At 38.6% G+C, this 109,100-nt stretch overlaps 5 protein-coding genes across 8 annotated transcripts; 3 read left to right on the top strand and 2 right to left on the bottom strand.

The window, feature by feature from the left end:
* Nucleotides 1-1,560: 1,560 nt before the first annotated feature.
* bet1 (Bet1 golgi vesicular membrane trafficking protein) lies at nucleotides 1,561-3,596 on the top strand. Its single transcript, XM_051390161.1, has 4 exons — nucleotides 1,561-1,734; nucleotides 1,953-2,059; nucleotides 2,275-2,331; nucleotides 2,801-3,596. Exons 1-4 carry the CDS (start codon nucleotides 1,716-1,718, stop codon nucleotides 2,954-2,956), a joined length of 339 nt encoding a protein of 112 aa, XP_051246121.1. The 5' UTR covers nucleotides 1,561-1,715; the 3' UTR covers nucleotides 2,957-3,596.
* zgc:85777 (uncharacterized protein LOC405871 homolog) lies at nucleotides 3,325-20,647 on the bottom strand. Its single transcript, XM_051390160.1, has 9 exons — nucleotides 20,425-20,647; nucleotides 14,811-14,931; nucleotides 9,279-9,408; nucleotides 7,719-7,825; nucleotides 7,157-7,324; nucleotides 6,874-7,047; nucleotides 6,275-6,436; nucleotides 4,729-4,879; nucleotides 3,325-4,079 (listed from the first exon to the last, which is right to left on the bottom strand). Exons 1-9 carry the CDS (start codon nucleotides 20,623-20,625, stop codon nucleotides 3,989-3,991), a joined length of 1,305 nt encoding a protein of 434 aa, XP_051246120.1. The 5' UTR covers nucleotides 20,626-20,647; the 3' UTR covers nucleotides 3,325-3,988.
* A 794-nt stretch (nucleotides 20,648-21,441) lies between these two features.
* On the bottom strand, nucleotides 21,442-22,420 carry gngt1 (guanine nucleotide binding protein (G protein), gamma transducing activity polypeptide 1). The gene is made up of 3 exons (XM_051391121.1): nucleotides 22,340-22,420; nucleotides 22,122-22,220; nucleotides 21,442-21,899 (listed from the first exon to the last, which is right to left on the bottom strand). The coding sequence occupies exons 2-3, from the start codon at nucleotides 22,215-22,217 to the stop codon at nucleotides 21,774-21,776; spliced, it is 222 nt and encodes a 73-aa protein (XP_051247081.1). The 5' UTR covers nucleotides 22,218-22,220; nucleotides 22,340-22,420; the 3' UTR covers nucleotides 21,442-21,773.
* Nucleotides 22,421-23,343: 923 nt separating this feature from the next.
* Nucleotides 23,344-25,612, top strand: tfpi2 (tissue factor pathway inhibitor 2). Of its 2 annotated transcripts, none has more exons than XM_051391120.1 (5): nucleotides 23,344-23,512; nucleotides 23,627-23,797; nucleotides 24,035-24,214; nucleotides 24,606-24,783; nucleotides 25,200-25,612. In XM_051391120.1, the coding sequence occupies exons 1-5, from the start codon at nucleotides 23,440-23,442 to the stop codon at nucleotides 25,246-25,248; spliced, it is 651 nt and encodes a 216-aa protein (XP_051247080.1). In that variant the 5' UTR covers nucleotides 23,344-23,439; the 3' UTR covers nucleotides 25,249-25,612. The 2 variants fall into 2 exon arrangements, with proteins under 2 accessions (XP_051247080.1, XP_051247079.1); XM_051391119.1 differs by having other exon boundaries at nucleotides 24,606-24,779; nucleotides 25,197-25,612.
* An 8,514-nt stretch (nucleotides 25,613-34,126) lies between these two features.
* On the top strand, nucleotides 34,127-97,705 carry calcr (calcitonin receptor). 3 transcript variants are annotated; one of them, XM_051389846.1, is made up of 22 exons: nucleotides 34,127-34,518; nucleotides 64,005-64,072; nucleotides 66,837-66,978; nucleotides 67,607-67,714; nucleotides 70,834-70,919; nucleotides 71,023-71,179; nucleotides 71,279-71,389; nucleotides 71,479-71,591; nucleotides 72,474-72,546; nucleotides 72,718-72,828; nucleotides 75,029-75,141; nucleotides 77,942-78,107; nucleotides 78,197-78,307; nucleotides 78,482-78,594; nucleotides 80,857-80,948; nucleotides 83,538-83,664; nucleotides 87,681-87,834; nucleotides 88,635-88,695; nucleotides 88,864-88,930; nucleotides 89,094-89,312; nucleotides 89,867-89,908; nucleotides 94,077-97,705. In XM_051389846.1, exons 2-22 carry the CDS (start codon nucleotides 64,028-64,030, stop codon nucleotides 94,296-94,298), a joined length of 2,433 nt encoding a protein of 810 aa, XP_051245806.1. In that variant the 5' UTR covers nucleotides 34,127-34,518; nucleotides 64,005-64,027; the 3' UTR covers nucleotides 94,299-97,705. The 3 variants fall into 3 exon arrangements, with proteins under 3 accessions (XP_051245806.1, XP_051245804.1, XP_051245805.1); XM_051389844.1 differs by lacking the exons at nucleotides 34,127-34,518; nucleotides 64,005-64,072 and having other exon boundaries at nucleotides 66,041-66,978; XM_051389845.1 differs by lacking the exons at nucleotides 34,127-34,518; nucleotides 64,005-64,072 and having other exon boundaries at nucleotides 66,041-66,978; nucleotides 71,026-71,179.
* The last annotated feature ends 11,395 nt before the right edge of the window (nucleotides 97,706-109,100 follow it).

Below are 109,100 nucleotides of genomic sequence, written 5' to 3' on the forward strand. Positions count from 1 at the left end.
TGACACTCATGTCAAGGTCATGCATACAGCAAAGCCTTTGGGTGATACATAAAAAGATGAGTGCTGTTGGATTGAGATGCATTATGGTAGGTAGGAGCTTAAAGTTGTATTTATTTATAAGATATTGAATTGGAATAAATTAACATCAAGAAAGCCATTTTAATCTTTTATATCATATTAGCTGTCTCCTGCAATATTGGCACAAGGCTAGGTGAAGGATGATGTATGAGGGGTTTAAGGAAAGCTAATCACTGCTAAACAGCACCTCTAGGATTCTGGAAATATTGAGAAACTTTTCTATCCTATACAGCACAGATGGATGTGTCCCGTTATTAAATCCACTAAGGATATTTGTCTCCATTTTATGGTGGTCACATTTCAAAATGTTCAAAGGAAACAATCTGTCTGTGTCTGGAAGGAACATTATAGCAATTTTCTTCTTGTAATAATATGTTTTTCCCACCAAAAGGAGATTAACCCGTTGATGCCTGTCGCTGTGGGACTTACTGTGTTTCAAATATGGAGGTAAGGAAAATTAGTGCTTTTCTTCTTAATTACAGCGCAATTATGTTCTTTTATATGTAAATCATGCATCGAACCGTAGACAGTTTGAAATAATTTGGACTGTGTTTTGTGTTAAGGGGACCAACAGATATGAGCCTGGCAAAAAATAATAATAATAATCATCATTTTCAGCTTTTTTGGCACAGACAGTAGATCAGATATACCCCCACACGTATAATAATAATAATTTAAAAAATGACACAAAAACATAATTACATGATTTGATTTGAATTTGGATATTCTTCTTGATATGAGGAAAATATGGAATATGTATTTTACTGAGAAAACAGAAAACATTGTGTGATGCTTTTGCCTTTGCATTAGAACAGCAAATAAAACATCTTTTGACAACTTGTGATATTGTTCCTGTAACATAAAATCTATAATAGCTCACCATGACACTGAATAGCTTACTAGTTAAATAACAACCCCATGATAATAAAAAAAACATGACAGCAAAGGAACGAAGAGAAAAGCTTTTTAAGTTATCGAAATTGACACATTAATTGGAAAGGATCGTATAGTGTTTACTGTTGCCTGATAATGATTAACATTAAACTCCCCTCTTAAGCCAGAGATAAAAGTTGTCAGTTCAGAATATATATGAGACACAGTCAAAGACAGGTGCTGATGGGAAATCTGCCGATGATGAGTGTAGTTTGTCTGTGTTAGTGGCTTTTACACCTCACATGTTTATTATGTGTTGTGATTTCAAGGTGAGTTACATGGCTTTTAAAATACTTTTTTCATAGGCATACACACTATTAGAAATATCAGGCACGACAAACAAGCACACAATTCAAATGTTGTTAATTTGTATGACTTTAAATCACATGAAGTAATATTTAACATATTATTATTATTATTATTATTATTATTATTGTAAGTAGTAGTAGTAGTGTCAATCGTTTAAATAACACACACCTCCCACCTGTGTTACTACTTTTTAAAGCCTTTATGTCTGACGCATTACGTCAGGGGGATTGAGCTCCTCGGCCACCGTATGATGTCGTGGCGTTTGCTGACGTACACAAACTTCCCACAATTAGCTAACGTTACACGATTGCCGATAACTGTTCATTTCCTTCTCATTTAGTCTGAATTAGTTCCTCCTGCACATTGCATTCACCAGCGGGCAGAGTTAGTTGAAGATGAGGCGCACCGGGTTGGGTAAGAGACAGACGAGCATCTGGAGTTTAAGCTCATAGTTAGCTTGCTTGCTAGGTAGCTAACGATAGCTACTGTGTTGTCAAATCTGAATGAGTGCTCGTTGATGTGTATTTAAGGCCCAATACAACTCTAATACAACTCTACAGGCTCTAACGTCATATTACCGGATTAAAACAGTGAATTAACGGTGGATTAATTGTCGTTGTCGTTTCATAAAGGTGAAGGAGGCTCTGGCAGTTATGTAGCCAGCGGGTACAGTGTGTATGAAGAGGAAAATGAACACCTGCAGGAGGGACTGAGGGCTAAAGTCACCGCTTTGAAAAGTGTAAGGAAATATTGAATTAGTGTTTTTATTATTGCTGAATGCTATAGTATAGTATACAGTTGTTGTTGTTTGTCCACTTGGTAAATAACTGTTAGATGTTGTACATATCTTTCATGTCTCTTTTCTCATATTGACTGTGTGTTTTTTATAAATAATAATGTATTGTAGTTATATTGTGTTTATGTATACAGTATATTGATACTTGATATTTACAGCTGTCTATCGAGATTGGGACGGAAGTGAAATACCAAAATAAAATGCTGGACGATATGGTGAGTTCACTTTCTTTTGTAACCTACCAAACACAATATGAATAGTTGTAAAGGTATTCAGATTATTTCCATAAGTAGGTAAAATGTTGTCATGTAAAATTACAATACTGTGGTCCCACACTAAAAATCTGACTTATGTACTGAAGTCTAATGAACAGTAAACATGTAAGCAGCTGGTGGAGAGGGAACTACTTCAAACTACAATACACTGTTGGGCAGTTAAATCTTTCAAATCACTCATATTTGAGAGACTGATCATATAATTTATATGTAAAGTCATTACTATAACAAACGTATTTAGAAGCATTAAAGTGCCTCACAACTGTACCTAAGCGCAGTATTTGAGTAGATGGATTTGGTTACATCCCACCACTGTCAAAGACAGTCCCATTTCTCATGATCTCAGTGTTAAAGTATGTTTGTGTCGTGGTCTGGACTTTAGACTTCTTATCCCTCTGTCCCACACTAGGACACAGACTTTGACTCAACAGGCGGCCTGCTTGGCGCCACCATAGGCAGAGTGAAGCAGCTGTCCAGAGGCAGTCAGACCAAACTGTTGTGCTACATGCTCCTCTTCTGCCTTTTCGTCTTCTTTGTCCTGTACTGGTTCATCAAGCTGAGGTGATAGGAGGACCCTGCTGGACTTTAACTCCACTTCCTCCCTAGTCTGTGCCAGGCTGATGCATCTCCAAACTTCACCAACATAATGATGATTAGGAAAGGCGGGGATGTTTCTTAAAGTGTCTCAATTTTACGGGTGACCACGTGTCTCTTACAATATTTCTTAGAATGACCCCTAACTGACTGCTATTTGATGGAGTCCCAAAAAGTAAAACAGATCTGAGAGGATTGATGATAATGTGAAGTAGGAGTCACGTATATGTATATATCTGAAGTAGACACTGCCAGTATATGTATATACTTGATATCCACCCCAATTTACATGGATTGAGAAGATAAGATACAACATTAAACATGTTAACAACTGTAGAATAATGTATCGTAAAACTTTAATGCAGTGTATTGTATGATAAACAGTGATGAAATGGCAAATCTGTCAATACAGCTCAAGTTGTGTTAAAAGTAATTAAGTTATAGAATGATACCTGAAACTAATGATCTAGAGTATTTGCTTTGAAGAATGAATGGATACATTACAGCATTTGGCATCCGTACAGAACAATATTAGCAGTGTTCTTCATTATTGTTTAAACTTTGTTGTAAAAAATGTTTTTTTATGTAAATAAACAAATTTTATGCTCTAATTGACCAGTACGAGTGTGTCCTGCTTATACACAGAGAATGTGCTGAAACAGGTATTTTACATGATTTTATAAATTTGTCAGTGACACATTATTTTGCTTAGTCTATTCTAGAAAAAATAGTCTTCAAAGGATGATCAATGTTTAAATCAGTTAATTACAAATTGCACAATGAAATTCAGCTATAGGTTATTCACATTTATAAGGTCATTAAAAACAAAACAGGACCTTCGTTATTCTTTCTGACCACATATTGTATAATTACAACAATCAAAGGCAAAATGCAAATCAGTCGAGCTTGCTAAAGACTTTAAACATATCAGAACTGCACTTAGGTGATCTGTGTTCAGAAATTCGTTTTGAGTGATTAGCACCTAATCAGCCGTGTTGTGACATCACTTCCTGGGTAGTGTGTCCATGTACTTGCAGATGATTCCCAGCATGACTTCATCAGCGCCCCCACCAATCGACATTAACCTGGTATCCCTGTGGAAAAGACAAAGATAATATAAACTGGAGCTTTTTCTGTAACTATCAGCTGGATTTCCTTAAATAACTGCAGCATTTTTTTCCTCTTCTCTAAAAGCTACATTGTGCATCCTGAATGCATCATTCAACTGCAATATTTACCCCATCAGTAGATGTCAGCACAGCGTAAAATTAGGGCTTACAGAATTTACAGAATCTGAATAAAACACTGATTATACACTGAGCCCAACACTGCACAGCGGAGGACTGACCTTAATTTTATCTTCAAGAATTATTATTACTTGATCACATGCTGTGCTTCTGTAGAAGCCATTAATCAATCAGATTCTAACTTTCCAATTAAGGAATCATGTTTAACGTTCTTGCAGAAAGCAGTGAACCCAAGCTCTTTCAAGCTCCTGCCAACTGCCGTTACCATAGAAACGTTACGCCCTCACAAAGATGCACGTAGTTGGCAGGCATATATAACAATAGTTGGCTAGCAACCTGTGTTAGTGCCTGGTGCTGCCATTGTTCTGATGATTCTTTGTTGGGACAAGATTAAAGTGCACAGAGATGCTATAATTGTAAACCACTGCTAAATGGTTTATACAATGATGAGGAAAACAGAAAAATAAGTTTTAAAACCAGTCATTACAAGTCTCACCTGTAAAGTCTGCTGACCAGCACGTCACTGGTGAAGCCCATTCCTCCCCAATACTGGAGACAGCTGTCACACACTTCCCTGACCAGGCGCCCCCCCTTGAGTTTAGCCATGGATGCCAGCTTGGTGACATCATTGCCTTTAATGTACAAAGCTGCAGGGAAAAAAAGGACAGAAGTAGTGACAAATACCCTGGTAGAGTAAAAGGAGTTATAAACAATGTAGAGAAGAAAACAAAGATAAACAAATGTTGTTCAGTTTCAGAGTCACCTGCGGTTGGCTCTGATTCAGGGTTTTTCCCATTCAGACCTTTTCCAAAGAAATTGATCAATGCCTCTATTGTAGGTACCCACCAGAGGAACATGTTTGAGTTGCATTATTTTTCCTGTTTCAGTGTGTACAGAAGTGTGTGTGTGCGTGTGTGTGTGTGTGTGTGTTTTTCTCTACCTGTGCCAAACAGATGCAAAAAGCTTTGATCTATTCCTGGGCAAGCAAGCTGGACTTCAACTGTTACCAGTCAAAGGAATTCAATCACGGCTGCTTGCCACTTGAGTGGTTATAAACACAACAAGAAAATCACAAGACCTTGGCCACCCGCCTGGCAGATGCAGCCACATATTAATACCATAAACACTGCAGTGTAAAGCACTTGGGTTGTATTTTAGAAGAGCTGGGTACGTGTCAGTTCTTCAGGTGGCCAAACCTGTGGGTTTTGAAGTTATGCCAGTACACACAACAACAGTAGTTTGGTACCCCAAGTTGACCATTAATTGTGGAGTTTGAAGCCCTGCTCCCCTTCTCTACATATAAAAGTGTCCTTCATTCCCAAATTGTCCACTTGCCATTTTTTTTTAAATTATAAACTAACATTGGTAACAACAAATAGAATTACATGGGAAGACAGAAAAGTAAGCCTAGCTCTTGAATGCTTGTGAAATATGGCTTAAAAAATCAAATACCCTATGCCCTCTTTGTTTCTTAAACCAACCTGCCGCATTACACATAGACACATTTTCCACCCAAGGCTAGTTTGGCATTCAAATCATTCTTGCAGAGCTGAGTCAACTGTGGCCTTTGTTACTGAGCCATCAGTCTTATCTATGGTATCAAGTGCCCAGAGGACAGCTGCATTTATCCATTTGGTACGATTTTTCTAAAATATTGTACATGCAAATCCAAACATGTACAATATGCCAATCGTGATCTGGATTTTAAGGGTACTTTGGATATGCAATATCTGGAGGTGAAATAATCTTATCTTCTGGAGAAAAAGGTAGCTTCATCTAAAAAGGTGAGTATACATATATAGTGGAAATAAATGTTATTTATAGGAATAAACACACATTCGCACAGATAACCCAAGTGCTGGGAAAACCACACCCTAGCAGCTGTCACATGACCACTATACTGTACTGCTCTGAGCTAAACATGGGAGTCATTAAGAGGGAACAGAGTCATTCATGTGCAGCCAACACTATTAACATTAACATTAATGTTTTTGAATTAATATATTTTTGTCATGTCATGTCTCTGTCTAAAATTACCCCACCTGTAGCACGGTGGAGGAGGGAGCGGAGAAGCTCGACCTCCGTCTGCAGCTCAGCCAGCCTGAAGTGAACCGTCTGGTGGTAGAGGACGGGCTGCTTGAAGATCTTCCTCTGCCGCGTGTACTGGATGGTCTCCTGAATGATGTTGTCCATCGATGTCAAGACTGGGAGGCATTAAGATAGAGAGATAGAGACATGCCCTTACTACTACTTGCTGTGTTTTGGTTGGGAGTTGTGACCTTTTCTTTTCTCTTTGATGGCAGTAATAGTGTCTTTGATTTATGGTATGATGCACAAGTTTACCAGGCCAGAGAGACTAATGCATCAGTGTCATTTTCAGTAAAAGCATGCACAATTTCACTTCTTCTTAACACAAGCCAAAGAAAACTCACACATGTTTGTCCAAATAAAAAGCAAACGTCTACTGTGAGCAGAACCCCCTAATGTTTTAGAATGGTAAGGATCCACTGAAACGTCCAATTTACAGAAAGATCTGTAGGAGGCAGATGTGAGGAAAGTAAAGTAAATAAAACCAGGGGAGATGATGTCTGGACATAGCCTATTGAGAGGGAGAGATAAACTGTAATAAAGGCTCACTCACCATTGGCCACAGCCCAGAGCCTCTCTTCCTGGAACTGCAGCATCTGATAGGTGAATCCCATGCCTTCCTGGCCGATGACGTTCTTGCAGGGCACGCGGACTTCATCGAAGAACACTTGAGCAGTGTCTGATGACCACATGCCTAGTTTATCAATCTTGCGCGCGATGTGTACTCCTACAGTGGGAAGGAGAGGAAATAAACATCATTCATTTTCAGCTTAAATGATTTTTTCCCAAGAAAAGGCCTTCTGTCTTCATGGGAAATCATTTGACTAATAACTAACCTGGTAAGTTCATGGGCAAACAGATGAGAGATTTGTTCCTGTGTGGGGGCCCATCACTGGTGTTTGCGAGGAGACACATCCAGTCAGCCTGGGTACCGTTAGTGGTCCACATCTTCCCCCCGCTGATTACATATTCATCCCCTTTCCTCACTGCCTTGGTCATGATACCTGAATCGACATGCGGTGGAGTTCGTAAATTGATCGAGACGGAGAGAAAATTGTGAACATGAGTGTAAGACAGAAGGTTAAATGAAAGGTGTCAGTGCATGAATATTCAAAGAACTACTTAAGAATTTAGTCTGAAGCTGGTGTATTACTACAGAAGTCAAACAATACATAGTAATCCAGAAAAAAGAAGATGATTACAGTGAACTTAAGCACATATACAGTGTGTCGCATGCAGTGTGACATCCTTCTCTCATGAGAGAATGTCAGCTGTGAATTGTATTTCTGGCTTCTCAATCATTTTTGCAGCACTATTGGATTCAAAATGGCCCTTCAGGATCCAAAAAGGAAATTATATGATAATAAATGACCAGAAGATGATGAAAGAGAGACATACTTGAGACGTCAGAGCCGGCTCCGACTTCACTAACTCCGAGACAGGCCACTTTGTCCCCCATGATAGAGGGAATGAGGAATTCTTTCTTTAGCTCAGCTGAACCAAACCTGGAGACACACACATACAAAGAAATGAAAACATATTAGTAAGTATTAATTAGAAGTTACTCTTTGACACTAAGGGGAATCCAAAACCTTGTTGATTTCCTGTAAATGTAGATGTCTCAAATCCTTTCTAAATCTAAAAGTTGTGTGAAACTCTTTAACTGTGCGGCCCAACTGTGGCAACACTGAAACTAAAACAACACTGCCATGTTTGAGGCAATTACAGTTCCAGTGGGGCAGAGGAGGGAGTCTTATCCTGAAACTCCCATGATATCCCCCTTTTTTTTTGCTTCTCTCTTAGTACTTAGAACTCGTTGCAGGCTAGTGTAGATCCCCTAATTAAGCTCCTGAGACTTCAACTGTCTATTTCACTGAGTTCTGTCTTGTGTCACCAGCAGCTGTTTCAAAGCAGGAGAATATCACACAACAAGTCAAGGCCCTACTTGGGTGAGTCAAACAATTACCAAATATATTAATACACATACCCTCTAGGGAGTGTAACTTAGATAAAGGGCTGTACAACCAACTGTAATTTCTAGTGTTACTATAATACAACCACAAAAAAACATGATGCTACAGTTAAAGAATCCCTGGACTATGAAACATTTTACTGTAAATCAACTTAGAATTTCAGATTTTACATGACACGTACAATGATAATATATCAATGGACTAATATTTTTGGCTTGTCACAGTTATATCCGCATACATATAATAATAACTGGCTGACGTTAAAGAACTTGTACATGAGATAATCCTTAGTTCAATAATTGGTAATTCTCTGCAGTCACTGCGCTTGCAGAGTAGCACCACAGCTAGGCAGATGGTGTTGCAGAGCCTTTTAATAATCAATTCAATGACTCACTGTAAAATCATTGTCCACGATAGACCTATAAAAATAAACTAAAATAAACACAAGCTAAGAAAAGATGGGTGAAAAAAGGAGACAGGCATCACTGCAGATCTGGACCATATAATGAAGAAAATGTCTGAACTTCTTCCAAAGTTTGGACATGGTGTTGGTGTAAAAAACTTAAACTCATACATCAAACAATGTAATTATCTGCAGGCTGACAGCGTGACAGTTTTTGCAAGGGGTGGCAGCAAATAACACTTTATTACCTCAAAATGAAACACATCCCTGTCGGACGAATGTTTTAAAATGTACTCCAGCTCTGACACAAGTGGCTCTAGTGGTGGTGTAAAAATGGAAAAACCCAAAGCGGACATTGTTGCCTGAGTCACTGACTAGTTGTTCCTTTGATATGAAAGAGCAGATTTGTGCCTCTGGCAAATTGTACATTTACACAAACACGCCAACCCAAACTATTGGGAGTTGGCTTTCAGGGAATTGTGAAAACACTGAATATGGGCATTGGTAAATACTAAGCTGCACTCTTTTCACCTAACACAAATATCAGCGGAATCATGAACCATACAGTTTGTGGGATTGTACCTGGCCAGTGCAGGAGTAGCCATGTCAGACTGTACACCGATGGCCATGGGGATGCCTCCACAGTGAATGTTGCCCAGCTCCTCTGCAACCGCAACGCTGTAGCTGAAGTCAAGACCCAAGCCTCCATCCTCTGCACGGGACAAAACACACACTCCTTTAACTACTGCTGACAGTTGAAGCCCGACAGTTCACTGTACATTTTACTTTATTTTTATATTCTTGTATATAGATTCTTTTTTCCTTATTTTATACAGTAGTTGTCTTAAACTAGCCTTGCACCCACCTGCCCTGTTTCCCTTCCATCTTTCCTGTTATCTCTGTAAAAGAATCACTAGCATGTCTCTGCACACACACATACACTGGTACACTGGTACACTGGTACACGTACATAATATTCTGAACTGATCCGCTGGCACTGGAGCATGCACTCAAATTAATTACAGGATGTTATCATTAATTGTGCTATCTGTAATTATGTGTAAAAAGCACTGTTGGGAGATCAGCAGCATGCTGCAGATAAAGGTCACTGTCATCTCAGTGTCATCTCATCTGTTCTGCTTAGTATATCAAACTTGATTTTGATCTCTTCAACAACCCATTTACTGAAAAAGTGAAAAATGGATGTCTATTTTGTCCATTCTGGCAGTGACATTAGCAAAGACCTTAGGTCCTTAATGGAGTTGAATGGCGCATTATAAAGCATGTTTAAAACCACTTTCTGTCAGTTATCCTCATAAAGAGCCATCTCTTCTCCTTTCCTGTCTTTTGCCTTTCATCATGACTTGCAGCCTTTATTGTGAAATTAATAGTTACTTAGTGCTTAGCTATTCATGATTCATGGATTCATGAATTAGCCAGCTAGTACTCGTTTTTATACTGCATTTCTCTCAAGTCATTTGTCAACATAAACACATCCAAATCCTTTCAAAATAAAACAATATGAGAATGAATGGTCCTTTTGTAGAACAAAAAAATGGACATCATCATCTCATGCTGGTCTAGCCAATGTAACCTGACAGTTAGTCATTTAGGACAAATCTCTTGATGATAATGTCCGGTCAGCCAAGAGTAACAAGAATGAGCATTTGTGAAATGCTCTGTGCACAGTTTTCCCATGCCTAAATACAGTATGCCAGCCACTGGATGATGGATAGTAGCTGTGACTGACAATGAATAATCATCAGTGAATTTATCACACGGGGGCCTGAAACTCCAGCAAAGTGGTTTAATATCACCTGTCAGGCTAGTTATCGAATAATAGAAAGCACACTCTGGCAGACTGTCAAACAGAGATGGAGGATAAAAGAAAGAGAGCAAAATAAATGGGGACAGAGAAAGAGGGAGATATAGTGGGACAAGCAAACAAGGAAGCAGAGGAGCCAAAAATAAGAGGAAACAGGTGCAGCTGTGCAGTGATAAGTCTCTGAGCACTGGAAACCCTGCAGTGGGTAATGTGGACGAAGGGAAGCACCGAGGTTTATCCTACTTTAAGCAAAACAGCAGGCCGTCTGGTTGAACAAGCAAGCAGAACAAAAACAAACAGAAATCTGTCACAAATGTCAATCCTATACACATATGTTTCTTCTGAATACCAGATGTTCCTCAGTGTAGGTTCTCATCGGCTGGAGCTCCACATGAAAGACACATTGAGGATAAAGATGGGGTAGAATTTAAAGGCGCAGCACAAGCAGACACTGGTCATGTCGAAGAGAGTTATACAGTTTTCTTTTTTATGTTCTCTTCCTGTATTGGATGTGCACAGCAACATTAATGGCCTGATGATAAAAGCATGACATGTCCTGTGACAGTTACTACAATGGAAATTGGTGTAGCTGCACTATTACTCAACCCCCCAAACGTGTGCATCAACATTACAATGTGATGGACTATAAAATCTGAAACGTCACTGTGATAGTAATGGTTCTGAATGGAAAAATTTGCCATTGTAATGCATTTATCATAGTATTACTAAAGTAGACATTGTGAGAAAGGAAAAAGTCTGGAAGCACAAGTTTCTCCAAGGGGTTAGTCATCTTAACATTAGCATCAAAATTATTCAGTTCTAAAGGGAAAACAGTGCAGGATGCCAGGTTCTGTCTGTCAGGCAGGAGACAAGAGGCCATTGCCATGGCGTAAAATGCGGATACGTCTTTCTCAGAGCAGAGGAAAACAGGCAGGAAGCCAAGGGTCATCCCTGTCTTCTCCCTGAACGTGACCGCCCTGAGAAAACTTCCTGTAATGCTTTCCTTGTCCATGGAAAATAAGTGTTGAGTGTTCTTGTCAGTGGATTAAATAAAGGGATACACTGTATGGCACCAAATGGCGTAAACAGGAGTATTAGCTTTGCTGCCAGTCAGGGTTGAAACCCTGGCATAAATCTATCAAGTCCGCTTCCAGTGCTCTGTTTTCCTAGTTTCTAAGTACCTGTTACCCACAGAGGAGCACTAAGTCATTAAATTCCTAAAAACAGGAATTAAAAATGAGTCTGAATCATATTTGTGAGCTAACTGGTTGGGCTGACTCTCAGATTTTATTTAAAAAATAAGTTTTAGGGGCATTTTTATGCCTTTATTAGAGGAGGAGATGGGAATGACACATTTCCTCTGCCGGATTCAAAACAGGGATAATGCAGTTCAGGGTTGGCGTAAGCCAAAAGGTCAGGGGCCCCTTTGATCTGTTTTAAATTAAGTAGAATATGATACTTTTAAATGTTTGAAAAAACTTTTACTTTTATATTGAGCATTTTAGACTTTCATTTTATAAACAAATAATTTCATAATTTTATCCCAATTCTAACTATAAATTGAGATAATTTCACTTGTGCCCCATGTAGTTTACCCCTTCAAGAATTTTCAGAAATTTAGGCTATGTAACATAGAGACAGAATAAGGTAGATGGTAGATCATTATGAAGTACCTTTATTTATATATATAAAACGACTTTGTCCTTCTCGTTATATTGCATTTGGCTTGAGTTCTTTCCTGATCAAGGGTGACCACCTCTCCCCTCCCACCCCATGAACCAGTTCTCCATTCCACAGACTCCTAAATCCCTATTCCCATTCCTGTAATCCGAGCCTCTAAATCAATTAACTCAGTGCAGAATTCTTTGAGAGTCTGCCTCATTAGCCAGCACTTCAGCTCTAGTTGTAGACTACCATGGAAACTTTTCCATGGTAATATTGCTAATATTATAGCAGATATTAAGCCACATGCAGCAAGAATTCCACAGTATAATTACCGAACAATTCTTTTTGAACAGTGCAATGTTTCTCTAAAAAGTGTCTTTTTTAGAAGAGGGTTTTACAATTTAAGTTTAAAAGACTACAATTAGTGACTAAATACTGTGCTGCAATTACACGTTTCTGATTTAAAAGGTATACTTAACCCTCTTTTTCACAACTGTTTTACAAAATAGTATCTTCGTGAGCTGTACATGATAATCTCCCCCCTGATAACACAGTGTGTCTCTGCTGCTCCTCCTCTCTAATCCTGTCAACTAATGCTAAAGGCTCAGCACATTTTAATTCCCTAGCCCTCCCTCTTCTTTGACCTACAGACCTGTGGTGAGACCTTCTTCACAGAGCTCACTGTCCAACATTATCCTTCACAGATTTGTTCTTTTCGGCATCAAAGGTCAGAGCAGAAACTCCAGCTGTTTTTATCGCCATGATGTTGTCACAGCAAGACGAGGGCAAACATGAGAGGTTGTAAATTAATTGGGAGAAATGAATCTAATACTGTGGGTTATGCTGAATACGCAATAACTGCGAAATTTTAGATCTCTGCTGTCTGAACACTTCCCACAAATCCCTTCACATATTCAGAATGAATCACATCACAACCACAACTATTTTGTGATCCTGTACTATACAGAACTCCCACTCCCTCCTCCACCCCAGCAGTGATACAGCTGGGTACACATCTGGAAATGGGACATACTGTAGCAGACAGCTGTTGTGGGATGTTGCTGTGACAACAGCACCCATCATCACAGTGGGAACACTTCGAAATCAGACCAACCGTAATGTATGGCTGTCAAACAGAAAGAAAAAAATGAACGGAAAGTGCATTCAGCCGTGAAAAAGAGGCGCCAAATGCTGCCAAAAGCGGAGATGGTCGAATTGCACACACAGTGAAGGATTCTTCCGTTTTTGGTCTGTTGCGGGAAACAACTTCAGGCAAATTCTAATCACTCCTTAAATTAAGAGTGATTACATTTCTGGTGTATTCTTGGATTAAAAAATTCTAGTCTTAAAACAATATTTATCTTGTGCCAAGGCCTTTTCAATTCACAGATACGCTACAGATTTATCATGGGAGCTTTTGCACTGGCAACACAGATAGTACGTCCCAAAAACATACATCATGTAGGCTGGAGGAAAGGTGATTAATTGGCTGTCATATTTGTATGGATTACCAACTAAAGTTCCCAAGAATACAAATGGACTAAAGTCTGTGCCAGAAAATGCCCTCAAAACACATCCAGAGCCATTTTATGTAATGGATGCATATTCTGCAAACACAAGCCAAACATTTTGGGTATTTAACTGCCTTTTATGCTCTTGACTTGTCCATTTAAAGGACCAGTGTTACAGATTCAATGGCAGCGGTGCAGTTGCACATGGCAACTGACTTGTTATACCCTCCCTTTCCAAGTATGAGGGAGAAACTACTGAGGCTGTGAAATGCGTTAAAAATGCAAAGAGTCCTATCCTAGACAGTTTTTGGTTTGTTCATTCGGTTCAATATGGCCGCTGCAAAGGAAGGCGACCTGCAGCATCTGTAGATAACAATGGCTCATTCTAAGACAACAAAAACACAATGATTCTTACTGTTAGGTGGTTATACAGGTGATTTAATAGTTTGCTTACAGACATGTCTAAACAAAGTTGTTATACTACCCTACTTAATTTTTCTTGTAATAACTGGTTAACATCCTTAGTGAGACACAATCAAGCAAAATGGATTTTGTTTCCAGCAGCAAGAAAGGAGCCCTGAGTTTGGCACTTTGATGTGATGGTTATTATCACTCCCCAGCAGGCTTATTATGCCCCTTAGATCCTCTCACAGAAAACAAACCTCCTTCAAAATAAAAGGGCTTCTGGGTCTTTAAATCAAACAGACCTTTTTCATACTGCTATGCTCCAGTTAATGCACAAACACACTCTAGGTTAATTAAACTCTCATCACTTTTCAAAAGGAGTTGTCTCTCATTACAAAACAAAATCACATCATATTTAGGCAATTCTAAATTCCTTTTCAGGAGCACAGGGGCTGGAACCTTTCCCAGCATACACTGGTAGTCAATTAACGATTTAACAAAGATACATGTGGACAAACAAACACCAACTGTCATTCCTGTGGGCTATCTCATGCCAAACTCTACATAAACTGGATCTGAGGTAGTCGCTGCAAGGGGCTAATCACAGAGCTACTGCATCACCTAAAAGTATGTTTATGAAATATAATATTGTACTTCCGTTGGTTTTTGAAAACTTATCTCTCAGAGCTTAGTAAATAACACTCTTACCAACTGGTTTGTTGACACCTAGAAAGCCGGCACTTCCTAAGATCTTGAAGATTTTATGGGCTGGAAACTTCCCTTCTGCCTCCCACTGATCCACATAGGGGTTGATCTCCTGGTCAATGATCTATGGCGCAAACACAACAGGGCAGAGATATGATATGTTTATGTGTGTACTTTTAATAGTAATCATCTTTATCCTATTTTTTTGTGAACTGCATTCATAACTGTGCATATGTTTGCATGTTTCTGTGGGAACATGTACCGATTTGTTTTTGCTTTTTAAAAAAAACCTTGATATGATTCTAACAACAAATGACAGCTCTGCAATTCTACTTCCTGTCTCATAACTAACACCATAAGGATATACATTATGAGTGAAAAAAACACATACAATGATTGTTATACACACATGGGCTTCCTGCTGTGCGGTGCATATCTTGACTTAAGTCTGTGTAATCTATCTCTAGCAGACAGCGAGATAAGGTATTACATATCAATGAATAGAAAGCAGGCTGGAAAAATGTTACATGATGAATACAGTGACAGTATGCACAGTATGCTATTCCTACATGTACATTTTATCAGTCCCCTGCTGATAACTGAGACTTGGCCAGTGACATACAATATGACAAGCTGCTGGCTCACAAAACAGTGATAGGGGATTGGGCTCAATCCCAACCCGTGTCATTTTGGAGCAGAAAAACTGTGCTAAAAACAAGACCAGGACAGAATTCAGCAACAATGTTGGTAACAAAAAGCGGTATAGTGGTCCAAAACAATTTAAGAGAGCAAATTACACTGAGGGTTTGGGGTTTCTGAGGGATGATACTGATACTTTTATGACACTGTTGGTAGCCAATATAGTGCTGATATTCGGCATCTTTGCATTCGACGGCCAATATTTTAATGACTCTGTGTTTCCTCCACCATTTTATTCTTGGCAGGGTTCAAAAACCTCTGAAGTAACAGCATGCGAAAATAAAGCTTGGAACTGAAACCCATACTAATAACATTCCTTCTGCGTTAGCAGCCGATCCATCTATTCAGCCACAAAGCCTGGGATACATGGCTGCCTAAAAATGAAGGATGACTATATTATATGTTTTAAGAATGGAATAAAAAAATGTTTTAAAACTCTGTGCAGCTGTGGTTTAGGAATAACATTTTACCATAAAGGAGGTGGTTAACTGGCTGTTACAGTATATGATTTTAATAACAGGCTTATACTATACATCTACCAGCTTTGTGCTCATTTCTATCAGAAGGAAATATAAAGATTGAATATATAATAAGCAAATGGATTACGTGGTATTGGGTCGGTGCGTATCCAATATCAAATTTTAGGCAATATCATAGGAAATTTCAATACTGGTATCGATATCAGAACAACTCTTATTTTGGTGATCTGGTCACTGAATTTTACATATTATTCTTCAGCACTGAGAGCATCAGCTTGTCTCCCAAATTCAAACTCAAGTACTGTGCTTTATCACTCTACATCACTAGTACCTGGTTTTGTGAGTCATGACCAAAATGTCTGCAGGGAGTGAAGAGAGGGTTGCAAAGTGGCTTTGGAATAGACTTCGGAATGTCGTGACTCAGTTAGAGCACCTGGAAGTGGTCCACAGCTGGAGAAGCACTTATGAATGACCAATCTATTGAGACACCCATACTGTGCTATTTTTTGCGGGAACTCAAGCTGCTTCGTAGAAAAAATATCCATAGTGTGGGTTAAAGTTCATTTGGTATTTTAGTTGTCAGTTTTTTCCAACAATTCTACCTTGCACAGCAGGAAGTTTTAGTGCACAGGATGTCAACAGAATTTTGAAAATAATGTTGGTATTAAGTGCTGTTCCTGCCATTTAAAGCAAATCAATTAGAAAGAAATATATGAAATAAACATTTATGTCCATTTCTTGCTGAATGCATTACAAAGTAAAATGTCCTCCAACAGATGGATCAGCACCTGTCGGCCAAAATGTGTTTCTCTACTCAGTAGAGTATGCTCTAAATGGTAGGTAAAGCTAGTCAAAAGTAATGATTAGAACAAAAGAGGTACTTATTGGAAATAGAAAACATTACATCCAAGCCTCAGCCAGTGAAAGGAGTTAAATGAGCCATGTGCAATAATGTGGATTGAGGAAAATAAACCTTATTAGATTATTCTTTCATGCAGCTTTCGTTAAATCTCTGCAGAAGAGTTAGAGCACAAACAGCTAAATAAAAAAAAGAAAAGAAAAAAAAGTAAGTACTGAAGAAGAATTCACAGGTTTTTTCCATGATTGCAAAAAGTGATTCACATTCATTTTCTCCTTCCAAAACACACAAACCAGCCAAGCACCCAACCGGCCAAGATAAACGTACTGGCTGAGAAACATCTGAATACAAGGCAGACAGAAAACACGGACACCATGTTTTTACCGTTCAAAGAGAAAGCAGACAAGCAGACACTACTTTCAACAGATACCATGTGCCCCATCATGCCTGAGTCTGAATTTGTGAAAATCAGGTCAACTTATATAACATCTAACACAAGAACAAGCAGTAAAAAAAGACAGGCGCAGGTCCACTTTAACCTGCAATAAACTCATCCAAGTTCAAAGTTCAAATCCTGACAGGGAAAGGGAGGGACAACTAGCTGCTGGAACGGGAAACGGAAAGGTCATCAGGGAATGATCCTACATGTCTTCACAAAGGTTATTATGGACTATTTGTGTGGCCAAACAATTTCACATCACCAAACTGTGAAGCAGTAAGACAGGGTCAAGAACATTGCATTATCAAGTCTTACAAAATGTCCAGTCTGGAGTGTCTGTGCTTTTCCCTTGGCACCCAAGACACATTCTCTGTCGAACTCAAAGGGTTGTGTTGAAGTGTGTTAACTTAGCTTAACTCACAGCAACAGGACAACAGCCACAAATTAGCAAAGGGTTGATCTACCAGAAATCAGTAAACAGCTATGCCTCAGAGTCTCTTTATGATGATATATTGTGAGACTGATCATTTATCCCACTTTACCATTGATAAATACTGCATCTAAAGTGGTTGGCAAACCAGAAGCCAACTAATTAAAGAAATCAGCTGATGCTGAAGAGCGGCTTGCTGATGGTCCTTTCGAGTCAAAGATATTTGCAAAAAATAAACTTTTTCAGGCGACTATCACATGATTTTAAACACCAAACAATTTCACCGATTGGAGGTACAAAAAGGTAATTTGTCACATAACTGGCCAACAGTGTGAAACTGCCAACAATGGCTTTGTAGTGTGCAGGGAAATCCCAGTCTAAAAGCATGGGAAGCTGCATATGAGTAGCCTCTTCCTAGAAGTGCAAGGGAAATCTCTTTCAGGTTTTTGTCTCCATTAATGACTTCCCAGTTGACACACTAGCCTTGGATGGTTTATTGGTTTGTACATGTGGGAGACTGGCTAAGTCTGACTAATATCTTAGCAAGGGAAGTTTGTCTCTTCTATAAATTACCACATGAACACCAATTTACTACACACACAGCTACATTGACAACAGTCCAACATGGCCATACGCCGTCCCCACCCACTAACAGAAGATTTGTAGTGGAAACATCGGCACTATTTAGCAAACGTGACCTTGAGGAGTCACTACAGGATTTCCTATAACCCCATTTTTAAACCATTTATAAACACACACTACCCTACAGTGTATTCTTTTAATAAACCATGTTGCCTCAAGTTCCCTTTCCTGCACTGCCAACATATTGTTCTGCATTTCCTTGTCACATTTTCATCCTTCCCATTATTCCCAGTACATGTTTATTTTCAACCTCCTGGAATCCTTTTGAAGGTTTAGTCACACAACAAGCTTCCCTCCATTTACCGCAACATCTTTGCTCTCTGCCTTAAATTAAATACTTGCTGTATTTTTGCAGCCTCTGTCTCCAATGTCTGGCTACTAATAATACATCTAAAATGAGTCATGCTGCTTACTAATTCTTCATTTAATTTTTTGCACTACCATAATTTGCAGCTGCAAATATTTAACTTTTAAACATCTAATCTCTAACTGTATAGCCGGCAAGCAGACTGACTTTAAGTATAAGAAAACATTTCTGAAAATTAATTAAGGTGCTATGTTTATTGTCCTAGGGAAAATAGGCAATGAATGTAAGGCTTTTAATCTTATGCCTGCTCATGTCCATAACCCTCACCTAATGTATAACAGAAACCTACCGTTACTCGAACAAAGAGCAAATAGTAGCTTGTTTAACGCAATGTACAAATCACTCACAAAAACATTTACAACTGGGGAAGTAAGGAATAAATACTAATTAAACAGTCCATCTTGCCTTCTCTTCCACGCTTTTGAGACAAAGTTGGCAAACTAATTTGAACACATTATAATTAAGCAACCATTACAATTTTTGATCATCTGTACACCAGAATATTGATATTTTTAAATCCCTACAGTATATACTGCACAACAGAAAATGAGACTCACTTTCCACTTTTCCATATCACACAATCTGGCTGCCAAAAATGAACAGCCAGAATACACTTCTCAAGGATGCAACTAAAGATCTTTGGCTTCTAGATAACGGAGACGTAACAAATGATTCAGGACTAAATATTTTTTTCTACAAACATCGTATCTGCTTTGGTTGAACTACATTGGCATGCCCCACTGGCTTCACAGGCAGTTTCATTTGAATGCCATGACCCCCCCCCGGCTCGATTGTCCAGCCACCGTCAATGTTTAGCAAACCCTCTGGTATGTATCAGAAACTTTTCCGCAAGTTACGTGAACTGACCTAATATGCAGTAAGAGTGTAGGAAAGTCTACGGGGTCATCATCCCTTACTCAACACTGTCCTCTGAAGTGTGCAAATACTGTCTAGCTAACATCGTCTCTGACACACATACAATCTGTACAAAGCAACAGAGCATACACATACTTCATCTAAAAATAGCTGTGTTCTTGTTGCAGCCAGGTGACCTCTCTCCATTTCTATCATTGTGATTATATCATGACAGCACTGTGTCAAGAGGGTGTTCAATTTCCATCCAACTGCAAGCCTGACCACAGCTTGTGAATATTCATTTCTCAACAAAAAAAAATAATTAACATATGTTGTCAGTCACACAATGATTCCTGGCATGTAAAAACCAGATGTTAAAAAGGAAACCATAGCCTTGGATAATAAGAGCGATGGTGCAGACGTTGGAGAGAGCAGGGCTGATATGAATCAATGTGTGGGATGTGGAGGTGTAGGACGACAACACACAAAGCCAGAGTCTGTGGTTGCAACTGTAAATCAGTGTAGTCTCAGCCTGCCTTACTATCCTTACTCACCGGTTTCCTTTAACCTAGTGCACACTGCACGGTCAGTTCAAGAATGAAAACAGACACATGCAGCTACAACGAAGGGAACTAACAAGCTAGCACAGTGACCTCTCACCCACTTTCACTATACTGCCCCTCCGCTGCCTCTTACTGTTACTTAAAGCGGAATAATACTGCTGCTTTCTCGCAACACACATGGGTATTAATATATATAACTGTCACCAGCTACACAAAGCTAAATGTAGCCTTGTTTTCGTTGCAACATCAGAGCTTGCTATATAATGCTAGCAGTGTCCGCATACCTTTCTGAGAGATTCCTTTAATGCAAAGTGCTCTTGTGTGTAGATTAAATGGTCACCCGTGGTTTCTGGGACATTGGACGTTACGGGTTTGGATGACACATTTTCAGACAACGACCGGACACCAACACATGAGGTGAATTTGGAGAAATGACGGCTGCTGAGTAGCTGGTTGAAACGCAGACATCTTCCGCGCAGCGCCATCTCTGTTGACAATATCAACCGCTCGTGTGCGCATGCGCATGGTGTGAGCGTAACAGTAACCCACAGGGAGAAGCAGGATGAGTTTCTCCCGGGATACAACCATAGACTGTAGGATTAAACATTAACCCAGTGGAAACTTTAAATGTTAGTAGCCTCGTGTTTTCACTTTCAGTCAAGTTCCAGTTGGGGAAGTACCACCAAACAAATCTTCTGTTTGTTTGGTTATCAAAAAAAAAAAGCTTTCACCACTTTCAGTATTATATTCAGGCTATTAAAGCAGTTTAAGGGCCAGTGCCCTTCAGGGGTCACTAGATAAATCTGGAGCGTCAAAGAATTGGGATTTCTTTCTACTCGTGACGGATTTCTTGGGAAATTCTGGATCGTTTTACCTTTTCAGACCTCTGAAGTAGATGTAATCACTCTTGGGAAGTCCTGACACATGCAGTATGTGACAATGGGTCACAAATAGACGGTCTTCGTTTTAAGGTTCCCTAAGATTAGCATGTTTTAGCTCATTTACTGAACATTTAATGTACCTTTTCTTCTATTTTAGACATCTACCGCATACCATTAATTTCCCTATGATATATTCATTCATCATAAGGATTGTCTGCTACTTGGTTTTCATAAAGAAGAGCTAAAACTGGCAAACACACTTTGGTATTTCGCCATGATGTATGCCACAAAATGTTAATGATCTCATAAAAATGTATGAGAAAAAGTTGAGTAAACTTTAAATGTATGCAAACTGAGTTAGGCTCTGAAGATGTATCTGTTTCTCATGAAACCTTTCCACAATGAATGATGGAGACAGGCTGAGTTATAAACAAGCACATTTAATGACAGTTGCTTCTGTGTATGAGACAACACATGGGCCCATTTGCTCAGACTATGCACCATGAGAGAGAAGCATTATATAACCCTTTCCAAATACACATTTTTTATTACATCCTTTCAAAGGGTAAAATTATAAGGCTACAAATCTGACCAATATGGGGAATCATTTACACTGGAACTTGTGAGGTTTTACAAATGATTTCTTTATTATGTCCATCTAGTCTTCTCAGACTGCAAATCCATTTTATGAGGGGAGGGGGAGAATGTCCTTGGGTGCTAATCTGACATACGAAAAGCTCCTCAGGTCCAGTCTAGCAGATGACACAGCCACCTTTCTCCTTGAAGGGGTTCTTATCCTCTGCAATGCCTTTGAAGAGGATGTCCTCCTCCATACCGGCTTGAATGTACTCCTTGATTTCCTCACAGCATTTAGATGTCTAAAGTGAGAAGGCAAAAGGTGTTGAGGCAGTCCTATCCAGCAATTTATTTCAGTTTTAAATGCCCTTCCTGGTCAAATTAATGTCACTTTGTATAATTACATTCAAACAGGTTGACAAATTGCTTGTCATAGATAAAACTCTGGGAACTACTTTATTCACTGTGTTTAAAAACAATAAAGGCACTGGCCTATTTATTGCCTCTGTGCAAAAACAACTTACCAACCACCTCTCAAGTTTCACTTCAATTTTAAGTTGGTTTACTTCCATTACAGCCTTGTCCTTGTCTGTCAGGTCGTCCACATTTATGACCGGCATTTTCTGTCAAAAAGGGATGTATATATCAATAGTTCAACCATGTTGAACGACATTTGACAGAAAATCATCCTGAACAAACTCTCACTGTAAAACATTAATTGAAAAGCTAGAAATGTACTTACGAATGCTTACAGGTAGCAGTCCTTCACCCTCGAGGTCCTGCTGAAGAATCCCTCTCATCACCCTCAATCTGGGTTATAAAGTAATCTGCATAAACAATCCTAATCCACTAATCTTATTAGAACAGGGCCCTTCTGTATGATCACACCAGTATCTGAAGTATGTATCAAACAGAACAATGAATCACACAGGTGTCTGTTTGGGTTCTTATTATACGTAAAACAAGGAGCTGTATTTACTGTATATTGCAGATTAAATTTTGGATTTGTGCTGTATTTTGACTCTACTATTTCTCATATTCACAAATGGGTTAAGGGGTGGTGCCTCATGTATCAGGTCACTTTGATAAGACGGCTAATCTGTATTTAGCCTCCACCTGTCAAGGTGGAGACACATCATTGTTCTAAACATGACTGCACGGCAGTTTTCCAGTAATATGTTTAGCAATAGATGGAAAAAAACAGTGGGGTAGAATTATACAACCAAAAAGTTATGTTTTGTTGTGCATTTCTACTGAAGTATAATAATGCTGCTTACAAGTAAGGAATGGAGACCTTGGGCGTTTACTGGAGCAAGACATTACTGTTTTCTTGAAAGAATGTTGGAGGTGGCTGTAATCATTAAGCAAAACAAAAGATAACAGTTCGCAAGGCTGAAAATGTAGGCTGAGTGAAAGTGAGTGTGTGTGTGTGTGTGTGTGTGTGTGTTGGGGCGGGACTAAGAAAGAATTTTGTCCCTGGAATAATATGAGGCTGTGGGATCAGTGGATTACTGTACATCATCATCATCATCATCATCATTAAAAAAACAATGTCTTATTCCTTTGACCCTCTCTCTTGTGTTATCATAGTTAGGTTGAATATGACCTTAGTCACTACATTTACAGTCCTTTACGCAATACAACAGCGTAAAGACAACCTCTCTCTGATGTCAATAATAAATTCATCACCACTCTGATCTAATTCCACTGTACTATGATGAAAATGAGTCAGTAACTCCCCGCCCCTACACTTCCCCAGAGAATCACTCGCTTCAGCTATAAAACTGGATGTGGTTTGGATGGTCGGCAAACCGACAAAGACTTTGGAGCTAAAGTTTCACTATGGAGTTTTGCATATTGGCGCTGTTTACGCTTCTTTCCTCGTTCTACGACGTTTTGGCGTTGTCGCGTAATGGTAAGATATGTCGGCATTATAGATGGTGTTTGGTGTTCAGGAGCAATGATTAAAGCTTCAATACCCCCTCATGGTGATTTCGTGTTTTTCTAACAGTGTCTTTTCTGCTTGCAGGCGTGTGCCTGCTTCAATTGGATGAGGGACCTTGCAGGGGAGAAATCGAGCGCTATTATTACAACACTGTGACCCAAAAGTGCGAGATTTTCTATTATGGAGGGTGCCAAGGAAACGCCAATAACTTCAAGAGTTATCAGGAGTGCCAGAAAACATGCTTCAGAATCCCAAGTAAGTTCTCAGTGTGATGAGCATACACTTAAGATGATGGTGACCTTGCCCACTTAAAGTTAAATGAGTAGTGTTTTTTTTACTCTTGTATTTTATACTGAAAACTAACTATAGCCTACTAAAACATAAATGTCATGGTAGACTTTTTAAAGTTTGTTCTTTTTGTGCATGAGGTGCATAAACACCTTAGGATGTTCCTCTATTCCCAGCCTTACATTGTGTCCCTCCTCTCCGCAGAGATTCCCCAAGTCTGCAGGTTTCATAAAGATGAGGGACCGTGTCGGGCTCTCTTTCGCCGCTACTTCTTCAACATGACCACCATGCAGTGTGAGTCCTTTTTCTACGGCGGCTGCGAGGGCAATTCGAATCGCTTCCGAGACTTCACCTCTTGCATGGAGTACTGCAGTCCACGAAAAAGTTAGTATAAACTCATTTACACTGTGCTGCCACTGAGTAATCCTGCACAGGGACACTGCCAAGCAATATATGCATCTGAGTACTGTATGCATAATATACTGCTATGTGATATTTTACATAAGGTGCTATTTATTTAAATCAATGTAAGGCCTATATTTATTTAAAAGTAATTTAATGTATATGAAATCAATGTAAAACAAAGAAGACTGAATTTCCGGGGGCACCACTGGTCCTGAAGTGATGCTGACCGGCAGCTCTGCATGTGTGGACTACAATGCAATAGTATTGCCAAATGCCAGAATATTGGACCCGATTTGATTCCAAAAGTTTGAATTTTTATTGTTTAGAAAAGAGAAAGAATGCTTATTGTGCATTGTGTCATATTTTACAGCTGTTCCTGTGCTCTGCCTGGACCCTTTGGACAAAGGGAAATGTTCAGCCTCCATTCCTCGGTATTACTACAACAAAGCCACCAAGATGTGTGAGGAGTTCATCTACTCAGGTTGCGGAGGAAGCAGCAACAACTTCGTCTCTAGGCAGAGCTGCATGGACGTGTGTGTTAGAGGTGTGTGAGCGGGGAATTCCTGTGGTTAAAGTGTCCACAATGAAGACTGTAACTAAAGATGATAATTTGAGGAGATTTTGCAGATTCCTTAATTCAGTAATGACTTGTATTGCCAGTTAAAGCCACTTGTCAGTTTGCATTTGGATATAATTCAGGAAGTTAAAGGATAATGTTCAGCTGATTTTCTTAACAGGCTTAAAAATTGCTTGGAATCTGAGGAACCCATTATCATTTACTCGGGGGGCTTGATGTCCTCCAAACTATTCATCTGCAACAAAACATTATATTATAACTGAGAGAAAATGAAGGAAAATCTGGCTCTAGAAACTTCTATTTGCTTAATTATAGAAAGTAAATATGCATTAGAATTATAGACTATCATATCTAATCAGCTGTTAAACACTTTTTTTGTTCCAGGAGGGAAAAAACACACAAGCCAAGGAAAAGGTCGTCGCATGAGACGGAATAGAAATAATCACATCACTTTCTTGCAGGCGTAGACATTTGACAGGTGTTCTCAGGGACTCTCACTTGGACAAGCTCCTTAATGGATACTAACATTTGTTAAACCGACTTTGTACCAAATTGTTGACCAGGTCTTTAATGTTGTTACTGGAAGACTTTTAGTGGCACATAAACACATTTTTACTGTATTTATATGCTGTTGATGACGTTTGTTACTACTGCACTAATGTTCCTGACTGTGTATTTTTTGATACTGTATGTATGTAATGTATGTTTTCTATAAGTAATACATTATGTGAAGTGAACTTTTTTTTATTTGATTAACTGTTTTATAAGCACATGTTTTAATAAAACGTACAGAATTTTAAGTATTGTGTCATATTTTGCACTGTTGTCTGTTCATGACTGTATTGTGTGTTATAAGAAAAATTAACTAAGAGAAAAAAATGTGTTAATTGCAACTTCTTCAACTGCTGCAGTGAATGCATGTGACTTCTAGAGTATTACTTTTTTGAAGCACAACAACACTGCAGCCAAGAAAAAAGAACAAACAGGCTCGTCTGGTTTCTTTACTTTCTCTCAGGCACTTTCACTTTATCTCTAGGCCTCTTCCATTTCTTACTAATGCTGCTGTCTTCCTTCCTTATCTGGTAATACTTTGCAAGGCACTTGAGCCTATATCTTGGTCGCCTCAGCATAGCCTTGAATCAGGAAGGAAGCAATTATGAAGCAGCAAAGGCTACTGTGGCAGGTTCATTAGATACTGCATGTTTAGAGGAGTGGAAGCTGCTGGTTTACAAAATGTGAATCATGAGCTTCCAACAATGTTTTCAGCAATTATAATGTAATTATAGTAATACAATTTAAGTACAAACCGGAATGCATCCATGCACAAAGCAGTGTAGGCTAATGTCTGCACAAACACATTGTCTTCCAAGGTCAATTATAGAATATGATTTCCCCTTTTGTTTTTGTCAATACTACTTAGTCTTCTATATACTTTATGTAGCAGAAGAAATTAAATAGCTCTGCCACCCCATTAAAGGAAAGTGGCTATTAATCGAAAGTATACTGCTTTCCAGAATATTCTGACTGCCCTAAATCTCTGTTTTGTTCCATCTCTTATAATAGAATAGTTGAAGCGCTATGTGACTTTTCAGACAATAAATATTTATGGAAGATATCAAAAGAAATTGCTCACCCAATCTAGCTTGGCTATAAATAGCAATAAAAGGTAATACATCTGGCTAGGCCCTTTGCTATTAAGAACCAAAGCTAAATCATCTGCTAGATAGCAATATGAGAGAGGATGTCATCCTAACAGTCTGTGCTCGGCTTCTCAAAAGCCACATAATCTTGAAATCATCACTACTGGTGGTTTTCGGGGAACTGAAGTTAAGCTTCTTTCCATTTCCTGCTCTTTGACGTAAATTTTTCTTCCCTACCTGGACTTTTTTTTTATCAATAACATTACCCAAAGGTGGAGAAAGCAGAAAAGCTAAAGAAATTAAAATTTTAAATGTCATTTAGAGTCAGTGGTAGTTTCTTATGGACACTTGATGAAAATTAAGCATGATGCAGAATAGCATATTATATGATATATGAGTATTCACTTTAGATGATACTAACACTGACCATTATGGTAACAAATCTTTTGTTTTGAGTTCAATTACACCTTGAAGCAACATATTCTCATGGTCTATTTTAATCACTGAAAAACATGACAAATGTATGAGATGGTACAAAAAAGGACACAGTGGTTAACTTTTAATTATAACAAAGCTCTGCATTGGATCATTAATGGGCGGTAATATAATACTGACTGCAAAAGATTTGGTGTAGTTCAGAGGGCTTGAGATGAATTGATCCTCCTCTGGTTATTTCATTAGCTGCAGTACATTAAGCAGGGTAATTTTATCCCTCATTCTCAATGGTGATTAATGGACGTTTACATTGAAACATGCTTCTCATTTAAAATGAGATTAATTTCATGTAGGATGCGACCTTTGCCCATTTGTCAGGCATTAATATTGTTTTGTGTTTGTGACAAAAAATTTTTTCAAATTCAAGTCTTGGCTTTAAAGCAGGTTACTGTATAATGTCTGTGTAGGCTACTGTTTTTTTAATTTACTGTTAAATACTTTATACTTGCTGGAGATTGAGAATGCTAATTTAAGATTAGTATTTTAGATGCCCCCTGGTGGCAGTTCACAAAGCTTTGACACTTCTTTTTTGGGTACTGGTGGAAGAAGTACTCAGATCTTCTACTTAAGTAAAAGTTGCAATTCCACAGTGTAGAATTACTCTGCGCAGAATGTCCATTTCACAGTAATATATATATATGACTTATAATTATTGATGCATTAATGTGTACATGACTTTAATGTTGCAGTTGGAAAGGTGGGGCTAATTTGAAATACATTTTTATCTTATCATTTTGTAACTTATAATAATACATTCACTTGTTGACTGTATTTTGTATTATTGTATTATCTAGTAATTAGTGACTTAAGTTAACTGTGGGGGAGTAAATGGTACAATATTCGCCTCTAAAAAGGTAACATAGTGAAATAAGTTCTTACGTTCAGCACTTGAGTAAGGATGTAAATATACTCTATTCGTTAGCACTCAAAACCGTTATCTGATGTTAAACCTGGTCAATTAGCTACTTTTCTGACGGCTTTAATTAAATCACTAAACTGCAGATACAACAGATTCTGCAGTCACTTGTAGTTACCATATGTTTCAGAATATTGGAGCAACCCACGCCACGTAGCTCAGGTGTTGACTCAGCAGCATTTATTCTACTACAATCTGTTCCTGTAGGTGGATCTTGTTTGCTGAAATGGGCACTCACAGCTTTGGCAGCAAGAGAGTATAAAAACCACCGGGTGGAGATCCAGCTACATGGTTTACAAATTTCATCTTTCTTTTTTTGGCACAGAAACAATTCATCTTGTTTCTCATCTAAGACATTGGTTTATGTTGAAGCAAGCATGAGTAGAATATTTAAAAGACACAGTCCCTCAGAAGAAAAATATATCCTAATCTGATATTATATTGTTTTTCTTCAGACAAATCAATCTTGTCAAATGTGCAAGTGTCCCCAAAGCAAGAAACAGGAAATGCATTATGGCGATTTGTGATATTATCAGCAAACAAAACAGCTATGTCTATAGATGGATGGATAACTTTGTTATTGCTCATGAAAACTCCTGAGCTCGTATAACAGGATGCGAGCAGTTTAAAGATGTTGAAAAGAAGCAAACCTCACTACGTGTATATTTGGTCTTTCTATGTTCACAAAATTAGTTCTGAACCTTTATTATGTGTGAAAGTTGCATAAGTCTCCCAGTTTAAACCAGAGACAACTTTACACATTCATTGAATTAATTTAAGGCAACATTCACAGTATTTCACAGGGGAAAAAGCTCCAGTTCATGTACAAGTGTTAAGTGATTTTTTACTCTAAGATACAGCAGTCCTGGGTTGTCAGATTTAGGTCTGTTTAAACTGTAGACCAAACATGTCTGTAGGGTTCCCTGCCACGACATGGCATCATAGTTTCCCCAACATCCACCCTCCGCTGGGTAAAGTGGAACATCCCACCCGCCCTCCCCTTTCCCTCACACACCTAAGATTGATGTGTCTGGGGACGAGAATCTGGACTGTCCGTGCTGCCAAACACGTGTAGCTGTATAATTAAACAAATCAGAGAACGCCATACTTCTGAGATGTTCTGGAGGCCGTCGCAGATTACCAATTGATTCCCAGAGAAATGCCAACAGGACTAGATTCATTTGTCAATGTGTGTGTTGCCTGTGCACATGCATGTAGATGAAGCTTTCAGTCAGTGCACCGCCTTCCGACTTCTAAAGTCCTAATGTAATTTCACCCTGCCTTAACTCCGGTAGTGGTGCAGTAATTGATTTTTGAGGTGAATACTAATTTCTACAGCTTCTGGGACAGACTCGTGGTACTATTACTAGAGGGGTTCTAACCCATTGTGTAAATGTTAGAAATTAAAATATTGACCAAATCCTACCCACCGGCCACAGATCTTTACTGTGACAATCATAGCGGCTTTTGTTGTTGGAGAATACCATCTCTTTCACAGCAGATGACTCATAGCTGTAAATAAACCTACTCCTTTTACCCTCCTGCACATGTGCCAGAATCCCTTTTCATCAAGGTTGGGAAGATTAAAAACGATTTGAGCAGAACGGACAAATACAGATGCCTTTTTTCCCCTTAAGCCAGATGATGATTTTTTTTTCTTCCAGCACGGTTGAAAAGATATAAAATAAATAGAAATAAAGATTTCAATGTGAGCTGGAGCTTCTTCCTCTTCTTCTTTACCTGTACGCTTCAATTACCAGCTCACTAGAGGTTGAAGACTTTATATCGAACTCCTGTTCAGCATTTCTCCTGCAGAGTCAGCAGCTAAACACATTGGCACAATTGAATTTGCTGCTTAATAATGGGGTTTTTAATATATATTACATTCAGGAAAGCTGGCCCACCAAATGCTCCCCATGAGAGGGTTGAACAGGAGAGCTGAAAATTCCCTGAATAAGCAGGTTGTATGCAAAGTGAAGGTGAGGAATAATCTGTCTTTTGTGATACCTGCTGCAAACGAAACAAGATATATTGTAGGTGGCTGATCAAGGATATGAGCTTACTGTACTTATTGCAATACAGATTTATGAGAATAAATAAAGATTTGTCACTAAATGGTGCTCAATTCTCAACAGATATTTTGACTTATCACAGTCAGAAAAGTACAGATGTTACTAATAACATTATCAGTGTCCTAGCCATGCAGTAGGCCCATGTGAACAATATCGGGACCTGGAAATTGAAGCAGCTAAATGGAATTCAGCCATTGCAAGTTTTATTACTCACACCCTTGCTTACAGTGCTTACATGTCAGAATGTCTGTGAAAAGGGCTGATTGTAATGTTTGAACTGAGTGCCAGAGATGTCAAAGCTCAGTACTGTGACAGTAGGAGAAGACTCTAATGATTAAATCAAACAACTGATCGCACTTTATGTTAAAAATATATGCATTATGGGAATTTGCACCCATAAGTCCAACATAATACATGCTGAAAATATGTTTATTCAAAGAGTTACTGGTTGCTGTAATCATTCCCTCTGTCCTTATTGTCCAAATAGTGATCCTTTACTCAAGCTACAAAGATAGGGGACAAAATCAGTCTTTGTTCTGTAAACAAATGCATTCTGAAGTTCAAGTTAATAAGGCCCGGGTATAGTGGGATTTAGGCAGTATTTTCTAAACTTACAGTGTCAGTAAGGATATCACTGACTCTGACTGGTGTCACATTCAGATGTTCGGATGTTAAACAACATAATCCACACACAAGACACATAACCAGTACCAGTTAACTACATAGCCATCTCAAACTTGTGTTACCTGATTATTTGGACCCTTGGGGGCCGTGGTGACAAGCTATAAACTCAGCATTGACATCTTATCACTGTTTAAGTTAAAACGGTGAAGTTATTGCCAAACAGTTGCTCATTTCCAGTAGATATGTAACAACATTGTCATTCATTTTTTAAATGTACCTGTCTGTTTAATGCAATAAAATATTCACACTTTGTTTTTGGTCTCCACCAAGGGAAATAGCTACCGCCTTAGTGGCTACATGCTTCACTATATTCACAGTTGCTACATTTGTCCGGCTGCTGTCTGGTGCTGGGCAGGTAGCATACAGTGGGTTTATGAGAGTTTTATTTTTTCCGGAAGACAGCTGCTCTTTGTTGCTTGAAATGGAGCAATGAAAGTGAACCAAAACAGTTAAGTGGCGGGCCATAAAACCAAAACAATGAGTTGATAAACAGATGCTTAAACGCTCAAGCTGGGAGATAAAAGATCTGTATATATCACTATGAGTGACGACTTTCACATAATGGTAGTCTTTTAATTCATTTTAATGTAATAATTCATGAATGTTGTTTCAATAATATCGTACGGCTCAGTCTTCACTGAAGCTTAACAGCAGAGAGACGCTATAGTGATTATGTCGTCTAGAGACAAATTGTGAGCTGCTGTAGAAACTAAAGAAGACAGCAACCATGAGGATTTAACTGGGATATGGACACATTTCCTGATTCACAGCTGGACACCTACATTAATATCCTACATTCATGAATAAAATATCACAGCAAACACTCAATGAACTGACTTAGTCAGTCAAAAATTCAGCTCTATAAAGCGCCTCATGACTATTTCCTGCTGAGACATCAAAGTTGCATCAGTGGAAATGAGTTTAAATTAGGTTTTGTTGTTATTCAGATATTCATTATCACTGTTGAAAAGATATGAAAACAATCAGCCAGAAACTTCATTAAGCATGCTTCCGAACATTGCTTCATTTAGCGTCATTAGCAGTAGCCAGACACGATGCATAACCTTCAGCCCAAACAATCATTCAAGCATCATCTGTTGTTCCTATGTTTTCTGTATTTCCAAGATAAAAAAAATAAGATTACATACCTTTATAACTGAATGTAATGCAGTGACGTCCTATTAAATTCAAACTATGACTCACGTAGCCTTTTCTCCGGCATTATCCTCTAAATTCACATCACACCATGTCCCACAAAACAGGCGTCCCTCCAGCTCCATTTTCCTCATTCATCCACCACCTTCCATCATCACCACAACTGACCATAATGAGGGGATTCTGTGAAGAGGCCTCGTTTTTTCGTGGAAGTGTCCTCTGACCACATTACCATCTGCAGCACAACTTCAAATGTGACCAGTCGAAATTGGGGGCTCTGCCAGGAGGGAATTATGATGCAATGATCGTGTTGCACGTTCAGAATGACTTTTATTCAGGTGTTGATGAGGAGATAAAGAGGAAGTCCTTTGAAAGTCGAAAAAATAGCCAAATCTGGAACACAGACAAAAAAATGAATTGATTCTCTTTCCCTGTCCAGAATTCAGTGCTGGGGGAAAGTCACATTGTTTATAGTATGATTTAGGGTTAATCTAATTAACGTATGTGTGCAGACGGGGATGTCAAATGTAGCTGACAAGAGCAATGTTGTTTTCAGCTTTGGAAGAGGACTATCATTTACAAGTAGATTGTGTTTGTCCACTCTCCTTCTCTCAGGTGGATGTTCTGTCTTTCCTGTTGGTTTGAAGGCAGATCTGCTTGTTTGCAGATCTCCTGGCTTTAGAAATGACAGCCTCATCATGTCTTTCACTGTTATAATGTGTCATAAATATGCAGCTACATGCCCACCACTGACTGTGTGTGTGTGTGTGTGTGTGTCTGTGTCTGTGTCTGTGCGTGTCTGTGTGATGATAGGAGATCAGTGTTAAATTTATGATTTACAAACAGCTGATTGTGTTATAATTGAGCATAAAATGAAAGTTTTGGTAGAAAAACACAACAAAGAGAGGCACTTCCTGTTTTTTTAAGTGCTCCCAAAGGTGTTGGTTCCACAGATGTTTTCTGTTTTATAAACCACGAGCTATCTAAATGGCAAGTCTGACTACCAGGCATCAAATTACCAGGCCTTTAATAAGGAAATAATCTGCTTTATGCTCTCAGTTATTTTATTATTTTTTTATTTTCCTCATCAAATATCACTCCTTTAAAAAATAGATCAATGATAATATTACTAAACTGTCTCATTTGCATCTGCACCTGTAAGAATGATTACTGAGGATGATGATGATGATGATGATGATGATGATGATGATGATGATGATGATGATGATGATGATGACGACGAACTGGATATTGGATAACATCGGCCAATAACTCATTGGTCATTTTCTTACAAACAAACAAAAGTTTACATTCACTGTTGTTTACTAAAATACATGATGCATATCCTTGTGATCTAACAAACATGTCGAGTGAGACCATAAAACATTTGCAAAGTAATTTTTTTCTTTTCCTAGCAAGCTGTCTTCTTTTTGACTGTATTTGCTGGCACATCGCAGCATATCTTTGCACGTTATCGCTACCTGCTTGTGTATTGTGTCACCTGCATGCTCGCCAAACAAAACTAGGATCCGATAGAAAAATAGCTCGATAACACTACTAGAGGCCTCCAACTACAACAAGGAACCTTTAAATAGGAAGTGTATGTATAAACATGGTTTTGTGACATCACAACTGAAGCCAATCACGATCCAGTATGCAACTTATTCAAGTGCAATGTGGAGAGTGGACATCAGTGAAGTGGGAGCCATCTTGTGTCCAGCAGTTAAAACTCTAAAATGGAGAAAAAAAGAGTAATTGGAGGCTAGCAGTTGTATTTTTTCAATGAAGGAAATTAATTATTTTATATCTTTTATTTTTTGTGCAATTCTATTTTTTAAGAATTCTTAATGACACAGTTTTAGTGAGAAAAAAACCCTGTATCAGACACAGATGATAATTCCAAGCATAGTAAGCACGTTTAAGGTTATCTGCAGTGTAGGCAATTGATAAAATCTAATGTGTATCCCCCGAAAGTGTGACTGTTGAACCATAAAGTGTGCAGGAGGGATTTAATAAGCCTATGGTAATCAGTTTGATTACCATACAAATGATCCATTGACCATTAATTATACTGTATTAGCAATAACAACAGGTTAACATAATAAAACATGTTCATCTATACAAAGAGGGAGCTTTACTACCTTTAAATGAATATTCTGAAATAACATGACAGGCATGCTGCTGTATAACGTCAACAAAGTCATTCTAACCAACCACAGACCAACTGAGCTGTATCATATTTCTACAATTTCTCATTAAGGTGTTCGTTTTAATACCGGCGCGCAAGCCGTGCGCACACACGCGATGGAAATGCAGCCTCCGCTCGCTGTGTGTGTCTGCAACACACAGACAGAGATAAGGCGAGGAGGAGCTCCACCACCACACGCTCGTCCGCGTAGACAGGAGGCTGTTAGACGCACTTGGATTACCGGGCAGTCAACTGTCACCGCTCATAACGGCTACAGAGCGGCGCCCTGCCCAGCGCTCCTCCACCGCGCGTACCAACGGCCATTAATTTATCTCATTAAAAAAAAGGTAGACACCTGGGCAAAGCCGCGGTGGTAGTAGCTATTGATTGATTTTTATTGTGGGTTTTTAAAAGTTTTTTATTGACGCGGCGTTAAATAGGAGCGCAGAAGCTCGGAGTCAGTCTCCGAGGAGGGACGAGCACCGGGCTCCCCTGAACATCCTCAGCATCTGTTTCTTTCACTGGGGCTGCAGTTTCTGAAATCTGTTGAAGTAAGGTAAGTCGCCGGCTCAGGTTTTTCTTCTTAACTTCTTTAAGTCACTGCTGGGAGCTTGTCACTTAGTTTAAATCCCAATTTGCCATATTTTATTCCACATTATTTGGACTGCTGGAGGATAATCCGTTTCTCTTTGCATTGCATGACCGTGACTGCTGACGCAATAACATATTTGTATTGTATTTTCATTTTCCTGTGTTTATGTTGTTAAAGGGTTATTATTATACAGCGTATAGAAGCGGTGTTTAGATCTAAACACCAGCTTAGTTCAAGAATATTTTAAGGGAAAACACAGAAAATGCAGAATGTGACTCATACTCATGTTGTGCTGTACAGTAGTCTGTAATGCTCTATTTATATGGCTGAAAACTCAAGTAAAGGCAGAAAAGAGCTCTCATTAGATTTAAAATTGTAATGGGTGCATGCATTATACACACAGCAAATCTTATTCAGTGTTTTTGGGCTTGTCCTGAAGGAATTTAAAAAAAGGCAATGATCCACAGGGTATTTTATATATAATGCTCAGGAATACCATAAACAACTCGTGCAGATTTGAATCAGTGTAGATTTATTGAGGGATTTTCAATAGTGGAGCACAAACTGAAACTGCGTACATAAGGTAGCTTGGAGGCTTGTCTAAATGTGTCCTCTTTGCAGCCAAAGAGATGTAAAGGAGTGTGTTATGCATACACACACTCACGACTTACATCCAATAACACACACACACACACACACACACACACACACACACACACACACACACAATTGGGTTGTACACAGGCTCCTGCTTCTCTTCATAGAAATTAACACAACAAAAATGAAGAAGCATTTTATGTTCCAGGTAAAAAATGATTAGGATTCTGATTCTAAATCTGATTAATATCATTGTATGAACACACACCAGCACACACACACACACATCGCGCAATCACGCAGCACGCAAATCGTATACACAGATTAAAGGTCAATGCATGCAACCTTTCTGCACTTAATTTCAATGCCACACTTATAGAACAGAGAGTCTCTGCAGAGGAGACTAAAGCTGCTATTTGCTTTGCTCTCAGAAAGAACTGTTGACTTTGCATGAGTTATATTTTCACGAGCCAAATCCACCCAGGACTTCTTCTCTCTTCTCCTCTGCGTGAGAAATTTTGACACCGCTTTTAAACCACCCTCATATTGATTATATTAGCAAATTCACGGAAAAAAGGGAAAATAAGCATTCCATCATGGACCCACCGGCCCACAATCCGGAAACAAAATAAGCCAAAATCATCGCCGAATGCTGCCTGCCTCAGTTCAGTCAGTTCAGAGCAGCAACTGAAGTGCCTGCCTTGAAGATGTCTGCGGCTAAATTGGGATTCTTCTTTTGGGGATTCCTTTGTGTTTACGTAACCGTGTTCCGAGTAATGGCTTGTGTCATCTGGGGTTTTAGTAGAGGCAATGGTGAGTGAAGTGGCTTCAGTGAGCTGATATGACTGTGAGGAGCGAGAGCCTCTCTGCACATTCGGAACACTGATGTAGATACAGTATACTGTGGGGTACAAGAATAGCAACAGACACACAGTAAGGCTGTCAAAAGAAAGAGGGAGACAGAAACAGCAGGGAACGAGAAAGAAGAGATGCATGCAGACAGGCAGGCTGAGATGTGTACAGTGCCCTGCAGTGAGTTGGACTGGGTCGGCAACGTGTCTGGCTGCTTTCTGAATCTCACAGATAAGTTTGTCATTCATCATCTCACACGTTGTCCGTCTGTCTTTTTCTGCCCGTCTGTCCGGTCAGAGGGAGGCGAGCGAGCAAACAACAAATTTGCTCCCCGTTTGAAGGGACAGGAGGGAGATGTCTGAGAAAGAGAGAGGTCTGCATGAAAAGATGACAAAGCAAAGATGGGTCTTTAACAGGGGCATTGTGCTTCAAATTCAAAAACTCTGTCCACTGTGTGTTAGACGTCAATGGTCACCAAGTGTTTTTAAAGCTTTTAAAGCTTTAGGCTCAAATTAAGAGGTGGGTGAACGGGGGAGGTGCACACTTTGTATTTTTGTATCTTATTTGGGGTTTTGGACTACAGTACCCATGGCCATACTATTATTGCCAAGGGATAACAGGATTTAGACACTGCATGAATGCAAAAACGCGGCTGCACACACTTGCATGCACAGCTTCTGTCTCCCTCCCTGTCTCACACACACACACACACACACACGCACGTAATTGAGACCCATCACTCTGGGAAGGTCAGCAGACTATTCACTGCCTGTTGTTATTCCTCAATATTAATCAAGCTAATGCTCCATGTTTTATTCATAGCTACATGCCATGACCCACAATGTCACTCTGTCCCTCTGTCTGTGCATCGTAATAGACGTGTTCGTGAACAAGACAACGCTCAATTTACTCCTTAGGACTAACAGTGATACTTATGCTGCTGCGTATCGCTGCCTTGGCAGAACAAATCAGAGGGAATTATGTGAATTAACATGATTCGGGTCCAGAGTTGCAAATGTTGAAAAGCCCTCTCCTTTGACCCCCATGCTGTCTTAAGCCACTTGGATGATGTGAACAATTTTGCTGTCACGCCGTTAACTACTTACATTGGCTGTGTTGCAAACCTTGAAACGGGAGCCAGGCTAAATGTCTTGAGAAACTGCATAATTTGGACTAACACTGAAATGTCACACATTAAGGTCTAGAGTTCCCATGCTAGCAAGCCATACATCAGACTCAGACAGATCCAAGGGTGCGGTTTAACCTTTTCCATGACATAATAAATAGGAGTGTGTGGTCAGTGGCAGAGGTCAGGCTTTACTTTTTCATTTCATGTTACTATAGACACACAGTAGCACACAGCTGGGTCTGTGTCAACTGATAAAGACATTCAGAGAGCAGCAAGAGACAATGAAGTTGACATAGCTGAAACTATTGAGCAAGCTGGACTGCTTATAGGGTGTGATTAAAGTTAAGTACTGCAATATGTGCAGCACAACTATAGCCGCTCTCTCTGTCCACCTTTATTAGCTCTCAGTTCTCTGTATGAGTCAGATATGAACTTTATTCAGGCAAATGCTCTTGTTCATGATTTTCCATGAAGACAAGGGGATCTGCTGTTGTAAAATTAAATTTCACAGTCATATGTTGCCGTTATCGCTGCCCCGTTAAGCTGTTTACCAAGTTGCAGGTGGCTGTATGGGCAGTTTCAGAGTAAAAGAGGGTTGCAACATTTGCATGTGATATGTGACTGAACTCACCGAAGACTCCAGGAAAGAGACGCACATGACGTTAATGAAACAAAAAGATCTTTATTTCAGCGTGATTATTTAATACAGTGGAGCCATGTATTTTATGCATGTGACACATCTGCTGTGAATACTGCTGCATCTACAGCTTTTCATATAGTGAGCAGCAGTATCAATAGGTGGTGCTAGAATCGAGTGAATGGCTGATGGCTTAGTAAACAGAGGTCTATGCAGCAGTGTGAGACAAATACAGACAATGATTTTCTGATGCTTTACCGTTTTCATAGAAATGTCATTGTGTCTCCTCTGGCCTGTGATATCTTCCCCTCCTCTAATACCTGAAATCAATTTGCAGCCCCGCTACTCAAGACTTACAGCTGCACAGCTAATGGCAAAACGTGCTCCCTTACTTCCTTGATCGATTGAATGTTCCCTGTCTGAAATCATGAAGATTTGTTAGCAGAGCCAAAGGAACATGCCGTTCCACATCACCTTTTTCATCTTACAAGTTTACCTTAAAAAATCACTTTAGAGGTTTTGAAACAAAAGAGCAATTGCACAAAATAATTTTAAAAAGTATTCCTACAACTTAATGGTCAGCTGTTTTAAAAGGTACGGTAGCTCATCTTTGAATAGCTGTTAGACTGTGCGAAAGACTGATTAAAGCTTCCTTACAGCTGTTAAATTGGGCTTTTAATGCAAATTCAATTCTCCAGAATGGTTTCTAAATTTCCACCAGGCTAAAAAAGCTGTTAACCCTCTTAAATATCCCAAATCTTCTATTTAGGCTGCTTTTAGCAAGTGAGTTCTTGCAAACAACAATTAACTGCTAAATGCTAAATACTTAATGCTGATGGCAAACTCATTTGCTCTAGACGTAACTATTATTAATCCAACTTGAAGTCTCCATTGAGTGTGACAGCAGCCACACGTCATTGCAAGTTCCTTTGGGTAAGATCAAAGATCAAATTACCTCATCAATATATTGTAAAACTAAAATCATCTGATTGAGTCTTTAAAAGGCAACTTTGCTGTAGACCCATCTTTATCCTGCTGGATGACTTTGACAGTAAATGGAACAAACACGTCTGTATAAAGGATCCAATTAACATGCTAATGTCCATGAGTTTCTATTTTCTGCTGTCAGCGCAGCAAGAAATGACACACACTTGTCCAATTTTTTTCTTTTTATCCCGCTGGTATTTGCTGTTCGTTCACAGCAGTTCTTCTACTTTGGTTTTATTCTCCTTTTCATCCAGTACAATATCTACCTTACTTCTTTGTGTATGTGTTAACATTTAAGTACGCTTCCAAATTATCTTATTTCATCTTCAGCGTGTCCTCACCTCATACCTCTCCTGTCTCATTTCTTTGTTCTTTTCTTGCTTGAGTTTATCAGAAGCCAGACTGACACACCACCCTGTCTCCTGTTATTTGATTTCATTTTCTCTGTCTCTTCTTGGTCTTCTGATGTCTGTCCTCTGTTGCTGCTCTGTCCTTTCACTCTTTGTCCTTCACAATTAATTGCATTCTCAGTCTATCTTGTCTTTTGCTCATCTCTCTATCCCTTCCACCTCCCAGCTTTCCTCTAAATCTTTTAACCTTCTCCCTCCTGTGTTTGGTTGGAAAACACTTCCTGGGGGTTTTCACGTGCCAAAGTGTCAACCCCTGATAGCTTTCTGTCGCTCGGGGTGACACAGGCGCAGAGTGAACATATATTTTGGGGTCACTGACACAGATTGGGGGACTGATGGCTTGACATGAAAAGATCCTTTTTAATAGTTAAAATATATTTTCCTTTTTCAGTTAGTTAGTTAGTTATAATGCAGAGGTACTTCATTTTAGAGCAACAAAAGAGAAGATTCCACCTCTCATAATGTCCTCAATCAAATAAGCTCCTGCTTCCCTGTGTCTTTCTTGCTGTGTATACCTCTGATCGTCTCTGCTGTTTATCAGGCAGGTGCCCAGATTATCACTCCAGATATGCTTGTCTATTTTTTTTTCATAAACACTGACATTTAGAGTGACGCACTGGAATATTTTTGGCACCCATTCTTGGGATTTGGCGCTTTCACACAGCACTGATGCATCTGTCTGCGTACGTGCCTGCAGTCTGTCAAGACTATGGCATAGATAATGATCTTTTTATTAATGAGAACTGGTGTTTTGCACTACATATAAGACTTAACATGTCAAAGAAAACATGGAAAGGTCATTAAAGCAATAGCTCAACATTTTTGGGAAACACACGTTTGCGTTCTTGCTGAAAATTAGAAGATTGATGCCACTTTAACGTCTGTAAGCTATATATGTGACTGGAGCTACGTATTTAGCTTAATTTTGTTTAAAGACTGGAAACAGGGGAAAGAGCTATAGTCTAGTTTTGTCCAAAGGTAACAAAATGTTCTTACTAACACACCTGCAGCACAGACTACAGGAAAATTGTTGCTCCCTGCCAAAAAATAGCCTGGCACATAAAAGGGTGAGATGTCGGATTAAATAAATGAGATACAATATTTTAATTGGTGAGATTTAGAGGTCCTACTAGGCAGATTTTCTTATCTTTGAACAGGGTCAGGCTAGCTGTTTCCCCTGGTTTCCCGTCTTTAAGCTATGCTAGGCTAACAAGCCATAAGAATGCATGCATCAGTCTTCTGACCCAACTCAAAACGAATTATCAGATTTACCCGTAATAAATAACAATTCTTGTATCACTCTAAATTCAGCATTGCATGAAGAAGAAGAAGAAGGAAGAGCTAATCTGAAGTAATGTTTTATGTAAAGGGTAGTGGATAAGGTGGTGTTTCAGTCCATATAGTGAAGAATATAGAACACACACACACACACACACACACACACACACACACACACACACACACACACACACACACACACACGCACACTAGTAGAAAGTGTTAGTAGAGAGTAGAGAGTTTTGACAATGAAATAACATCCAGTAGTTTTCAACACAAGGCGGTGGATTATTAAGAAATCATTTGAGGCCCAAAGAAATATCTAGCAAGAACATGCAAGACACACCAGGTCCATTTAAAAGATCCATGCTGTTCAATATTGAAGTCTCACTCTCAGGAGGCTTGAAAGCAAAGCCCAGTGTGGCAGTAATTAATGTAGCTTACTTTTTCCCTCCAAGGGTAGCTCTGTGTGTGCTGTGAGACATTGTTAATTCTGACTTATTACAATATCCCTAGACTACCAGACCACTCATTGATTTCCTTTGCCGTTTGGCTCTTTTTCATCCTCACTTTGGCTCGCACTTCAAGTCTCTCTATGACTCACAGGGTCGGCCATAATACCGGGTGTAATCACCCCCAATTAAGGTTCCGCTGATTGATTGGTGGCACCCAGGAAAAGCCGTTGTGCTAACTTTGGAGAATGTGGCCAATGATTTTCTCCTCTCCCTAACACATTCAGTTTCTTTTTGTCAGTTGATCTCTGTGTTAGGCAACTTTCTTTGGAAAATTGGAGCTGCATTTTCAAGTTGGATGCGACCTTGACGCTCTTTAAAAAGCAGAAATGTTACTATTTATTTCAATTCCATTTGTCATCACATGGGTGGTATTTACACAAACATACTCTCTGCATAATGTCTGAAACTTCAAATGCTGCCTTTTATCAGCCTTAGTAATGATGTCTATGATTATTATTACACAGGGGTGTCCTCTCCCTCTCCTTAATCTACTATACTATAAATATAAAATAAATAAATAATAATAATAAATAAATATAACAGACATCCACAAACTCCAGAGCAAGAAATGAAATGAAATAGAACTGTTTACCATAAAGGCCCCTCTTTGCATGGCAAATATGGCTTTCGCTGTAACAGTGAGTCAGAGCAGTGGAGGGGTCCGGGCTGACTCTTTTTGAGGGTCTGAGAGGGCTTCAGAGGCTTCAGAATGAGGCTTCAGTGGCTTGTGCAAAGAGAGAGTGATTTGCAGTATAACCGCTCTGTTCTTGAAAAGCTCTCTGCTCTCACTTACTGCTTTACTCTTTTTCTCCATGGCCGCTGGCTTCTTCTCCTATTGTCTCTGTTTTCAATACGTCTCTTATCGCTTCAACTGTTAATTGAATGTTTATTGAAACGTTTGCTCATTTTCTCTCCCTCACTTTCTCTCATTACTCCCTGTATTTCCACCTCTTTTAATTTCTCTGCATTTTCCCCCTACGGTCACAATATTAAAGGACGGTAGGAGCGCTTGTGCTACTATTTTAATTATCCTGTTGGCTACTGTGCATACTCATGATAACAGCACGCATCTCTCTCACTCTGCCTGTCTCTCTCTGTCTGTTTACAGCTTGTAGCACCCAGACACAGCCCACTCCCTGACCCAACAGAGCGTACTAGGAACACTGTGCCCAGAAGGGAATTGTAGTTAATGCCTTTCGGCTGAAGTCCAGTGACAAAATACTTCTTTAATTGCTTTCCCATAGCCCTCAGTTGCAGTGTGCTTCCTCTCCAATTGCACATCGAATCAAGTGGGAGTTGGGATGTAGGACAAAAGGCGTATCCTAATGGGATCTGTATTGCATGCAGATAGCCATCTTTGCAAAAAAAAAGTTTGTTGTGATTTTCAGTACATAGCAATTTATCGATTGATTGTCTATTTTGTTTTTTTTATCTGGTCACTTAATATCATCCCCCATACTGATTTTTTCTCATTTACCTTGAAAGGAATATTTGAACTTTTACAAGTTTAACTTGGGGAAAAGGGAACTCAAAATGCAAATATCTGCAGTCTCCATTTTGATAAAGGATGTTGTGGTTTGTGTGCCTGCATGTTTGTGGATATGTTGATGCTGGCTGCCTTCATTTCTCACATTTTTTTTCTGCCAGATCGACTCACTGACTGATAGAAGATTAAAATTCTTTTGAAAAACATATTTAATGTGGAAAGAAGAGCAAAGGTTGAGAGGAGGAGGCCTCCTGAGAAAGGGGTCCTCCCGCACAGTCATAATTGAGAGCATACTGTTGAAGAATGTGCGCATTTTCTTTTTTTTGTGGAAGTGAAAAAGCAAGGTTATCTTGATGTGAACTGATGTGAATTATGATCTGCAGATGGAGAGGGGGAATGGAGATTGCCATACAGTAAGTCACCTATGTCTGAACTGACTCGCGGGGGGGTTGTTTTCCTGTTTATGCAAATTAAAACGTCAAATGTATGAAATATTATTTTAAAGTGTTCTGCTTTTTTCCACTATAAATATGTTTACCATGGCTTAGGAAAACAATATAAAGTACTTATTGTGAGTTATTTTGTAGCAATTTAATGGTATTTTATTTTAGAAAAATGCCTTTAAAATGCGACTCTACTGTATGACACAGTCTCGACACTTTCTACTAAATTCTGACCATGGTTGTGATGTATGTATTTATCTTTATTAAGATAGACTCATGTGCTTTTGTTTGCTTGTGTAAATTCCCAGCTGTTAGAGTTTTATAAAGATTTATAAATGTCTGCTTTTTTTAAGGGAATCATATTAGATCGCTTACGAGAGTAAAATAAATGTTTTTAATGTTAAAAACATTTACTGTTGTTTTTGATGTAACCCCAATTTAATATAATTAAATGTATATTGATTATTAAGAGAGCAGTTCAATTTAATTTGCACTTTAAAGGTCAAATAATAACTTTAAAAAAACAATTGCATAAAATAATTATAATCATTTATAAATCAATAATAAAACATTTCAGTCAACAAACGAGTCATATCTGTTACAAGATATCTGTTATCTAATTACAAGTCAGTAATGTAAAATTTGATCGACAGTACTAGCATGACTTAGGTTAAAGGCTTACCAATGCTAGGATACTTATGTAAACTCTGTAAGCAAAATTGCTTATAAAAATAATATGTTTCAATAATTATAATTTTTATTAATAATGCAAAAATTGAAAGATACTTTTGAATCAATGAAGGTGCTTATAGTTTGTGTCAGAAAATAAGTATTTGTATTATATATATATATATTTTACGCATTAGAAACACTTTTAATAAAGATTATATTTACACAGCATTTTGCATCTTCCATGATTTTGTTGTAGCCAAGTCTCTAATTGTAGGAAACGTTAAATTGAAACATCTTTCTTTATAATGAACAACAGCGTAAATGACTGAGTTAGCATGACCCCATTAAAGAGAACACCAATAGATTGATACTGATCAGTCAAATTAAATTTTATTTAATTTTTAGGACATAAAATAAAGAAAGGAAAATAAATTATACAGCTAAGTTTAATTATTATTATTATTATTTTTTTAAGAATTCACATGTGACGTGTTAACTGAATTACTAAATTAATGATTAGTCACTCTCATTTTCATTACAGTGAAATGTCTGTACATACATCTGTGTGGTGGTGGAGGCACTTTGTACGAGCATGTCTTCATGCTGAAACTTAATTTTGATAGTGCTAATGGATTATTATGAGGCTGACTGTGATAGAAACAGTGCAGAACATCAGGCGCATCAGTGTACATCTATCCACTGATTAGTTAATAGTGGGACAATTTGCAGTGTACTTTACTGGCCAGACTCTTCCTGGGCTCTAAATGGTTGCCATGAGCATGGCACAGATAATGGTAATGGTATCAGACAGAGAGGAAATGGGAGACTCTCATCACCTCTGTGAATATGTGACAGTTTGTATGTTAGTGTGTGTGTGGGGGGGTTAATACAGGACCATGTGGACTGGAGTGAAGCCAGCAGCACACATTTTCTCTCAGCCCACATGTGCAAAAGAATACCTTCAGCCGCTGCTGATAAGGACTTGCGTTGAGATAAACCCCAAATGAATGCACAGGCAGATCAAGCATCCAGTGAAAGAGGGAAAGCTATTAAACAGATCCCCTACTTTCTATTTTATACCACTGGTCTTGAATAGAAAATTCAAAGACAGAATATTGAAACTGAGCCTGAACTAAAGACTGATTATCTCATTTGGAGTTATTTTTAGAGCAGTGACGTCAATTTAGCCTGAGCAGACGTTTCAGTTAATTGCCTCCACATGATACTCTTCATATGCTATCCTTTATTACATGACAGTGAGTTTTGATTAAGTATTTGTCTGTTTTCCCAAACAGTCCTTACATCCATCACTTTGAAGAAATAAGACTCAGATCTCAAAACCTCTTTAAGTTTTGGCTGATACTGTGTGTACCTGATAAAATGTCTTCACAGCAACATGATTGATATATTTGGAATGTAGAGGGGAGGCCGGCACGCACCCACACACGTGTCATCTCTCTTTCACCACTATAGAAATCTGAAGAAGCAAGCTTTGCAGGTATTGTAGGTACCACACCATATTTAAAATATATGTGATGTGTTTCTTTATGTTTGCTTCTTGTATTTTATGTTGCTAGGTTATAAGCGAGATCATCTAAATTTAATTTAAATTAATATTTTGACATCTTGGAAAATACACTTTTTCACATTGTGTTATTTACGGAAGCCCTAAAGGGCCATGTATTCATACATTTTATTTCCTCCGTTTTCCCGTGATAACGAGTTAATTAATTCGAGATCTCGAGATAATGACTGTGATATGATAACTGCGGTCAAGCCAGCCGTTTCTTCGATCTCCGTGGTCAAATGAGCCGCACTTAAATTTTCCAAGCACATTTTGTTACTTTCAGCCCAAGCAAGGCTAGCTGTGTCCCACAGTTTCCAGTCTTTATGCAAAGCTAACTATCTCCTGGTTGTAGCTTCACATTTACTTACCTCACTTTTAATTGAATATAGAATTACATCTCCAAAACATTTTGGGGCATCTCAGGACAGTGTATGTCACTTAGAATCGCACCATTAATGATCGATTCTGCCACTGAAAATAATCCTTAGGGGTGGTGGAGATCACTGTGGGAAAGTTAAGGACCTGGCTACTTGCACATGAAATGGAGTTTTGTTATCACCACTACTCTGAGCTGCCGTCAATAATCCATGCTCTGCTAAAGCCAGCTTTATGTGGTTTTACTGTAGGTGCCAAGGCATGACCAATTACAGGGTGTGAAGGAATTACTCCCCTATTTTACATTACATTTAGCAGCAGCCACTTGTGAATCAGCAAATGCAGTGGGAAAATATTAGAACGTTAGGCATAACACAGAAATTGCCAAAAGGATGCACCTTTAATCATTACAACTCTGCAACTGTATTCTGCATTGTGTCACTAATACACTAAGCCACTCTCACATGTAGATTGAAGTATCAAGAAAACCTAGCACAAGGCTACAGCTACTGGAAAGGATAAGGAAAGGAAATGCATCCTTTCCATCCTCAGTGTTGTAATTAGATCTATTATTCAGGGACAATAAAAATCGGTTTCCCCATGTCTGTTAATGATTTGGGAAACTTATCAACATGGGCTTGGTTTCAGTCCAGGCAATTCTGTTCAGGCAGTGGCACTCAAGCCTGTCATTATCTGCTGCCTCCAATCAAGGATAATTTATTTATTTTTATCATTTTTGAAAACTTCCAGGTATTTATATTAAGATGATCAGTTGGCTCAAGGCAGTCAAGGCAGTGCAATCATTGGAAGTGTGTGTGTGCATAGGTGTGCGTGTGTGTGTGCTGTTCTGTCTGCTCTGAACAATATGCAGAAGAAGAACAGATAAGTGATCTGCTCTGGTCTTCAACAGATTATTATTCTTTGGCTAAAAATAACTCATGGTCTACTGCAAGAGGAATATAGAGTGTGTGTTTGTATGCGTGTGGCTGTTTGCCTGTGTGTTTGTCTGTGTGTGTGTGTGTGTGTGTGTGTGTGTGTGTTTGTGCAGGTGAAAGCAGTAGGGGACGAGTGAATGATTGCCCTCTTTACCTCAAGGGTTCCTAAAGTTCCCAAACAGGACATCAAAGCCTCATTCTGAAGTTATTTAGCTATAAACAGTTTGCATCTGTGAAGGTCCTGTGCATCAACCAGGACAATGTGCTGTCATAGATTTAATAATTATATTAAACAGCAATGGATTTGCTGAAATACAATGATAAATAATGAATGCTGTGTCATGATGACACTTTTGTAGTAATTACATTTCTGAGTGGTTATTTTCCTCTTCTTTGTGTTCAATAATAAGACTTGACATTTCATAATGACACTTTCATAACAGTGTTGTTTTCTCTGCATCAATATGAGCAGGATGGAATTGGTCATGGACATTGGTTACTCAACATTGATTAAAAGAGCAATCAGAGTTTTAGGTCAAAGCTGAACTGAAAGCAATGCTTCACCTGTTGACCTGCGGGGACAACATCATGAACATCCCACAAAAACATATTTGTCATTTTTGCAACAAGTATAAATGTCCAATTGTTGTGCATTAGCACAAGGTGCTTCTGTTGCCTAATAGATGTTAAATCTTGTTTTCAAAGATAATCTATATGGTATGCAAAGAGAAGTCAAAAGAGTGCATTTAAAAACAAGTTTTAACAAAAGAGAAATGTATTTATTTTAATCAGAGGATCTTAGAGGTCTGAATGTAGAATGGCAGAATCAGTGTTTCACTTTTAACTAGAGAAGGGAGGCCAGTACAGGGGATGATAAGGTCTTGCTGCTGAATTTTGAACAAGCTGCTGGCAAGGCAGGAATGACTGACTGTGTCCTACATAGAGAGAGACATGAAGTGATAAAAGCAGGTCTCCAAAAATGAGAGCAGGTTATTTTTTCACTATCAATCTAATGTGGAAAAAGCGGCAGAGTTTGTCTGCCAAACTTTAAAAAATGTATTAAAAAAATTACACCCAGACTTTTACTTATATGGTCAACTAAAGACAGAAGTCCAAGAAAACTGGCCACACACTTTGAAAGACTAAAGATGACATGTGCTTCACCTCATTTGAGGGAGAAATACAGCTGCGTGTCATCAGCATAGAAATTATGAGGGACGTTGTATTCTCCAAAAACAGACCCCAATAATTTTGTAACATAAACAGTAAATAAAATAACTTTTGAACTCTTAGAAGAAAGAACAAATAAGTCACAAGGTTTGGACTACTTTGAGTCAGAGATCATCAGAAATGATACTCTTGATGTAGATGAGTTTCAGTATTATCAATCAAATGATTCACATACAAAAAGTCTCTCTCTCTTACACACACACACACACACACACACACACACACACACACACTGGCACCACTAATGTGTTTATATGAGTGTCAAGTAGGTTTTAACCCAACACAATTGCAGCTAGTAATAAATTTAGCAGGGTATAATTATAGCATATGACTTATGTTGTTCATTCACACACTCAAAGAGACTCAGAGAGAGAGAGAGAGAGAGAGAGAGAGAGACAGAGAGAGAGAGACTGTAAGATTAGAAATGTGTGTTCGAGTCTTTGGTGATTAGACCCCATCATGACGTCATTGTATTTGAAGGGGTTGGTGAAGCCGTGATTAGAATAGGAAACACCCTGATGGAGTTTAGACACTGGTGGTGGTGGTGGTGATGATGAGGGAATGAAGAGAATGCTATAGTTCTGGATGTGATGAGGAGTGGACCTCTGATGAGGTCAACCTGGGCACAGGATATGATGAACTGGAGGTGAATGGGGTGGAGGAGGGTCGCAAGGATTTCACACTGAAATGACAGATGAAAGCAGCAGAGAGGAGAACAGATTTGAAGTTTGATAGCAGCAACATAATTGGTTGAGGTTGTTGCTAAGTCGGATATGTTTAACTGAAAGAGTAAGGGTCTATAGTTGATTAGAGAGGAGATTTGAGGAGGAGTTTTGAAATAACAAGGCATAAAGAGAAGGTCTTCCTGCTTAAACTTACGCTAAAGCAAAGCTTCATTTGCATGTAGTTTAGGCTACTGTACATTAGTTACCTGCAGATAGATTCTGTCAGCTCATTTTTGATCTATGTCCTTGGCATTGTGGCCCTTTTTCCTGCAGGCACAGCATGTCAATAAAGGTGATATTTACAGTAGAGGTTTTGTGTGGAGGTGAAACGTCTTGCTGGGTTTCTTGGAAATATGTTTCCATATCTGCTAAAGATTTTCTTATGATGGAAAGATTGTCGTTAAAAAGTTACAGAGAGAACCATGGTATTTTCTAAGCATTAAAAAATCATTTTTTTCAGTGCATGTGGGTATGTGTTTTGCTGTCTTTGTTTTGCAGTCGTATTGGATCATGCAGGACTGATATGCCTTGACTGAAATGACGGTGCTGTGTATTCTATGATGTGCTTTTGCTGTGCCTGCAGTAACTGAGCTATTTCTGTGAACCTTTTTTTATTTCCTCCCACCTAGCCTGATTTATCGTCGAGAATGTTTGTTCCATTCACCCAGTGTTCATCCCAGAGCTATTACATGTTCCGATTGGTGGCGATCATTTTCCATCCGAATGAGCCCTTTCTTTCTGATGCTTTTTGAACTGTCTTGTTTGAGTCTGAGATTGAGTATCAGGATCAGGTTGGACCTTTGCCATCTGGGCCTCTGATCTCATCCTCTGGGATCCTTTTTCTGTCTGATTGCGATCCTTGATCCAGAGGGGCTTATCTTTTAGTTTTGATTTGTAGCTCCTCTTCTCTGCTAATGCCTCTACAAGCTGTTCTGTGCAACCATATTGTACCTGTTGTCCAATCTTCTTACTTCCATGCAGCCTTTTGCACTTTGATCCTTTATCATTTAGTAATGCCTTCAATGTGGCACTTTATAGTTAAGATATAACCTTTGATTTTGTTCAAGTGAAGGACTAGAGAACTCAACTTGCAAAGCCAAGCTTGGGCTTATAATGCTTGCAATAGGAACTGTGGGAAAAAAAGGAAATTCCCAAGAATCTCCAGATGGATGACATCCAGAGGACTTCAGTGATTCAGTCATTCACTTCTAAGCAGTGTGCATGTTAATAGAAATCTAAGTTCTCCTGAAAACCTTACTATTTATAAAATGAATGGCCAAAATTTTGATGAGAAGCTCAATACCACTTTCATGTTTATGGTAAATGTGAAGCTACGGCCAGCAGCACAAAGACACGAAATGGCAGAAAGGAGCTAAGTCGGTCCAGACTTACAAAATAGACGGACAGCAGCACCTCTAAAACTTAATAATGAACATGTCATATCATTTGTGTAATGACAGACATGAGAGTGGTATCGGTCTTCTCATCTAACACAATAAAACATAAATAAATTGGATAACCATATTTCCCAAAATGTCGAACTATTCCTTCAGTGTTTTAGAGAATTGAATTTGAGGTATTTTTGAGTTGAAGTGAGTTTTCTCCACTCTGTGACACTGAAACCAAACCTGGCAGAGGTCATACGATATTTACCATCTGTCCTCTGCTCTCCTCTTTTGGGAAATGAGACAAACAAACGCCATTGGTTGGTTAACAGATGAGATGTACTCTGTGGAAAGTCAAGAGGAAATGAAGAGGCTGGGGAAAGGAAAGGTTGCCAGATGAAAGGACTTTGATCCCCTGAAAATACCCTGCATTCAGTGGCAGATGTATGTAAGCACCTGAAGCTCTTCACACTGCCTCTGAGAGGCTGGAAGAATAAAGTGACTGACACTTAATCAGTTCAAGAAATACACAAAAACTTAGTGGGAAGATGTCAATGTCAGGGAGTGAGCTGCTCATTTGACACAACAAAGCCTGTGCTCATAAACAGACTCCTTTGTTTACTGGTATCAGGAGGAGAAAATGTTATTCAGGGGATTATATAACGGCATGGATAGATTCAATAATCCTTACCACACAGCTGAGTGGTCTCTGTACTTATTGGCATTTCTGTCATGTTTAGTGACAGTCTGAACTGCAGGTACATTCTTTGTAAATGAGCATCATAAACTATGTAGTGTGAAATGTATATCAATGGGCTTTAAATATGCAGTAGTGGAGCCCTTGTTAGTATTGGTTGTACGTTCTGACCGCCTCAGATTCCCATATGGCAAGTATTGAGGAAATTAAATCCTGTAAATGCAGACTTGCATTGTAATGAAAGGAACAGCTGTACTCAAAATTGCCTATTGTCTAAGGGGGAAACCTAAATTGTGCTGCATTTCTGCAAGTTAGAGTTTTCGAATGCATTTCAGTCTAACACCATACTGCTCCAGAAACAGAGTGATAATACTTGCATAGAACTTAGTCTTTAACCAAACATCATCTCAGCAGCAACCCTCTGGGATGCGGTGACATTAGCGTGAATTAATCACCTGTATGCAAATCAGCCGAAGCATTGAAAGCAGCAATCACACCAGTGTTTCTCTTTTGTTAGCCATGCAGGCTGCATGTCAGACACTGTTTAACATCTGATTTTTATTCTCTAATGATGTAGTTCTCTTGATTGGCAGATTTGCTGCTATTGGAAAATCAAAGCAGGTGACTGTTAAAGTTTTGCTGTAGCTGAAAATAGAAAAACGTTGTTCCAAAGCTTTTCTGGAGAGTATTTATAACTCTGACATCATTAGAAATGGAAACAAAAACCCCAATTTCTGTGCATTATAACAAGCCTGCAAATTTTATTTTGTGTGTGTGGTTCTGTTGTATGGCACTGCATTGTAAGAACTTGCACTCCAGCAATTTAGTGTTGCACTTACATAAAGTTTGGGGATTCACAAGAGACAGATTTAAATGGAGGAGAAATGTAAATATAGATATGGGTACAGATTATCTGAGTTTTGGTCTTAAGTATGGGTAAAGCTCTAAAAACACTAGATCTTACACTACCCGTTATGCAACTTGATAGCATCTCCCTGCTTCCTCAATAACCCCACATATCAAATTTGTAAAGCTGGTTGTAAAGCTGGTTGTAAGGCTGGCTGAGATATCCCTCTAGAGCCAAACTTTATACGGCTGTTCAAGACGAGTAGTACAAGTTTCAGTCTCCAAAACTGGAAACTATTTCAGCAACTCTAAATGCAATTACGGTATATTTATCATATGAAACTCCCATTATTAGATGAGTGAAGGCGGTGGATCACACAGTGATATGTCTTATTGTTGTTTGTATGCATAATTATGTTTTTTTCATGAGACAAGGACCATTAATTCATGACATTCAAGTTAGGATATAGAAAACAGAAAAAGGTTTTCTGAATGAGCTAAAAGCTGGTCAGACAGTGGGATTGACTGGGCAGTCGGGTGGTTCAGATGTAAATTGGTCTGAGGCAGCTGGGGAATACTGTGGATCTTTTGACTTTCGAGTGCTGGTGGTCCCTCCGCAGATTAATTCAAAGACCACCGTGACTGTAACCTTGAGAGACAGACAGAGAAGTAGAGAAAGAGAAGTGGGAAATAAGGAGTGGAAGTTTGCAAAAAGCAGAGCATAATGGGTGCAGATCCTGCCAGGATGAATATGGAGCATGTAATTGAATGCAGGGAGGGGTTTGTTTTTGGCAATCATGTATGGTTCTTCCTCCTGACTTCAGTCATTGTTATAAATCAGTTTAAAGCAGTTATAAACAATATTTTTATTAAGAATGGAGTGCATGACTCATGTGAAAGGCATCGCTCGCAATGTAATGTAGTAGAGGATAATCACCTAACTCTGCAGTTCCCCACAGCTCTGCAGAGATTTTCAGCTCATTGTTTTGGTTTTACGGTCCGTCATTGTACTGTTCTGGTTGACTCTCTCTGCTCTAAACTTGTTGTTTTCAGTTGCAACAGGCAGTTGTTTTCCATGAAAAGGCTCTAAAAACTACAGCCCCAAATGGCAGACAGCTACCACCAGCTTAGCGACTAGTTGGTGAACATAGTGGAACATTTAGATGCTAAAGAGCCAGATGTTTTCCTCAGTATTTGGTGGAGACTAAAACCGAGCAAAAAGAAGAGAATATTGGAATTACATTTATCAAGTGGCCAGAAACATGAATCTGAATGATAATAATGTTACTCTGTATCTGCTGGATGTTTAAATAGGCATTTGTTTGACAATAACTTCTCATGTTCTTATGATATGTCAATCATATGTTCATAATCCTGTGTTCACAGACTGGTTTGAGTGGCTTATAACATATAAAATTGATTGATTTCATATAGTGTATAAGTGTGTGTAAGTAACCTAATGAATATCTAGCTTGCTTCAGAGTTCGCGCTTTCATTGCTTTCTGTCCTACATTTTCTTATTTATGAGATTTAAACAGGTTATGGATGTACATAATTTGTTTTACTTCCAAAAGACATACAGTACAAAACCGCAGATGCACACCATGTTTTATTTATGGCAGGCAAAATACAGTACACAACACAACTTTCCCAGACATGTTCCAGACACATTGCTGAAACTAGTGTGATGTCCAATTTAGGCTCATTTAGGGATGTCACAGAAATGGAAAAATCATGTTCAGTTTGCGGTGTTACCTCACAGTAAAAAATAACAGTTATCCTAAGATGCATGGGCACACCTAAGGCTGTTAACCACAGTTGAGTTATTAGCTGTTGAAGCTGAAGAGTGGCTCGGAGAGCTCCAACCTGTTCCATGTAGTCATCAGCGGAGAGAAGGAAATGGTAAGATGGCTCCCATCAGTCTGCCTGGCAAACACTGAATAACACCAATTTACATATGATGTATGTTTCTTGTACTTGAAGATCCATGCCAGTCAGAAGAAAAGTAAAAGGGAGGCGGCATACTTTGGAGCAGTAGCATGGGTACTGGATTAAGCTAATGTATCTGGATGGAGTCTAGACTATGACGAGATATCCACCAGAGTCGTTTTGAACTGCTATCCATGTTTCCTTTCCTAATCCTTCCCCCATCCCTCCCTGTCTCTCTCCTGTCTGCCCCTTCAATTTCTTCCTGGGCTAGTAGAGGAAGTGTGTGGGATGTCATGGTGTTTGAGATCAGGTATAAATCAACTGTTTACTCAGAGCCAGGGAGAGTCCTCTTATTACAGGAGGCTTGTTTTGAACAGTTGAAACACTAGAGCACACAATGCTCTCTTGCTTCTGCGCCCCCGACCATATTCCTGCCACTTCACCGGTGAGTAACAGGCAGGATTGGAGGAAGGTGCAATATAGCTCCTTGAGGGTGAGTTACAGCACCAAATGTCTCTTCAAGGGCAGGCAACAGACCTTTTAATAAAGGGTGTAGGAGCTGGTGACCTCCAGCGTACATTTTGTGCACTTACCGAAGGGGTAATATTAACCTAAAATTGTAAAAAATGAAACGACTTAAGGATGCATAACATGTAACCAGAAAGATTGTTTCTGCAATTAAATACGCTGACCTCCTGCATCTCCTGAAGATGAATCACATTATGCTGGAGGAGATAACTGTCCAATCAATCTATGAAGGCTTTGTGTATTCAAATGCATCTTAATTTGTTTACTCGTCATGGGGATGAGTTTCCCTGTCATACTCTGTTTGGTCTGGTCAGCCATTCACACATTCTTGGGTTATTTGGGATGCTAAATAAATCAGGCCTCAACAATCCTTCACTGCAGCAGGGCCAGCATTGTATGGTTTGCTTAAGACTCATTCTCACAGGAAACAAAGGATATTTTTGACCAATAAGCCACTAAATCTGCATTCAAAAGTGATCAATCCACTGCCTTTGTGTTGGGTTTTACAAAGCAAATGAACATTACTTGCATGAATATCCCATTATTTTCATTATATCAAAAGCTTTAGCCAAACAGCAACACTGACTGATGGACAATGAGTGTTGTCGTTTTGTTCCAGTGCTGAGACATTGCCTACTAATTGACTGAACAGCTCTTACATGAACACTTCATACTGAGGACTGACAGAGAGCAGGCTGAAACGCAGTAGCAATTCAATGCCCAGTGAAGTAAAAATAAATAAATAAATGCATAAATCAAGTCATAAATTGCCTAGATTGGCAAAAATGTGAAGAATGAGTTTAGACTTGCAGAACTTTACACAGCAAAACACATTTATTAAGTATTCTCTATTAAAAGCGTGCACATACAGTCGCCTATAGCTGTGCTGAATCAGGAGCTAGATCCTCTGATTTGTCAAAACAAGCCATTTCAAAGGCACCTTTGAAAACGTCCAAGAAATGTAGCTTTCCTTTTGCTCAAAGAGGACATTGTGTGAGGCTGGACCCTCTTATGAGTGGAGGAGGTGTTGGTTCAGTTTGGCCTCTAAAGTTCAGGTCCTCCAAAAAGTGGTTCCCAAACATTTTTTTGTCAGTTGTACCCCCATAGTCCTATAGATAATCTCAAGTACCTCTTCATGGACACCACCTGTAATGTTCCAAATGCATTGAATAGATTTTAAAGGTCCAGTAGCTGCAGATCACAACTCCACTCTCCCCTTCAAGTATGAAAGACATGATTTCCCCTCCTAAATTCTACACACTGTATCTAAAGCATATCGTTTATTGTTATAATATTTGATTTCATTTAATATATCTTGCAGTTGCAGTGTTTCGCTTCAACCACTCATCGTTCTATTTTGACCTCTCTTTTTTTGTGATAAATACATGATATAAACTTGAATATTTAAAAAAAAAAAAACTAAACTATTGTTATCACATAGGATTAAGTCACATATTTCACTTCACAGAAATGCCAGTTTTTAATATCTTTATTTATAGCTCAGTATTGTGCACTGAACCTCCAGGTTCGTGTCTTGGCCTTATACTGTGATATTTAAAGAGTCCTGTGACCAGACTTCCGCCTCTCCAGACCCACGGTATCCCATCTCGTTCACATCCTCCGCTCTCCATTTGACCTGGCAAGCGCAACTTCTTACAATGTCATCTCAACGGTCTTTGGCATCTGACGTTCCACAGTGAATTATATTGCACACCAAATAATCAGGCACAAAAACAGGGTTATCTGCTTTCCACCACCTGATGAGCTTCAAAGAAATTGTGCTGGCTTCAAACGTCTAGCTGGATTTGCATTTGCCAGGATAGTTGGCACCACTGATGGCTGTATTATAAGAATCAAGCCCCCAAGGGCAAATGCTCAATGCTGCTTAAACATGAAATTGTTTTATTCAGTTCAGATGCAAGCAGTGTGTGTCCACCGGTGTCAGTTTCTGGACATATTTGTTGGGTAACCAGGCAAAGTCCATGATGACAGCATTAATAGACCTTTGTATGTTCATAGACTATACCTACCTGAAGGCTATTGTATTCTAAGGGATGCTGGATATCCCTGTATGTCATAACCCATTGCGCTCATAACACTTTGCAGCAAGCCAGTGAGAAGTACAGTTCGAAGCTTGTGAAAGAGGCATAGGGGCCAGATGATGGAGGTGGTCAACTACAGTCAGACTTGCTGCTGCTCTTTCAGCAGTAAACAACCAGCTATGACTATTAGTAAGGAGACATGTTACAGCAAAACCTGTTTGGTTCATTGGTTTCATTCCACGTAAATAGTTTTGCTATTGCTAGCATTTTATCTGTTATTTCTCCATACGATTGTTAAACGCACTGGAAAGTTAAGGAAATGGATATTAGTTCTCATCAGTCAGTGCTCATCAATTTTGAAAAAACTATTATTATTTAAAACAAACAAATTTCTTTCCGTCTTTTTAGTTTTTATATTTTTTAATACATTTTACAGCCTCTCCTCCCTGGCGTTTCATCTGGCCTTCTCCTCTGCCCTCTGCAGCATTTCCAGTATGGTGTCACACTGCTGCCTTTTATGTGGCCCTGGCTCATCTGACCCTGACACGCTCCCTGGCTCTGGAGTCTGACTCTGGCTCAGATGGCACTGAATCAGGGGATACTGATTCAGAAACGGAAGGGTTATCTTCCCAGGCTGAGGCAATGAGGCATGGAGGATGAATAGATGGCCGGCCACCTATTTGCCTCATCCATGAGAGAGAATCACTTCCATGGTCCAGCAGTGGGCTTCCCTGATTCAGTGCCATTCCATAAAATTCATGTAGTGTTCATTTCTATTGATAAATACAGTGAAAAAATACTTAAAGAGAACTGTAACTGTGATCTTTCACCTAGGCTTATTTAAGGCTATAGTTAAACACAATGAATCCTAACCATGTATGTCTTTCGTAAGTTTTATTTCTGCAAAACTCTTCCCAGAGAAGAGGCGGCCCCTCTCTCTCCTCTGGAAAATCTAATTTTCCACATCGTCCTCCCCAGTAAGTACCACCGGTTGGGGATCACTGCCCTAAAGAAGACACCCTCAGAGGATCAAGACCCTGACTTGGAATAGAGTTGACATTCATCCCCTCTGAAATGAAAGATCTAGTGATCTAAATTTGTTCATTATCAGATGGACAGCTGGATGAACTTTGAATCATTTTCATTGATATCAGCATTATTACATCCCAAACTGGAGGTCTATTAAACATATGTAATTTCTGCTGCTGTGGGTTGTCTCACATCAAAAAATGTATAAAAAACAAAGTTTGATGACGTTGTGAAGTAGTGTTGGATCATGGAAGTAGTTGTCTTCACCACTATTGCTGTCATTGCTGTCAGCTTGTCCCAATTAGGATTCCTTCAGCTTTCATCGTTCATGAGGTTTTTACCGGGAGCCAAATTATCTCCTCCTCTCCAAAACAAACAGACCTGGTGATTAAAAACACTGGATAAAGAAGTTTCACTTTAAAAATCTGTATTTCTCCAACGCTGTTTGGCAGACAAAGGATGTCCTGAAGAGCCTGCCAGCCAAGCTGCCGCTAACGTTAGCTTAGCTTGTTTCTCTGATAACTTAAGGGAAACAGATCCAGGCATCTGGTGAAAATATATAGTTAAAAACAACTTCTGGCAGACCACCACAACGTTGACACATGCACAAAGGGGATATGACATCACTGACAGGCGATGGGGGAAATGCACTGTTACTGGAATAAAATTACAGATTTCTCTGGGTTTGAACATTATTGGAAACATCTGAGATAATTTAGGTACACAACAAAATATATCACATAGGTCTAGTGTTTATTGATATTTTAATGTGTAAATGTTACATATTATAGCTTTAAGCCTCCAGATGTGATGTTACTGTATTTTGCAGTAATATCTCTCATCCACTGAAAGACCATCCCCATTTATTTTGTCCAGAAACAATATGAAGCTTAACAATTGTATGTTATGCTGCTTTTCTTTAAGTAATTTACTGCATTTAAGTAGTTCTGTGTTTTGTCTGATTGCTTGGTCACATATACAGTAGAACAGGGAACAGGACTGGGACTGTGCTATGTGTGTGTATTCTGTGGAACACAGAGAGATTAGTTGAAAATATGATGTGTCACCATAACGGGAGCCTGTTTAATGTTTAAAGGATGTGCTAGTTGATGAATCTGTTGGATCTGCCCTGAGAGTCAGAGAGCAAGCCTTGTAGCCGGAAAGGGGGAGAAAGAGGAGACTGTAGAGGGAAGGAGGGCAGAGCTTTTAAAGGGGGAGATTGTAGATGAAGGGAGGGATAGGAAGGACTGGGGGAGTCTGAGCAGGAGAGGAGGGGGGTGGATGAGAGAGAGTAAGAGAAACGAGGTGAGAAGGGAGATAGATTAAAGAAGCAGGAGATATATAGAAAAGAGGCCAGAGAGGAAATGAGAATGCAGAGAAAAGTGGGATTTGGGTGAGGAGGGGGAGGTAAATGCATGTGAGGAAACGATAGAAGCTAGTTCGTTTTACCTTAATTGGAGAGACTGGAATTCGGTATATTTTTAGATAGATGATAAAGCCAAAAAACATGAAAATAGTCTTTTACCATTTACCTGTTTCACCTCGTCATGAGCTGGACTCAAACACAGACATATGCTTGGGGGTGTTAAAACTGACTGATCAGTCCACATGAGTGATGTTCTATAGAGTTTCCCTTCTTTGAATGGTAGTTTTTCACTTTTATAAAAACATTTTGGAGTCTTTCATATCACTGTATGTTTCAGCACATTACCTCCAAACTGCATATACCAGCCTACAGAGCCTACAGAGCATACTAAAAGTGTTGAGATTGGTAACCTACTTCCAGGCAGCCACGTTTCCATTTATTTCATTGTTGCAGAGACTTGCAACAATTTTGCGATATATGTAATCATCCATCACAGGGAAAATACGTTGAATCAAGTTATCGTCATGGTAATTTTTTTACTTTTACTTACTTTTAAAAGGTTTTTACAGAAAATGTTCGCAAAATCCACCATGTTGGTGCATCAAGGCACTCTGACATCCACGCTTTGAAAATCGCCTGGCTAAAAGTGTTACATTTAATTCAGTGCTTTGAATTATATTCACATGCTTTTTACTCAGACATTCAAACCTTGGAAAATAGCCGATAAGCAACATTAATGCCATTAAAATAATTTGCACAAGATTTTCTGGTAAATGGACTGCAATTACATAGCACCTTTCTAGTCTTCTGACCAATCAAAGCACTTTACACTACATTTCACATTCACCCATTCAAACACATCTGTTATACACTGATGGCAGAGGCTGCCATGCAAGGTGTCAAATGCTTATCAGAAATTAAGTAATCTCATTCACACACTGATGGTCGGCAGCATGAGCAATTTGGGGTTCAGTATCTTGCCCAAGGACACATCAACATACCTTCTGATTAGTGGACAACCCACTCTACCTCCTGAGCCACGGCCGCCGGCTAGTGTCCGGATGCCGGAATGTATTTGAATGCTCCATCAAGGAAGAGTTGACGTGACTACTGTATAATAATAAAAGTATCTGCAGTAATGTAATGTGATTTTAGGGGTGGGCAATATCACATTATAACATGAGATGATATATATATGTGAGCTGCTTCATAGAAATATTAGGTTTTTATTTTATTTTTGCATCAGTGTGTTTTCTGGTTATTTTATTACATAAGATTTACTAGAAAATGTCCAATATCATGGTAAATATTGATATAGTGATATGAAATTACATACACAGGCATATGTATATCGTTTGTTTATATGAATTGGTCTAAAATGTGCAAAAACGTGTAAAGAATGCAGACCTTTTTTTTCTGTTTTACCCAAGGATTTTTTTTACATTTATTCTATATTTTTAATATTTAAAAAATACTTTCAGGGAAAATATAAATTGTGTATTCTCAGTTCACATTTACCATGCATTACAATGCCTTTATATTAATATTCCTTTATTGTGTGTATTCATAGAAGACCACACAGATATAAAGTGCACCTTGACTGATATGTCTATAATTCTCTTTGACAGAACAGTCAGGAGGCCACGCTATGTTGCACATTAAATATGACTTAATAGGAAGTGTGATTATGGATGTGTTGTTGTAGAGCTGTTAAACCTCAGTAGCAGTAAGCAGTAAGGGGAGTCCTTTAATATAGCTTCTATAATCATGTAGCTTAGACAAGACTTATATGACAGCCTTGTGGATAATGTCCACAACCTGTCCATTCGTCAAACTAATCCACCTGAGCTTGCATTGTAATCTAGCTCATTTGTCCCGGTGCACAAATGGGACGCCAAATCACGTCCGTGTGGCTGCTCCCCTCAGACTGATTGATGGGCTCTGAAGTGGTGAAAAGTCAGGGGAAGGCAGATCGAGCTTCTGCATCCTCCATCACTGATGTGATGTCAGCACAAATCTGTGTTGTCACCGTGCCTGTGACCGCTCACTGCAAGAGGAAAGACAAGAGATGTGTGTGGGTCCATCTGCTGCTGTCAGAGTGATGTAAGGATGACAAAAAGAGAGGGAGCAGACAGGGTAAACTGAGGAGAAGAAGAAGAAGAAGAATAGGGCAGAGGAAGAGACAGAAGCTCGACATGAATAATAATAATGATAAAATCAGGACACTTTTATTCAATTTATTTTTATAGAGATTTTGGGAATAACAAAACAAAGCCCAAGGCAGTGATACTGCCACAACCAAAAGAACAATTCTTTAAAAAAAGAATCCATGAACAAAAACTACAAATGCATTTTGTGTCAAACTTGAGTTTTGAAATGATTTATTACTGAGGTTAACAATAAAAGAGGATAGAGATAATGAAGGCAGATTGGTGGAACATACAAAGAGAAAGTTTAAATGTTAGTCACACATTCATTATTAAGTACAGAACTCCAGGAAAAAAAACACTTTTCAAACTAAACCAATGTCTGTGTACAAATCCAAGAGAAACCCCTTACTAAAACAGTTTTTAAACCTTCCTTTTATAGTCACTTTCAGTCAGTGTTTTATACTTATGCTTATTACCGCACAGGAATTAACTTTATCCTCAAAGAGGTTTAGAATATAGTACGGTATAGTAGTAGCAATTAATGTTGCAAAAGCAGAATCTCTCAGATCCCCTTTTTTAACTGATTGACTTCACTTGATCTACAGTAGATGCTAACAGCATTCCTGGAGAGGCTCAAGTTCTATATATGTATGCGATGCACTCAGTCATTTGAGTACTTTTCTGTGTTTTCTCTGTGGGAGGCATTGTCTCTTTAATGAGCTACACATGCTTCAAACCTTACTGTTCATACCACGTTGGACCTAATGGCCTGCAAAATGCTCTCAAGACTATGTTTAGAGATGTATAAAGAGCTAATGTGTAAGGCAGAAAGACATAGTTGTTGAAAGAACCCACATCTCCCCCCGCTGCAAGTCAACCATAGCTGGGGGGTTGGAATTTTAGCAAACTGTGCGGCAGAGATATTAAGATATGAAACGTGCTGTTGGTAAATGTATTATTGATGGACTGAGAGTTATAATTTGGACATTTTGGAAAGATTATTGGTGTCTCAAATAATCCTAACTGATACTCCCCTTCAACCTTGCACAGACAATTCCCATACTGTTAATCTGCCAAAACTACCTGTCCAAAGTCATAATTAAATGGCAAAGTCAGTACCTTCCAGGACTATTCTTATGAGGTGTTGATAGACAGTTTTCAGTCTTCAGTTTTTGTTTCGAATGGACTGATGAGAGTGCTATCGATCTTCTCATCCCCATGTGTTTAACCCTTCTCGTAGTGTTTGTAGTTTGGCATTTTGACCACTCTCTTGCCTGTGTACTAAATATAAATCCAGCAGCCGATTAACTTAGCTTATCTTCGCAAAAGCCTCACAGTTACCTCAAGATTCCAGGGGCCCACCCAACACACAATCCCTCCTCAAAACCCTAGCCAAGGACTTTGAAATTGATGCACAAAAAGCATAAATTGGTGCATAAAAATGCCTCAAAATGCAGTTAAAGAACTAGACACCCCTGCGACCTCGCACTTGATTTGTGTCTCCTAGGTATGGGGCTGTTGGCAAGGTGTGCCTTATTTTTCCACATTGAAGGTAGCAACAATAATGGAGTCAGTTGTGTCAATTGTTGTTTGACTTGTAGAAACACGTCTCTCTCAGAGAATATCCCGCTTTTAGACAAATTCACATGCTCATGCACAGCCAGAGGTGATTAGCTGATAATTGACTGGTGTGAATGCTCTGTTCTCTGGCTGATGATAATGGTTTTTATAGATCATCTCTTCAGGCCATTTTGGGATCCATACTTTCCCTCCTTTATCTTCTGTTTGTCTTTAATTGGTGGTTATGTGTTCCTTTCCTACTTCTTTTCAAAGTAGAGGTATGGAGCGTTTTTTTACTTTGTCCTTGACTGAGCTCTTATGCATGCTGGACCCACATACTGAATATTCTTTCTATAGTCTGTATAGTATTGACTGGGGATGAAGTTGACATAGATTTTTTAAATAAATAGAACCAACAATGAACAATTAACCCATAGATTCGAAACAGAAACCTAGCAGGAAACATTTTGATAATTTAATTTAGGCAGTTTTATACCATCATATATTGAATATCTTTGGTTTTAAGACATCGCCTTTGGTTTTAAGAAACTTTAAGGGGCATCTTTAAATTACCATAATGTCATAATGATTATGGATTAATCTAAATTATAAATGTATGGTGTTTGTTAGGATATAGTTTAAGAAGTATTTTATTTTGTTATATACAAGAAATGAATCTACGGGACCATGTACTAACAGAAAATACAACTGCCTACTAAGATGTAGGTCTACACTATGAGTTGTCAAATGAGATGTAACTTAAAATGCTGCCAGCAATTTCAAATATATTAAGTCATCACACCACCTTCCACCACTTACCGTAATATATTGTACGGCTGCAACCAAACAATAATAATCTTTTCATTATTGATTAATCTGCAGATGATTTTCTCAGATAAAATAGAATAGTGGAAAATGCCCATCGACCAAGGTGATATGTTTATTTAGTCCTACAAAAAGTATTTATTCAGTTTATTATCACGTAATACAAAGATAAGCAGAAAATCCTCACAATTTAGGTGTTGTAACCAGCTAATTTTGGACATGTAGTTTTTGAAACATTACTTAAACAATTACTCCATTATCAAAGTAGTTGTTGATTAATTTCCTGTCAACTCACTAAGAAATTAATAGACTAATTGTTACATCTCCATTGTATGGAAATGAGACAGAGGGTAGGTCTTGGGCTTGGTGAAAGAGAATTAGAAGTCTCTTTCTAAGTCTAGATTTAGGGCAGAGGACATAGTATTAATGATAATAATCATCATCAAGTCTACTATCAGTTGCAGTATTAAGTTTTGTATTTTAATAACCCATGAATGAAAAATTTGATGGAAGTTTGAGAGATCCCTGGTTAGAGATCAGCAATCCTAACCTTAAATTATTTGCAGATGGAGTTCCAGGTTTATTTGTCATCCTAATGCTAAGTAGCCTACCATCAGCGTGCGTAAAAGCCAAAACAAATACTATCAATCCTGCTAACCTTTCACAGTGACTTGTAGGACTTGCTCATGCGTGTCTATCTGCTGAAAACTCTGCCCCCTGGGTCGCCGTGGGGTGTGGAGAACAACCAGTAGGTCGTCCTTACTGTTCAGTTGAGTGATGGGCTTCCAACAGGGACTCTGCGAGCCAAAGCAAAGAGACCTAAAGTGAATTTTAATCTCACATGCACTCAGTTACTAAACTGGCTGATCTGGTGCTGCCTGGGAGTGGAGGCTCAGCACAAGATGATTAATGACCATTAACTATTCATCAACTAGACTGTGTCTCTGTCTTGTGTTCCCCCTTTAGCTCACACAATATAATGTTACTTTTTCATGCTATTGTTTCACGTGCGGATGCATACCTTTTCTCTCTATCTCTCTGACACACGCACGCACAGAGGGAATGTGTGGAATGCCACAAACTGCAGTGCATTTGCTGCAGTGTTTTGCATTTCAGATTAATGATTGCTGTTGCTGTTTCCTCCTGAGAGGCTGTAATCCTGATTTGAAAGAGCCATATGTTTGTTCAGTCACTTTCACGGCAGACATCTTGTTTTATGATAGTTGTAACTTGTTGTTTTCTTCTCTCTCTCTAGAGATTTGCCTGTGAGAGGAAGATATGAAGTTTGCGGGCTCCCTTTGGATCCTTTGGTTTCTCCTGGTGGTAAGCTTTAATTTTTAAATTCAAGGAATGCTGTAAGGTAAACTAACTCCATTATTCTGTTTGCCCATTATGTATGCTGTACATGTGTGTTTAAACATAGAATTCTGTTTTCATTAAATTGACATGTAATATGCTGTGGTCTAGTGGTTTTCTTTTCTCAGCAAAAAAATCTCATAATTAAATTTCACTCACCATTTATACTTTATAATTATAATTTATAATTAGCTCAGTTTGTTCATTACAAACTTGAGAGATCTTAAAGCAAAGATAGTGATCTATGACTTGTTCACTATATCTGATCCTTACACTTATGCACATGGTGCACAATCTAGAATCTCTTCTTTTCACCTGTATATAAACTTGGCATGGATATAAACACTAAATTAACATTTAATACCTATAATACCTCATTGTGTATTTGTGGGTCTAACTTTGCATTATAGTAGACAAGGACCACGCTTCCTGGGACTGTCCTCCAAACTCTGTGCATCTGTAGAAGAACATTAGCAGTGTTTCTCTTGCATAATACGGCAACATAAAATAACCATAACTTCAACTCATCAAATTACGACAAATCATGCAAACCTGAAATTGTATGTGCATCAGTGCCCTTCTGTGTCTATGCTGTACCAGAACAGAATCACAAAATGCTCCACAATAGCGAACAACAGAACAGCATTGCAAGCTGCCCTCCAAGGTAGCCCTGCAACATACTTGACAAATTTATCTTCTAATTAACTTAGTTATGCATAAAAATAAAATAAAATTTTAGTTCTAAAATTCAAAAAATATCCAAACATTCACTTTACAGTAGTTCAAAGTAACTTAACGTCACATATAGTGAAGAAGATTTTTACCTTGCCAGGAAAAAGTCCAAAATGAAAAGAAGTTAAAGCGTGCAAAACATATAATTAAAAAAATAAAACAAGAACTAAACTTCCTCTCTTATTTAAAAAAAGTGTAGAAACTCTGCATTACAGCATATTTACTCCAATAAAAATATATTCAAAATACCTGTGCTGGAAATATTGGAAATTTAACAGGTGTACAAGAGTTCATCTGCACCCTTCAAAAGAAAAGTCTCTGCCTAATCCACATCAGATCTTACAGGTACTTATTATGACCCGTGCAGATATACACCCCTGCTATATATTTAAGCATAAAGCATATGTATGTCTGTATTTCCCAACTTTATAGTCAGACAGTTGAGGGTGTTGGAGTGGAGTATCTGATTTCAAATAAATTACATCAATTAGTTCAATGTTTTACATGATTATCTCATGTATGATGTAGGGATGACAAATTTGTGCACTGTGTTCAAATATACTGATTTGTCTGATGAGGGTGTTTTATCAGAAAATCAAACTCTGAAATATCCTTTTCAAGAACTTGCTGCTACAAATTACAGTACACCAGTTGCCTGAATGAGGGTTTTATAATAAATGGTATTTTCAACTCTATGGCTCTAAATTTTGTAGAGCGCCAAGACAATATTCCTCTTGTTAGCAACAAACTTGGGGGGGAAATGTTCACATTGGGATTTTTTAGAAGCTTTTACTGCAGAAAAATAGATGTCTTTCATGAGTCATCGCCTCTTATGAAAACAACAACAACATTCGGTCCACTTTTCCTCAGTGTCAGTGTAAAATGGAAGTTTACTGTTTCAATTTCCTTTGCTGTCCAATGTCAAGCTTGACATTGAGGTCCTGGATAGTATCCCTGCCAAATGTTTCATGCCTCATGTATCTATGTTACTCTGCTTTATGTTTTTAGAGTGTTCTTGTCATGTTGATTCAGGAAGATTAATGAATTGTAATGGGTGAAGAAAGCCCTTGAAAAAAGATTTTCTTTCTTGTTCATCTCATCAGTTGATATTGGTGGTGGCCTGGTGGTCGTATGTATGACGTCATTTACTTCAATGTTTGGAGTGACATCATATGTACGGCTGCTAAACTGCTACATGGGACATCAGCATTCTCACAGAAGACGATTTTTTTTCTTAAATGTCTTGCCTTTTGCAAGCTTTTATCAGACAGGTAAGAATGCTGTTTTATTTTTCCTAATGAGAATTCCTTCTGCCTGCACAAAGAAACAGAGGTAGGAGGTTTGCATCTGAATTGTGATATGGAGTGTGCAGACAATCTCCCAGACGAAGTATTAAAAGTCCTGAAATAATTCAGAAAATGCAAGTGCATGAGCCTGGCACTCCGACAGGCTTAATTTTCAGCCAAAAATTTGCGAGATAAGTCACAGCAAATGGGCTCTTTATCCTTCAGTGAGCAACATTATCAAAATCAGCATTTCACACAGGCAAGCTTTTTCATTTTAAACGCTACCTCCAAATACAAACACTAGAGCAGAGATAAGATTCATATGGAGAAAATCTACTGCTTAACTTCTTTTGTGAGCTCCCAAACACACTTTAATGAGTTACATGAATAGTCAGTGACTAGAATTTCAAAGCAGAGTGAAATCCTCATCAGATTAGCTTTGAAAATGTTTCAAAAACGTTCCATGCTTTTTCTCCCATTTAAATTTTTATTTTATGTAAGAGTGCGTGTCTTCATCTAAGCTTGATAAAACTGTGAAATATGATAAATTTAGCGAACATCATCATCATTATTTATGCTTTATCTTGTGTTTTTATTCAATGCAATGTAGAACAGATATTAATAACTCTCCGTCTACACTCCATATCGTGTTCCAAGTCCGTATAAAACATGTCGTCTTCCCCCTCACCTCTGGCGTCGTGTTTTCTCCACAGCACAGGACTGTGGCAGGCGCTGAGTCAATCTCAGACCCATCGCACAGGCCTGGAAAGAGCCTGACAGAGGGAGAGGCGATGAGCCAGGGTCAATACAGATGTCTTGAGCTGTCCAACAAAGACCATCAAGAAAACAGAACCGGTGAGAAGCCCAAATCATTTCAAGGCTTCTTAAAGGACCAGTGTGTAGGATTAGTGGCATCTAACGGTGTAGTTGCAGATTGCAACTCCCTCGCTTCATGCCCCCTTTTCTCCCAGCTTCAGTGTTCCTATCAAATATGAAAAAATGATTTAAAAAAGATGGCAACCTTCATGGAAGACGATCTGTGGTAGATAAAAACACCTCATTCTAAGGTTACAAAAAAATTGTGATTCTTATTTTAAGGTGATTATCAATAATGAAAAGATACCTATGCATATTATATTCCATTTCTGCCAATAGATCCTCTGTTACACACTGGACTTATAAGGCCAAATGAATTATCTCTGGAAGAGCATCACATTTATAATGATGTTGTGGAAGACAGTGGATTGGGGTCAGAACACTATTGTTCTTGTTCAAGAAAGTGGTTGTTTTGCCAGCACTGCAACTGGCCTGAAAGGGCTTTTGGAGTAGAGGCTGTGGGGATACAGTATAAACACTTTTAAGGCTGTAGAGAAATTATGTTATTCTGACTTACATTTACAACATAAAACTGAAGACACATAAACTGTGTGCTGGTAATAACCCAGAACAATCATTACACTTTTTTTCTTTTCCTTTTCTGGAGGTACGTTATGTGCACGTATTTGGGATGGCTTGCTATGCTGGGATGACACACCAGCTGGGACGTCTGTAACACAAAACTGTCCAGATCACCCTGACCTGGACGCAACTGGTAAGAATTGTGCAATTCTCACACCAATCCACAACAAAACGTTCACTGAATTGGAAGCGGTGGGAAATTGAGAGGGTTTTCTGCATAACTTTTTAATTCCAGGTCAGCAGGCAACACAGACAACGATCCAATCTTGTGTGTGATGGATGTAAAAGGTCATGGGGGTGATTGTATGAATGAGTTTCAGGAAGCTTGGAGGGTTTTATTAAATATTTCGATCAGATTTTATCAAATGATTACATGAGCCAGTCAGGGGAAAGTAGGTTCATTATTAGGCTGTGTTTTGAACTTGTTTCAACTCATTATACAAGAACTGCAGATATTCTGGTAGTAAAAGTACTATTTTAATATGTATGTAATGTAATAAATTCTTCACTCTGAAAAAGAAATAAATGATGGAGCATTTAGTGAGTTAAGGGAACTTATTTTTTTAATTTAACTTAATTCCATACAAACAATACAGTTTTGGCATCTTATCACTTTCCATCATTTACAAAATGCTTTGACATCTACCCAGTTTTAGTACCAATGCAGTGAAATACAGCATACATTTCTCTATCTTTACACACATACAACAATTAAGGAATAAATACATAAAAATTAATAGAAGAATTTAAAAAAAAGGTGATTTAAATGGATAAGAATTCCTTTATTACATCAATAGACTCATTGGAGGACTCCACCTCTTTATATATTTAAGTCTTTGCAGCCTTATTCTTACATGATTTGTTCTCATATTTTCTTTATCCAAATGTTGTATGTTGGAGCTTCAGGTTTCAACCATCTAATTGTGATACATTAAACATCAGCCCCAAGGAGTATTTGTAACAAATCCCCTCAGAGCCTTCAAAAATTGGAAAATAATACCACCATTGGACCTCTGGGGATGTCTTGGTGAAACACTTCTCTCAGGGCGTCTAAAACATCCTTTCAGAAAGTACTTAACACTGGACATGACCAAAAAATATGGCAAAAAATTAATTTTTCAAATATGCTTCACAATCTCTGGCTTATTTGTTAGTCACGTGGCTACCAGTTGATCAGTAGTGTCCAATGAAATCCATGCACAGATACAGCACGACCATTATAATTCTGCGAACCAACCACCTCCCTATATTTTTGGTACTGTTGATTCAACTAAGATTTAATGTCCACGTGTTTATTAGGGAGGGATTATTTCTCCAAGCAGAAATCTGCTCAGATTCTTTGGATTCTTTCTGCTCCCTCCAGAGTCTTCTCCAACAAATCTAACAGCAGTATATAACCAAATACTATAAATGGTCAATTCCTTGACGCAAGTGTCTCTGACGTAAATGCATAATGTAATTGCATTTTATGTAACATGTTCTAAGCAGATATGATTTATGGTGAGCAGTGAGCAGATATTTTCTTATTTAAAGGAAGATTTTGTGATCGATTACATAAAGTGGTAACCTGCCAAATTCTCTGCTGTAGAAAAATTAATCAGACAACCTGGCCGGGATCTTTTCTTTAGATTTTATGTTCCTATCTGTGGGTACTTTTTGTTGCTTGTTGGCCTTTTTACATGTTATTTATTTTTATCAGTCACAGATCTAATGGCAAAAACAATCAGTTGGTCAGTCTACTACTTTGGTCCTGACTGAACAACTATTGGATGACTGTCATGAAATTTGGTACATGTATTTATGGTGCCCAGAGGTTGAATCCCACATACCCAGTTTTGCACAGATATTAATGGTTCCCTGAGGATGTAGCCTAATGACTTTGATCCCTGGACTCTTCCTTTAAGGATGATGACATTTTTGTCTTCGAGGGAAATGTCTCAAAACCTATTGGACTGATTGCCATGAAATGAGACATTTATTTCCTCCTCAGGATAGATTGTAATTACTTTGGCAAACCCTTGACTTTTCATATACAGCCATCATCAAATACCTGCAAAACCCAAGACATTTTCTGTACTTTGTGCTTAATATAATAAACATCCCTACAACATCAGCATTTTAGCAAGCAAACATTAGCATTTAGCCTAAAGCACTGTTCTGCTTATAAGTATAGCCTTGTAGAACAGCTAGCATGTCTGTAGCCTGCTATAGTCTTCTTAACAAACAAATTCTTGTTGCCTTTTAATCGAGAACGATTTTCACAACAGTGAGTGTCAAGGACAACTAAGCTAGTGTAAGAGATTTACAAAGTAAATCATTTGTCTTTTGTGTTTTATCAGTCAGACTGAATGAAAACAGACATTTATTTATATTGAAATTGACTGTGGAAATTGATAATGTAAGTACACTTAATGTTTGGATTGAAGTACAAATAGTCACTACGATATGAGCAGTTTTTACATTGTGAGGAATGCACGGCTTAATAATGTCTACTTGAAGAGATCCAGAGTCAAGTCGTGTCTGATTTAGGAGACGTAATATGATGGAGAGAGGGGAGGTGATGGAGAGGGCAGAGGAAAGAATGAAGGGTATATAGAGAGAAAAAGAGAAGAGGGATTACAAAAAAAAAACAGAGAAGTCTAAGTCAGAGAGATGGATGGGGAGAGAGAATATGAATGAGAAGAGAGAGAAGGTGTTTTAGTAAGAGAAGGCTCATAAAGGATCTTCCCAAAATGCCTGTGACGTTAAGAGTCCCCTCATGGCTCCTTATTTGAAAGCTGATGCTGCTGATATGAAGCTTTGGGGGAGACATACAGTTGGAATTGGTTGTTGAACAGTTGATGAGTTGTCAGTGAAGACTAGGCAGTCGGGCTATGGCTGTTGTTGTCAGGAACAATATATGATCTCATTCTTAGCCCAGTCATGGCTCTACAGTACATGTGGTTTTAAGCCCGACATTTGAGAATTTGCCAGATAATGACTCCAAAGAGGGAATTTTCTATTTGACATAACGTTTGATGATGCGTGCCAAGTTAAATTAATCACAGTTGTGCGGTAATGCCAAGATTCAAGGTCCGATTTATGTGTTTGGATGATGCCAACATACTACTGCTGAAAAACAGACAGAGCCATATAGAGATTATCTACTGGGCATGGAAGGTTGAACAGAAGCAATAATGTGCCTATAAGTAATTGGATATGGTTTATAAAGCTTTCAGAGTAATCACTGATGTTTTTTTTTTTCCTTTACAGAAAAAGTGACCAAACATTGTGATGAATTGGGTAACTGGGTCCACACTGGGCCCCCTTGTCAGCCAGCTTCAAAGAACAAATTAGAGGTATTTGGCTCTTTCCCTTAAGTAATGGAAAATTGAGATGAAGCTAGCTTCTCTGTCTCTATACAATAATTTGTATGTTGAACTGTCTTTGTTTTTTTCTCAGAAGGAAGTCCCACATTTCTTAAGAGATGCTGCGGAAGAGCCCACCACAGAAGCCACAGGAGTAAACACAGAAAAAGGTGGTGTTATGGATATCATCCTCAATAACGAAAAGAAATGCTCAGAGAAAATGTTGAAAGATCCATCTTATAATAAATCAGGTACTGATACTGTGTTTTCTACATAATGACTTTTCATGTTTGACATATGTATGAACAAGAGACCTCTAAAGAAATTTTTCGTCCTTGTTGCTGTTACAGGTCTGTACTGCAGTCGTAACTGGGATGGATGGCTGTGCTGGGACGATACTCCTGCAGGAACCAATGCCTCACAAAACTGCCCTGATTATTTCAGCGATTTTGACCCCACAGGTGAGCAGTGAGACCCTGCTGATACTGAATTAACCTTTATTCCTCTAATGACTATATTTAAAGACATTGGACATAATTGTTTTTTTCAGAAAAGGCAACTAAGTACTGTGGAGAAGATGGTCAGTGGTTTCATCATCCAGAGGCCAACAAGATTTGGACCAATTACACACTCTGTGCAACCACCCATGAGAAGAGGCTGAGGGTAATGTTTAGTATTATTGATGTAATGAACTATCTTTCATGGATTTATTGTACAGGTTTGCTACTAATACTGCTGGGTCTCCTTGCAAGTTCAGGACATGTAGCCTCATTCACAATTATACAATGAATCATGACATGAATTTAGTTTCCGCTACTCAGACCTCAAACCATATACCATATTGAAGTGGCTGGAGGTTCAGGGGAAAACCATCACAGAGACAAGTGGTCCTTACAGCTTAGCCCCACAGACCAGACTCAGCTAAGTTGAAGCTGGTGGGAAACTGGTGAGGGATCACCATGTACTCATTATATCACCAGCACCTCTTTCTGTTTGATCAATCCTCCAACTTAAACAACAAAATATATTGTTTGTTATTTACTTCCAAAACAACCCCCTATTCATTATTTCATCAGTGAACTGACTATTTAACCTATTTAACCTAGCAACCCAAACGTTGTTTTCATTCATGGCTTACAACTGGAAAAGATATTATTTCATGCTAAAAAGTTAGCATGTTGGGAAAAGTTGATGTGTGGAACAACATAAAGATCTTGTCAGCACAAAATATGGACCTTGGAAAATCTGAAGCAGTTGTTTGATTGGATGTGGGCTTGGAAATACATAACTACTGATATATCACCTGTGGTTGGTTTTTGGTTTGAGCAGAAACAACTTCATCAATCTTCAGTGTTAGACTCTGAGGATCTATTGTAGTTAAACTTCCCCAAACAATTGTGGGTTCGACCAAGCGCTCTGGCTACTAGAGATTGTTGTTAATTAATGTTGAATAAGGTCAGGAGTTGAGCCACACTTTTTTTGTTTACTTCTCAGTTTTTCTGTATAATCTTTTTTGTAACGTTGAAACATCTATTTTGTTCACAGAAACTGAAAATGCTTGAGAATGAATACAAATGCCTCCTGAAAATAAATCGAGATCCACCTTTCAACACATCAGGTAGTGATACTGTCTATTGAAGATCACTGTGTAACTCTGGTTACACCATCATCAAATACCTTCACTGGATATCAGTGTGATTGCTTTGTCATTTGAAGTGTCATGTTTGACAGGCATATGAACAGGAGGCCTGTAAACATTCGTATTTTTGTGGCTTTGTCGGTATTGCAGGTCTTTACTGCAGTCGTAACTGGGATGGCTGGCTGTGCTGGAACGACACTCAAGCAGGAACCTACGCCTCCCAAAACTGCCCTGATTACTTTTCTGACTTTGACCCAGCAGGTGAACAGTGAGAATCAAGAGTTCTACTCTAATGGATTGTGATATCTTATTAACCTCCTCTGATCTTCTACTGACTATATTTTAAGAGGTTGGACCATGAAATAGTAATTGCTTTAAAGGTCTAGTGTGTAACATTTCGGAGGATCTGTTAGCAAAAATTGAATATAATATTCATAGATATGTTTTCACCAGAGTGTAATCCCCTGAATATAGGGATCTTTGTGATTCTGTTACGTTAGAACAAGCTGTTTTTATCTACAGAGGCGTTTCTATTCCATGGAGTCCACCATGTTGAACCGCCGTGTTTCTGCAGTTGCCCAAAATGGCTCTAGATAGGGCCAGTTGCATTTTTTGCAAGTTTCGCCACTGCTCACCATTATTGGCACCCCTTCATTTTTTGCATAACCTCTACAATATCTTCAGAAATAAATAGAAATGTACCAAATTTATATCATCAGGATCTTTTAATTGGAGGTCCAAAGTAATTTAACAAAGAAAGTTGTTTTTTCAACTTTTCAACATATTGTAATTTCAAGGAAGAAACAGAAAAAACAGCATGTGCAGCAATAATGGCACCCCTCTTTAATATTTGGTTGCACACCTGTTGGCAGTGATGACAGCCTCCAAACGTGTAGCCAGTTTCTTTATAAGCTTTATAAGCTTCTTGCACTTCTCAGCTGGTATTTTCTCCCACTCTTTCTTTGCAAATTGTTCAAGCTCTTGAACGTTTGCAGGTTTCTTTTCCCCAATGGCAGATTTCAGCTCATACCAAAGATTTTCAATTGGATTGAGATCAGGACTCATTGCTGGCCATTTTAAAACAGTCCATTTTTTCCTTTTCAACCATTCCTGCGTGCTTTCTGGATGTGTGCTTTGGGTCTTTGTCTTGCTGGAGGGCCCATGATCTTCGACTCAAACCAAGTTTTCTTACACTGGGTAGGACATTTCGCTCTTAAATCTCTTGATAATTCTCTGATTTCATTATCCCTGTTATAAGGTCAAGGCCTCCAGTACCAGATGCAGCAAAGCAGCCCCACAGCATTATGGATCCTCCACCATGCTTTATTGTTGGTAGGGTGTTCTTTTCCTTGTAGGCTTTACTGCACCGTCTGTAAACAAACTGTTGGTGTGCATTGCCAAAAAGCTCTATTTTTGTTTCATCTGTCTACAGAACATTTTCCCAAAAGGATTGTGGTTTGTCCAGGTACTCTTTGGCAAAGATTAGTCGTTCCTTTTTTTGTCTTTTCCTCAGCAATGGTGTCTTCCTTGGCCTTCGACCATGAAGTCCTGTTTGGTTTAGTGTGTGGCGTATGGTACTTGTTGAAACCATGACCCCAGACTGTTACAGGTTGGCCTTCAGGTCTTTGGATGTTTGACATGGTGTTTTGTCCACCATTCGCACCAACCTTCGAAGATTTCTCTCATCAATTTTTCTCTTCCCCCCACGTCCAGGGAGGTTCTTGACAGTTCCATGCTTGGCAAACTTCTTAAAAACATTACACACTGTTGAAACAAGCATACCAAGGTCTTTGGAGATGGCCTTATACCCTTTGGAGATCTTGTGTTTGCTAAGTATCGCACTTCTGATGTCTTCAGACAGCTCCTTTGTCTTCACCATTGTGACAAAGGAACAGGGGCTAACAGATGGCTATTTAAAACACGGAAGTCATCATTCAGTGGCTAATTCATGTCACATGGGCACAGACAATTTATCACAGGTGATTCTCATTTGTTATTTATCACAGGTGAGTCACAATGTGTTTCCATACTGATTTACAGCAAAGGGTGCCAATACCAGTGACACAGCAAGCTTTAAGTTTTTCTATTTTTTCCTCCCATTGTTTATTGTTTTAAATTGTTGTTTATCATTTGCTCTTTTGTATCAAACACGAGTTCTCTATAGAACAGAAATGTTTCACTTGATTCATTTTTTTCAGAAGATATTCCACATTATGTACTTAAACTTCATGGGTGCCAATAATGGTGAGCAGGACTGTGGTTTCTCCTACCCGCCAAGAAGTCAGAGCTATATCCAAATGGTTGCAATCTACAACTTTGCCGCTAGATGCCACTGAATCCTACACACTGGTCCTTATGGAGGATAGACTTTATAGACACATTTGCAGTTTTATTAAAGAGTGGAAATTGTTTGGAGAATGTGTTACACACTGTATATTTAGCACATAATTGTTGTTTTCAGAAAAGGTAACTAAATATTGTGGAGAAGATGGGCTGTGGTTTCGCCATCCAGAGAGTAACAAGATCTGGACCAACTACACACTCTGTGCTGTCAATACTAAGGAGAAATGGAAGGTAATGTTTATGTAACAACTATTCATCAGAAAGATCATAGGTCCGGTATGTTTTGGTCATTGGATTTTTTTCAGAAACGGGTATTAAAAACAGAAACGAGTGGTTATTTGATTTTCCTTTTAAAATACAAAAATTAAAATTGAATACAGGCGTTTTTTTTTCTGGTCAAAAGGGATGAGCGAAATTAAAAATTATTCGATTTTCATTTTCTATTTCATATAACAAAAATAAAATCACTAGAAACAGAACGGAAAGGCCTGTTGTTTCTATTCTGAAACCGGATGTTGTCATTTACAGGACGTTGCTGTGTAGAAGAAACAGTAGGTTAGTAGACTGGGTCAATCCAGCCGTGAGTCCGATCTCCGTGGTCAAATCAGCCGCACTTAAATTTGAGTGTACAAGTATTCTCGCATTATGGTAAATGCGGAGAAACAGCGTATTTACTTTTCAAAATAAAGGTATTTAGAGCCGTAAGCTATAATTAAAATATGTTACATTTAAGTCTTGTGCCCTGATGAATAAAAAACACTTTATATCAAGTATCTTTACTGCACCAGTGTGGAGAAATGCCAAAATAAAAGCCTCATATTTATGCCTCCAGAGACTGCATATTTGACCATATTTGAGGTACTGTAAAACATATTGCTCAGTGTTTCCTGGCTACCGATGGTATATTTGACTTTTACACATATGAGACTACAAACATACTTAATATCAAGCATTTTTACTATACAACTTTGGAGAAATTCAACAATAAAAGTCCCATATTTGTACCTCCATGTGGCATAATTTCATATATTTGAGCTACTGTAAAAACACTCTGCTCAATAATTCCTGGCTATGGATGGTATATTTGACTTCTACACATCTAAGACCACAAGTATACTTAATATCAAGCATTTTTACTGTACCAATTTGGAGAAATTGAAGAATAAAAGTCCCATATTTATACTTCCAGATTCCATATTTTCTTATATTTTTGAGCTACTGTAAAAACATATTGCTCAATATTTCCTGGCTATGGGTGAAGCATTTTCATTATACTTCAATAATGCTGCAGTAATCATGACAAAATTTCACACAAATGTTTAATAACATCTTGATAATATAAACACTAAACACTAAACACTAAATCCTACACAATTTCATTTGTTTACTTTTCACACAATGCAATGCCAGTCCACATTCTTCTTATTTTGCAGCTCTGCTGTGTCCATTTGTAGGTAAAAGGGAAAATAATTAGTTTTAACTTCAAAACACCATGTACCTACTGTCTCTCCTCACATATTATTTTTTATATTATTCTGTGACAGCTGTTGCAGGTGGTTCCACTACAGTTTACATTTTTACAGCAGCTCAAATATAAGAAAATATGGAATCTGGAAGTATAAATATGGGACTTTATTCTTCAATTTCTCCAAATTGGTACAGTAAAAATGCTTGATATTAAGTATGTTTGTGTCTCATATGTGTAAAGTCAAATATACCATCAGTAGCCAGGAAACACTGAGCAATGTGTTTTTACAGTCCTCAAATATATGAAAATATGCAATCTCTGGAGGCTATATGAGGCTTTATTTTGGCATTTCTCCACACTGGTGCAGTAAGATACTTGATATGGTTTTTTTATTCATCAGGGGCGCATGAAACACTTTAATGTAACATATTTTAATTATAGCTTACGGCTCTAAATACCTTTATTTTGAAAACCGGAAGTAAATACGCTGTTTCTCCGCATTTACCATAATGCTGAGAATACTTGTACACTCTAAATTTAAGTGCGGCTGATTTGACCACGGAAATCGGACTCACGGCTGGATTGACGCAGTTACTAGCCTACTGTTTCTTCTACACAGACGTCCTGTTAATGACAACATCCGGTTTCAGAATATGAAACAACAGGCCTTTTCTGTTTCTGTTTTCTAGTGATTTTATTTTTGTTATATGAAATAGAAAATGAAATCAAATTTGTTTTTAATTTCGCTCATCCCTTTTGACCACGAAAAGAAACGCCTTGTATTTCAATTTTAATTTTTGTATTTTAAAACGAAATCAAATAACCACTTTCTGTTCTTATATCCGTTTCGAAAGGAAATCCAATGCCAAACATCCGGACCATCATAATAGATGTTCTTGTCTAATCTTACCAGCACTGCAGGTTTTTCAAGGATGTCCTCTGGGGATTTGGGTTTATCCCTGACTTTTTAAAATCCATGCAGACACTCAGGGACACTACATTATATACATTATCAACCAAATATATACAGGCAGTGCCTGAATTGGACAAAAAAAAATGTGCCAGTACCCAAATCCAGCACAACCCTACCCATTACGTACCCCTAACCCTCATTATTTACTCCCTACACTACTCTGCCTCTGATTAGCTCTGATCCAGATATTTCTTCCTAATCTTAAGCATCTCTCTCCTTAATCCTGACCAACCAACCCAATGAATGCAACAAACACTAGCCAATCAGAGGCACAGTAGGGGAGGTCTTGACAGAATTCCAGTGGGGTAAAAATAAAAATTCTTATTATTTTCCGTGTTACCCGGAAGTTTAGGAGATCGTAGCTAGACTCACTAGGAAGTGGCAGTATGCAATAATAAATAAGGGTACTCACGTGGACAAAAATCAGCAGTGTTTTTAGCAGGCACTGGATACTGGACAAACACATTTTTACTCTCAAAAGTAAAATTTCTCTGTGTCATGCTTTCTTTGACCTCCCTGCTCATTGTTTAGTTTGGCTGATCATGTCTCTCCGTGTGTATGTGTGTGATGTTGACTTCACTAAAATGAAGGCAGCTGCCCAGCTCTCAGGGGACACTGAGTTAGAGCCCACCAACGAGGCCACGGTCAGTCCCATGGTCATCCCAGAAGAGCAGGAAATTGTGAGGAAGAAAATCCTCGACAGCCAGTACAAGTGCTTTGAGAAAATGAATCGAGATCTACCTTACAACAAATCAGGTAGAGGCAATATCTACTGAGACTCATTGTGGCTTTCTGTGATTGTACTTCTTCCTTTGAGGATGATTTTGTCTTTGTTGGTGTCATAGGGCTGTACTGCAGTCGTAACTGGGATGGCTGGCTGTGCTGGGAGGACACTCCAGCTGGAACGTACACCTCTCAAAACTGCCCTAATTATTTTGTCGACTTTGACCCGACAGGTAAGCAGAGAGGGTCAGGTCACTGTTTTTACAGTCAACAGAGCATAAAATATGAATTGCTTTGCTTTGAGGATGAATTATTCATCATGCAGAACCTAAATATATGGATACAACTGTATGGATTTGAAGAAACTGTTAGATAATCTGTATTTATTACTTAATTGTTATTTTTAGAAAAGGCCACAAAGTATTGTGGGGAGGACGGGAAGTGGTTTCGACACCCGGATACCAACAGGACTTGGTCCAACTACACACTCTGCAATGAAAGCACTGAGGCAAAGTTGAAGGTAATTAATTTAAAATATAGTAGCCTGCTATCGTAGACCTACTGCATGGTGGCCACAGTGTGATGAGTCAGCATAATCATTTCCTTTTTTTTTGCATGGAGTCTGGTATTTGGAGTGTGGGCAGATAGGAGAAAATGTGGAAACTGGAAATATGTAGTTCTGATGCAGTTGCTCATAAATATTGTACCAGACACCATTATTAACAGGCATTTTATTTCCAAGACACATTACTCTCCTAAACTGAGTTCCACAGAAATATTTAGAGATGAAAAGTTATATGCACAGGGTGAGATCACACCTGAATCAGGTAAAAGTCCAAAGGCAAAGCTGATTTTTAATGCCACAGTACACACTAGCTTGATGCATATTTTTATTTTTTTAAGCATTTTTTGGGGCTTTTATTGCCTTTATGATAGTGACAGCTGAAGACAGACAGGAAAGGGGGGCAGAGAGGGGGGATGACACGCAGCAAAAGGCCGCAGGTCAGATTCGAACCCTGGGCCGCTACAGCAAGGACTCAGCCTCGGTACATGGGTCGCCAGCTCTACACACTGAGCTAACCAGGCGCCTGTTTGATGCATATTTTTAAGATAGAGTTGTGTTCGTATCTCACAGGTGGCAAGGTTATGTAAATCAGGTCTTATTTACTGTTCAAACTGACGTTTTGCATTTGTTGGAACTGAACCATCAAACTGTTTCAAGCCCTCTTTCTCTTTATATATACAGCTGTTATAAAACACAGGCCTGGACAGAGGAGTCTCCCTACAAAGAGCTTAATGTTGACAACATCACTTATAACAACCCTCTTATCACTGACAACACCAGGCTGCTGTTCAAAGCCACTAACAACATTTCCCACATGCAAACCAGAAGAGGACACCACAGAGCTCAATTCAGTATTTTATCAGAGTTTCAACAATTTTGCCTTTACTCTTACAAGACTTAGACAATTCATTTATACACTTGATCACAAATAAGTTGTACGATTTAATCGGTATCATCCAGCTACAGTGTAACTCATGGTATGTGCCTACAGAAATCGGTCTTGCAAGCTTTTCCATTTTAAATGTAGATGATTAGTCACCCTCTATCTTACTGAGAAAAATCCACTTATTTCTTCCAATGAATAGGAAATTAAAAAACTACTCTACTCTGCTCTCCCATCTTGAACAGAGAAAATGGTCAATTGCTAACAAAGGGCAACTTGTAAACAAAGCTTCTGCAAGAAACTCCATCTTGCTACCTCCACTCAGTGCACTACGCAGTTGGAACAGCTGTCTTGGCAAACCTGGGAGAAAAACTCAAAGTCTGCTGATCGATCAGAACCAGAAATCAGCAGCTCCATCTGTTACCACAGAAACCTGATCTTTGCTGACTCTGCTTCCCAGCTTTAGGAAACTTCACAAAACAAACAGCCTCAGCAGTGTGACCCAAAAGAGAAATAAGGCTAAATAAACTTCCAATGATTTTCTGATAAGACTGAGTTGATGCCAACTTTAGCTTTTAATTCTTTCTTTCAAGAACAAGGACCACCCCATCAACTGAGGTGTGAAAACTTGGCAAAAAAGGGTAACAGTGATCAGATTTCAACTTTTCCTCTTTTTATTGAACCAAACTCTTAATTTAAATGTTATTTATAAAACTTATTTGAAGATGAAAACAAACCCCATACTGTCTAATATAATGTTGCATTCTGATGAACTATTTACTGCAGTTTAACTTTGGCCTGCTGTACTAATCAAAACTGTGTGAAAAAGACAATTCCACAATTCAGTGGAAGGTGATATTGGACATTTAGTTTGCATTTTGACTTCAAAATAAGTGGTTAAAATAATATGGTTAAACTGGAACTGGGGAATCTTTAAGCACTTGTCTGTGTGGGTGCTGTGTCACCTCTGTTGTAAAACCTTGTCACCAGGCAGCCATATTTCAAGAATTTAGCTGTTGAATACATAAGAAAGATGCTTAACTAGATATGTAAGACTCTGTTTGCACAACATTTTATTTTAATTATTAATTAATTCATTAATTATTGTCACCTAATTTTGTATACAGAATGCATTTGTGCCATACTGTAAAATGCATCATGCACTTTTATGATAATTGGCAAGCAATTCTGGGCCTTGATTGGGGCACAGAATATTTTTTCACAAAATACAATGTGTCTTCTGTATATCTTCACTTGAGCTCTAATTCAGATTTTTCTAAGTAGAAGTGCTACATGTTATTTGATATTACTCCCGTTTGTATTTTTTTTTACAGTCAGTGTTCATCCTCTTCTACATGGCAATTGTGGGTCATGCTTTATCCATAGCCTCCTTGCTCATCTCTCTGGCCATCTTCTTCTACTTCAGGTAATGGACTGATTTTCTTGCCTTCCATATTAGATTTTAACCACATGAGAATTTAGCTGTGGTTGCAGTTAGTAGTTTGATAATGCACATGTCAGTGAATGGTTAACATGGTGCAAATGCAGTTTGTCATGGGATGATTAATCGGTAGTAGCTTTGCCCTTAAAGGCTCAATCATCTCATCACTATTATCAGTGAATCTGACAGGCACACAGATGTTGTTCACGACCGTCTCCTCCAGCAATTTCAGTACTCATCATGGGCAGTACTTTGGTCTCAGTCTTATTTGCAAAATCTTCACTCAGTCTCTGTCCACACCAGCAGAGTAAATGTAACAATTTTAAACACTTTCCCCAGAGGCACACACAAAAACTTTCAGTGTTAATGAGTGTTGATGCTTCAGTCACATTTTATAATGTAATCAAAACTGTTGATTGTTTATTCTCTCGTAGAGCTGCTCTGGGGGGCAGGTAACATCATCTAAAATGGTTAAAAAAAGAACTCAAACATTAGCACAGTGTTTAATTAACACTGAAGAGAGTAATCAGATAAATTATTATTGTCTTCACTGTGTCATAAACTATCAACCTGGAAATAGTTTGCTGCTTTACTGAGTGTAATTTATACACAGTTTAACTGTCGCTAATTTCATGCCAACTGGGTTTCCTTGTGCTCCACATTTATTTCATGGATATTTAGGATTCAAAACTGAAGAGCTGTGACGTCCATTGAATGCTTTACTCTTATTAGAAAAATGTGCACCTGAGTGCATTGCTCATTATGGTTATTCATCCCAATGCACTGCTTAATCCCAGAGGGGAAAAGTGCACAATTGAGAAACTGCTGTTGAAATCCAATTAGATAAGAGTTCAAAATAACAAAAATGGATAAGGGGAAGGGAGGTACAATATTCGGTTAATATATGTGAAATTGGGAAATGATTAAGCCTGAGAAAAAGTTAGCAGACTGTGCAGAAGTCTGCGCTTTGTTGAAACTTTATAGTTTATCTCTAGGAAGGAAGGACTTAATCAACATTGTTTTTAATGGTATAATAAGTTTTATAGTTTCACTCAGGCAGATATCTGTGAAGAAACGTGAATATGGAGCCGAATAGGGGGGGAAATTTTATGTTCTGTAACAATATTTGAAAAAGTTGCTTTGTTGGCCCTGTTATTCTTGAGTTCTGCAGTTGTAAAATTTGATGTGTTGTTGACCTCCTAAATGCAGCTGTTATCCAAAACAGATCTTGTAAGAGGCCTCTCAGTTTGCTGTAAAGTTTTATACACACTCATAAATCTAGCTGCCGTGTTTAGGGCAGGTGCATTATCACAGAAACCCCATGACCCGCTGAGAGTCAAACTCTTAAGTCGGATATACAGAAAGTCAGCGGGACATTCACAATTCATTAAGATCAAAATCCTAACAAATTAAGACCTCAATAAAGCCACAACGTTATTGGCCTAGGAAATCTTTTGTTGCTTTATTCTTTTTAACCATGACTTGCCATATTTATAGCCAAAACACTTAAAATATTGGAGGCTTAATGCTGTATTATAGGATCCAGATGTGAAGCTTACAGTGGTATGTGATGGTGTACAGCTGCACTACTCTGTTATTTACAACTCTACATCAACACTGTCAGGGTTCCCAGATAAAAATACTCCAGCTTGCCATGGAAAAACAGAGGTGGTTGAGCGGCCGACCTGTAGACGTTAGGACGTATGACAGTCCGAACAACGTTGCCATAAGGATTCAGCTTGTGTTTTGACATGGCCTTTTAGATAAAACCCCCTTGTATATAAGCATTCAGCGGCTCCTGCATTTCCTTTTATGTCTGGAGACTAAAGTGAGATTGTTTTTTTTCTGTTGGAGATAACCATGCCTCAAAATAAGACTGTGAAAACATGCTGTTGTATATGCTGTTTTGTTCTGGCTTAAAGAAAGTTGGTGCTCTTCCTGTTTTTCATGGGCCTCTGGGGATTTTATCACCCAACAAAGATAAAATTGGCCATGAGCAGTAGAGAACATATTTATAGGAAGCTATATTCTGCAAAATATATTTGGTGCAAGGTTTCATTCAGCTTTAAACACTCTTTGATTGCTGCCCTTAAATTAAAACATTATTAAACCATTACCAACCATAAAGCTACTGGATTTGAATGATTTTGATTCCAATAGTTATTTTCACTTTGCCTGTCAAGCATTTCATTATGCTATTAATTCTGCGTGGCCAGCCAAGGTAATGAGGAAGCACCCTTGGGATCCATTATGCATTATTTAACAGCGTTTCTAACATGTACAGAGCATTCAGGATTTTTATTTTTTTACCAACCAGAAAAAAATTATCTGAGATATAAGGTCCCAATTATTTTATATTTTACTTCAACAACCTGTTGGAACATCTGACATCCTCATCAAACTATTAACCTGCCAGTCATGAGTTACCTTTTTGTTCTGTTTACTTCATCACTTGTAGCAAGTTTATGTCTTTCTTCTTTTTTTTTCTGTGTCAGAAGAGATTTAATTTCTAATTTGTCAAAGGTATTTTTTTTTATGTGTCCTAGTATGTCAGCATTGTCTCTCTTCACACAGGAGTCTGAGCTGCCAAAGGATCACCCTGCACAAGAACCTCTTTTGCTCCTATGTGCTCAATTCAGCCCTCACCCTCATCTCTCTCCTAGCAGTGGTCAATAATCCTCAAGTGGTGGGCAGAAACCCGGTGAGCATGGCCTCTGTTGAATAATTACTGCCAGGACACAAAACATCAAGTACAACTGAGACTGATCATGGGCATGTCATTAGTTTTGCAGTTATTTGATCATGAACCATCTTAGCATGCTAACATTTGCTAATTAGCACAAAACACAAGGTATAGCTGATGAGAATGTCATTAGTTTTGCAGGTATTTGACCAAACCAAACCAAAGTATTGAACACATTAAAAGTTATGTAAAAGATTTTATTGTCCAAAATTTGGACAAAGTGGTGGACCAACAGGCCGACTGGCTTTGCCATCCCTAGAGCCAGAGCCAAAAGCTAGCAGTGCCACTTTAGTAGAATACAGTGTGAGGAGGAGGATTAGTTTCACTGTCTTCAAATGAGATACAAATGTATTCATAATTTATGCTAAGCCAAATAAAAATGCAAGGAAGAAAAAATTTCAATGAACTATTTAAAATTAATTTGCTCTGCAAGGCAATGCAAGAGAGTGAAATTTAAACAGCTGCTCCATATTTTAAATATTGAAATGTTTATGTAACAGACTTTTAACTGTATCTTAATTAGTATTTCATCTTATTGTGCCATATCTTGGCAGTGTCACACGGTCAACAGTTTTTGCTCTCTTCCACATTCTCCTGTCAGAGTTTTGGAGCTACACTGAATACGTTATGTGAATTCTTTGAAACCCTGAGGTCTGCTTTGGTAGAGATTATAAATCTGTCTCGTAGGAATGCCTCACTATCAGCCCTAAACATAAATTTGTGTGTTACTTTTCAAGAACCACTCCTTCATGGAAATAAAAAAATAATGAAAGCCTGTTAACTCAGCGTTTGCTGCCTCTTAAAACTCCCAAAATTGATCATGTCTTTCCTTTTATGTAAAACTGAATAAAATTAAACAGATTCAGGATCTAGAAGTCCATGATGATGAAAAAAGAACAGTCAGAATATTGCCTACTGATTAAAAACTTTCAAAATAAAAAAACAACTTTATCTCCCCAATATGTTAATGTGCAAAACCTAAACACTGAAAACTTCAGATAATCAAAGTACAAAACCAGCAGATAGGATTGTAGAAGTTGGCTCATAGTGCATACAATCCCATTAGAGCCAGCCTGCTTTCAGCTGGAGCATCTTTGGCCAGACAAAGCACTAGAAACATCCAGGAGACAGCAGAGGCTTCAGCTGGGTTTGGGTTGGATTCTGTGTCCTGCTGCTGCTCCTTTTCACACATTCACAAAATCAGTCAGGCTCATCCTGATTGCCGTCTTTGTTCCCATCCCATCTCTGAACGTATCCAAAAAGAAGCCAGGAATGACAGCCATCATCATCAATGTGAGGAAATATATATGTATTTGTGCAAAGGCTTGCTTTCAAGCCTCTCCTCCTCGCCAAGTTTGTGTTGAATCTGTTACTTTCTGACGTGTGCTAACATGTCAAAACAAAATTGGTCACCGTAGCCCAGCTTTTCAAGAGGAAGCAGAAAAAAAAAATCACAAGCACCATTGGTTGGGATTCATGCGTGTCTGTTGGGAAGCATTTTGAAATTTACCACTGCCAAAGTGGGACTTATGAGCCTGTTTTGTGCACTGGTGATTTAGGAATGGTGGCTTGTGGTAGAGATTTGTCTCACAGAGAAAACAAGCTCTTTTTATTCTCTCTGGTGTGGTGATACAGAGGCTGGTTTGGCCTGCCAGCAGTGTGGGGGAGTGAATCCCCAAAGCTTATGTCAAACCAGGGAGGAGGCTGAAAACATGAGAACCATCTACATGATCTATAGCAGCTTGATTTGTAAACCAGAACATTGTTGGTAACTTAACACAAACCTCACTTAGCTGCAATGAAAAACCGTGAGTGACCTTACCCTCTGCATACTGACACAAGTCCACGTCTGTTATAGTGGAGATTCCTCAAGTGGAAAGGGAAACGATGGAAAGTGAGGCAGAGACATATGGATAAAAGTTTAGAGGTGAATGACTGTTGGTGTTTTGAGCAAAGAAGACCCCTGAGAGCAGCAGTTAATAGCAATGCCAACATCTTTGAATAATTCTGTGGCTGCATGCATGCTCTTTTAACACAGTACTGCGACCCAGAAACCCTGATCTGAATATTTCAAAAATATATTCAAATCCATTCGTGTTCTCCATATAAAGTATGTGGTTCAGGGAAAACAGTGAACCAGTACTTGTTTTTATTAGAATATGAAGGTAGTTAGTTAGTAGGTTAAGGTATTTATTCAAGTGTCACTGAGATCAAGATCTCGTTTGAGAAGAGAGAACAAATATTTAAATCAAGATAGCACTTAACCTATTATTGTGAAAACATAAACCTATATTAACTCTTTATTATGAGCTTATGACCTCATTAATGTCACCATATTACCATCTGTAGTCAAGATATTGCACTCACAACAATCATATTGTTACCAAAATATTTGCGAATTAGTTTCCCCATTATAAACCTTTGTTTTTGGCACCCTTATTACCCAGTTACGTAAATGTCAGTCTAATATTATACAGAAATACTCATTGTTAATGCCAAGCTATTACAGCTATTACAACTACATGGTATTATTTAATTATTACTGCTTTATTATCAAACTACTACCCCACTATTACTATTTTATTACCAAGCTGTAATGTAGTAATGTAATAACAACAAAGGATGTTAATCTCAACAATTAAGATAGCAAGGTGTTGTGGCATAGGGTGAGAAATTAATAAAATGGCACGTGGTAAATGACAATGGCAGCTGCATGGACATAACCCTGTGCAGGTAGTATAGTGCATTGTAAAATGTGTTTTTTAGAATCCAATTAGAATTGTTTGTTTTTATTGAATTGAGTTTTGATCTGTTGTCTAACTAAATTCCTCCAAGTATTTTTTTAATGCTGTATTATATTGATTAGATTTCCACTGAGAGCTTCAGAGCTTTAGATTAATAAGAGAGGCCATTAAAAGCCTAGTTTGTGGTACACGGCAACAACCAGCTGTAAATTGAAAAAACGTGAAAAAAGGTTTAATCACAAAATGTTGTGATCATTGTGTCATAAGCCTAGGAGGCTTTTTCTACTAGTATAACTCTGTGCTTTACAATATGATATTGTTTTTTGTTTAGTTTTTTTTTACCTTAGACTGAAGAAAAACATAGATGTGTTGTAGCAATTTTGTTACAATACCCTTAAGTCTCTAGATGGATTTGGTCTTAACACTTGCAACCATCTTGGCTTTTTTTGAAGCCACATAATACAAATTTGGGCACAGGGGAAGCCATCTAAGATGAACAAGAAGCAGTCAACACAGCTGATGTGATTGGCCAAGGAACCTGTCAATTAGTCCAAAAACATTCCTTAACAGAGCTCTCAAGAAATTAAACAATGAGTCACACAATTTCCAGAGACACACACAAGAAAATGTGAAATTAATTTCCTATTAAGTGTTGTGGAAGAAAAATTATTTGTAAGGGACTTACTTGTTTAGCAGTCATTAACAGAATTACAGCCTATGGTGCATCCATAAGTGTTTTTATAATTATAGCATTACTAGACAGTGGTTAGATAAGTTTGACATAGTCTGTCATCAAAGTCATTTCTTTCAAGAAATGATAGTAATAATTCAATCAATGGGACAGAATAAGATGAGAGTTGTCACGCTGTCACACTGAGCTGGATGCATATATAAAAAGCTGCATAGTGCTGTATAAGTTACTGTTAAGCACTTGCAGAACCTGGATTTTCATCACTTCCTTCTGCAAAGTGAGACAGATACAATCAAAGAGCACTTAAAATACAAAGAAAATTAATTTCCCTCTTAGCTCACCTCCAGAGTGGGTAAATGAATGAACATCCCATCTGTTTTATGCCATGAGTGCAGAAACATCCTCTTAGATATTTGTTTGTGTCCTGTTGAGATGATATCAGGAGTGTTTAAATTGAGTATATCTTTTCATATACATTAGAGAGTAACAAATAGATGAAGGAAATAATAAATATTTCTCTTTTGGTTCTCTCTCTGTAGGTCAGCTGTAAGGTGTTGCAATTTTTCCACATGTACATGCTGGGCTGCAATTATTTCTGGATGCTCTGTGAAGGCATTTACCTGCACACACTCATTGTGGTGGCTGTATTTGCAGAGGAGCAACATCTGCATTGGTACTACCTCCTGGGCTGGGGTGAGTCTGTTTGCACTTAATCAAAACACTATTTGTTGTGTTTCTTCTATTTGTGTGTTTATTCTATAGGGAATCTTTACAGACTAATTTATTTTCATTACCTTATTAGACTCAATCATGGCTCAAAAACTCAATGAAAAGTAATTCAGCAAGCCACAATTTACTCCGATCCACCCAATCCTCCTACAATATGTCAGCCTGGACATACTGACAGCTTTATTGGCCCTCCTGTCGCTTAGTGCTTAGTGCAATCCTGTTTTTCACCAAACAGGAATAATGGGTGCAGTAGGCGATGGAACTAAATGGATAGTCATTGTTAAAACTGGGAGGATAACCTTGAGGCCCATTTTTGCCGCGTGTGTGTGTGTGGATGGAAGGCAGCCAGTAAGTCAGGTCCATCTGTGGCCGATATGCTGCAGGGCCTCAGTGGTGTTCGAAAATGGAGTGTACATGGATTCATATGTTTATAACCAGGCGTAAAGTAGATAAAAACCTGAGCCCAGCCTCTAGTGGTTTCTTTATAGGCATTCATCATGTGGTGTTGTTTTTAATGCTGGGGTAATGAAATTACAATAAGAAAGTTTGCACAAATGAGGATGTCAAAGTTGATCCACTGTGTTTCAGCCTCTCTGAGAATGTATATAATATTAGTGAAGAAATCATTTATTTGATGAGGAAGTCCAAGACCAGCAAAACAACTGACCAAGCTAACCACACTTTTTACTGTTACATAAATGACAAATGAATTTCACCAAATTCACTCAAGACCTCATATGGCCGCTATCCTTTTCCTGTCCAAGGCTTTCCTCTAGTGCCTGCATCCATCCACGCCGTGGCAAGGAAAAAGTATTTCGATGACAAGTGAGTAATGTTCCAGAAACTTCTGCAAATAAACAGGAGATGTTTACATATGTGCTCGTCTGTGTGTGGCAGAGAGTGTGCAGATGCACGTGCATGTTTTTGTATATGTGTGTGCATGTGTATTTTGGGCAGCAGACAGCACTGACTGATATGTTTTTCCCTCTGTAGCTGTTGGATTAGTGTGGAAACCAATCTGCTCTACACAGTCCATGGTCCTATAGTGGCAGCACTTCTTGTAAGTCTTCTAATACACTGTTTTAGCACAATATAAGAGAAATAAATGAATCTCAAAGTGAAAAATCTGTGTATTGGTTTGTTCTTTTGGTAGTAGTTTTAGTTATTAAAAAATAAAAGATAAGAAAAATTTGCTTTTTTTCTCATTTTTTTACTTTCCGCAGGTAAACCTCTTCTTCTTACTTAATATTATAAGAGTGTTGGTCACCAAGTTGAGAGACACACACCGGGCAGAGTCCAACATGTACATGAAAGCAGTGAGAGCCACCCTGATCCTGGTGCCCCTGCTAGGAATACAGTTTGTCATAATCCCCTGGAGGCCAGAGAACCGGCTAGCTGGGGAGGTCTACGAGTACATCATGCACATACTTATGCACTACCAGGTAAGGCACTGAGCAGACACCAAGGCATTGCATTAATCAGAATTCCCATGAAAGTACCCGGTGGGAGCTAAGTTCAAAGATAATCAACTGTGAATTAAAAAGCAAAAATGTGCTGCTTTACTGGCACTGTGGGTTGAGGGATTTTGCACATGTGCTCATTGATGGAATAAAAAATAATCTTTAAGCATTGTAATCAATGTACCTTTACTGAAAGTTATATTTAAACTCTGAACTTGAACCTGCACTTGGGTTCCACCAGCTTGAGATTTAGACATTTGACTTGCTTGAATTTCCACCCAATAAAACCATGTGATGATTTATTTATATGATTCACTGTTGATTTACTCTATAAAGAACCAGTTAGCCACTCCATTAACTTTAGTTAGGTGCTAAATTAAATAACAAGCAAGCAGGCTGTGAAATTTCTAGGTAGGCAGTCAGTTAATTCACTTACCAGATAAGGATTACATTGCTCCAACAGAGCTGCTAGAAAGTAATACATATTGATTTAATTCCATTACTTTTGTTAAATAAAACTTGTTTTGTTTTTTAAGGGATTATTGGTGGCAACAATATTCTGCTTCTTCAATGGAGAGGTAAGCACTGTTCATGTATTTACTCATATTAGCAGTTTGGCTTCCCTACATTGTGCTGCTGCTACACAATATTGTGTAAAGTTAAAGGAAGAGTTTGACCCAGTGCCAGGACACAGTTAGCTTAGCTTAGCCTAAGGAAAACAGCTGGCCTCTTTTTGTCCATAGGTAGAAATTTCTACCACCACCTCTAAAGCTCACTAATTAGCAAGTTATATTTTTTCTTTAATTAGCTGGTAGGCGGATTTTGTTAAAGGACCCATGTGTAAGATTTAGTGGCATCTAGCGGTTAAGTTTCAGATTGCAACTAACTGAACATTGCTGGAGTCTGTATTTGACAACCTGGGAATGAGCTGTGAAGTGTGGGAGAAACTACAGTGGCTGCAAAACACACAAAAACCCCAAATGGCCCTGTCTATAGCCAGTGTTTGGTTTGTCCATTCTGGGCTACTATAGAAAAATTGCGGTTTAATATGGCGGACTCCATGAAAGGGCAACCTGCAGCGTCTGTAGATAAAAACTGCTCATTCTAAAGTAATGAAAACACAACGATCCCTTTATTCAGGTGATATTTTGGATAAAGCCTGGTTAGCTGTTTCCCCCTGTTTCTAGTCTTCACGCTAAACTAAGCTGAGCTAACCATCTCCTGGCTCTAGCTTTATAATAACTAACTCTCAGCAATAAAGTGATTCCCAAAATGTCGAACTATTACTTTAAAAATGTTGTATCCTGTAAAGGTTCCATTTTTGGTGACATGTCAGACAAAATAACGCTGTAGAGTTGAAGGAGCAATTACCCTTTCATAAAGGTCAACCTGCACATGTTACTCTGTAAGATGTTCAGTCATGGAGCAATAAAACCACTCATTGCTTATGACATTAAGTATGAGACATCAGACTCCATCAGGCAAAACATTTTCATATTATGTTTTTCCAGGTTAGATATCTGGCATCTTACATCTGAAGCTGATAGCACATCAAGAAGTGACCCGAACATAGACTCAGTTGGATTTTGCCATTGAATACTTGAGTAAAATAGTTGTTACTTTACAGAGATGCTACATCTGTCATTAGTCCAATTGTAACAGGTTATAAAGCATTGTGCTGCTGTCTCATCTGAGACCAACGTTGTGCTGCGGCTGTAAAAGCTGAAGGGTCACGTCAGGTGAAGAGTAAGACACAGTTTATAAATGACTGTGTGGTTTCCAAGCCCAGCTGGAAATTGACTCTCCTTTCAAGTCGTACCGTCAGCCTTTCTGAGTCTGTCTGCAGCTGTCGGACTGCGAGCATCCTTAACTTGGTTCAAACACTTCTCCAAACGAATGGGCTTGATTTCCATTAAAACCCAGATCTAGGATTAATGGCTCCGCAGACCCATTGTGTGACAGATGCTCTCAAGCTCACATTTGTGCAGTGTGTGCTGTAAGGTATTAGTCATTTTAAGCAGCTCCATGGTGGTGTGAATACCACAGACAGATCAGATTACAGACAACTATTTGTGTTTTAAACAAATATGCTTTTGTAATATTTCCATTTGAATTAACAACAAACAAAACTTGTGCAGTGAAATTCTCTTTTTTGTATGACAAGACAACAGTGTCTGGCACAGAGGAACCAGCCACCTATTGTGGAGGTTTGTGAATTCAGCCTGGAAAATGGGTCAGGTATTAGCTCATACATCAGTTCATTCAGTATCGTCTTATGATGCAAACAATATGGACTATAAACAATGTGTAGAACATATGCAAATATAAAGGACAACCCCAGTTTATGGGTGATATAGGGTCAACTCACACACACAAACTATCACAAAGGAAGCAGTGGCGGAACTAGACTTTTATACAAGGGGTGGCCAGAGGGTGGTCAAGGCTTTATGAGGGGGGCCATATACTAGGCCTAATAAAGGAAAATCCTGAGATACCGCCAGTCGGATTCGAATCCGAAACAAACACCCTTGGGAAAAGTCGGTGTCTTGGCAAAACAAAGAGAAGGCTACACATCACAGACACTAGACGCAAGACTCAGCTCAAGGATCAAATAAAGACGCCATTGGTATGAGAATTAATGAACGACTTGCCTGGCTAGTTTCATGTTGGGAGCTGCCCGGGCTGCTGATATCTGGGCTGGGGTTTGTCTGTGCCTGATATGTTTTTTTTAGCAAAAAAGTTGGAAACATCTCCCTTCCTTTCCATTATTATCTGTTTATTTTGCCTTCTCTGTTTGCGTTTAAAAATCTCACTGTGACATGCAGTGACCTGTCAGTCAACTGGGGTGGCATCCAGGGTGTCCAATCAGGTTCCAGGGGTGGCGAGTGCTACCCCGGCCACCCCTCTAGCTCCGCCCCTGAAAGGAAGGAGGGGGGTTTGTTTGCCTCACCCACATAATGACCGATTCTGCTCCCTTAATCAGGACACGGGTTTCTGGGGCTGGTTTCAATTCTGTTTTTTGATTTCAAGGCCAAACTGCACAGACCTGCCTTGTTTCTTCAATGGCCCCATTGTGAAGTTAGGTCACTGAGACAAACAGCTTTCATGCTGTATTTGTGACATCAAGCAAGACGTTCTACATGGAAGCTGTAATCCCCGGCTGCTCTTTTGTCTCATTATAACAATTAGTGTCATAATTTAAATAATTAGATCATTGTGGGTTAATATGCCCACTGTAATAATGGTATTATTAGGGTGTTACAGAATAAAATGATTAACATTGCACAGCTTGTAGCTCCTGTTTCTGTTTTTAGGAAACTCAGTTCACAGTCAACCAACTGTGTGTGATTTTAGTATATTTGGGGTTGGATGTTGGTTGGACAAAAGAAGCTATTTCAAGGTGTGACCTTAGGCTCTACATAATGATTTTTCAACATTTAATTACATTTTATAGACAAAACAAATAGCAAACTAACCCTAAAGCATTACATCCATCCAAAAACAACATGCTAGATACTAGGCAGGGCCAGATTTAACGCTATGGGCCCTAACTAAGAACCTCGGCCCCCCCTCCCACCCTTTTCCACCACCAACACACACACATACACTTTCCCCCCAACCGTTTTTTCCCAGAAACTGATATTTCTGCACTAGAATACTACCCTGTCCCAGGTTTGCTGTGTGTGTTTTATTAAAAATGAATTTGTCACAGAAACACATGAAACAGGAACACACGATTTGGTAAAAATGTGGAAGTCACCTTACAGCCTTTACAATTTCAGTTTTTAAATGTGCTTTAATGGTGCATATTACCAAACAGAATAATTGCAACACAGCTGCAGGTGAAGAACATGTCACTGCTAAAAAGATGCTGGATATTACTCATTTCCATCTGAAATGTTTTACTGTTCAGATTGATTTGAGAATAGAAGGCGGAAGTGTAATACATTTAAATGTGGTAATACTGTTTATTTTAACATTTGGCTATGAATAGTGCATCCTGAAGTGACATTTCTTTTGTTGTTAAATGCTCAGCAGGCAGCCGTGAGAATTTCCATTCCTTTTGTTCAGCTTTATTGTTAATGTGGTTGAACTGAGGGAGGGAGTGTAAAATTTGGAACATTGAGTCCTCTAGGCATTTAGGCCTCTGGATAGTAAAAAGTGTTTGTTGTTGTCATTCTGAAGTTTAATAAACTTCTGAAAAGGTAACCATTTTACAGTAAAATTGTAAGTGTGAGCGTTTTGCAGTTTGTCCCACTTGTAAGACATTTCTGATTTAGAAGTTTGAAGTTGGGAGTTTTATTTAATAGCTGATTAGAACATCATAACCACTGATCATATTGAGGAATAAATAGAGGGATTATGAAGGGTGACGTACACTAAAGCTTTGTAAATGTACTCACAAAGAATGTGTGATCACATTCCTCAAACTAGAGACTGCAGTTACACCCTATGAGCACTTGTTGAGTGCTTGTCGAGAGGGGAGAAGTTATATCTAATTACATGATGACGTCTTTCTTCCATTTAATAATGTGATGATCTGGCCACATGCACAATTTGGCTGCATTTCAAGAAATGTGACTTTGGTGTTTACATTTCCTAACTAGCATCTGTTAATGGGATTGAAATTTGAGTGATCCACATATGCTGCAGCAATTACGCTTGCATTAAATCATTACAATGTTTAAGATTCGGACCATAATAATGAACCATCTCTCTAACCCGACCTGTTTGTGTGTCATCCAGGTGCAGGCAGCTCTAAAGAGACAGTGGATGCAGTACAAAACCCAGTGGGGTCAGAGACGAAAGGACCACTGTTCAATGCGCTCCACGTCCTACACAGCAACCTCCATCACCGAGGTGCCCGCCTTCATGTACCACCATGACTGTAACAGCGAACATTTGAACGGGCGCCACACGGAGGACTCTGAACTGGTGGCACTGAAATCAGGAGAAACGTACGCTTGAGCCACAGAGTCACAACGGAGGTAGAGAGTGTAGCGGTGGGAACAGCTGAAGAAGAGCAACAGAGCAATGGAGATGTACAGTAAGAAATGAAAATGATTCCAGTTTGCCCGCCATTTCTCAGTGATTAAATATCAGCCCAGGACGACAATACTGGTCAGGAAATAAAGAGCTCATTGGGACGGAGACGGACTAGCTGACATTTTACTTTACATTGCTGTTGCGGCTGCTTTTAGATTGATGTCAAGAACTTGTGGCATGAGACAAGAGCTGCTTTTTGACATGTGCCACTTCCTAAAGCTGCTAAACTGTGAGTGTGCTCACAGCGATGGAGACAGTGTGGAGACAAAAATAACTGTGACTGTGATGACAGTGAGGGTGCCGATGTTTCCTGTTTTGAAATGATGCTGCTGAATGTGACAGTGATGGTAATATGGGTTCTGATCGACATGAGGCAGAGGTCAATAATGATTTTGATGGTGTCATGATGATGATGATTCTTAAGGTGAAGTAGAAGAACCACTCCTTCCTAACCTCACCTATACCAAAGGGTACTGTATGTTGGTCACAGCTATGAAGGGGTGTCCAAACCGACACACACACACACACACACACACGCCATCAAACTTCACAAACCTGATCGTATGTGCCATGATAGAGGTCGAATTTCAACAGAACCTCTGTGCTTGAAGCTCTGGAATTGTGTACATAATGTTTAATTTGGAAAAAAAAATGATGTTCAGATGTTTTAAAAGGATTTTATTTTTGTTTTCTATTAATATTTTATTCTTGCCAATTCCTAAGTACGTGCTAAGTGTGTCCTGTGATGCTGCACTCCTGACTGCTTTGTTGTTTTGCAGTTGCTGTATTTGTGCTGATGCCGAACATCACAGGGCTGAGAAGCAAAAAGAAGAAGCTAAATGCACAAATGAATATATGAATAAAAAACTTTATTTTAAGGTTATTTAACAGCCACAAGAGTTGTTTCACTGTGTATGATTCAAATATGCTATCAGTTGTGCCAATGATTCTGACAAACGAGCAGCTTCTGTGTTGAAGCTGCACTGTCTGATTTTATTCACAATTATACTTTATCATGCTCATGATGCCTTTAATCTATGATATTCTGTCCTCCATACATATTTATTCATGAATTTTGTAGCATTTTTTTTATGAATGAACATCCAGGGCAAAGCAAAGTCTCGCTAAAGATGAAATGATGAGAATCCATACTGTCTGCACATTAAAATCTTAAAGCCTTGATCACAATCTTGCACAGACAAAGAATAATCTACTCTTTATCTTAAATGTATTCATATTACTCTTCATTTTATTGTTGCTTTGTCATAACTGTGCCATATGATTGTGTAGGATGAAAGTTAAGAGTATTGATGGCCATAGTGCATTTAATTATGAGTACCATCAAAAAGACCACCCCGAATTTTGCTTTGTGTCCGTATCCAAAATTTTAAAAATCTGGTTTGTTAAAACTTGGATAAATTGTGAAAGTTACTTAGAAGGCTAATACGCTTCTAAATTGCATTTCTGATAACAGACATTTAAATTCAGCTAGGGAAAAACATTAATTATTCTAGAGCCAGTGGCCAATAAAGCCTCTAGGTGGCTCAGACTGCTGTGATATGTTTGTTGACCCCTTTACAGAAAATTACCACTCTCTGTTTACATAACAGAGAAAAAGTTCAGAGAACCAAAATGTTTGTAAAAGACACAAAGAAGGAGCATCTTTAAGGATAAGTCTGGGGATATATATTATTTATTTATTGGTAACAATTCTCATGAAAAGACTAAACCAACAATGCATTAGACCATCTCTCAATACTGTTCTACACTGTCTGTGGCACTCAGCTAAAAGCCCATCATTTCCTACAGTAATGAAGATGTCTTGAAGAGCCTTTAAAAATGAGTAAAACTATATATAGTTTAAATTTTTCAAATATGACTTTTTTAAAACAGCGGAGCACTGCAGTTTTTGGGAAATGTTAACTAAGTAGTGTTGTTGGGGACTGTTTTTAGCCATGCATTAATACATGTTTGATGCTCCAGTGAGTACAAGCAGCATGGATGGGGTATGTGGGATTTACTCAAAACCAACTACAGTCCCAGTGTTCATGGTAATGAAGGTAAACCGGTGCAGCAGTGTGACTCACTGGTGTGGTTTTAATAGTTTTATGGAGAACAATGGATCACAGAGGGATAAAGTATATCCTTGACACACAGAAACAATATCATAGCAATTCGTTGTCGGTTTATAAAGACAAAAATCTTTTTCTGTCTACATGGGTGCCACTGTGTTCATGTATCTGTTGGATTTTATGTCACCATATATTTGATAGAATAATTTTTAGGTTTTCTTGTCAACTGGAATAACTCTTACCAAGATTTGTGTGAGACATATGAGATATTTGTGGGTACAGTTTGAAATGTATATTTCCATGGACCTATAGTGAAGCAAAGACAAGATTTGCACATTTAGGCACACAGAATAAGGCTAGTTGATCTTTATAGTATGTTGGAAAAAACAAGTTTGCTTTGGGATATTTGGCTTATTAATTAACATTAATATAAAATCCAAGATAAATGATTAAGAAAATCAAAGATAAATTGTTAACGTGATTTCTGCAACAGCAATATAACCAGATAAATAGGACCCTACCAAAAGGTCGCCTTCGTGGAGGTTTATCTGGGAGGAGATTTAAACACTCACCACTGTGAGCTAATAACATTAAATTGGTCTAATTGCCAAATTAAATAATATCAATCAAGTAATCAAAGTCAAGGATGCAGCTCTTCAGTAGCTGTAAAGGTGCAGTTTAGCTAACATTCCTTTCCATTCTTGAATAAAACTGACATTTGGACCTGTTGCAATATTTCAATGCCTTTTGTTGCTCATCGGGTATAAGGAAGGAAGGAAAGAAGGGAGAGTGACAATCACTATGAGAGAAAGACATCATGATGACAGAGCAGGTTTTATGCTACACATGTTCTTGTGTGTAATTTTAAAGTATGTTATTTATTTGAGTATATAATTCATCTTCCTCTTCGTCTTTATAACGGTGATTTGTCTTGGATGGTGCACACTGTAAGACATAGTATTAATCTTTTGGGTTTGGGGAAGACAGATTCTGTATATTTTGTATGTCCATGCCCATGTAAATACGAGCTGACACTGTGTACATTATAGATTTTTGCACTGTGAAATACTCTGACAGCTATTTTTGTTACGTTCCTGTCATTCATTTTGGCTTGTGTTTGTCTCTTTTTCCCCCTCGGCTCAGACTGGCATCATCTCAAAGCTGATAAAGAAAAAATTGCATTTTATAAAAGCCAAAACTGATTGTTGTTTTTTTTTTAAAAACCTATTTAGCACAAGAATACAGACATAAAAGATTCTTTGGTGTTCTTTATTTCCTGAGCAAGTAGCAATCAGAGAAACAAGCTGCAACACGTTGTTTTGGAGTCAAAAAGTTCTTTTTTCAAATGATTTAATGAGATTATGGACTCCAAAGGGAAAAGGGAAATTTGCTCTTTTTCCAACCACACCTGTACAAACTTAGTTTCAAGCATTTCTGCAACATTCTCTGATGATTCGCAGGCATTTTCCTCGTCAACACAAGTCTTGTCAATGTTTTAGGGTTGAGAGATTTTGTATAATGAGTGAGCATGGAAAACAAAGGAAGTCTTACTACATTTGGTGTCTTTGTGATCCTTCGGGCTTGGCAGTGTCATACAGCCCCTTTTTTATGCCAAAGGTTCAGCTCAAATCACATACCAGCACCTGATGTGTGGAGCAGTAAAGAATCGACTGACACAACTCGTCTCCAAGATGGACGGCGGCTCACGCACTACTACAAATTAAGGTTGTTATCGCGCTAACAAGGCTGAGTGCTCCTCTTTATGTTAATATTTTGCAGCCTTTCTATAGGCAGATACTGTATAATATGCAATTTCAGGCTCTGCTGAATCCTAATGGTACAGCCAAGAGAAGAAGACGTACTGTCACCCTGCATATGATGATGAAGTAAGACGTGTATAGAGCCGTCTCGTTATTCTTCTGATGAATATTTTCCCCTGCCAACATAATACCAAATTCATCAAAAGGAATCTTTAAACGAAAATATGTCAATGCAAAGTCTGAAACTGTATCCAAACTGCATTGCATATAAAGGTAGAGATGGAGGAGTTATGCAATAATGAAGACACAATGAGGGGGAAATCATCATAATTGTCATAGCCCCCCTTGTTTCTTCAGTAGATTTAATGGAACAATAAAGCAGAAAGTTAGAGGAAGAAGCCGTAAATTACTTCAAACAGCTTCCATCTTGGGAGCATGTTGGCCTGGGAAACTTCAGGAAAATGTCAGCGGCTGGCTATTTCAGGCATCTGTGAATGTTCCCTGACAGCGACAATCTCACAGTACACCGGACAAATCCAGAAATGTGTCACGTGTGCCCAGAAATCGGCTGTGAAAGTGATCCTTTGTGTGGGTTTTACTCAGCAGTGTTAAAACACTAGAGATGACAAGTGTTTCATGTCTAAATCTTCATCTGTGGGTTAAAAATACTTCAAGGTCACTTGAAGCCTTCATATCTCCAGCTAGTGACCGTGACTGCTCAGATCACAGTCGGACATGGACGGTCACGTTTCCATCCCTTCCCACTTCTACGCTGGTCGCATTCATGTCCTTTCATTCTAACTCAAGTGTACTGACTGTGCACTGAACCACTCTTTCACCCAAGGCTTGGAGTATTTTCAACTGTCGTGGCCAGAAATTCATTACAACTGAGCCTCACTGCTGTAGGCACGAGGACAATGGAAAAAGGGAGAAAGGGTGTGGGGTTTTTTTGTCTTGGTTTGGTAACACACAAAGACTCCCTCTCGGCCCCATTTCATTCATCCAGGTGTGACAGCATATCATCTGGTTTTCTACTTGGCTACAGTGCACCGCAGCTCTCACCCCGAACCATCTCACAGTCACGGTTCATGAGCAAACATGCCTGGAGCACTGAGAGACCAAAGATTGCCATTTGGCCACAGATTCTCTTGTTTAATGAGCAGGCCATATTTACAGAGGAATTTATAAATAACTGGCTTAATAGAGGTGCACAAATTACTTAAGCCATTCTCAATTAAAAATGTGTGCACATTTACGAAGATAAAGTTAAAGTATATTGTTGACATTTTAACATGCACAAGGGATTGTTGAAAAAAAATCTGATGTGTCACAAATGTCATTAACCTAACAATAATTAATAATAATGCTTCATATTAATGCTAATAATTCTTCATATTAACATGAAGGTATTAAGTCAGTATTTGTATAAAATACTTAACATAATCTCTAGCTTTGCTAGTAAAACAAGACAGAGAGTGTACAGCCATGCTAGCAGCTCTGTGGGCAGTACTTCATTCTAATATCAGCATGCTGACATTGGTTTAATGACAATGCAAACATGCTGATGTCCACCCGGAAGCCTAATGTTTGCAGTGTTGACTAGCATAGCTGTGTCTTGAATTTGACACTTTTTTCTGACATTCTTTTAAAATTTCACTTTAACTACCAATATAAATGATTATTATTATTTTTACTTTAATTTTACACCATTAAATTAATTTAAAACATTACATAAACATGTAGAGACAGTACATGTTTATTTACATACAATAAAAAGACAGGATGGATGTCTCAGATTCAAGACATCTTAGTTTAATGTGTTAGCATGCTAACACTTTTCAATTTCATCAATTTCATAGCAATCCATCCAATAGTTGTCAGAACTTGTGAGCCCCTGACACTATAGGAAAAGTCAGGCAGGATTCATCCTCTGGGGATCATGAATGTCTACAAAATGTTATGGCAATCTATCCAATAGTTGTTGAGATATTTCACTCTGGACAGAAAAAGAGGTCAGCCAACATTTGCAAATATCAGCTATATCTGTGTTAATGTAAGCTGTCCCAGAGTTGAACATAAAATGTTTTATGGGTTTCTTTCACACATTGCCCGTGCCTGTTTCTGTGTTTGTTTGGTGTCTAACAAAGGACGAAATGTGTTAGAAGACCTGGATCAAACTGTGTGTGTGTGTGGGCATGTGCAACAAAGTTTCATGCTGCGTATGAGTGTGAGGATTCACACGCCTGCATATGCCTGTATGTGTGTGCCATCTATAGTATTTTGAGCATAATATGAGAGAAAGGAAGCCATACTGTGTGCAGTACCGCTGCCTCAAAGAAAATAAATCAAACCCCCAAAATCTCTTCTTACTCAGGGACTAATCTGCAGCATCGGCTCTATGCTCTGCTCATGAAAGATAGGACTTTTCAGTCGTGATGGGATTTAACAGTAGTGGCTGCATTCAGGCATTCAAAATTGCAGCACTTCTGCAGAGGGGTGGACCACTGCATGAAAGGGAGGAAAAATATATAGGAGAAACTTTTCATTCAAATGTTGCAAGAGGGAAAATCAGTTTTTACACTCATTAGTTCATGATTGGCACAATATCCCCAGAAGTATTAACTGACTAATTTCAGAGACGATCATGTCATCTGTTTTCAACATGATACGCTCACAGCACTATTCCACATTTTAGAGGCCAAGTCAATTTATTCACAAAGCCCAGAACAATCACGATTTTTTATTGGATTTTTAAATTGCACTTGATGATGTTTGCCTCTTCAGGAAATTTGCATCCCCCAGAAGTATATGGAGAGAGGAGTAGAGATTACCTAATAATATAACTCCTCCTACAGGATTACAATGCAAAACTCATAAATTATAATCTTAAATGAGCTTTGTGTTCTCGACCCCTTTGATGTATTATTGGAAGACAATGCTCGCTGCGTGATAATTATCTAGGCCCTCTTGATTTAAACCCCTTTGATATAAATGACAAAGCAATGCCCTAAAGCAGATCACTGATCCACTTGTGTGACGATATTTACTGCCACATTCATCTTAGTATCTTATTTTGTTGAGAAGCGGGAGGACGAGAGACCTGAGGCATTTGTGGAAGCCATAATTTGTAGAGTTGCAGAAATGAGAGAGAGCGGGAGCGAGAAGCAGCATTTGCAAAAAGTATATTTTTCCATCCTTCCAGCGATGAGAGCAGCACTTCATATGTGTGCGCTGAAGGCTGCTGTACATTGTACCACACCACTCATAGTGCAGCTAGCTCTTGACCTCACTAAACTGAGTCATGCTATCTCAAAGCAAACCCTGAAATAAACCAGATATCTGTTCAGTCACAGCAGAAATCCCAACACAACCTGATGGTGTGGAGTAGATATAGATATAGTCTCCTGAGTATAAAGAACAAAAAAAAAAAGACATCTTGTTTGTCCTAAAAGCAGAGGTGAGCCTTTCAGTCTACCCAGGGCTTAGAGTACATCGTAGGAGATAACAGTCTCAGTCATGTCTTACTAATAGCACTTGTTCCCTCATTATACACTAATGGGGTTTGTGAGGCAAATTATTAATTATGAGGACCCTTGATAGAGTACATGCTGTGGTGCTGGAGAGGCTTTCCATGAAACAACAATTTATTTCCGGGCTTCCTTCATTTGATTCAAATCTTGTTTGAATCCTTTGCTGTGTTTTTTTTCTTTTCTTTTTGTTTCTGCTACTGTTCTGTGTAATTATTCACAGTTTCAAAATAATTGCACAAACAATGCAATTTTCTAAATCCTAGGGAGTCAGTACACTTTTACTTGTTTGTCTGCTTGTATATTGGCAGCGTGCTGAACAAATTAACAAATTTGCTCCTTGCTGACATTGCTTAAACTCTGATTCATCCGCATATTTTTCTCTATCCTCAAAAGGTCTTAAAAGGTATTACTCAGTGATGTGGAATGCTTGTTCAGTATAAACATTTGGTGTACATTTACACAAACCAGAAACACAGCATTTATTTTTTTAAGATTTAGTTTTAAAGGAGGAGTGTAGGAGAGACTTTTTCAAGGATTGAAAACTATTTAATATAAAATCAAACTGAAGGACATTGTTATTTTTAATCACACCTCCTGTTGAGCGTATCCAAAAAGGGCATTTGCCTCTTAGACCTTGTTGTCAACCAAATTCCATCACAATATGGCTGATTTAAGCACATTATATAAAAGGGTGTAACATTTAGTTAGACTGAGTAAATGTGCTGGAAAAAGTTCACCAAGCTGTTGGTTCAGTCAGTCTACAAAAATCTCTGATCCCAAGTGGTTGAAACGCAAGCATCCATTACCTCTGAGCCACAGATTTCAACATCTACTGTGCAGAAGAATACCGATATGCACCAGTGTCGTAATTCTTTGACACACAGAGCTTACAGTGACACGACCGAAAAACCAGAGCGCTTAAAGTTAAAGACCACGGAGCCTCGTTAAACGCAGGGTTAGCAGCCAGAGTTTTCTTCCCATCCAAAAGCTGTGTGCTCGGATTTTCCACGGTACTCAAAGCATTTTATGAGGGGTCCCAGCACAGCGGGAGAAGCACTAACTTATGTCTGTTTTATTATCCCTGCAGTGTGAATTCAAGTACGGCTTGAAGAGATACAGATTTGAGAGGCGTCTAGAAATAAGAGACAGGTTATTGACATTCTTAGAAATGTTGTATGCTTTTGTTCACATGTGACACAAAGAGAAAGAAACATTTACATTGCACTTTTTAAAACCTTGGTTACATTTGCCTATGCCTTGCAGGTACAAATGAAAGAAAAAAAAATGAAATTGATAAAAGTTAAATATGAAAACAAGCAAGGCTGGTTTCTTTTATGTTGCTGTGAAGGCTGTCATTTGAACCATTTCAAAAACAGGGTCTCAGTCCTCTTCCAGTTGACCTCTTGTATGGTTAATTTGTGGTGTGTAAGCAAAGGGTAAAGATAACAAGATAGTGTGAAAGTTATTTCAGCATGAATTCAAAAGCTAAACGGGTTCAGGCAAAAGCTAATATGAATCCTCAGCAATCTCAGTTTGCCAAATTGAGTAATAACTTTGTCCTAGCAGTCAACAAACCTACATGCAAGTACTACTTCACCACATGTTTGTGGAGACACAAAATAGGGAATTTTGTTCTAAATTGACCTACTTACTTATTTGGCTAACTCAGACTGCTGAAAAGCCTCATACTAGCTTCATGCTTTAGAAGGCATTTTTGTATGAAAACAAAATTGTGAATTTTGTCCCACAAATAAGCATATTTTGTTAACTATTTTTAAATAGTAAATGGACTGTACTTTCTAGTTTTCCGACCACTCGAAGTGCTTTTTACACTACATGCCACATTCACACAGTGATGGCACAGCCCATCAAACAGGAACAACCTCATTCATTCACATTCACACACCGATGATGCATCATAAGGAGCAATTTTTGGTTCAGTATCTTGCTCATGGATACTTCGACATGCAGCAGGAAGGAGCCAAGGATCAAACCAACAACCGTTGGTCTACATTGGTAGACAACCTGTTCTACCTCTGAGCCACAGCTGTCCATTATACATAATACATATTACTACAGTGACCAATAACAATTGAAACTAATGTAGAGTTGGCCTGATTGACCATTGTTGGAGTGTTGTATTAAGATAGGCTTGAAAAAATTGGAACCCACCCCTCTTAAGCTTGTTCTATTAATACGTCAATCTAATAAGTGCATTCATAGTATCCGTGTGTGTGTGTGTGTGTGTGTGTGTGTGTGTGTGTGTGTGTGTGTTTGTGGGTTGTGTGTTTTAAGCACAAATGGATCCTATAATTGCTTCTCCATAAACAGCCCACACACCCTGATACTTCAAGGCACTTTATGTACTCAAGCTGTAAGTCACACACTTAAAAGGAAGTGTGTGTTTCCCCCTCAGGGTTATATTCTGCAGCAGGTTAGGAGGGGACCGCCAGCCGCTTTCCACCCACAGATAAGGCATTGTTTAGTGTCATTCAAACCTGCCTGTGGCACCCTTTTCAGTACACACCACATATCACCTATCAAGCTTAAATCAAGCCCAGATGTCACCAATCTGTCTCACTCCAAAAGTCTTAAAATATCTGCCGAAGTAGAAGATGAAGATCAGCGAGTGCCACACACACAAGCAACAACACACACAACCATGAAAAATGACAGTGAGATAGATAGACCAGAGCATCCTGAAGCATTAGTAGGGACACTGGAGACAGGATTCTGTTCTGAGGAAGAAAACTGACAAAGATTTTTCTTAAATTTATGAAATCCTTCTTTTGTGTTTTGCCTAAATAGTGTGACTGTTTGTATGCATGCAAGCAATTTACTCACAGAGACCCTGACAATATAATAAATTATAATTCTGATGATGAATGACTCGAGGAAGAGAAACAAAGAGAGGGAGGTTAAGAAGCAGAACTAAAGCATGTTTTTGAGAAGAGAGTAAACACGGTTGCTTTTCTCTGCCCCTTGTACTTCAAAGCTACTGAAGACTGTCAGCAGTACAAATATTTTAATATTTGAAGAAAATTCAAGCCCATGTGCAAGACAGCTGCATAATGCATCCGCTTTAGTGAGTTCACAAAAACCTCAAGTTAATCCTGCGGTTAATTTGAATATGTAAATAAAACTGGCTGAGGCCCAAGTGGGATTAGATGGGCTGATTTATCCGAAGCAGGTCTATGAGCCCTCTGTCTGTAGTTTCTATCATCTTCGGGGTATCCAGGGGGAGATCCGCAAAAACCTGTCAGAGCTCAGTTAGCGAGTGAGCTCAGCCCACACCGTCTGCATTAGCCTGGTTCCTCGGGCACGCACCTAAACCCTCAGGATTATCAACATCAAGATCAAACATGGCAAATCCCGAACGCCACATAAAACAGGCAATCAGGAGGGTTGATGGTCATCTTGTTCAAGGCAGGTGTAAGTGTGAGAAAAGAGGATGACAGGAGTGTAGTAGGGCACAAAACTTCAACAGAAAATGGACTGAACTCAGAAAGTAAGAAGACTGTATCTTAAAGAGTCCTGCTGCAGTGGGTTTCATCTTTTCTTATTCTATTCTATTTTTAAAAGATGATTCCAGTTTATTACAACTTGGATCCTATTGGGGTCCCAAGTTCATCCATGACTTTCGAAACAGCATTTAGACCTCAAAGTCAACATGGATGAGAATTTCTAGTGGTGTTCTGAATTAATGGAAACTTTGAACACTTGCAGTTTCATGACAATTTAGATAACCAAAGACAATTATGTCAAGGAATTGACCATTTATTGTAAGTGTTTATACAGTTAGATGATGCGGGAAAAGGCCGTGCTCTTTGCAGGACGGGAGAATAAATCCCCTCTTAATAAACAAACGTGAACATTAAATCTTAGTTAAATCAACAGTTGGAAAGTTGGATTAAATCAAGCTGCGGTAGCAAACAACACTGGCATGAGCTTATTAGTAGTGGGGAGAAGTGTGGGGTTACTTCATGTGTATGAATGGACATCATTAGTCAGCTGATTGGAAAGCATGAATGAAACAGCTGATGCCAGTTAGTTAATTTACTCTGTTGATGATGAGTGCGATAGGGTTAAAAGCTGCCGCTACTAAATGGACACTGAGATAAGGCTGATTAATCAACCATTACCATAAGATTTTGCCTTTATTCCTATCAGTAGGCCGACTAATAACTTTGTTTCAACTTTCAGTCACTAAACAGTCTGCATGAAGCGCTGCTCAGGTGTGAAAAAGGTTTTCCCTCTGATGCTCTTCGGTTTGGGATTCCTAGAATTTTTGAAGAAGGCTGAAGCACACCTGGAAATGTGTCAACATTGCTAAAAGAAAGCCTGACAGGAAAAAAACACTAATCAGACTATCAGACAAGTTAGCAAAAATTATGATTGATTATTACCCAGACTTTCCACTGTAAACATCCATCTCAGTTTCAACTTCCTGGTTCAAATTTGACCTAAACTTTTAGCACAACCACCTGACCTGTTTTGTCTCTTGTAGATTCTGCTGTGGTGCTCCTGTTTGAACTATAGTAACATAGTTGTGTTCCTGTCCAATGAGACATTTCGAGTGTCCTCACTTTCAGTTTTACCTTGAAAGAAACCCTAAATGTTGGCTTGTTTACAACATGTGTAGTCGCTCGTGTTACCCTGTTCCCAGATCTCCGACTGATGGTTTTAGTGAGTACAACCCTTAGAAATGAAAACTATGAAAATAAGGTCCAAGTTATAGTTAACTGGAATTTTCCTTTAGTCTCTTCTTGAGACAGCGATGCATTAGCATGTATTGTGTTGTGTACACCTTAAAGCATATATACATATATTATTTGTTATATACTTGTATTATAGAAAATATAATTTACTAGTATTACTAATATGTATTTCCATCCCTCTCTCTCTCTCTCTGAATCTCTGTAACACATACACACTTCCTCGCTGTCTGTAGGGGAGCAAAGCAAAGACGGTGTGTAATTGCCGTTATAAGAAAAGCTGTCACGGTTTGAGGTTAGCTTAGGTCCTGTTAAACCTTCATTTGCCGTCATCTTCACTCTGACTTCTTTAAACCCTCTGATCTGTAGGCCATAGCTTTCCTCTGAGTAATAAGAAACAGGAAAAGCCAAGAAGAGCATGCTGGGCCTTATGATAGCCAAATGATTGAAATGGAGGGTACAGTATACAGATTGCATTACCAAAAGCAATGTGGAGGAGCCTTTGAAAAATTGGTGTGTGAAATATTGGTCTATATGGTAATGGTGAGTCGTGAAACGCATTTTCCACAGAAGACAGAGAACGTGAGCAGGTCTACTTTCCCTTGTATGATGTATTGCTTTCATTATTTTGCCATCCAGTGAAAATGAAAATACTGTAATAATTTCTGGGTCACTGTTTGGACGTTACCTTGTCAGCAAGGTATTTTTATAATGGCATCTTTCCTGCAAAGTGATAGTTTGATTTTGGAAGTTGTAGACATTCTTTGCCAACCATGCCAGACATTCATATCATGTTGACACTTTTAAAATGATCCCGTTAAATACAAAGTAAAAGAGACGGAATCTGATCCACCGCAACATTAGTAACCATGTGTTGTGCTCCATTCGGTCAGCACTAGTGGTATCTAAAGGGTAAAATGTGATTCCAGCAGATCAAAATTCTTGTTGCATCTTTGACTCCTGAGCTCAGGATCAATAGGTACAATGTTAATCTAATTTAAATGTGCAGTAATGGTGAGTCTGTCTGTTTCAACCTTAAGGTCAAACATATTTCTTGATCACACAGAGCAGATTGTTTGCCTGCATTATGATAAATACCGTCAACCCTGCAGGTTGTTAATATTGTTAAATATTGACCCGTATTGTAGGCTATATTAAATTCTCTTCACAATGCAAGCATGTAAGTTAATACGAGGACAGTGGTCACTGTTTGCATAAACAGGAAGTGTAAAAATAACACTGCCCTTTGATTCTACTCTTAAGTAAACCATACATTTGAGTTTACAGTACACACATCATTCATCAGAAATATTTGCACAATGTGAGGCTGGGTATTAACCGCACACACTATTAGATGTGAGAGATACTGTGACTGATGAAATACAGACTCTCTCATTTCTTATCTGTCTCACTACTCAAAAGTCATCACTCTGTTTGCAGTGTTGTGAAACGGAGGACATGAGAGGGCGAGACCCATGAAATTAGGTGGAATAATCTTTTGTGATCATTTTGTTTGTTTACCAGTATTAATATTCAGCCTATTAGTGTGATTCAGACTCTTCTACTGTATGTCTATGGACCTCATTCATGGCTCACTTATTAGGCATAGTGGATATGACTCATTTGTTATCAGGAGTGTGAAATTATGCCTGTGCAAGAATATTAAAATCCAATGACTATTCTGTGTTTTGGAAAGTGGCCTTGGGGCACCAATGTTTTCAGTTTCTAGATTGGAAAAGGCCATTAAACGAATACATGAAAAGGGAGGAATAACAAGGACACACACTGCCAGTGATGCAGAGCAACTGAAACCATCATACGACACCGTGCCAGCATTGGACCTGAACTTCAGTCTGACCTCCGCCACCTACAGGCAGGAAAGGTAACAGCTGAAGCAGTTCAGGCCTGCAGATACAGAAGTGATGATTCACAGGTTTTGCGACCACTGTCGTTTCTCCTACACGCTCGGTACAGTAGAGTGAGCTGAGAGCAACTACATTGCTAGAAGCCGCTATATCCAACACACTCGTCCTTTAAGACTGAATAGACTAAACTAATGGCGTTCCTATCAGACTCAGCTGTACTTTGTGTTTTGTGCTAATTCGCAAATGTTAGCATGCTTAACATTAATGTTATGAGGCTATTAGCATGCTGACTTTAGCATTTAACTCAAAGTACCGCAGCGTCCAGTCTCATACAACTGATAGCATGACTGTACACTCTTGGTGTTGTTTGTCTTCTGCTATTGTTTACGTGAAGTTTAATATTTTATATTTTATATTTAAAAAATTACAAAACATAAGACTTTTTATAAGTTGAGCAAAATTTCAGAGTTCAGAGTTTATACTGCAGTAACATAATATATCCTCTGCCCTCTAGCACTGTTCATTTGGGATGGAAAGGAGAATGCAAAACACACTGGTGTGATGCAGGGGCCAAATGTAATGTAGGTTGATCAATTTATTTCAAAGTACAGTCAGAAATAAATCCTCAGCAAGATGAAGTCATCTTTTTGAGTACCTAAAACACTGAGGCAGTGACCATTAAGATATGTTAACCTTCAGTGCCCTTTGATAGAAAATGTCACTAGCCTTCAATGCAAGCGTTGCGTTAGGAGGCCACCGGCTCAGGACTGAGATTATCAAAC

Source organism: Dicentrarchus labrax, unplaced genomic scaffold (genome assembly GCF_905237075.1).
Source record: "Dicentrarchus labrax unplaced genomic scaffold, dlabrax2021, whole genome shotgun sequence".
Lineage (NCBI taxonomy): Eukaryota > Metazoa > Chordata > Actinopteri > Moronidae > Dicentrarchus > Dicentrarchus labrax.

Coding starts and splice junctions, on each gene's coding strand:
- bet1 (XM_051390161.1), top strand. Junction 2,060..2,274: donor AAGTCACCGCTTTGAAAAGT/GTAAGGAAATAT, acceptor TGATATTTACAG/CTGTCTATCGAGATTGGGAC. Junction 2,332..2,800: donor ATAAAATGCTGGACGATATG/GTGAGTTCACTT, acceptor GTCCCACACTAG/GACACAGACTTTGACTCAAC.
- zgc:85777 (XM_051390160.1), bottom strand. CDS start 20,625: ATGGCGCTGCGCGGAAGATGTCTGCGTTTCAACCAGCTACTCAGCAGC. Junction 9,409..14,810: donor AGGTGTCAACAAACCAGTTG/GTAAGAGTGTTA, acceptor TGTCCCGTGCAG/AGGATGGAGGCTTGGGTCTT. Junction 7,325..7,718: donor AGCCGGCTCTGACGTCTCAA/GTATGTCTCTCT, acceptor ATGTCGATTCAG/GTATCATGACCAAGGCAGTG.
- gngt1 (XM_051391121.1), bottom strand. CDS start 22,217: ATGCCGGTCATAAATGTGGACGACCTGACAGACAAGGACAAGGCTGTA. Junction 21,900..22,121: donor TGAAACTTGAGAGGTGGTTG/GTAAGTTGTTTT, acceptor TTCTCACTTTAG/ACATCTAAATGCTGTGAGGA.
- tfpi2 (XM_051391119.1), top strand. CDS start 23,440: ATGGAGTTTTGCATATTGGCGCTGTTTACGCTTCTTTCCTCGTTCTAC. Junction 23,798..24,034: donor AACATGCTTCAGAATCCCAA/GTAAGTTCTCAG, acceptor TCCTCTCCGCAG/AGATTCCCCAAGTCTGCAGG. Junction 24,215..24,605: donor GTACTGCAGTCCACGAAAAA/GTTAGTATAAAC, acceptor CATATTTTACAG/CTGTTCCTGTGCTCTGCCTG.
- calcr (XM_051389844.1), top strand. CDS start 66,723: ATGCAATGTAGAACAGATATTAATAACTCTCCGTCTACACTCCATATC. Junction 83,665..87,680: donor AAGTGGTGGGCAGAAACCCG/GTGAGCATGGCC, acceptor CTCTCTCTGTAG/GTCAGCTGTAAGGTGTTGCA. Junction 87,835..88,634: donor GTACTACCTCCTGGGCTGGG/GTGAGTCTGTTT, acceptor TTCCTGTCCAAG/GCTTTCCTCTAGTGCCTGCA.